General features: G+C 33.8%; 10 protein-coding genes, 1 long non-coding RNA gene and 1 other non-coding gene across 20 annotated transcripts; 5 read left to right on the top strand and 7 right to left on the bottom strand.

The window, feature by feature from the left end:
- Window positions 1-1,227: 1,227 nt before the first annotated feature.
- LOC128182023 (uncharacterized) lies at window positions 1,228-7,026 on the bottom strand. Of its 2 annotated transcripts, XM_052850618.1 has the most exons (3): window positions 6,442-7,026; window positions 5,723-5,889; window positions 1,228-3,260 (listed from the first exon to the last, which is right to left on the bottom strand). In XM_052850618.1, exon 3 carries the CDS (start codon window positions 2,838-2,840, stop codon window positions 1,317-1,319), a length of 1,524 nt encoding a protein of 507 aa, XP_052706578.1. In that variant the 5' UTR covers window positions 2,841-3,260; window positions 5,723-5,889; window positions 6,442-7,026; the 3' UTR covers window positions 1,228-1,316. The 2 variants fall into 2 exon arrangements, with proteins under 2 accessions (XP_052706578.1, XP_052706577.1); XM_052850617.1 differs by lacking the exon at window positions 5,723-5,889.
- On the top strand, window positions 4,625-15,701 carry LOC128182024 (uncharacterized). 4 transcript variants are annotated; one of them, XM_052850622.1, is made up of 2 exons: window positions 4,625-4,921; window positions 13,942-15,701. In XM_052850622.1, exon 2 carries the CDS (start codon window positions 13,964-13,966, stop codon window positions 15,263-15,265), a length of 1,302 nt encoding a protein of 433 aa, XP_052706582.1. In that variant the 5' UTR covers window positions 4,625-4,921; window positions 13,942-13,963; the 3' UTR covers window positions 15,266-15,701. The 4 variants fall into 4 exon arrangements, with proteins under 4 accessions (XP_052706582.1, XP_052706579.1, XP_052706583.1 ...); XM_052850619.1 differs by lacking the exon at window positions 4,625-4,921 and adding an exon at window positions 12,293-12,451; XM_052850623.1 differs by lacking the exon at window positions 4,625-4,921 and adding an exon at window positions 12,862-13,208.
- On the bottom strand, window positions 15,548-20,296 carry LOC128182026 (fumarylacetoacetate hydrolase domain-containing protein 2-like). The gene is made up of 7 exons (XM_052850626.1): window positions 20,043-20,296; window positions 19,385-19,601; window positions 17,549-17,608; window positions 17,224-17,392; window positions 16,893-17,001; window positions 16,205-16,292; window positions 15,548-15,879 (listed from the first exon to the last, which is right to left on the bottom strand). Exons 1-7 carry the CDS (start codon window positions 20,201-20,203, stop codon window positions 15,817-15,819), a joined length of 867 nt encoding a protein of 288 aa, XP_052706586.1. The 5' UTR covers window positions 20,204-20,296; the 3' UTR covers window positions 15,548-15,816.
- Window positions 20,297-20,488: 192 nt separating this feature from the next.
- On the top strand, window positions 20,489-26,911 carry LOC128182022 (putative aminopeptidase W07G4.4). Its single transcript, XM_052850616.1, has 16 exons — window positions 20,489-20,662; window positions 20,896-21,031; window positions 21,182-21,247; window positions 21,405-21,487; window positions 21,953-22,061; window positions 22,344-22,468; window positions 23,088-23,187; window positions 23,443-23,518; window positions 23,815-23,900; window positions 24,144-24,248; window positions 24,596-24,671; window positions 24,808-24,926; window positions 25,053-25,136; window positions 25,373-25,480; window positions 25,801-25,932; window positions 26,466-26,911. The coding sequence occupies exons 1-16, from the start codon at window positions 20,646-20,648 to the stop codon at window positions 26,598-26,600; spliced, it is 1,557 nt and encodes a 518-aa protein (XP_052706576.1). The 5' UTR covers window positions 20,489-20,645; the 3' UTR covers window positions 26,601-26,911.
- Window positions 26,912-27,035: 124 nt separating this feature from the next.
- LOC128182018 (zinc metalloproteinase nas-14-like) lies at window positions 27,036-38,354 on the bottom strand. Of its 3 annotated transcripts, XM_052850612.1 has the most exons (17): window positions 38,186-38,345; window positions 37,985-38,084; window positions 35,600-35,708; window positions 35,087-35,175; window positions 34,865-34,982; window positions 34,709-34,778; window positions 34,089-34,292; window positions 33,842-33,980; window positions 33,376-33,495; window positions 32,941-33,078; window positions 32,572-32,721; window positions 32,101-32,329; window positions 31,823-32,028; window positions 31,238-31,396; window positions 30,691-30,834; window positions 29,793-29,960; window positions 27,036-29,323 (listed from the first exon to the last, which is right to left on the bottom strand). In XM_052850612.1, exons 1-17 carry the CDS (start codon window positions 38,219-38,221, stop codon window positions 29,184-29,186), a joined length of 2,319 nt encoding a protein of 772 aa, XP_052706572.1. In that variant the 5' UTR covers window positions 38,222-38,345; the 3' UTR covers window positions 27,036-29,183. The 3 variants fall into 3 exon arrangements, with proteins under 3 accessions (XP_052706572.1, XP_052706571.1, XP_052706573.1); XM_052850611.1 differs by having other exon boundaries at window positions 31,823-32,329; XM_052850613.1 differs by lacking the exons at window positions 27,036-29,323; window positions 29,793-29,960 and having other exon boundaries at window positions 30,728-30,864; window positions 31,823-32,329; window positions 38,186-38,354.
- An 18,459-nt stretch (window positions 38,355-56,813) lies between these two features.
- On the bottom strand, window positions 56,814-71,385 carry LOC128182020 (zinc metalloproteinase nas-15-like). Of its 2 annotated transcripts, XM_052850615.1 has the most exons (16): window positions 71,195-71,385; window positions 70,991-71,090; window positions 68,576-68,684; window positions 68,066-68,154; window positions 67,843-67,960; window positions 67,687-67,756; window positions 67,070-67,273; window positions 66,116-66,254; window positions 65,647-65,766; window positions 65,212-65,349; window positions 64,844-64,993; window positions 64,404-64,601; window positions 64,101-64,340; window positions 63,516-63,674; window positions 62,969-63,112; window positions 56,814-57,032 (listed from the first exon to the last, which is right to left on the bottom strand). In XM_052850615.1, the coding sequence occupies exons 1-16, from the start codon at window positions 71,228-71,230 to the stop codon at window positions 56,953-56,955; spliced, it is 2,094 nt and encodes a 697-aa protein (XP_052706575.1). In that variant the 5' UTR covers window positions 71,231-71,385; the 3' UTR covers window positions 56,814-56,952. The 2 variants fall into 2 exon arrangements, with proteins under 2 accessions (XP_052706575.1, XP_052706574.1); XM_052850614.1 differs by having other exon boundaries at window positions 64,101-64,601; window positions 71,195-71,382.
- Window positions 71,386-73,583: 2,198 nt separating this feature from the next.
- On the bottom strand, window positions 73,584-85,758 carry LOC128182025 (uncharacterized). 2 transcript variants are annotated; one of them, XM_052850624.1, is made up of 8 exons: window positions 85,633-85,758; window positions 83,974-84,212; window positions 81,472-81,728; window positions 80,092-80,125; window positions 78,723-78,797; window positions 76,418-76,510; window positions 75,342-75,473; window positions 73,584-74,404 (listed from the first exon to the last, which is right to left on the bottom strand). In XM_052850624.1, exons 1-8 carry the CDS (start codon window positions 85,647-85,649, stop codon window positions 74,163-74,165), a joined length of 1,089 nt encoding a protein of 362 aa, XP_052706584.1. In that variant the 5' UTR covers window positions 85,650-85,758; the 3' UTR covers window positions 73,584-74,162. The 2 variants fall into 2 exon arrangements, with proteins under 2 accessions (XP_052706584.1, XP_052706585.1); XM_052850625.1 differs by lacking the exon at window positions 75,342-75,473.
- A 1,414-nt stretch (window positions 85,759-87,172) lies between these two features.
- Window positions 87,173-88,603, top strand: LOC128181956 (uncharacterized). Its single transcript, XR_008243383.1, has 3 exons — window positions 87,173-87,342; window positions 87,546-87,632; window positions 88,507-88,603. It is a non-coding gene; the product is annotated as an uncharacterized LOC128181956 (long non-coding RNA).
- A 760-nt stretch (window positions 88,604-89,363) lies between these two features.
- LOC128181955 (zinc finger protein Gfi-1b-like) lies at window positions 89,364-97,644 on the bottom strand. Its single transcript, XM_052850540.1, has 7 exons — window positions 97,503-97,644; window positions 96,814-96,942; window positions 95,981-96,541; window positions 94,858-95,068; window positions 90,177-90,386; window positions 89,868-90,034; window positions 89,364-89,556 (listed from the first exon to the last, which is right to left on the bottom strand). The coding sequence occupies exons 1-7, from the start codon at window positions 97,612-97,614 to the stop codon at window positions 89,387-89,389; spliced, it is 1,560 nt and encodes a 519-aa protein (XP_052706500.1). The 5' UTR covers window positions 97,615-97,644; the 3' UTR covers window positions 89,364-89,386.
- Window positions 97,645-101,939: 4,295 nt separating this feature from the next.
- Window positions 101,940-113,119, top strand: LOC128181830 (perlucin-like). Its single transcript, XM_052850370.1, has 7 exons — window positions 101,940-102,060; window positions 102,598-102,636; window positions 104,133-104,221; window positions 104,436-104,526; window positions 104,700-104,785; window positions 111,009-111,166; window positions 112,988-113,119. The coding sequence occupies exons 1-6, from the start codon at window positions 102,006-102,008 to the stop codon at window positions 111,153-111,155; spliced, it is 507 nt and encodes a 168-aa protein (XP_052706330.1). The 5' UTR covers window positions 101,940-102,005; the 3' UTR covers window positions 111,156-111,166; window positions 112,988-113,119.
- Window positions 113,120-113,504: 385 nt separating this feature from the next.
- LOC128181828 (uncharacterized) lies at window positions 113,505-119,737 on the bottom strand. The gene is made up of 5 exons (XM_052850369.1): window positions 119,525-119,737; window positions 117,007-117,055; window positions 116,706-116,846; window positions 114,955-115,185; window positions 113,505-114,807 (listed from the first exon to the last, which is right to left on the bottom strand). Exons 1-5 carry the CDS (start codon window positions 119,669-119,671, stop codon window positions 114,530-114,532), a joined length of 846 nt encoding a protein of 281 aa, XP_052706329.1. The 5' UTR covers window positions 119,672-119,737; the 3' UTR covers window positions 113,505-114,529.
- Window positions 119,738-138,466: 18,729 nt separating this feature from the next.
- On the top strand, window positions 138,467-138,538 carry Trnap-agg (transfer RNA proline (anticodon AGG)). Its single transcript has one exon. It is a non-coding gene; the product is annotated as a tRNA-Pro (tRNA).
- Window positions 138,539-144,179: the final 5,641 nt, after the last annotated feature.

Here is a 144,179-nt window from a genome sequence, read left to right as displayed (position 1 = left end):
TTTTGTTGGAGCTGTGCCAACTCGTATAGCATTAATTTGATTTTTGTTTAAAACTAGATCAACTTGCACATGTTTAGTACCAACAACCAACAATTAAACTAATTTTCTTATATAGTAGATACTGTGGCCAACATTCTTGGCAAAACCACATCCAATAAATTTGTAATATTGGGTTACTAGTTTGATAGTTCGGTTCTTGGTGATTTTGCAAAGTTACATATTCTGCTGAAGCTAAATCAGAACGGTGTCCAAATTGAACTTTCTGGCCTTGTTGTAGGTTTTCGAAATCATACACGTACTTTGCAAATATGTCTCGATTTTAGGGAACAGGGGGAAAGATGTTACGAACGATAGTTAGTATGTGTTGACCTAATATAACATGTTCCTAACTCTCATAATATGCTTTTTTTAAATTTCCATAATGTATTAATTAATTATAAGAGAGCGTTCATCAATGGGCAGGTGTTTCGATTAATGACATTGTCAGACGAACAGTATGCTACTCTGAAATCGTAGCTTTTGAAATTTTCCTTAAGTTAGAGCAATCGCCACACCCATCTTTTTTGAAAGGTTTTCTTTTGGGGGGAAAATATACAGTAGTTGCATTTCTTTCAAAATGATATTTATACCGAAAAAAAAAAATTGAATGAATATGACTATGGTGTAGCCGTTCGCGTTTAACAGTGGTAACCAATGAAGTTATTATGGTCATAAAGAAAACAAAATATCAATAAATCATAGGTACACAAAAACAAAAATCTTCAAACAATCTGAACAATTCAAAAGTGGCAAACTTCTCTTAACTTTAAATTCCAATATGGCAAACTGTCCTATTTTTGATATTTTTTTAAACAATCAATTAATAGAAAATTTATTTTATTCAAGTTCTGTCTGGTTTTAATAATCCCGCATGACATTACTGATTTGATAGAACCACATTAGAATAATCAATATTTGATATTAATCTCATAAACCTCTTGTACATGTAGCACTTAGTCCTTTATGGAGGACAAAGCACTTAGATAGCTTTTTAAAAGCATGTTCTTTTGCTACAGGATTAATTCACTTCTGAGCAGAAAATTTCTATTGGAAAACTTTTAACTATTTCTACTTTTATATTATTGGTTATCTACTCGTATCAGATTTCATTTTGAACAATGAACACATTTGCAAAGTGGCATTCATTCGTTCTCTGTCCCAACATTTAAATCAAATACAAAAAAAAACTTTTGAAAGATGTATATCTTTTTTATAAAAAAAAAACATGAACACAGGTAAATGATAATTTAAATGCAAAATGATCTAACATATTTTCGTTAAACTTTTCTTTTCTTGCCCTTCATTTTAAACTTTTTCAAATAGAGTGGCTTAATGTCGGGCTCGTCCGCCGCCTCGATGTGAAGAACGTCTACGTCATCAGGAGAGGCGGGAATGCTGTCATCAATGTATGGCTCAATGTCTTTCTCAAACTCGTTCTCCTTTAGACTGTGGAGCCAGTTGAACACCTTCAGGTTCCTGTGGGATCGGTTCAACAACTGTCCCCTGTTCCACACTTCCAAATCCCTAGTCTTTATCTCGTGATATCGAGGTCTTCCCATTCGAACACGTATATCGTCTTTAATGACCATGCTTAAATCTGGCGTGATACGAATCCTCTGTACCATCTTGGGGACGGAGCAATAGTCTTCGTCGACATAGGAGGGAAACTCCTCGTGGCGACCAATCACCCGTTGCTGTTCGTTTGATTCCCCGTAACCAGTTACTAGATTAATTGCCATTGTGGTAGACATAATTTTTTTCTGAACACGTTTCGTCAAGCCCCGCCGTAAATCCATCTCCAGGATCTGTTGGTCGCCCTTCCACACGGATACCTGTTCCTCTGGGTTGTTGTTAGCTGGAGACACTGATCGAGGGGAGGGCGTGGCCGGTGCGTTTGAACCCGTGCTTGAAGTCGTGGTGATGGTCGTCCGAGTTTGTTTTCGATGAGCGAGAAACGAACGTCTGCCTCCCCTGGAGCGTTGTCTCTGTTGCATCAGAGCTATTTTTTCTCTTATTCTCTGTTGTCTTATTTCCTCTAAGTTTATCCCGCGACTTCGAGGTTTAGCACCAACTGACAACGACCTCCGATTCGTGGTAGTTTTGGGTTTGGGAGGAGTATACGTATTTCTGACGTCACTGAGGCTGGGAGACTTTTTGAGCTCCCCTCCGTATAACCGACTTCTTCTGATGCCAACTGCTTTCAACATTCTCTGTTCGTCTTTGTCCATCATTCGGAAAGCCTCACTTTCGTCATCTTCGAATTGCTGGATTACATCCATTCGCATTGCGTTGTGCGTTTTTGAAAATTTATCTAGAGCACCTTTCGAACGCTGCCTCGCGAAATCTTCCCAGTTCAGTTTTGGCTTTTCATTTGCCGACTGGGCTCTTGAACCCACGTTTCTCCTCCTGGTACGTCGACGTTTAGTAGCAGTGCTTAAACGTTCATCAGGAGATATGTCTCGTGTTGAACAAGAGAGCAGGGATAATTTAGTATGAATGGACTCATCACTCGGAACACGTTGTAAACTCGGCATTTTACCCAGTCGCCCGGAGTACACCGGCTGCCGGGGCGGTTTGACCATGGGTTCAATCGGTACAATGACGTAATTGGGCATCCACGATTGAAGGGATCTGGACAGACGGCCTTCGTCTGTCAAGGAGTCATCAAAGCTGAACTCAGAACAAGAATCGAACGCCATAAGTCCGTCGTCCGAACTTCTCGTCCTTCTTGAATACGGAGTTCGCGGCATGCTGTAATTCTCCTTATCTTCCTCCCTATAGGAGCCAACCAATGGCCCCATGGTATGACTGTCGCGAAGTGAACAGTGTGTTCAAACAGGTAGGTTAAAAATCGACATCAAAAGTAACTTATACATCGGAATGTCAGAAAAAAAATATCAATCACAGGTTTGGAACATTGAACTCGGCTAGAAGCGATACCCAACGATCAATTCGAAAGATTTGCGTCCGAACGTATATGCATTTAGAGCTTTGAGTCCCGAGTAAACATTTATTCTAGTCTCTGGCAGAAATATTGGTAAACTAGCCACAGAATCAAATAGTTCAAGCTTCCAGGCAAACATGCGACACCAAGGTTGATCCGTTTAGACCAAGAACACTGGGATTAACGCTTGATAATCCACTGCGCAAGTCGTGCTGGGTTGTTGATCCTTTAAATTCCGCCATCGGGTTGGCTGCAAGGCCCTCCCATTACAGTGTGTCTAAATAAATAGAAAAAAATATGGTTATGTTTTACCAGAGCAGTAAATCCCCAGCATTAAGAGTCAGAAGCCAATCTCTGAATGGAAGACCAAGTATATTATGGCGAATCGAACACGGCGTATTATGTCGGATGAGATCGATGCGAATGTTAATCTCTTTTTACAATGATTTGTATAAATTCTATGACTGTGGGTTTTTTCTACAAAAGAATAAACAAGTTTGGAGTCAATAATCCTATAGCAGGAAAAGGCTCATCATAATGCCTATTCCAATTTAACGTAATGACCGCTGTTCAAAAATCACCTATTGAAACCAAATCTTAAAAGAAATATAGATCAATAAAAATGAACTGAGCCATTCAAATGGTTTTCCGTAATGTTTTTTATTAATGTTTTTTATTTTCAAAATTTTAGCACCTAGAAAAATAATACATTCGAAACTCTAGAATAAAGTACTTTTTTTTTTGTTTCAGTAAAAACAATTCGATGTCGGTTACGTGCATTATGTATGTTGTATTTTTCTAGGTGACATGCTCACGCCAAATAAATCTATTGTTAATCTTTGTGTTTACGCTCTGTTCGATATTTTACTTAACTTACACAAATATGCATGTTTTGTATTCTAACAGAATGGTCCCTTTTTGGTGCTGAAGTTCGATTTGTCTTTATTTGATGTGTTAATTTGTAATGAGGCATGAAATATATGTACGGTATAATATATATATACGGGCAGTGCAATTATTCGTATATAGTATCTGAATGCTGTATTTATGATTGTCATTTATTTCAAATATCATTCTGTTTTAATGAAAATCCCGTTGGAGTGTTTTGTACAGCATGTATTGTGTAGTAGTTCTTTGGATATTTCCGCATTATAAGTGTAAAAAGTTAGTACGAGAAGGATAATATTTATATTTAATCGTAGCGAGTGTATCTTTCCTGGCCAAAACATCGATTGAACATTCCTACAGGAGAGAATGAATGGCTGAATTATTTAAACTTCTTCAAAGTTTACCATTAAGTACTAATTATTTCTTATTTTAATTTCGTGTGTAGAAGTTTGGTTACACAGAGATATTTGCTGAAACACTGACCCAGGTCTTGTGTCCATATAAACAGAATGCGTATTGTACGAATGTACAATTCTGTCGCCTTTGCTTGATCTAGAAGTGAACAGAAATTTTAAACTTCAAAAAAAAGGTATGTAAACCTCTTTTTAACTTACAAATCTTTCTAATAAAAGCTCAAAAAGATACGATTAAATTGTCACATCCATTATTCCCTTAAGATTCACACGGAAAAAAGTATAAAAATTTAAACGTGATAAAAGGAATGAAACATAAATGTTCTTTGTTGCATTTATCAATTGTTTGCGGGTTTGTTTTCCAAAGAACTTGTATTTTGCGCGACTTCTTAGGGCATGGGGTATTGTACTGTGTATGTAGTTTTCCATTACTGATGGTAAATTCACTGTTTGTTGTTCGTATTGATCTTCTCGGCATGGAGCAATGGTCCAGGCGCCAAGGAATTGATCCAAGGAAAGGGGACCAGTTTACCTAAATAATTAATTTCGTTAGTTTATGGTTCCGTAGTTTGTTTACTGGATCATGGTAACATTGTTTTTCTTTGGATTCGGTAAACTCACGAAATGGCCAAATTTGGTAAGTATACATTGCACTTATTTATTACGACGCACAGTCTCCGCCGCATGATGAAAAAATTTGATTTATTTTTTGAAATAGATAAACATACTTCTAATTCTGAAAAAAAAATCCAATTTTTGAAGAAGGTTTGTATTGGAAATGATTTAATTGACATATATTGAGATTATCCACTGCGCGTGTTTCAAACATTTTTTAAACGAAAGTTTGAAATTCATATTAAAGGTTGAAATATTAAAGTTATTTGCCAAGATAACACAAGCCTCAGCAGATATATAGTTATATGAAAAACTAGGATTGATGGATGGTACATCCACACGGTCCTTACATACGGGTGTTTGTAATAACAACTGAAGGGTTTAAGAAGTTTTCGGTTATCCAAATGTTTTGTGTTGTTTTAAAGTCAAATTAGCAAATATTTGCCTGTCCCTATACACTCAGGGTTGTTTGCATTTCGTTTGCCATTCAAGACACTTTAAATGAATAATAATGTTCCACGAATATGAAATTAGGTTAAAAAACATGAAGTCAAGACAGTATACATAAAAATTGTGCCGAATTCTTTACTAAATTGGAAGTTATTTTTAAGTGTTCCAATTGGAAGTTATTTTTTAAGTGTTTTCAACTAGATGATAATAACGCTTTTGGCAATTTAAAAATATCAATGTGGACAAAATATCTGTCAAATGCAACATTTTAAAATAGCAGATAACGCCTATTGCGTGCCAAATTCCAATTATTCGTTTGATTCGATTTTTCGAAGACTTTAATGTTTTTTCAATAGAGCTAGAGAAATCTTACCCGTAATGTCGCGATAGCCAATTTGGAATTCGTTTTAAAAACATGTAGCGTCATAAATTTTTGATATCCTCTCAGATTGACTTAAACACACACTTAATCTGCTGATGAATGGGCTAAACCTAGCTGCCGCTTAGCATCGAGTCCTCTTTAAATCACCCGTGTTTTCTCTGGAATTTAAATGTTCATTAAAAGCGCGTGATAGCGGGTTTGTCTCCAATAGAAAGTCATTATCGAGTTCATGTGGAAAAGACAACAAAGATTGAGTGTTGTTGAAAGTTGTCAATACAAAGAACTGATACACTCTCAAGTACTTATCAAATGCGCTGATTATACAGGTTGTTACATGCATGTCTAGTAACGCATACTCGTCTTGTTTTTTTAATTTCGTCACAGAAAAATTAAAGATATACGCAAGAAATTTTTATTTTTTTATATGTAAAATGAAAATAAAATAGCGGATGATTTTAAGGATTAAACATGTAAGTAATACCTGTACGTATATCGGGTAATGTAATTAAAATCAATGTACATGTATATATATTCACCATTTTTTATGAATCGATGTAAGCCAATCTTAATAAATGGACAATAAATATTTATATGAGAGAGAGAGAGAGAGAGAGAGAGAGAGAGAGAGAGAGAAATGGTTCTGAATTATGCGGACATATGGATTGGAAACAAGTATTTTTGATTATTGATCAACTAGATATTCTCTTTACCTTTCGACCAATGTCACTTGTACTTCCGTGTATTCTCAAGAGAAAAATCTCTCTATCCGAAAATCTGCAAAATGAATCAACTGATGTAACACAAAACGATTAACAGTTAAAAGGATTCATAAAGGTCCATCTGTCTTTCACACTTCTGTCTTCCGCAAATTCCGATTCCTTCCTTATCCACATTCACAAGATTACATAATTTACATTAAACATTTGTCTTTTAATCTTCCAAAATATTCCTGGTGTCTATTTTGGTTGTATCCCACACACTAACGTTCCGGTGGAACGGTCGACCTGCCGTTTAACATCTCTGAGTACTTTGATACTTATCTTCATGGCCCCTGTCAAAGCCTCCCTTAAATAGCCTTTTGCTGCGAAAATAAATCAACATGGGAAAAAAAATATGCCCAGACCAGTGGCTCTGAGAAGAAATAGGAGCAAGGTACCCTTGTTTGGACGTCTATTATGCACATTCTAAACTATCGGATTGAATTAGGAAATCTTTACACGTTCCATTCTTGTTTTTGAATTACTTATCGTCAATTCAAACGATAAGATTTAAAATTCAAGTTCGCACTGCTATAGGGGGTTTAAGAAGCATATGGTGCGTGACTCCGTATCGCCAGCATTAAGTCAACACTGCTTGTTATTAACTTACCATATAGACAGTTCCCTGTCTGACAACATCAAAATGTCTGACAAAACCAGCGGGATAGATTGACCGCCATAAGCCTCAAAGATATACCGTCCATTTATCAAAGAATTATGATATCAGGTTTTTTATATCCTTTGAGACAATTTACGTGAAACATTTGTGCGTATCCGAGGTTCTTGGTGCGTGTTTTGGGCATTTTGTCGCACATTTTTGTAAAATATATCTATCTTCAGTTTCAAGCCAAAAGCAATTAAATGTAGGATGATATAATGTGCATGCCATACCAATATCTAGGGACAAAAGAATTCGTAACTTAGACAATTTGAAATGCATCTAACAATTTGAAGAAAAAATCCTATTGACTGCATGATAGTTCTCCTGGGGGATGTTTAAGCCATAAATGGATGGGTACACGCTGTTTGTTTTAGAATTATAAAGGATAAGATGAATTCCCTGTGTGTTCCAAAATACCCAATATACATTTTGTACATCCAGGCTTCGATCAAAGGGTCAGACCAATAGATCTGGTAACAGATGAACACATTGTGTAGTAGAGTTCCCTGTGACCTATGTCGCTATTTAACGTGGCTATTTAGTATTTGCCTTTTTAATCACCGAATCCATTGAACATTGGCTTGAAAAGATATTGACACCTGTGAATTAACTTTAAAAAGATTCACAATAGAATAGCAAATATTTCGCGTTTTGTCAATTTAAACCCTATTTTGATACTTTTACATGGCGATGGAAACCTTTCTTTTTCAAAATGTTTACTCGAAAGCACTTTTAACAAGTTGTTTTTTAAAGTGCAATTCTAAAATATAGATTGATTTATTTATGAACTTGGTATTAATAATTAATGTTTGTCGAGAGATCGAATTCAATCTACAGATCTTTTAAACCCATAAATGTTTATTTCGTAAGCCCACTCATTGAGAGGTAATGTATTTTTCAAATTTCTGCTTTTGTGAAATGTTAAAACAGATTTGTTGAGAGCCTATTTGGTTCAGTTTGCTCATTCATGTTCTGAATTTCCTCTAACACGTTTCGATATGATTCGCTATAATTATTAAACATCTTCACGACCAGTGATGCCTTCGTTGAAATTCCAGTCCTCATGTTATGTTTACTCAATTACATTAAATATTTACACAATATTAATTACCGCACAAATTAACCTTTGTAAATACTCAAATCCAATTGTTTTAAAAGTCTAAAAGTGATCTTTTGATAGCATCCTTTAACTAAGATGGTATGGGAAATCTGTCGATATTAATGTGGAATAAAGTACAATATAATTTAAATAATTTCACCAGTTTAGAATTTTTAAATTTAACAATATATTTCACCAAAAAATACGTTTTAAAATTTTTTGGGAAAGGTAAAAATTTTAAAATACCAAGCAGGATTCGAACTCATGGCTTAAAGTTTCGTAGTGAACCCTCTAACTCACTGCGCTACGCTCTTATGTGACAATTACGAAAAAGAAACTATTTATAGAATTACACTTGATTTTATTGTTTATTTCGATAAACAGTACATCTCAACATGGAGATGTCCCATACCACCTAAAGTGGCAAAATGTCATGTTTTCACATTGTAGATGAATAAACGAAAGAGAGACACCAACGTATAGTGACATTGTTAGTTTATACTTATTTGATGAATTATTGTAACTTATTGGACTGCTATAATATATAACAAGTAAAAAGCTGTCAATGTGACAGCAAACCAGGTTTTCTTTTATGTGAACTGTATTCATAATCAATGTCAACCCATATCCAGTGAAATGGAGTACCCTATATGCAATATTTTGCCAAAAAATGACTAAGTTCAAAAGCTGGTATTTTTTTGATATATTAACAAAAATCAAAATCGTAGCAATAAGCACACCTCTGATATATGTAAAATTGATCTGCAAAAGAACAACTTCCTATCTTGAGAACTTTAGGAGGAGTTATCCGTACAATGAGGGTACCCTATATGCAATATTTTGCCAAAAAATGACTAAGTTCAAAAGCTGGTATTTTTTTCATACATTATTGGAAATCAAAATCCTAGCATTATGCACACCTCTGATATATTTACAATTGATCTGCAAAAGAACAACTTCCTATCTTGAAAACTGTAGGAGAAGTTATCCGTACAATGAGGGTACCCTTTTGGCAGCCGCCCGCCATTTTCACCATTTTAATAACCGGATTTTTTCGTTGGAAAACCCGGTTAAAAAGTATGCAATCAAAAACCAATATTTACCCGTATAATCATATAGCAAAGATACATACATTCTTTCAAGTGAAATCATGGTCAAAACGATCCTGGTATCGAGAGAATTCAACCAGGTTATCATGTAACCAAGTAACGAACCAATAACCTTGGTTACCTATGGTTTTTCACCCAGTAACCATTTGTCTTGTTACTATTTAGGTGCGGGTCACGGTCAAAGTAATAAATGGTTACTGTGAGTGAGTTGGTGTGTTTGTGTGTGGTTTTTGTGGGTGTAATTGTGTGTATGCTTGTATTTCAAAAATAAATAAATTATTAAAAAAAAAAAAATGGTTACTGAACACACTTTTCTTAGTGGTGTTTGTTTACATCTTGTTTCAAGCTAATTAAGTACTGCATTGTTTTGGTCTTGTAAAGTTTAAAGCTATCGCATAGCTGAAATAATTCAGGAAATTCGACTCTTTACTTGGTAAGATATATCTTGTTTCAAGCTATTGCCTAGCTTAAACGACCCAGAAAAGTTGACTCGGTGAATTCGTATCTTGTTTCAAGCTAAATAGTATAATTGCATAGCAAAAACGATAAGGCATCATACATGTAATAATTTCACTTGGTAAAAATAGATTTTGTTTCAAACAGTGTGCATAGTGAAATACTCAGGTAACTTGACACTTTCACTTGGTAACAATACGCTATATACCTTTTTTCAATTATAAGCTACTTCTTAGTCAGAGCGACTCGGGAAACTTGACTCTCTTGAAACCTGGTAACTTTGTATCTTGTTTCAAGTAACTGCATAGTCAAAGGACAAAAGGCAGACAATTTTGTAAATTGAAACTTTTACATACTTTAACTCAAGGGACTGAATGGTCAAAATGACGCAAGAAATTTAACCATTTATTCCTCGCAACAGAACATTTCAATTTGATAGGGAATGATCAGCCATGATTTGACAAAAGAATTTGAATGGTCTTATGGTCGGATCCGGGTATCTGATCTTATGGTCGGATCCGGGATTTTGACCTTCTGAATCTGTACCCGGTGTTTGATTGGCCTCATCAGCCACTTCGTTATTTACATTGTACTTATTAGAAATAAAGCCAATATACATGTTCTAGCATCTACTCCACATTCGTTTCCTTTGTGTAACTATGTGTGTATCCCTATTGAACCTCTTTCTATAGGCTCCAATCCATTACGAATAATTTCAGATTTCTTATTGTTATCTATTAATTTATTGAATCATAACATAACAAATTTTATCAATTATATTGTTTTTTTCTTATCCAAAGTTCCTCACTAATATCAAATCAAAAAAATGTCTGGTACTTTTGTTGCGCACAATTTCTATGAATCTTTCAGCAGAGTGAAGAAAGACAACTCTATTTCGTTCTTGGTTTGAGAGAACTGTAAATGACTTAACGCGTACTGGTTTAACACCAGCCCAAAAACCTATTTTTGAGAGCTGTCCAATGCAAAATTTTATTGTTTAAAATATTAAATAATGTTTATACATGTAGACAAAAGTATAACAAAGAAGATGGGGGATATGATAGCGCAAATGCTCATTCGATTCAGTCGTGAAATATCAATTTTGAATGTATTTTTTCTCAATCAAATCCATTCAAATATATCATATATTAAAGAAATGATACGAAAAAAATATATTGCATTAAATTTTGGCGGTATCGAACCCATAACATATTTAATCCTAAATATATCATGTTAGTTTCTGTCAGGTGCTCTAACCACTGAGCCATTTCAGACACAAGAAAGTAGGCTGTTTTAATTCTATGTGTGACTTTGGCCACGAATGTACGGACTTTTTTTTTTTTTTTTCAAAACGTTCAATTGTTGGGATACAAAATGATATTTTGGAAGCGTCAAGTTTCAATAGAAAGACCCCCCCCCCCTCCCCCCTGCGGAATGAAAAAGAAAGTTGATCATTTGAAGTTGAACATTTTTTTTTTCAAATCATGTCATTTGGTAGAGAAAGTTGATCATTTGAAGTTGAACATTTTTTTTTTCAAATCATCAGTCATTTGGTAGAGAACTGTAATAAACATAGATATTCGGGAAAAATCAGGTGCAAGTTTTCTTAATTCAAATATATTTCTATGTATAAATACCTGTACACATGTTTACAAGGCGTGAAGCGACAGTTCATTTTGCAAAAAACAGTGGAGAAGAAACGTTGCTATGTCCCTGAATCCGAGTCGTTACTTATCAAAACACGAAATTCGCGAATGTTTTAATGTCGCAGACATTACCAAATTTACAGTATCAAAGCGTTGTCTTCTAACGCGCGATCATTGCTATTTCGGTCACGATTTCAAATAACGGTTTTTGGTAAAACGCCATTTTACGAAGGCCAATTGATTGAGACTTTGAATTTTTTTATAACTACTAGAATTTTTAAATGTATATTCACACCTTTGAGGTACATATAGATTTAAATAAAGAGACGCAATTGCAAAGCATACGAAGAATAGATATGCGATATTACATAAGTATAAAATAACTGTGCAAGATATGTATCATAAACTTATACGAAGTATAGATATGCGATATTACATAACTATAAAATAACTGTGCAAGATATGTATCATAAACTTTAACATTTGATACTCCGTGTTGGCAACTTGTGTATCGTGAACAGTCCTTGAATAAAAAAAAGTTTGATTGATACTGTAAATAAGTAACGATTGCTTGGTCTAAATTTGTACATTTTGACTCCATAATAGATGGTAAGAAGTGACATATACCCTAAAATTACAGGCGAATAAAGCCCGAGCTATCAGCGATCGACGGCAAGGTTATCGATGTTCTGATTACAAAGAACTCCAGTCCGGGGACTACCTATGCTAAGTACAGATTCCCGATAAAGCGAAGATTTTTAAAACAAAAATGAGGTACAATGGCGGCACGTCATCTATAGCATCACGTGACCCTGTCCAAGACAATGCCGGATAATTACGCGGAAATTGACAACTATCAGAGTACACATTTATCTGTTGTTTTAAAAGCATCCGCCTCTTGGTACAAACTTGTTGTTTTAGAACACGCCGGCAGATCTGGATTAGGAACACGTTTTATTAGAATTAACGCAAGTTTGCAGCTGGGCCGAAAGTAAGTATGCGAGACTAACGGATTGAGAACAAATAACTGGCAAAGAGCTCGTAGATCTCAAAGTGTGGATTTAACCACAATACCAGTCATTTTCTACTTATAATTAAACCTCTATTTAAATTCGTTGGAATCTTGTCATAGAGGCATTGAACGCGGCGTAATTGCGTTTGACCCACTGCTGTTAATTTACATGTTTATATATGCGCAATGAGTGAAAATGCTATTCAGCAGTTGAGTAGTTTTAAACTTTTTTTTATTTTAAAAAGAAATAACTAGACTATCCTGCTCAGATAAAATGAAACATGTCTCGTCTATGGAATGTCTTGGGGGTTTTCTATATAAAAAAGCTTTTTTACTGATCCATTTTATTTGAAAGTTTTCTTTAAAACGACATGCCGTACCAGTTCTTGAATACCAATAAATCCAAAAACAGCACTTAACATAGGCGCTAAAAGGCTTTTGCTTTTTACCAATTCGACGCAATATTTGATCTCAAGTATGTCAAACTACAGGCAATAGGAGGGGAGAATTCTGAGGAGATAAAGACGGCAAGATCCCTCCTTGACAAAAGAGCGCACTGCGGAGACAATGTTATCGGCAAGGGGCGCGTGACTCTGCAGATTGGGCACACATATGTTTTCCTAATCCAACTTTAATTCCGTATGTGATTCTCCAATACGATAAAGGCCGCCATTTAATATAATCAACAAAACCTGCATTTAAATCTTTGAAAACCGCTCGGGTACGACAAACCCAGGTAATTAAATTAAATCTTGTGTGCAGTCCTTGGATTGAGATATATGGATCATAGCTGTAACCTCTCTGGAGATTATAAAAATAGATATGTTTGGAGGCCTTCGTTAGACAACAGAGTGGTCTGTGTTTCGTTTGACAGTCATTTACCGAAGGGTTACTATAGGGTCTGAGAACACGATAGCAAGATGGCTTGAATGTAGGAATATATATAAAAAAAAAGTTGGGGTAAGGAGTGTTTCATTTGTTTTACTTTACATACTTTAGGGCTTATTATTTTTGCTTTACCATAATTTTATGCCATAATGACTGATTACAAACACTTGAAATATTTTTTTCCCGTTCCCCGTTCCCTTTCCATTGTTCTTGCTTTGACCATCATAACGCATACATTCTTAACTCTGAATTTGATTCCTTCGAGCATTAAGTAAGATTGTATTACTGGGATAGAAAAGATTTAATGAGATCGGATTAACTTGTTTATTAACTACATGTCATAGTGAAATTAAAGAGAAAGTGTTCCATAGAGCACCAATTTATAGGCAGGGTTACGCCAAATACGATTTAACCAAATGTGTTGTCCATTTTACCATCTGGAATGATTGAAGAATATACATAATTATTGAAATGTTTGCCATGTAATTGCTTAGAAACTATTATTCGGTATGGATAATGAATGGATCTATCGAGTATAAACATCGAATACGCTTATGGAATGTAATATTTGTGTTTTGTAGTGGAAGTACCTCGGACTAAACAATGCTGCGAGTGTGCACCCCAGCCACTGTACACAGCCAGTGTCAAGGACGCATGCGCAGTCCTCTGCGATCGAATGTAGCTAATGAACTTCGGCAACACATCATCGAGTTAGTGCATGAACAGAAAGAGGAAAACCTCGATATGAATGTGGAAGAATCGGCAATAATATATCAAATCAAAAAGAAAGGGGGTATCGCTCCAATTGAGCCAATGAAAAGCAAGGAGGACAAACAAAATGAGAAAGTAAAAAAAATTCACTTGAAAATGTTGAAAGAGACTCGAGGCAGAGGAGCACATCGTTTTCCCGCGCTGGACTTTGGTGATCTTTCTCAGAGGGAGGATCAGCGGACGGCTAGTGCTAAAACCGTGAGATTCAGGGTCGAAGATAACAATGGCCACGAGCCAGGAACGCAAAACCCCGGATACGAAGTTCGCGGCAGTGCCATAAAATCTTCCTCCGGATTTCATAAATCTGTTCCATTAATATTACGCAGAACCGAGGCAGCACAGAGACAAGCTCAGATTCACACTTCATTGCAGGTGTTCAAACGGCGCTTAAAGTTTAACAACAACCCGAATAGTTACTTGGCTCCGAACAGTACTGTTCGTGAGTCGGATTATATCATTCGTAGAGTTCCTCTTCAGCTTGATGTACAGAATAAATCGAGTGGTAATCACAGTGTCCCCCTGGCGCCGAGAATATCAGTGTCGTCAAAGTTACACGCCCGTCCTAGAACCCCTACCTCTGCCAGACAGAGATCGAACTCTCCTCGTCGTCCATCTTCCTCCAATACTCGGCCTCAAAGTGGAGGTCTGAAATCACCCGGTTCCACCGAAGAGAAAAAGGTCAAGTTTTCTTACAGACTTCCGGATAACATCGGAAAGGAACTGTTTCGGGAAGATCCCGAAATCATTCCCAGTGTTAACACGTACGTTGTCGAACAAACTCAGGCTAAATTCGGTGGAAAGTACGAAACGCAAGCAATGTTGAATGAGCATAACTTGGGAGTCCATGACGCGCTCTATTCCGGTGACGAAAAGAAAATTAGAATTCACGAAGAAACGAAAGTTGACACTAGGCTTATTCGTTGGGTCGAAGAATCTACAAATATTAATTTCACAAGACGAATCAACCGAATTCGATCAGCGTCGACCGAACGCTTTTATCGATCTGAGTCGACGGAACGTTTAAGAACAGGGTCTGCCGACTCGAGACATAGTAGAAAATTCCTGGAAGATCCCACTATTAATTGTTCAAAAACGCTTGTCAACGATGCAAAAGTGAAAACCGAAGAAGACTAACGTTAAAAGATAATTGATATGATATGGTGCTTTATCTATGATATTCATTTTAATATCAAAAGAAATAATGACTGCATTTGGGCAAAAAATCATACTACCAATGGTAATTGTTGTACATCAGAATTATATACGGGTACCTGGGGTATATATACGGCTTACCAGTGAAAAGTATAAAAATCTGTTTACTCATTGAAATCTAAAAATATTTTTAGATCTTAAGAAACCTTTAAACATGTTGACGTATTTTTAATAATATTTATAAGGATGGAAAATGAACACAACTTTTTATACTATTATTCATTGTAGGTAGGTACATAATTGTTTGAAAACAAGTAAAAATGGTTTTCTTGAATATGGATTTATTGTTAATTTGAATGTCATTCTAACTCGCATAATCAATTCACTTTGGTAAGTGAAAATATTACAAAAAATAAAAACTTCATTCGCCAATTTTACCCCATACAGATCACGTTGTGTTCCTATATACTACATCTATAATGTAAATATTATGCTGCCAAGGAAAATGCTTTGCAGCTGTAAAGTTCCTTTTTCTACACTATCTTGTTGACCACTTTTCCAATGCCATCAATTTCACACTCTACAACGTCACCTCTCTGCAAAAAAAAAAATAACAAAATGAAAAATAATAATTCAAAGCTAATAGATAATTTTCTATAGGATTTAAATCAAAATGGTAGATAACAATTTACGGCTAATCAATATAGAATCTGCTTGGTAAATGGTAAGTTTGGATATTAAAATGAACCGTGCCATTCAGTCAACTGAATCTAAAAAGATGATCGACTGAATGGCATGTGGCAACTTTTAAGTGAAAATTCAGTTACCTTTTAATTGTATGAATCGATGGCAGGGTTTTATCTCGTGATTGACAAGAATGAAAAATTGAGGAATTATCAAAAACAGGATGTTTCACAGTACCTTTAGGTATTCTGGTGGTTTTCTAAAGACCCCAACTCCGGGTGGGGTACCTGTCAGAATAACGTCCCCTGGCCGTAAGGTCATAAACCTACAACGTTTAAATTAGTGTATAAATAGCTGGAAGTCAATTACAACAGTAACGTTAAATCATCGGACATTGAAAATTTACTGCGAAAAGTGGAAACAACCAAAAAATGAAAGCTTACACTAGAGAACGCGGCTTCAAAATTGCATTAATTTATAATACATGTATAAGGAAATTTACTTATCAAATAGTTAAATGTATATGAAAATTACCATGCATGCTCGCGTAAAATACTTGTATTTTTTCATTTAAACGGTGTATGTTCCTAGGCAAGATTCTCTAACTACATGTATTAATCAAAGAGACTTTTGGGTTTTTTCATAAAATTCGGCTCTTATTTAGCTCTATCCTCTATATAATAATTCATTTTAAGTTTTACTTAAAGAGTAAGAAAAGTTAAGAAAATCTTCACTATTTTTACATACTTTCAATTATAGCTAAACTGCAGAATAAAATTTAATCTTTGTATCTTTTACCTGGTTACTTTAGTAAAATTTCTTTTCATCGTAAATCATATAAAACACAAAAAAGAAGAAAAAACTTTGAACTTATAACATATTTAAATAAAGCCAGATCTTTCTATGCATTGTAAAATGTCAGTACCTGGAAATAAATGATACCATGGCGGCGGTCTTGTGGACGAGTTGATTGGTGTTACTGTCCTGTTTGGTTACCCCATTCACTCTACATCGCAATCCAAGATTGTGTGGATCTGTAACCAGATTTTTCCACATCAAGAATGACTAAGTTTTCAAACACTACGATATGACATTGTAAAAATAAACTTAGTCTACAGCAGGAAGCAATATCGCTTGGGATAAGGAAATAGAGAAAAAGTTGAGCTCCAACCCCCTTCCCATCCACACAAAAAAACCAACAAAACCCCCACAAAACAACCGGCAAAAACACCAAAAGAAAAAATTTAAAATTATACCATTGATGTCTTCTTTCATTACAATGGCGGGGCCCAAGGGGCAGAAGCCGTCCATGGCTTTCCCGATCAGCCACTGTCCGCCATTTTTCCCGGGCTCGAGCTGCCAGTCCCGGGCGCTGACGTCATGAGCCACAGTGTAGCCAAAGACGTAATTCATTGCGTCACTCTCCTGTTTGCGAGGTGGACATTAGATAAATGGACGAGGATATTTGAATTTCACAATTATCTGTACATGTAATTATTCAATTTAATTATGTTTTATCTAAGGTATATGTTCTACAAAAAACAAAAACAGTAAATAATACATATTGTACATGTACTCCACCTGAACTCGTTTGGCATCTTTTCCAATAACAATTGTGAGCTCAACTTCCCAGTCCAATTTCTACAAGGAATTAAAATGTTTTTTTTAAGTTTAAAAACATGTATTGAGCATGACTGTGTCAATTTTAATTGTATACGCGTATTCATGTACAAAAGGAATTGCTTTTGTTTCTGAAAATGATCTAAAAAAATTCACCAAAATGGCTAAACAGACTTTAGAATTTTGCATAAGTATACTAGATAGACTTTTTTGGTATGCTTTATAGCCATATGTGGGTACATACCGTGAAACATTTTCACAATGTCAAAACGTTTGTACTAATAGATTTGTCGATTTTCCTTTTTTAAAATAATAACGCAAAAACTATTGACATAATAAATGTCTAGAAAAAAACAACCCCGCATTTTGTGGAGAATATAAATGTCTTGCACATTAGCTTCCTCGCAGTAGCTGATGTAAATACGATGGACCAAAAAACGAGACATTCAACTTGAACATGTACACGATTGTCCGCTTAAATGCAGTACCTAATACTGGTGTAATTTCACGCATGTATCATATGTACTCAATTAAAAATATCCGTACGCCTATCTCACGCTCACTCTTTACTCCTTACAAACACAAGTTGCGTTGAACTTCTTTATTCTATTGACACGATTTCACCCATCAGAATTATACAGGTCATGGAAGAAACATAGAATATGCTAGAAGAGGAATCTTTATGGCAGTTCATAACATCTGATAACTGAAAAACTCTGTTAACTGCTTGTATGAAGGTCGTTTTACATTCGCTCCTTGAGTGTTGTCCACACATTTTTATACTAGTAGTTTTGATTGAATTGTTACGTTACAGCTATAGCAAAACACGGCATTTAGAAGGGATAATTATACTAGTACCTGTACCTTCTGATCTGTTTCCTTTAATACCTGATAGGTATAAAAAAAAATTACTTTTTATTGAATAAACTTGCATTGTTCTTTTATATGTACCACATACATATATGTACATTTGTACTTGTATTCTATAGTGTATGTAAAGTCTGATTAACCCCCCCCCCCCCCCCCGTCTTACACCCGACGAGTTAAAAGAGAAAGGGTGAGGGGGTAGTCAGACTGTAACTTCTGTTAAAGTACAGGTGCTTTGTTGCAGGCGATATTATGCCATTTATACCTTACAAGAGTTTCTATTGCGTCTTCTCAACAATTTTGAAATGGGTTTTTTTTTCTTGCATTAGAACACCATAGCGTGACAAGCTACCTTTTACGTCATTTCAAATTCTTAACGCTGATGGAATGGGTTAATGTCCTATCACCAAATAAGTGGATTGTACGCAGCGACAACATGCACGTCAAACATTCACACCAAGACGCCAACTACATAACGCTTAGTACGGCATAGGAACATCACATTTCACGTTTCTCTGCGTTTTACACGCGTAACGTACTTAGACATGTTATTGAAGTAAATTCCTTGTATTTGATTAGGCATATCTTGTCTATAATATAAGCATACAACTTGAAGGTTACTCTTGAATGTAGCATATCTGCCGATGCATTAATTGAGAAACGTGACTTAACATAAGATTTTGAGATTACGCATACGTCAATTGACTCAGAACTTAAGTATGTATAAATTCCCTGTACATCTACATCTGATGCTCAAAAACAAAATTTCCGCAGTCTAAGGGAACAATCTTTACAACATTGTTAAATTCATAGGGCACTGTTTCCTTTCAACCCAGAATATGAATCCAATTTTTCTTTATGATGATAGATTTCAATTTCATTTCATATGTTTATGATAGGCTTAAATCTGCCCCCTCTCGTTATGCTAACCTGTGTTTCCTCTGGGTATTGAAGGTCCTCTGTGGGGCCTATAATGCTGCTTGGGAATTTGTTGAAGATGACTGGTTCTATGGGTACAGGGGCATTCTGCTCCTCACAGTGGTCTTTGTAGTTCATCCCCACACATAGCACCTTGTCGGGATTGTAGATGGGGGCCACTATTTTGACGGAGTCCCTCGGAATAATTGATCCACCCCTGTCTATCACACTGTCAATTAAGGATATTAACAGTTTTTTAAATCCCTTTTAACAAATGTAATAAAGCATAAAGTTATATTATTTTATTATTTATCTAAAATTCAATAAATAAGTAAAAAAAATTGATGTATCAAGCTTGTAACATGTTAAAGTGTAAAGTCAGAAATTATCATGTGTACCTACATGTACTATGCATGTTACATGACCCCCCCCCCCCCCCCAACTCACGGTCGGAGCATTTAGAACTCCTACGAGTAAAGTTTTTATCTTGATCATTTAAATTGCTATATACGAATTTAAGGGCAATTTAAGCATAAGTCTGCACCCCCCCCCCCCCAACACACCCTTCTGCTGTTTATTTTGACGTGTGCAGTTGACACATTGACGAGATTTACATTGGGAGGCAGCATATTTTTCACGCTATGCCTCTACAGTATAAAAGCGTGTTTACCTTTTTGCCGCAAGCAATGTCTTTTGGCCACCCTCAATAAAGCTCCGCATGTCTGATGGTATACTGGAATCTCCAGCACACAAGTCCACGATGTCCCCTCCATCCCGAATCTCCACCCCCACGCGTCGGTCCCCGCCCCTCTCAAACTGTACGAAGCGCATTATCTAGGTCTATAAAGTGTCAGAGGTTATGAATAACTGACACGGTCACATGATAACTCTTATCTTGAATATATGCTCTACTTCGGACAATTATTTCAATATTTGTTTACTGTGAAATAAAATCGAAATTGAAAGTGAAAGTAAAGTGTAAAATTAGGAAAATCGAACTTATGATGTAATACTTGGGTTGTCGATCCATTTTACGGTCGTTAGCATTCTATAAAGAATATTCAAAATTGCCTTTCAATACTATCAATTGTGTAATTGTGTACACCTTGGAGATAACTATCGCATTTTTTATGTTGTAAATAGAAACCTAAATATACCGACAGCTAATAGGACGGCACTTCGTGAAGTGCTGAGTTCATAAATCAGGTGATAACACTTATCAACGTCAGCAGATTGTCCTTCCCTGGTCCTGGTCCAAATTGACGACAAGAAAATGTCAGGCAATAATGGGTAAATTTTGTATACTTTCTTACTTTTTGCAATAGTTTAGAACTTGTACAACATGTTTTCAAAGACGTACAAAAAGGTAAAGTGAAAGTAGATGCCGCTCGTATTTGTGGATGTCCAAATTGGTCAAACGAGGTCATGGGAGGTCGTCTTTGCAGTAAATGGTATTTTGCTAATTCTGGAAGGGAACATAAGTTTATTTTTACACTTAATCTTGATCGTTTGATTATTTTTAGATTACCCAAACTGATCCCATGTTTGGACATAAATGACCCTCAGTTTGATGGAGTTGTGGTTGTTACAGACACTGTCCAAAAGCTAGTGGACAATAAGCTTGATAAAGTTGCTGCTGCAGTACAGGAATACGCAAAAGTAAGTTCATCAACAGTAATAACTTCCAATCTTGATACTCCATAATTAACTTAGATTAGTGATAAATCCAAATTAAATGCATTGCATATACATGTAATAGACATAGAAAATTGTTAATTTGTTGATTGCAAATGTTTGTCATATTTTCAGGTGGACTCTGCTTTTAACAAAGATGTAGTTTTGATAAACACAGATGCTGTTCCATCAAAAAGATTAGTAAGTTTTATGAATATTCAATTTCATTTGACTCATTTAAATGTCAACACATGATACAACCATGCATTGTCAATAACACAGAATGGAAATTAGAATGGAAATTAAGACTTGATATTTTTTGTCAGACATTTAAACTTCATTGAATTGCTATTTGCAGATCTTTGCCCCTACTGGGCCTTTGAACAGGGATTATGATGATGTGAGAAGATTTTATGATGCAGCTGAAAAAGGAATCAAGAGGTACATACAATCTTAGATTTGTAAAAAAAATAATCTGTTACAAGTTTAGACTTCTTTAAAACTTACAGAGAGAAAAATAGTAAGGTAGTAAAGTCAATATTATACAGTTGTTGACTGGGGTCAAGGGCAACAGTTGATCTGTCGGACCGGCTTGTCCCAAGGATGTGGGCAACAGTTTGCGAGTTGGTCCGACAGTTCAACTGTTGCCCGAGACATAGTCAACAACTGTTTTGTTATACCCCTACTAATTTATAACTCCTTCTCGCGGAATATGACATCACCGGTCAACAGTCTTTTTAAAAGTCAATTTTAACAGTTCTAATCCAACAGTTCCAGTCCACCAGTCAAAATGCTGAACCTTTTTTTGTAAAGAGTTAAATAGTATTTGTTTTACAGGGTTATAACAAATATAAATGTTGCAAATGTCCGGAGCTTTGGCCTTGTTATTAACACATTGTTTTTCAGAGCCCTACAAGCTGGATGTAAGAAACCCCTCCTTGTGCGTCCAGTAGACAACAGTTTCCCTAAGGCAGGAAGTGTCACCACACTAGGATGTCTGTCAGCCCTCTATGTGGTCTGTTGATGACTAGGTCTAATATTTTAAACACTACATGTTCATATACTTTAATGTCTTTTATGAAAGTTAAAATCAAAGATGGAAAGAGAACTTACATGTACCTCACCATCTAAACTAACCAACAATGGATGAATGACAAATTAATTTGAGCTGAACTGCTTGACTCTCCTTGCTTTTAATACTTAAACAGCACTGAAACTGAAAAACGTATGATCTAAGAAATTTTGTTTGTCATGCTCTTATTCTGAATGAATCTCTAAATGATTAATGTCCCCATAGCCCTTGGAGATCCGTGAGGATGTTCCCTCCAGAGCCAGTAAAGCGGAGGCGGTGGGGATCTGGTGTAACTCGGAGGAGCGGGTTCAACAGGGGATTGTCCTGGCAAACGCTGTCGAAGCTGGAAGGTACTATACCCTAATCAGAGTGATACATGTATATTCACATTTGGTACAGTATTAGGGAAAGATTTGAAAATTTAGTAACTGTTAATAAAGTTCGTAATTCCCCACCTTATGACAAAGTCACTTTGTTGTCTTTCTGTCATACAAATGCCGCAGTCTTCCCTATTTATTCATGATTTACAGCTTTAAGTTCCAGAGAAAACTTCATTAACCTTCTGCATTTTTCACTCAGGTGAATTATTACTTTCTTGATTATGATTTTCGGAAAGAATTTTAAATTCAAAATAAAATGCCAAATATTTCAGCAGCATACTTTGCAGGGTAATATTTGACATAAATTGCCTTAACTATACAAGTTCATAAGATGTAAAGTTACTTTAAGAGTTACCTTCTCTTACAAGAGGGTCATTGCACCTTAAATGATGTGTCATCTGTTTTGTCTTATTGTCTCCTTATGGAGAAAGGTCTTAAATCTTCAGTCATATATGTCAGTCATATGCATGTATGTCAGTCATATTAATGTCAATATGTTATTTACAGTAATCCACTCAGTACATGTGACAGATATAAAGGTTATTCTATAACAAGGTATTTAGGCTTATCAATTTTTAATGTATTATAGAATTGTGACCAGAGATATTGGTGGATCTGACCCCGAGAGAATGGCGGCCCCTAATGTTGCAAAGTATGTGGAGGAGGTGTTCAAGGGAACATGCATCAAGGTTATTATCAGACTACGAAGTTATATAACATAATGTTACAAGAGAAAACATTAGTGGGACTAGAATGATTTTACAATGTGTAAATTTCCTTTTAAAAAAATAAAACAGGCTCTGTTGGTTTTTGGAGAACATTTTTATCCAGAGTTTTTGATTTATGCACAGTCTATGGGTTACTGGACAGGTAGGTTGATTTATAAAAAATTAAATACATGTATTTGTTAAAACATTTACAATAAGGCTGATCAAACATTGCAGGTGTCTGTGAAGTCAGACCAGGACCAGTTGAACAAGGAGTACCCTCTGTATGGGGCAGTCAATAGGGCAGCCAGTCGTATGTACAAAACTTCTAAAATAAAATACAGTAAAACATTCTTATAACAAAATGCCAGGGACGGGTTATGTTACTTTGTTATAAGCATAATTCGTTATATCGGTCAAGTTTACAACATTTAATAAAGTTTTGGGGAATGAAAAGCATCAATTCATCATATTAAGCGTGTTCCCTATTACCATGTTTTACTGTATATGCATTTAGGGTAAAGTGTTCCTATATTGTATGACATATTGAAATAATTCTAGGTGTTATAAAAACTGTTCTAAAGCGTCTAACAATGATTTCTTACTCAGAGGTCAGCAGGCACCAAGGCAGGGTGATTTTTCTGGAATACACAGGAGAAGGAAACACTGAGAAGACACTGTTCTTAGTTGGCAAGGTACCATATCTTTTATACATGTAGCTCTTGTTGAAGATGATAAGATTTTGCAGATTGGTCAAACAATTGATGATAGTTTTAGCAGTTATTATGAAAATAGTTGAATCTTGTCAAAAAATTAATGCAAGTTTGGAGTTTTTGCCGAATATCTCATAAATTAAATTTAAGTGACCAGTGAAAATTCATCAGTCAAATCTCTTATTTTTATGAGTTGAATAAACTCTTTTTTTTCTGTGCTAACAGGGTGTGACCTATGACACTGGTGGAGCTGACATCAAGGCCGGTGGGGTGATGGCGGGGATGCACAGGGACAAGTGTGGGGCGGCAGCTGTGGCAGGATTCTTCAAGGTGACCTATAATTTGCTTCTATCGACAGTGTTATTTAGGCTTGATGATCAACAAATTACCCAACAGATTCACATGTACCTTAAAATTTTTAAAGATATGAAATTTTTTGACGTAAGCTTTTATATAGTAAAAAACAAATGTAAGTACCGGTATTTAAGCTTTAGAATTTTAATTCTTTCCTATACAATATATCTACATGTACATGTATATACAGAACAGTTCTTTGTCTCAGGGAAATTTTAAATACACCAGTAGTGCAAAACAATCAACTCTTTTTAAGATGATACTGAAGCAACCAAATTATGAAAATAATGGTAATTAATGCATAGAACTGAACTTTTCTATAGATTTTGAGTGAAATGAAACCAAAAGGTCTGAAGGTTGTTGGAGCCATGGCAATGGTCAGAAACAGTGTAGGATCAAGTGAGTGCAGTAAAACATCTTAGATGACCTAAACCTTAACTTTCTCAACATACATACATGTAATGCTTTATTTTGATTAAGTATTAGTTTTGTCAAAATATAATGATAACTACTTGAATTACTTTGTCTCATTCAGACTGCTATGTGGCTGATGAGATCATCACTTCACGCGCTGGGGTCAGAGTTCGGGTCGGGAACACTGACGCTGAGGGACGAATGGCAATGGCCGATGTTCTCTGTCATCTTAAAGAGCAGGTACATTTATTTGATGTTTTTATTTGTCTTTTGATGCAGTAACTTTATTTTTTGATTTTCCATTTTTACTTGTGCAAAAACAACGAATTTAATATCATTGGTTTTGGTACATGTTTAATTTTGTAGGCATTGAGTGCTGTCAACCCTCAGCTGTTTACCATTGCCACTCTAACTGGTCACGTAATCAGAGCCTATGGAGAAAATTACTCGGTATGCAGACTGTTGAAACAGTGAAACCACCACCACCCCTTTACAACTCTCCTCTGCCAGCAAAAATGGGATTGAAAACTATAGAGAAATATATAAAAAAAAAACGCCTAAAACTAGTTAGCCTGTACAATAACCCGTAATTTGTGAATTCAAAAACTTGATCAAGATTATAATACATGCAATAGAAATGGAAGATTTGTTTTGCAAGTGCTGCTTTCATTTATATATGTTTCTAGGCTATTCTTGACAATGGACCAGCTAGAAACATGAACAATGCCCAAGAGATTCAGGCAGCAGGGGATGAGTGGGCAGATCCATTCGAGATCTCCACCCTCAGGAGAGATGTAAGTCTTCAGCCTTTTATGGAAGACAAAACAAAATCCAATTAATTCTGGACAGAAAAGCATAATTATTTCTATATGAATTTTCTCATGATTAAAAAAATTAACAAATGACCTTATTAGTTAAAAAAAAAATTAAACAAAATCTTATTTCATTTCAAATTTGTAATTCATTCTTGTTGGGAAGCTTATTCATTCTGTTTCAGGTTTAATTTTTTTTTAATTCACATTGACCAATATGCAAAATATGCAAGAGACCTGCAAGAATATCTTTTGTTGCAAGCCTCTTATCCTTTTGGCACAGAGTTTTTTTTCTAACATAGGACTACGACTTCCACCGTGGCAAGTCGGAGTATGAGGATGTCCTGCAATGTAACAACTCCCCCTCCTCCGCCACGGCCCGTGGTCACCAGACACCCGCCGCATTCCTGATAGAGGCCTCAGGGCTTGAGAAGGTAAAGTTTTTTTTATATAAAGCCTTTTATCTTTGTATAAGAGAAAGTTGTATCAATTTTGTATTGATAGATGGGTATAAAGGTTTTTAAGACTTTTGAGGTTTAAAGTTTTGTCTTATACATGTCTTTATACATACATGTATATATACGTATATGTGTATTTACAAACAGGTTTTTCAGAGAAAGTTCTCACATTTTCTTTCAGTGAAAATAAAAACCTTTTAAACTATTAAATGATAATTAAAAAAAAAACATAACTTAAGTTAGAAGTATTGATTCTAGTTTAGAATTATCAGTGTTTTGTTAATGTTATTATCAAGTGCAGGATTGAATTTGTATGACCTGCCAACATATTTGTGATATTAAGTTATTCTTACCCAGCCGGACCCAAAGTATTAATTGTAATAAACAGACAGCTATCAAATTCAGTCCTTTACTAAGATTAATGCAAGATTACTAACTCAAGTTCTATACATTTGAACTCGTTGGCAATACTAGCGCGCTGATTCTGATACTTGATATTTATAACTCAGCACGGGAAGGATTCGGACAAACCCTTGCCTTATTCCCATCTGGACATTGCTGGCTCCTCCGGACCATTCCCTGGTGTCCCCACCGGGGCCCCAATTGTTGCCATGGCAGCACGATTTGTGTTTCCACGATGCTAAAGTCAGAACGCATGGTTAAGTCTGTTGGGATCGAGCAAACGAACTAATATTTCAGCTCAATGAACTCAAGATCAAATCTACATGCTTATTTAACAATGTAAGCAGTTAAAAATATAATAAATTAGTCAGTTGATGAATTGGTGAAGGAATGTCATAACATTTGAATGATATTGTCTCAGAACTTCTTTATATGTTTGATTTATTGATTGATATTTATGATTATTCATTGACCAATGCAGAGCTTTTGCAGTACTTTGATGTATAATTGTGCGTGCTGATTTTCTTATTATTATTAAACACACTTTATACAATTTTGCGTGTTGTTTTTTTTTGGGGGGGGGGTTGCTTTCATAAAATTTTGTCGCATATGTTGGGTTGTTATTCATCTAAAGTTATTACGATCTGTACTTGGTTAAAATGATTTTGGAATTTTTTGAGATAATGAATTTGATTTTTTCTTTTTAAACAATAAAATGCTTTCTTTGGTGATTCATTCGAGATATGAAGGTACCGATATTGCAGAAAAACTTTGTGATTTTTTTTCTGCAATAATCGCTACCTTCATAACCCGCATGAATCAACAGAGAGAGCATTTTATTGTATATATTAACATCTTTCTTTTAACTAATTTATTATAAATTGATTATGAAAAGTTAGTAAAATTCACTAAATTACTGTTAATGTACAAACGTACGTTAGCTAAAAGAAACAGCCAAATCGTCTCCTGTGAGACTTTGAGTCTGACATCGTCATTATTTCGTGCAGTCCGTGAATTTTCTTACGTCGCTGTAGGCTTTGACAACCAATCGACAAACAGGGCCGGGCGTGTCATTTTCCAGCCGCTGTAGATTTTAACCAATCGATAAACAGGGCGTGTAGATTTCAGTCTGGCTGTTTCTATAGAGCTATGAATTAATTGTAAGTTTCCGTAAGAAATGGAGGAAATAATACTTGGTGGATGTAAATATATAATTGTGGTAGAAATACATATATCTGTATTTTTAATAACAAAGCATAATTAATACTTTCACTTTTTTATTTTAAAGTTCACATTATAAGATTTGTTCCACTTTGCATATATACATGTAGTCAAGTTAATGTGTGGTTAATATTTTAAAAGTGTACTCTCTTCACAATAAATTTATTTAACTAGATAACTATTTGTATTTCATAGATATTGGCACATTGAAACATGGTATACATGCATATGAAAAAATATTAATAATGACTATATGACAATGATATAAAATATTAAAATACATGTACATGTGTATAATAGATATAAAATATATATTAAAAAACGTTATAAGTTTATAATAACACAAACTATTTGCACACATAACTAATTTAAATCAAAACACATCCAAGTAAATAAGTTTGATTTTTCATAAATTAAATAATACAATCAAAATATATATTATGTTCAAATCAAATGATTTTTCGTTATCATTGATACATGAGCGGATTCAGAATATTTTAAGGATACTTCCGAATGATAACTGTGTTTGCTGTAATTTACTGTGAATTTCAAAAATTTGAATTTTTCCCGGAGAAGGGCACAGACCCACCCCCAAACCCATCATCTAGATCCGCGCATGATATACCTACAGTATATGGGCCTACCCTTGATACAAACGTTATACATTCTTGATACAAAAGTAAAAAAAACAGTGGGTTATTATGTAAAATAAGGATAACATTTAAATTAAAATGTACATTTAAATCAAAATCATAGTACCTACAACAGTGAACTTGGATAACTTTAAAAGTTTAAATGCTTCTAATTTGATAACCACATGATTTCCAATACACCTTTAACAATAAAATTTACACGATTTTAAATTTCTGACACCTTCAAGCTTGTTTAAGAAAAATGAAATTCTTGACAATCTTCATTATAATCCGAAGCGATCGGTTGATGTTTTCAAAATTAAATACAGATTGATGAAAAGGAATTGGTCATAGAATTTAGCTAAATATCCATTACTTAGTACATATAGGATTCGCACCTATTCGGAATCCTTAGCTACATGTATATTTTCGGAGAAGTCTGGTGCGAATACTGCATATAAATGTACCTCAGATGATAATTATACAGAAGTTGCAAATATTAACTTCATAAACTGTATATTGATAAAAGATAAGCCTTGGATTCACATTACAGTGATTATTTATAATATCTCCGACCAGAAGAGTACGTCGTTATAATTACTGAACACTTGACGAGATTAAACTGTTCATCATCGCAATGTTGCTTTAATACACGCTTGAACAATTCATATTGCTGAACACCATTTTGTTATTTAACTATTATAAACATTGTTTTTGTACCTTCTCACTATTGTTTAAAACCTTACTGTTATTGAACATTCTAAAAACTGTTATTGAACATTTAAGCGTTGTGGAACACATTTCCGATGTTGAACACATTCCCGCTGTTGAACATTTCACTGTTGTTGAACGCCTTGTTGTTTGTTGAACACATCACCGTTGTTGAACATTTCACTGTTGTTGAACGCCTTGTTATTTTTTGAACACATCACCGTTGTTGACTGTTGTTGAACTTTCTGCTGCAGTTTATCATTATACGGCAGTAGGTGTACACACCCTGCACGCCGCCTTGCAGTATTTCAGCATGTAGGACGCGTTCGATTGACAGTGTCCGAAGCGGGACCAATCCCGACAGTATTTATCAGCGTCCTGACAGTTAGGGTCTCCTGTCCCTAGGAAAACCAAACAACACTTACTTGGTACTCGAACTAATTCACAATGAATAAATAACTATAGAGACGTGTGTAGGCATAGGTAAACCCGTAGTAAAAACATACAGACAAAATGCTGCCTAGAAAGATTCCCCCACAACAACTGATCATGATGCTGATGTCTCTTTTGCTAAAACTTTAGGCTGGATATAGTACTGTAGATTCCTAATTAAACGCGAAAAACTAATATCCGTGAAAAATCGCGAGGATTTTAAAATGCCGCTTTTATATTTTGGACATTCATCAGTATATATGTAAACTACATATGAAACTATGATAAAACATTTGCATTTCGCGGTTTTATGTTCTCGCGATTTGATTGAAAAACAGTTGAATCACAACCGAATTAAGTACTCGCGTAAAATAAGGAATCTACAGAATGTATCAATTTATTTGTTATATCTGCTTAACGCGTACGCTTAGTACTTACTTCCGGTCGTTGCTTCGTCTCTCTGTATCGGGCATAACCCACATGTCTCTTTACAGTTCTTTGACATCCACAATCTGTGCACTCTACAGAACTTCCATTTTGTTTCTAATCTCTGACATTTCTCATCTGGGTATTTGTTCCCACAGGTGCTTCTTGTCACTGCAATTTCTAAAGACACGAGAAATACATCTACCTTTAGCGATAAAAATTTCGCTTTTTATACTAATGGTTTATAGTTTTGTATACGAAACTTTAGGGAAGCCCCTAAATGAATGTGGGGGGTGAATATCGGGGAGGGGGGGGGGGGTGTTCCTGACCCCGAGCACCTGCGCTCGTAAAAGAGCCTTTAATTGTAGAGTATGCTGTTCCATATTTTTGACTGTTGTTTCGCCTGATAGATTGGTGAAGAACCCTCTGTATATAAAATAATTTTAAAATTCATTTTATACGTTTTTCACTTATCATAATCTCACTATTCATTGTCTAAAAATTTGATGCCAATTGAAGCTTATAGTTGACCGGCAAATCTTTAGTATTACTCTGTGGTATAATGATAGTTTAAAATGTTCCTTCAGTAAATAATAGTGTATGACTAAAAATATCATGTTAAAAAGTTTAAGGCGGGTCTGATGGTAAACGTTTTGACCAACCAGCCTCCTTATATAAAGTCATAATAAATTACTTAAAAATATGGACCATTTAATTCAAAAATTGTGATACATTTAGAGTATTGGTATAATGTTGCAGCAGTAACTAGATTATTTGGTTAAAGAACATCCAACTTCTATTAACGCATGTTGAGGAAAAGAATCGAATCACTGAGTTTAAAAATAGCTAACCGTATTTAATTCCTTTCTTGCTACTCTTGATTAATACATGCAGTGTGGTAAATAATTACCTTTGGCTTTTGTCATTATTTTTTCATCAATATATTGACCAGATCCAGCATCACTTATTGCATAGAATCGGAAGGAATATGCAGACTTCGGTTTTAGACCGGAGTACTTCACTTCTATAACTCTAGGTCCGCCATCTGTTAATTCTTAAGCGATAAAAAAAGGAAATTACATGCCTGCAGAGAAAAGAATAATATAACTCAATCACAATCTCTTATTTATAATTTTTATAAACAACCTTATGTTTATCATATTCAACTTGATTTATCATAAAAATATAGTTGCAGTTCTTGGCGGCAGTCATAATTAAGCCTTTACTGTAGAAGGTTAATTAAATAGAGATATTGTGAAATTACGTATTCTTAAGTTGGAACCCACCTATTCTGCGGAACTATGAAAAATCTCATTCTAGCCACCACAGAATATTGGAGAATTGCAAGATACATTGGTTAACCGGTATATCATAATAAGATTTTAAAGCTAATAAAATTTCAACTACTGAATAACTGATTAATTTTTTGAAAGGTACATGTAATTCTCGTTTCTTACCTATTGGATAGTTTTTATATTTCAGTTCCCTCTGGAATGGTTTGACAACAAGAAGTTTGAGTGTAGATCCATCATCTCTCCGGAATGACACTTGGAATCTGACCAAGTCTGGTGTGATTTCTATTACCGAAATAACAGGTGCCTTCGGTAGGAGTCTGACTATAATACGAAACATGAAATGCATTAGGGATTTTTTTTTTGGACATACATACAAGTACGTCATCTCCTAGTATGACTCTTTGTCCAAATATTGTTCCTTTTGTTGATGAGAGAACATTTTACAGTTTGACCGCTGTTTACTATCTACGGCCAAAGTGTGACTCCGGACCGTGGCCATCTTGGGCAGTGGCGTCAGACGATGGTTGGATGCAAAAACAATTAAAGGTTTATCTACACTGGAAGCATGGACTTCATCAACAGTATATTTCGATATACTATAATGCAGAAATGGATGCAAAATTATATAGATAACATTGAACCATGCTCCTGCAATCAGATTAAAATCAGACCTCTACATTATCCTGCATATAAACTTGCATTTAGTGGTTTAACAAGTCTTATTTTTAATAGATTGATGTAACAAACCCGGTTTCCGTGTGGTAGGTGATATTGTAGTAGTTCGGGTCGGTGGAGTATATACGGTGGTTGTAGACGGTCGACTGGTGGTAGTGGTAGACTGCCATGGGATTGTAGTCGTTAGATTCTCGTCTCTGGTAGTGGTTGTATCTACAGTGGTAGGCGGTTCTGTGGTAGAAGAAGTAACATTATCCACAGTGGTAGATGGTTCTGAGCTTGTGGTTCTTTCTGTGGTGGTGGTGGTGGTGGCAACAGTCCCATTATCCACAGTGGTAAATGGTTCTGAGGTTGTGGTTCTTTCTGTGGTGGTGGTGGTGGTGGTGGCAGCAGTCGTTCGTACGGTGGGTCTAGGAGTGGAAGTGGTATTTGGTATTCTGGAAGTTGTACCACTGCCGTCGGTACATTGTTGACACGACTTCCGACAATTTCTCGCCATCCATCTCGGATTGACAGTACATTCTCCCCTCACTGCCCAGTCGTCACACTTCTTGTCGGGTTGCCTGTTTGAGCACCCAGCTATCGTAAAGGATAAGAAATGGAATGCAAGAACTAGAAAACTGTTTTTGATCCAAGGAAGTTAATTTTATTTAAACGTTTATGAGAATTTTATTTCGAGGCCATTGTAAAAAGATATCAGTCATCTTTTTATAATTTTTTACATTATTCTTTTCTACAACGTCAGATTAAATTTAAGGAAACGAGTAATGTGTTTGATCCTTTCTGCAGAAGGTAGAAGAAACAGTGTGTTGAAAGCCTACTTCCGGTGGAATCGTTGCTACTGCCACAGACTCCACATGCCTTTTTACAGTTCTGTGACATCCATACTTTGTTGGCCACACAGTCTCCAAGCTCTTTCCAGCTTTTACACTTGTCATCGGGAAAAGCATTCACGCACTGGTCTCCAACCACTGATGCAAAAATACACAAAGGCTTTTGGATTAGAAAGCAGAAAGCTTTCAATTCTTAGTCTAGCTTTCACACGAGAAAATACATAGATCAAAGAGGTCGTTAAATTTTTTAGTTATAAAAACAACGAAAAGTTTAATGTCAAGATGGTGCGATTAGTAGTCCAATAATATTCGTGGATGTTCGACATAACGGATAAAATCAGAATCTAAATATGTAACCTTTATCGGCGGCCATTGCGTCACTGCACACTCCACATGCCCGCGCACACTTGTATTTCATGTACCTAGGATTCCTGTCGCACTCCCCCTGTTTGGCCCACACACTGCACGACCAATCCTTGTCCTGATTCCTACAGACTTATAAACAATGGTTTGCTGTGGTTTAGATTGGATTTTGAGTTTTTTATGATGTTATAATACATTTTTCAAAGCTTGATTGAAAAGCTCATTTTGTGATTAAAAGATGCTATACTGACTAAAGGTCTTGGATATAGTTATACAGATGTATATGATTGTACAATATAATTTAGAATTTAATTTATGATACAATTTTGATTAATGATCACATACATGAGAGGGTTGGTATATTCAAGATACAGGAAGAAAAAGGTTTGAGTGTACAATCAAGTCTTTTGCACAGCTGATTAAACCTACACTGAAATTGTGGAGCTTTGCCTTCTTCACAGTCTGACGACCCGTCCGGACAGACACATCGACAATTCTGGTCTACATAGCCGCCATCTCTACAGCGTATATTTCTACTGCAGTGTCTATCTGAAACCACCAATGCCAATGGTTAAAATACACGGAAAGCTTTTATTACTTTTTCGTAATTTTTTTAACCAAATTGAATCAATTTTTGCAGATACGTAGAATCAAAATGGAGGGGTCTAACAAATGAAGAGGAGCTAATTATATAGAGAATATTTTATATTTTCCAAAAAATAGTGAAGAGATTAGACCCTGCAAGCCCCGTCTCTTGCTATACACGTGTATGTTCAGATATATACTTGGAAACTAGCTTCAGGTCTGTAGCTTCCGGTCTGAAAAAAAATTGGATGGAAAACCTGGGGTTTTTAGACCGGATGCTCAAACCGGAAGCTGCTACTTGGAAACTTACTACAATGATACATATTGTTAACTGTGGCTATATCGGTGAAGGACAACTCCTTGGAATACACGCGTCCTATTTCCGGTTCCTGTGATCTGTACTGAGGCTGCGTCTCTATAGTTTTTGATCGCCCATCAACAGAAAATGCCTACGGCCAAGGAGAGAAAGGAAAACATATTCATTGTAAAACGAACTTTCCTTTTCAAAGTTGACATTTTTGTGAAATGTAAGCATGTTGGTCTTTATGATTTCTTACCGTGATTCCGTAATGCATGACAGAGGAAAACTCGTAAGAAATATTAAAGTTGTTAATTCGGTAATGTGGATACTTTTGAAACCATTGTCGTAGACTTGGATGTACATTTCCGTAATTGATTCGAATAAACTGATCCCGAATCGGCCGCTGGTGTTCGTGAACCAAACCAACAGCGTGCCCAATCTCATGAAGATAAAGCCCTTTCTGTTATACAAAAAAGTTTGCCAGTTTACCATCAAATGAAGAAAAAAAATATCGAACTGGGTATTGAAGCAATATTAGTTATAAGGTTAAATTTAGTAGAATCGCACTTTTGTAAATCGCTATGGCTACCATTTTGTTGTCTTGTTTATTGATAAAGAGGAAGAGACCTTTACCCTCAGTTGTTATTGATGCTTAATTCCTTTAAACCAAAGCATTGAGCGATATTGCAAGCTTGAAAGGCTTGTGTCTGTTAACAATGTTTTTGGTTTTTTTTTTTACACAAGACGGGTTACTTTCATCTGCAGAATTCTGCATTGATTCGCTTAAAAATTACAGCATACAAGCATTGTGCACATGGTGTTCTGTGCATAATTGCATTAACTATAATTGAATCGGTAACTAACTTAGCAGCTTACGTATCGGCAGCCATTTCTGTCTAGATTCAAAGGCTGTCCTCCACCGACCATGCCTAACTGGGAGTTACAGCTGAAATTAGAACGTTGTAAAATTACAGATGATTTTCATTTCGTTTTGCATTTAAAATGTTTCGTGTATACCATTTTTGCGCTCACCCAAAATTGTCTTGAAACATGACATAGTTATTCTCTCTCTGTCTTTTTCTAAATCGCAGACACGTATACTTTTCCCATTCACGCATGGCGACACGGATTAGATATTTCTCCGAGTTACCTATTACACAAAAAGGGAAAAAAATAATTTCATGTCACAATCTAAAACATTTGGAATATAGTTGAATTCAAATTCAGTACTCAGCCAATTAGAAACTTTCTTACTGTATGCGCCCCATTTGAATTCGTAAGGTATTTCACCATTGGGCCAACGCAGTACACCCGATCGCACTGCCTTCCGCTTTGTTCTTTCTCTGAAAATTGTCTTTCTATATTGATTGGGATTTTTTTTTCAATATTTAATTATATTCATCAGTACCTGATATTTTCAAATTGATTATTATCATTATCTTGACCAAAAATATCAACAAATATACAGGTGCATGTACATGTATATAATCAATAGATACCTCTCGTTACATATATGCAAGACTTTTACCACAGATTATTTTAATTTTTACGGACATGTCCAATTCTTAAAAAAAATACGCGTAAAAATTCAAATCGCCCTTTTTAAGACAAATTCGTAAAAAATCACAGCAGTAAAAATTACCCGTTATACGGTAGTACATTTCTTTGTTAGGGTACAATGGAAAGAACTTTTGGTACTTTTAACATATATATATAAAGTACATGTACCAATGTCCGAGAAATTCTAGTATGAATGTTTAGCCATACCTTTCAGAAGAGTATAGAATCTTGTACTGGTCAAACGTGAGGTACATGTCTAATTCTGCCAGAATCTTGGAATCAGGAGTCACCAGTTGGTTGCTTATGTTAACATAACCTGCATTAATAAATGCCACAAACTTTAATTAATCTTTACGAAATACACATTACTGTACAAAATTACATAATTGTATTACTGTACAGAATCAAGACTATACATGTGGGCAATAGCTAGGCAATGCACAAAGTCGGAAACCCACGGCCAGTCTCGCATACGCTAAGTATGCGTATGCGAGACTGGCCGTGGGTTTCCGACGATGAGCAATGCACTGAGTAATTTGTCTTCTTTTTATATTTTACAAGAAACTTGACAACCAGTTACTGTAGAGAATGAGCGGTCTATACTTTAAGTTTTACGTACGTGTAGGCCTACATGTATTTTATTCTTTTGAGGTTAATTTGAGTTGGTAGACAAATTCAATATCTAGCAACGTTAAAACCAACCCACCACATAGACTGTGCTTGACGACAAAATGTGGGCTCTTTCGAGTGAGTTACTCTCTGGTCGTTACTTAAACAGTGTAACTAGTATTTTTTTGTAAGTTCATGTTGTATTCGAAGGCACAACTTATTAAAACTTTTATTTTAAGAATAAAACGCCGTCTTTAGTAGACCTTACTAGATATGAAGGAGAGGAGCATTGCATAATACACATACATAACCTGAAAGTATGTACATCGTTACAATTTATTTACTGCAATTTGTACGGAATACCTGTTTTTCACTTTTTTAAAATCTTTGATGTACGTGGCCGACTGTATCTACTGAGCGCGCATAGGCACTGTGTCACAGATTGGCACTCGGGTAAATGAATGTCTATACGAGTATGTACAATAGAAATAAAAATGGCACCGGTATTGTATCAAATAAATGATGTAAGAATTAACATGCGTATGCGTCTGTGTTTATACCATTGATGCATGTGAATACTAGATTAGAATAGCTGGCCTTCGCAACGAAAATAAAACAGCCAAAGACACTTTTTGGTGTTTTTGTTCTCAAACTTATATGACTGATATCCCAAGAAAGACTGTATTAAGTAATTTCAAATCAAGCCTAAAATATTAATTAAAAGCATGACATTTGATCATACCAAACTCACTTTCGATGACCTTTCGTGCAAAATTCATGTCAAAAACACGCCGTTTCCTAAGGATTGCAAGTTGTTATATAATTTTTGTAAGTTCATTAGGTGTTTTTAAATTACTATCTTGGTGCTCTGACACCATCAGCATTGGTGTGGAAAGTTATTCGTGAATTTTTTTCTCTTTTTAGGGTCTTTATCATCTTTGTTGTCAGCAATGGTAAACTAGTTTTTGTCTGAACCAGAATTTGTTGAGATTAAAATTTCGAATGCGGTCAAAAACAAAAATTGATGGACCAATCTTTAAATAACGTTACACAACCTTGGTTCAGAATTCATTCAACCTTGATCGATAACAATGCGAATCTGAGCACATTGGTAAAATTCCATTTCTACTATATACCAGAGCCTGTCATTTCATTCTAATCATTGCTGAGAAATGAAATTTCATGCAAGCTTGTTCTTACATGTAATTCGTCTTGGTTTGCAAGAATTGGCGGTTTCATGACGCGATGACAGCAAAACTTTGATCTTTTTTTCTGATGTTAATTGCGTTATCAATTCTTCCACGGTTTTTGTGCGGAAAATTTCTTTTGAAAAATCGTTTTTGTAAATGAGTTTGACATTTCACTCTCATCAAAAAGCATCCGTATGATTATATGTTCAAAGGTTTAAGTTTGGGGTACGACTCATGCAATTATCAGCTGGTGGAGACAGAGGTTCAAGGTTTTGGATAATTACTTATGAATCATATTCTGTTACTGCATCAGTTAGCCTTTTTGTAAGGGAACTCGTAACAATACATTGTATATGTCTATATATTTGCATTTATAGGTAGGTTCGCCATTTGAATTATTTTAACTATGCTTTTTCATAAACAATTTATCTTTGATTGAAATTACTTTACAAGTTTGGAATTAATCTAACTATCTATACACCATTAAAAACAACAACGGCATAACCGATCAAATAATGGAATTTTTGACATGACCGCTTGTATTTTTCATCACCATGTTGTCTTCGCAAGATGACTGACAAAACTGTATTCTTTAAATATCTCCATTTATTACATTTCTTTATATATCAAGTGTAAGATTAGATTTTGATATTTTATCATTATAAAACTTAAATTAAATAACGTTCTGAAATCTATCAAGATGACATCATGCATGCATTACTCATATCTCAGAACTAACTACAAAAATGTACGTCATGATTACATCATACATAAACAAATTTGCCCTTCCTACCTTCTATTCCCCCCATCGACCGGGCTATCAGTTGGTCTATGGTGGCTCCAACAGGGGGCCGCCGCCTGTCTCCCTGGGAAACCACATCACGCACAAAGCTCTACAAATAACGAACACCACTTTCAGAATCATAATCGAATACGTCCCGATTACATGGTATATAACACAATAAGAATTAAGGAGAAATTCTGTATAATCTACCAGTATAATGACAACGGGGACGATACAAGTCTTCATCACTGACGATTAGCGGGATGTCGGGCGGGAACTTCTCTTTTATAACGTGTGAGGTAGGTCTGCCTCGCTTCAGCGGCAGTCAAGCGGAACGTACACGGAGGATTCCTGATCAAATCCCCATCAACAGACCTTCCTGACCCACATGTGCGCTCCAATCCATGTTCTTACTCAATTACGATAAAAGTGCAGCGTTTTTTGTAATGTGGTTTTTTGTGTGCATTTGAAGCAATGTTTGTTTCCGGCAATTACTTTGTTTACAGTGTTCAGTTTATTTACCAAACATCCCACTAGGTGTGTTGTGAACTCTGTGACATTAATGAATAAAAGCCACGTACGACCTCAGTGGAACTGTTATAGCTATCTTATCGTTCAGGAAGACACCGAAGGTTTAGTTCAGGGGATGCCATGCTTGGTTTTTTTTTTTTTACTGGAAACTAGAAGCGAAATGATGGGTCAATTCAAATGACTCAGAGCGCTGAATCATTACCTAGAAAGTGCATCGGTCGTCATTCTACGACAGGCTACATGTTGTCTATATTTCTAACCTGATTTGTTCTTTGTGAATTATTCAAGCAAGTCAATGAAATAATTCATGTGTATTTCATTCAATCCACCTGCGACTCAAACTTCATATTAAGATATCTATATTTCCAAATTATTATAATACTGCTCTTTCGAATTCGAAATTCATAATGGCATTGCAAGCAACTATGTAGACTTTCATTCCTGATCAAAGAAGTAAATGTAGAAAATCTGCGGATAGTATTTTGGATACCCTTATAAAAAATAGTAATTGCCTGCTTTGTCCTATTATAAAATAGCAAATCTATCCAGAAAATTAATTCACGACGAAAAATCGTAACAAGAATTGAAATAGTTATGAAAACTGTTCCAAAGTAATAAAAAGACTTATTCAATAAAAATTTGTACATTTTGCTTGTATCATTGTTAACATCAGGCACACCTGATCGTTTTTTAAGGGCGGGCCAAAAAAAGGGAAATCACAACCTCTCAGAGTCGTGAAACCCCGAATCCGGAGAGGGGGGGGGGGTGTAGCGTACTTTACACATGTACATATAACTTCAAGTCACTGTTAATTTCCTTCATTTCACTTCACTTCTTACATGCCCCCCCCCCCCCCCTTTAAAAAATGTGGGCGGGCCAACTTCATGTTCATTCACTTTTTTATATGTTAATATCAGAAAACTAGTTGCTGCGAGGAAAAAAAAGGGGGGGGGGGGGCTGCCTATACATAATCACGCACCAACACATTAAATAGTTACACATTACAGGCACGTAGCACCGTTTTTGAATGTGGGGTTAGTTACAGGTTAGGGGGCAGGCTCATCTTTAAAAACATTGACAAGCCAAAAGAAAACAATAAAAATCATGGCAAATCATGAAAAATACTAATCCGTTGTGGGGAGGGGGGGAGTACGCCTATTATTTTAACTCAATTTCAGTTTTTACATGCTCCGAAAAAAGGTGGGGACAAACTCCTTGATAAATCGGATTTTTTAATGTTAATTTAAGAACAAAATGTTTGCTGCGAGAAAAAGTGGGAGGGACAGGTCTCTCTGCCCCCCTCCCCCCGCTGCCAAAAGCTTGCAATAATTGAGTAAACACACGAACAAGCGTCGCCTCAGAAGTAAAATCAGTCGGTAATTTATCAATTGAAAGACGTTTATCTGAAATCGTTTTAAAAAATCTAATTATTATAGCTTTTATTGCATCATAATTTTGATAATCAAAAGATGAATATAATGATAAGAATAATGTGATGGTTTGGGTATATTTGATTATGTGTATTCGTTAATTTATCAATATATGTTATCTGTATCTGTATATTTGTGACCAAAATTACCAAAATTAATATATGGCTCAGACCCCCACCGACATCACCATCACCCCAACCTGGCAAACCTAAATATCCCTCGGACTCCTCTTTTCTCCCTTGAAAAAAAAATTCTGGATCCGCGCATAAAAACGTTCCCTGTAATTAGAGGGTACGTTTTCTCCAGGTTACGACTTCTTCGAATTTTCCTGATACATGTACATCTTGGCATACCACCTAGCGTTAATTTAGTGCATGACTGTTCACTTGACTTTGCATCGGTGATCGTTTGTTTTAAAATTTGCATCGATGTCTGTTGAATTTGAAAAAGAGGCTGTTGGTTTTGTTTTAAGCTGGTCTGTTCCGTAATATAGCTTGTTTTTAAAATAAAATTGTTAGTTTTGCATTTACGTCCTTTTTTTTTTTTACCTTTTCCGTCGTCCATAACTGGACATGGTTATTGAAAGGGTACAGCAAATTAATAGTTAAATACAGGTTCATTTATTTTGCCAAAAATCATTTAATTTTCTTTTCCTCTGTTAATACAATAATAATCAGACAAATGTTTAACAATTTAAAAAGGGAATCCTTCAAACAAATCAAACTTATCACTTACTAGAGAATATTTATTTTGCTGATCTGACGACCTGAAGTCTTCAGTAATGATTTATAAATTATAAATCCAGAATTATTTGTTTGTATGATTGTTAGATTCCACTTTTTAATAAAAAAAAATTCACATGTTGTAATCTGATAATGTTTTATTGATACACTGTAATAAATGAAGTACAACACAATTCACTGGAGATTCCAAAAACATAAATCTCGAGTTTGAGACGTCGTTTGAATGACAATAACACTTCAAAGTTTAAATAATCCATCTAGTCTTTCCTATTGTCATATACCACAGAACCTGAACCAGTGTGTAAAACCTTTTGTTTGTATTTTTTTTTCTAATTATTATCACTTTTAGTTACTACAATTTATAATATTATAATGATAACTATTATAATACCTATTGCATTTTCTGGTCATATATTTCAAATATTATTTTCATTATGGCACTAAATATTGTATATATATATGACCTTGACCTTGTATGTAGGAGACGATTTATATAGGCAATGCCTGCTATCCCATCCGTTTATGTGTTATATTGCATAATAAAATACTGTTTAAATAAATTAATTTTTGGGCTGATCAACGATTGAAGAACTTTTATCATTGACCTACATATTTTAATTGATGTATATATTTGATTTATGAAAACGTATCACGTACATTTTCATGGTTACTTTAAAAGAAGAACAAATACCATGTTTGAAAATCACTCGGGCTTTAGCTTAAACAAAATCTGTTTTGTCAGTGTATGGCTGATACTGAGAAGTGGTTTGTATTTCACATTATTAATTTCAAAATCTTCATCTTTAGCCAGATTTCCATTTGTCTTCTTTAACCAGTCAAGAAGATTTATTGATCCATCCACCGGTTCCATACTTTTGAGTGTTTCTTCAAGAACATCCCAAGCGTGACTTCCAAATTGAGTAGATTCAACTCCTGCTACATAACCTAAATGAAAATAAAACTGGTAATTGTGAACAGAATGTTCATGTAAATTTTAAAAATGTCAATGAATATGTATAACTTCATCTAACTATTTATTAATTGATTAATAGGGAATTCCGGTATATATGCCTGCTCTGTTGATATGGCCTTTTGCTGGTTTATAAATACTTGATGTAGATCAATTACATAGCACATTAATAATTGTAAGCTTTTCTAAATAATTTAGAAATATGATGGAAGATTAAAATACACTTGTAAACATGCACACTCAATTAAAAACACAGCAGGCATGTACCAAAAAATTGGACCACATATATTTACAGAGGTCATACGTCAAGATGGATTGATGTGTAATTTAATCAACTACAACTTTATATATAATACATTTTCAAGATAGAGCCAAACATAAAATAGACCAGCTTTTAATCTGAACTATGGAACGCCATCGCTGCCTTATAGCATAAAACTATAGATACATTATGTCAAATTATCATTACTTTATGTCAAAGTCCATTACGTGGTGTGAATATATCTTTACATTTGGTCAAATCGTTATTACGTGATGTCAAAGGCACGTTAGGTGAAGTTAACATGTCTTTACATGATGTCAACTTTTTACGTTGTGATGTAAAATCATCCTTACGTTATGCCAACATTGTACAACCAAAAGTCAATACATCATGACATTATTTCGACACTGTATTACATGGGGCAAATGTATCCTTACATTATGTCAACATTTTATTACATGCTATCAATATATCCTTACATTATATCAACACCGCAGTACATATTGCGATTCCATCCCTACATTATATGCACACTTTATTACATGGTGTAACTATATCGTTTTATTATGTCAACACTTTATAACTTGATGTCATAAGTTTATTACGTTATGTCTAAACTGAATAACGTGATGTGAACAAGTCTTCGCTGTCGGCCAGTTCTCTGTTCCATGATGTACACGCTCCATTACTTTAAGTTGAAACATCATTTTGTTATGCGAACACGGATACCCTCTGCCTTTATATATACATAGAAACGGTAAGCTTACCCAAATGTATCCATGGGCTATTGAAACTTTGTGGAACAGAACGGAACCAGGAAAGGGTAATCAAATGGGAAAATAGAATTTTTCAAAAAAATGAGCAATTTTGTTTTTATTCATTACATTTCAAAGTAAGATTGATCTTTAATTTTATTGTTTAAATTCGTTATTTAAAGAAAATATACGTATATATGATACTACTCTAAAATTAACAGATTACAAGTTTTTCACGGCAGAACTTACTAACTAGTTTAAGCTAGTAAATGAATATTCTATATTAGTTAGAGCTTTAAAACAAACGACACATTCCCAAGCATAACATCGTTAAAATTACAATGTCAGCAGTACTAGTACTTGACTTATTTTTAAGATTCTGGTTCCGTTCCGTTCCGCAAACTACCATTACCCGTGTGGATATTGGTATTCAACGGAACAGATTGGAATGGGCGTATATTTCCTTTTTTGTCTATTTTCACGCCAATTCTATATACTTACGACGAAAATATATGTAACATGATCATACATGTAATTGTTTACAAAAAAACCCACTCATGCTGTCGAATTATTTCATTTCATTAAAAATTAGTAAGTTAGGTTTATGAGGAAAACGCTGAAGACAGTGCCAATTCTACTAAAAGTGTTTGCCTTTCTTTATAATAAATTCTAAAATCGGCGAATACATAAATAAATTTGGCCCCCATAATTCAATATTTTTAAAAGTGTTTCGGGTACAATAAAATGTTATGTTATAATTTATAAGAGTGTATATAAAATATATTTTTCACATATTTGTTTGATTTATTTGCACTCACTTGCAGTATATGACGTCAGAAGTGATGAATTTTCTATAATTCAATCAAAATCAGTCGAAAATTGACATTTTTCTCATCTTTTTACGAACGGGAAATATAGAGCGCATGCTTGAACCAGGACAATTTTTTTGACACTTATTAGACTTGGCTAGATACATCTCTGATTAAAATATTTTGTTGGTTCAAGCATGCGCTCTATGTTTCCTGAAAGAAAAACTGCTTGAAAACAAGCTTTTTATGCTAAAATGCAAAAATGGTGGGAAAAGGTTGTCTTTACAATGCCGTATTTGTAAATTGTGGGCACTTTAATCAAAACGAACAGTAAGTTAAAACATCACATATATATCTGTACAAAGAAAACAGAGAATTACAGTAAAATAATTTTAGGCTCATACCATATATAGTCCTTTACCTTGAAAGAGAAGTTGGAAGTAATAGGAATACTAGCCCCCCCCCCCCCCCCCCCAACGGATTAGGATTTTCATGATTTTGGGAATTAGGTTTTTTCTCTATATAACTGAGGATTAGTCTAGCCCCCCCCCCCCCCAAATTTCAATTTGCTTCCGACGCCAGTGATGTGAATACTCTTGAAGTAAAAAAGTACAAATCAAAAATAAAATTTTAAATTAAAAAAACAAAACAATAAAGAGATTAATTTTAAATTTTTATATCTATTTTATTTTTAGTATTCAAGGGCCGATGAGCACGAGAAAACTTGGATTTTAATTAAGTCTTATTCTATCTAAACTATAAATTCAATGTTTAAATACGTAGATGTTCTTTCACTCTCGGGAAATTAAATTGTCAGCAACAAAGTCACTTAGAGCTTTCAGAAGAGCATACATAGGCCTATGTATATTTTCGTTTTAGTATGATTAAATCACTGCTTCTTACTAGTATCTACTGTTGGGGTTTTTCTGGGTCCATTTGGGTAAATCGGCGTATCGTTTCTATGTACTAGTATTTGTTTTATTGTAAATTTTGAATTTAAAACATAACAAATATATAAAGGCCATGGATTTCGTGTTTGAATGATGTTTCGACTTAAAGTAATGGAGCTTATACATGACGGAATAGAGAATTGGCCTAATGTAAAGACCTATTCACATCACGTAATGAAGTTTAGACAAAAAGTCAAGACATTTTCGTATCAAGTAATGTACTTTCGACATTAAATGATACAGTGTTGACATAATGAAAGGATGTGTTAACACCATGTATTAAGGTGTTGATCAAATGTAAAAATATATTAATAATATGTTAGAAAATGTTGACATAATGTAAAGAAAGAATCGCGATACGTAATGCAGTGTTGATATAATGTAAGGATATATTGATAGCATGTAATAAAATGTTGACATAATGTAAGGATACATTTGCCCTATGTAATACAGTGTCGAAATAATGTAGTGATGTATTGACCTTTGGTTGTACAATGTTGGCATAATGTACGGATGATTTTACATCACAACGTAAAAAGTTGACATCATGTAAAGACATGTTAACTTCACCTAACGTGCCTTTGACATCACGTAATAACGATTTGACCAAATGTAAAGATATATTCACACCACGTAATGGACTTTGACATAAAGTAATGATAATTTGACATTATGTACCTATAGTTTTATGCTATAAGGCAGCGATGGCGTTCCATACTGAACACTAATGGAAGTCATTTGTTGTGTAGTAACTGGGGCTACATGTATATGGACCTTGGATATCCACCTGGGGTACAGCTCAGTCGTAGAACTCATGACAAGACACTGGTGTCTGAAGCAAATTGAAAGTGGGGGGAGGTAGACTAGATTTATCAATTGAAAATTCTTGACAGCAAAATAAAAAAAAAAAAAGAAAAAGAAAAGTGTATTGTTGCCAAAAAAGGAAAAAATGGGGGTCCTGGCCAGGTTTGATTCCCAGTCCAGCCATACCTATTTTCATAGTATTAAATATGTTCATTTCTCCTTTCCTACTACAGTCATTTAATTGAAAAAAAATAAATGTTGGCTTTGGATTTGGGAGGGGCTTATAACATGCCACGAGTTTTCGGATATTAAAATCAAATTCTCTTGACAAATGTAAAGATTTTATTATTGTGAAAAAAACGTAGATTACAAATGTTTTTTCCATACATAACAAATGAAAGAAAAAGTTAGCAAGTTCATATACCCCATGTTCACCCATTAGGCTTTTAAAATAAAAACAAACAAACAAACACACCAAAGTTTTCATTTTTTCCAGTTTGATTTTACTTTTTGCAACTAAAATTCTGCAATTTGTAGAAATATAAAATGCTTAAGGCACATTATGGATTATACAATTGATACTCAATAGGAATTGACTCGAACGACAAACAGCCACGGATTTCGTGTCCATTTTATTTCCAAAAGTGGAAATAGAATGGAAACAAAACCCGTGGCTTGAGACGATGGAGGAACAGTTGCTGAGATTTTATAAAACACGCTAGCCTAATGATTCGAAGTTGAAAATATTTAATAAGGATGCTTCCTGGTAGTGAAATAAAAGTCTTGTGAAACATTATTTCGGTAAGTTCTTGTACAGAAACACAACCAAAGCGCTCTGTTTTTATGACGCGTCATCAGAAGGAACATCTTGTTAGCTAATAACGTGATTTGCAGTTTTATAAACTAGTCTACACAGTTATGTATTTTCCTTAATATTTGTAAATTAAATCTTCAACAGAATCCATTTTAAAACATTTTTTTTTTTCGTATTTTATATACACGTAGTTATGTGGAAAATACTATTAAATCTTAGAAAATACATGTAGGTTACTGAAGCGTTGAAGTGACCGAAAGTATTTGATAAAGCATCACCTGTTTGATATAGCAAAGGTTCATCACACGTGTAGTATACACCATACGAATGGAATTAATTAATCAATGTACCTGTATTATATACTTACCAAATGGAGTGGAGAAGACGATGACACTGTTCTCTAAATACGGCGGGGAGTACGCTATGTTTGTGTCTGGAGGAGCTGGTGGAACTCGTAAGTCTACAATCATATTTCATGCCATATGTGTATGTCATTGTATATATATACATGTATTGATAAGCTATATTCAAAAGTGAAATAAGTTGATTTGTTCTAATTTAATCCACATTTTGTACTTTTGTATTCTAATTGAATGATTGGTGTTCTCTTCTTTTACTTTTAAAATCAATTATATAATATTTGCTAAGGTAAAGTGTCGACATTCGGACCTTAAATAATGTTGTTTTGCCTCGACTAGAATTTCTAGCATTTATTTATCACTGGTGTGAGATCGGTTTGTCCGGTGTGAGACAGCAGTGTGAGATTTTTCTGTCTTACACTGTGTATTACTACGCCGTTTTAAAACGTAAACAAACGTTGTCTGCTGTAGGGAAATGCAAGATGGTGGATTGAGATTATCCATTAAGTAATTGTTTCGCCTAATTCATTACAATTTATCATATTTTTAATTAAAAAACTGTCGTATGCTCTTATTTTGACTTGCACTATTTGAAGCATGCGGAGGGATAAACCGAAAGTAATCTTTTGAACGCCACAACAAAAATTTGTCAAACAACATTTTTAAGGTAATATAATCCGAGAAAAATAATCATTCATTATATACTCTTGTGGGATAGTGAAAATCAACCTCGGGGCCAAGATTCACAGTCTAGACCGTGAATCTTGTCCCCTCTGTGGAATTTCACTATCCCGCACTCGTAATAATGAATAATTCTATTAGTCTCGACGTCATTGGATGAATCGCGTCACGTGATTGCCTTATAAATTTCTTTACATGGCGGACGTCAAAATTTATGGCAACATGGCGGACGTAACGTTATTTAAGCTGATTTTTACAAAAACGTTCAACCATACCTTTAATTTTTAAGCCCCAAAATATTTAGAGTTACCCCCCCCCCCCCTTTGCCCGTGACGTAATAAAACGACCTATATATACAATGGCATCCGTATGACGAGGAAGATACAAAATTAGAGAATGAGCCTATGAATTTAATTTTTAATTATTATCTTTTGTTGTTAAAAAACTTTACATATCAACCTTTAGGTCCCCGACAAAACAAAACACTCCGCCTCGCCTTCTATGGACTTTACCGACCCCACAAATTTCTGTAAACAGTCAGTAACAAACCTACATGTAATAAGTAATAGTGTTGAAAAATCACTACTGCAGGAAGTGTTTTTGAAGCTGAGCTATCATTGTAAACCAAGTGAACTCATATTATTATTTTATTGTGTTCTGTTTATGAAAAAATTAAGTTGTTTTAAAAATGATATACATGTACTCTATAATATAACATGTCTCAAATTTACTGACAACTTTGGAAATGTATACCAGTAGGGTTTTAATTTTTTCCAATTTCTAAGTTGAATGATTTTAAGTGAAATGATTTTCTATCAGTCTTGTACTAACATAGCTGCAATAATGTAGCCCTCTCCGATTTTTAATATCTGATGTTTACTGGAGAGGGCCACAATTCCACAGGATCTCCGTAATGGTGCAAAATTAATTTTTTAATGCGGCTGACTTCGGTCTGAAAAGATCGGTTTTATATTTGACTTCCTTTAGATAAAATGATTTTTTAATTCAGGTTGAACAAATTAACCGTATATAAATCAAAACCAGATAAAACACATCAGCGTGTCTACCAGTTATCTTTTTAGCAGCCATGACAGTTCTCGCGTGATTTTATGGGATTTACGCTTGGAGTTTTGATGGGCTTGATAACGTGAATGTCAGTGTAAATAATCGATCTTACCTCGTTATATCACTAAAACATCATTTAAGGAAATGGTATATAATGAAAAATTCATATTTACCGCGTTAATTATGTTTAAAATAGGGGAATTCCTAATTCAGTTCAAGATCCGCTCCTGAATTCTCATTGGCTGTCCAAAATAAAACAGGTCAAGGTCAGTAAACATGGCGGACAAATTCAACTTTCGTTGTTGACATACACGAAAAATCCTATGGAGTTGTATGATCCCTCTCCCCCATCCCCACCCCCTTCCAAAAAAAAAAAAATCGGGAGCTAGTACTAACACAGTACAACTAACACACTGTCTAACACATCCAGCTATACACCGTAAGCAAAGAGAATACCTCTGCAACAATTAAGTTTTTTTGTGAAACGTTATTAAAAAATTTAACATTTTGATATACTTCCAGGCACCAGACATTATAATTTTGTCTCATAATAAAAAACATAACGTTACTCTCTAAAGCTAAATTGTGTTTTATTAAGTTTAAGGGTATATTTTTTATCACTTTTAAAAACAAGAGGCCCATGGGCCACATCGCTCACCTGAGGAACAATAGGTATGATAAAATCAGCTTAATGGAGTCAAAATACAAACAATCTGGACAATGTACAATAATACATGTAGATCCTGTATAAAATAAAATCCATCCCCCCACTGGATATTTTTATGTTTATAATCATTAGTCCCTTTTCTAACAGGATAATTTTATAGTCATATCACATGTTGAGTATTGTAGTTCTCAAAAAGATCCTTAACAATTGTTTATATATGGGATATAAAGCTACATCAAACTCTGAACCTTCTTGTGAGGCTGAAGAATTGTCCTGGAGACAATGTCGTCTTAACAATTGTAAAGAATCATCTGGCTGATTAGTTTTTGAGAAGAAGATCTTTAAAGATTCACTCTATAAATTCCTATTGTTTTGAACATATTTTATTGAATAATCAAAAGGATCGGAAAAAAGTTACAACTTACAAGTTCCTCTCCTTAATATATTCCTATGTAAAACTTTAACACCCCCCCCCCCAATGTGGCCTCACCCTACCCCCCGGGATCATGATTTTCACAACTTTGAATCTACATTACCTGAGGATGCTTCCACACAAGTTTCAGCTTTTCTGGCTGATTAGTTTCTGAGAAGAGTATTTTTAAAAATTTACTCTATATATTCCTATGTAAAACGTCAACCTCCATTGTGGCCCGACCCTACCCTCGGGGTCATGATTTTCACAACTTGGAATCTACACTACCTGAGAATGCTTCCACACAAGTTTCAGATTTCCTGGCTGATTAGTTTCTTAGAAGAAGATTTCAAAAGATTAACTCAATATATTCCTATGTAAAACTTTAACACCCCCTATGGTGGCCTCACCCTACCCCCAGGGATCATGATTTTCACAACTTTGAATCTAAACTACCTGAGAATGCTTCCACACAAGTTTCAGCTTTCCTGGCTGATTAGTTTCTTAGAAGAAGATTTTTAAGATTTACTCTATATATTCATATGTAAAACTTCGAGCCCCCATTGTGGCCCTACCCTACCCCTGGGGGTCATGAATTTCACAACTCTGAATCTACACTACCTGAAGATGCTTCCACACAAGTTCCAGCTTTCTTGGCTGATTAGTTTTTGAGAAGAAGATTTTTAAGATTTATTCTATATATTCCTATGTAAAACTTCGAGCCCCCATTGTGGCCCCACCCTACCCCCGGGGGTAATGAATTTCACAACTTTGAATCTACACTACCTAAGGATGCTTCACACAAGTTTCAGCTTTCCTGGCTTTATGGTTCTTGAGAAGAAGATTTTTGAAAATTTCTCGAAATTTTTCATAAATTTCTAATTATCTCCCCTTGGAAACAGGTGTGACCCTTAATTTTCACAACTTCGAATCCCCTTTGCCTAAGAATGATTTGTGCCAAGTTTGGTTGAAATTGGCCCAGTAGTTCTTGAGAAGATGTTGAAAATGTGAAAAGTTTACGGACAGACGGACGACAGACAAAATGTGATCAGAATAGCTCACTTGAGCTTTCAGCTCAGATGAGCTAAAAATATATAATATCAGCTGCCTATGTTTATGCTGTGGAAAGCATGGAGTGCAATTTTGAACAAGATTTTCATTTTGTGGATTTTAATTTAGCAATGTTATTATATAATGTTTGTACTAAAATTTAATATGTGAACATGCAGATCAAGGACTATTAAAGTTTTTTAAAATCAATTTAAATCAGTGAAATTGAAATTGGCCCCTGTTTCATTATTTCTTGGGCATAACAAATGATAAAATATGGGGGCTAATTTTAAAAAGACTGTGGAAAAATTGTATATAAAATTGATTATTAATACTTTTAAAATGCAATTGACACTTACGACTTTGTGGCAATGGTTCACCCTCTCCATTATCTCGTACAACACACACATCAAAGCCAATATCTACATCTGAATCTGTAAACAAACATTCCAATTACAATGGAGATTTTTATTGGAAAGAGGTATTATTAAGTGTATACTATTACTTTAGAAAAAAAAAACATCATTACAAAACTTGTACCTTATAAAGAAAAGTTTTGCCAAACCCCCAAAATTCTAGTATTCCTTAATGAAGAGGATTTTTAGCATGCATTTTACTTGAAAATGACAGATAAAGGGTCAGAGTTGTTTTGGTTTTTTTTGTTTGGTTTTGTTTTTGTTTGTTTTTTATTGGGGGGGGGGAGGAATCAACTAGTGGCATATATGTAACCTATACACTAACTTGTCTAAGAGTCTCATATATATGCATTTAATAAAGTTTCATTCTGGAGTAGAAAAATTATAAATTTGTAATGCCACTAGCGGAAAACTTTAAGATCATAATTGAGTGCACGACCTGATACTGTAAAGGTGCAAGACTCTGATAAAAAATAATTTTCCCATATTTGTTAACTTTAAGGATAGGTTTTATGTGTATATGTTTTCATTGATAAACTAAACAAGGTCGCTAGCATGCATGTTTAATCAAAAATAACCCCCCCCCCTTTAACAGGGGCAGACAGTAACTCTCCATGTGGGCATAAATAGACCAACAAACAAAAGAATTCAAAAGCCATCATGAGTTACTGATTTTACCTGTTCCATCTGTTGAATATTCAACCTTCATTATAGTCTGTCCCAAGATATTTTCTTAAATTATTCGATATTTATAAATACCTCTTGATTCAGACAATGTTCATTCAATGGTATGAAAATATTCCAAGATTTCCCTTTAGAACCCCCCCCCCACCCCTCTAGCTTGTCAGTTTTCAATACACGGCTAAAATAGAAAGTCTACGGGGATTTTGCATTGCATCAGCCATAAAGAAGCCCGGATGATAACGTTGAAATATTGTGCGAGGTATTCCGATTGACTTCCAAATGAAAAAAAAAGATGTCAACATTCCCCATTATATCTCCGTAGGAAATCTGTTTTCGTTCCGGTGAATTTTTACGAGAGAAAAGTGATAAGATGTTAATGAAGTTATTTTGGAAATTTAGCTTACTCAGGTGACCAAAAAATCGCAATCAACAACTTTTTGGTATAATTTCCTATAGTTTAAAATTGTCTGCTTCTCGTGATTTTACGCGGAAATTAATTCCTCGCGTTTATTTAAGAAATAAAGTACGAGTTTTCGTGAATGTTGCAGAATAACCTCCGAGGTCGAGAAATGTTGTTTTGAAAAATAAAAGCCGAGACGTTAGCCGTGGCTTTTATATTTCAAACAACATTTCGAGACCGAGGAGGTTATCCTGAAACATTCACGAAAACAAGAACTTTATTTCTATTCTACTAACAGCCCAGTATTTCGACAGATCGTTTATCCTATAGAGAGATGATTTTGACAGCTGTTCCGTGGAACTCATGCCAACGGTTTTGTAAGTAATGTTTACATGTGTTTATCGATCAAAGGAAACACATGCAGACGACAGACTTTTTCTATTTTTAAAACATCTTTGAATCATATTCCTAATATCATAAGGGCAATTTAATACGATTATTATTACTACACGTTATTAATTTTATGTAAAAACACGCTGTGAAAATGTGCTAGGGAGGTCCTTGGAACAGCCGCATTGATCTCTTAAAAATGAACACTTGAGGCAATACACATCGTTTAGACTGGAACTAACACGTGATATTGATATCGTTTTAAAACTTTTTACGGTTTGAAGTTGTACTTTCCTGATCAGTGAGAGACAAATAGGTATTTCTGATCTGATAATTTACTGATGACGTTCGTGGTATATTTAAGAAATAAAGTACGAGTTTTCGTGAATGTTGTAGAATAACCTCCGAGGTCGAGATTGTTGTTTTGAAATATAAAAGCCGAGGCCTTAGCCGAGGATTTTATATTTCAAACAACATTTTGAGACCGAGGAAGTTATCCTGCAACATTCACAAAAACAAGAACTTTATTTCTATTCTACTAACAGCCCAGTACACCCATAGATCGTTTCTCCTATAGAGAGACGATCTAGGTCATTTTGAGGGCTATTCCGTGTAACCCCAAAGGTTATGTTAGTAATGTTTACATGTGTATCGATCAAAGGAATCACATGCAGACGATAGACTTTTTCTTGTGATTTTAATACTCTTCACTTATTTATAAAATATCTTTGAATCACATTCCTAATATTTTAAGAGCAATTTATTACGATTATAACTACTACACGTTATATATTTTAATTAAAAACATGCAGTGAAAATGTGCTAGGGAGGTCCTAGGAACAGCCGCATTGATCTCTTAAAAATAAACAATTGAGGCAATACACATTGTTTTGACTGGAACTACATGTAACACGTGAAATTGATATGGTTTTAAAACTTTTTACGGTTTGAAGTTGTACTTCCATGATCAGTGCGAGACAAATAGGTATTTCTGATCTGATAATTTACTGATGACGTTCGTGGTATTTTGGAGAATAATGTCCGCGGCATCTCTTTGATCTCGGCAATAACTGTAGTAGAATGGAGAATATTGTCCGCGGTATCTCTTTGATCTCGGCAATAACTGTAGTAGAATTGGGAATCTACAGTAGCTGTGCACTTACCAATACATGGAGCATCTTTAACGTCGTTTTGAACACTCACCTTGACCACCTGTATGATCTTGGTTCCTACATGCCTATACAAAATAATTCTAATGTTTATTCATTTTTATATTTCCTCCATCAATGAAATATATGAATTTGTTAATTGCATGCATGTAATGAATATAATAGTAACTGGCGTCGGAAGCAAATTGAAGTGTGTGGGGGGGGGGGGGGGGGTAGACTATAATCCTTAGAAATATTGATGAAAAAAAACTAATTCCCCAAATCATCAAAATCCTAATCCCGGAAGGGGGGGGGCTGTATGCCTATGACTCCACTTCTCAATCTTTCACGGTAAATTTCGGAACTATTATCTTTGCTGCGAGAAAAAGTGGGGGGGGGTTCTGAACCCTCTATGATGCTATGTGCCTAACGGTTAGGTCAAACTTTGCAAAAAAAAAAAAAGTAGCCCCCCCCCCCCCCCCGGTTCCGACGCCTATGATAGTGGATTTATTCGATTTATTTTGTCTTCTTTAGAACAAAAATCATGAATTTGGTGATATATATAAATGAACTGTTGTACCTGAATAAAGAATATTTTTGGAATCTTTTTCAACCTTTCATCTCTAAACATTTCCACGATTTCCTTGACTGAGACGCGTTCATCAACATAATTCTTGGAAAATTCATTTTTATCAAGCTCCGGGTGAGTTAGGATGAAATCTTCAAATGTTTCAAAATCCCCACTGTCTATTTGGTCATTCATTTTCACAAGCACTCCATGTGAAGAAATGGACAGCAAAATGCAGCCACAGGGTTCTGACACACACAGATTTTTAACTAAAAAAGTTTTAAAGATGTTTAACAATGAGAGATTAATGTAACAGCAAAAAGTGAAAAATCATGTTTTGACTAAGAGTTATGTCTTAGGGATCAGGATTTTGTTATACATGTGCTTTTACCATTGAGCTATTGTCACAAACTCATTATAGTCTGATTGAATTGTTAAAAAATTCCTCTGTTTGAAAAAAGATTATAGATTTACCAAAAAAGAGAACAAGATTGAAAAAAGCCACAATGTCTTTTGCTAATGCAAATATTTACACTACAAAGAAGATAGGTGAATAAGGCGTGTAAAATGCCCATATGAGGAATGATTAGATACTGCAAAATTAAAATATCATTAAATCTGATACTTTTTAAAAAATTAATTAAAAACAATGTATATTTAACGTAACATCGGTTTGTAACCCTTAAATATTTTAAAGACTTGCAATAGGCTGATTTAAACTGGCGTATGCGTGTCAAAACCTCCAAATAGTGTAATTTTTATAACTTCAATGCCTTTTCTTTAATATAGTGGGTCTGAGCTCCATATTTTTGTCGTAGTCTAAATGCAGTTTAATGGAATTTAAACCGATTTTAATCAACAAAAATGTGAAGAGATGACCCACTATACTTTAAAAATGTCATTTTGTAGCCCAACAATTGAACGTTTTAGAAAAATAAGTCCGTAAATTCGTGGCCAATTCGATTTAAACATCGCACTTTGTTGTGAATGAAATGGCTCAATTGTTAGAGCACCAGATATTAGGTAAGTTTATTGAACTTGGGTTTTTAGTTTATGGGTTCGATACCACAAAAACTTAAGAATTTATTTTTTTCTTATCGTTTTTTTTTAAATTTTTCAAACTGAATATAGTTGGAAATTACCTTTAAACCATATGGGCATTTGGGCACAATAATTACCCCATCTTCTTAATATAGTTTTTGTCTCTTGTTGTCCGGAAGAATATAAGAATTTGCTTATGATTTATTTAAGTCAATACAAAGGCAAAAAGTATAATATATATATATATATATATATATATATATATATATATATATATATATATATATATATATATATATATATATATATATATAATATATATATATATATATATATATATATATATATATATATATATATATATATATATATATATATATATGTATATATATATTACCGAATTTCACAGAAATCAAACTATAAAGAATTCTGAACAGAAAGTAAAGACTAAGCAAATAAAATAAATAATCTATATCCTTTTTATTATGCAGTGAAATTATTGGTATTAATTATATCTGTATTGCATCGAATCTAATATATATTTTTACCAAGCGCCCAGTTGAGTCACACCTGGATTTAGTTGCACGAGTATTCCGAACAACTTATATTATATGCCCTCTGTTATCCAAAAAAGATTAATCTGTATTATTTGTATGGGATGAAATATAACTTAAAAAATGAACTTTTCTATTCATTTTACAGCAAATACTACCTGTCTCAAAATGTGCAAATTCACGATGTCGAATAAGAATTCTAATGGATCACCACGTGGATTAAAAATTAAGCTTATATTTAATGACAGAAACGAAATAGAGTTAGAGGCTTGTACAAATGATAAAAAAAAAAATCAGATATTTCGGGAATTATATATCAACTGCTCATCCTGGAATATAGGTAAGTTATACAATATTCAAAGCCTTATATCGTCACATGCATGTATACATGTGTTTATAAACAGCTTTTTGTAATTATACATTAAAAAATACCTTTTGGCAGTCTGAAAATAGCATTGAAACTTACTTTACAAAAGGAACAAGTAAAATCTACTGCATGATAAAGGGTTGATATTGGAAAAGTTTGCAACTTTTACGTTTCACACCCAATTAAGTGGTCAGTCACACACAACATAGTACAGACTATTTCAAAACCACTAGCGTATGTGCTGTAGTATTCTTAATAATTATTGTTAATGGTTGTTTGAAAGTCGATTTCTGTTGCAAAATATCAGTTTTTTCAATCGACTATTTGTGCAGAAAATATGCTTAATTAATCCAAGACTAGTGCAAGATTTTGTACGCCGTAAATAGCAACTGTTTCACACTGTAGCACCAGGTCGTCAATAACAGTTTTAATAAACTCAGGTTACCTATTGCTGTCTGTGTTCATCCGTCGTCGTGCGTCATGTGTGAACAATTTTACATTTTTAACTTCTTAAAAACGACAAGGCCAATTGTTACTATTTTTGGCGTGGATCATTTCTATGGAAAGAAGAATCTAAATTGTGAAATGCATTGCTCTACCACCTACCAGTGCGTTACAGGCGGGGCAAAATATGCAAAAAAGCCAAAATTAAATCTTCTCTACTTCCTCGCATGAAAGGAAAAACTGATTGCATGGTTATGTCCATGAAGCCCTCTACAAAAATTGTAAAGTCATTTCCCATGGTCTAGGGCTTTAGGCTTTAGGTTCAGGCAAATATGGCCATTTATTAATATGTATTGAATCTAAGAAATTTTTTTCTTTTCGACTCATATATATATATATATATATATATATATATATATATATATATATATATATATATATATATATATATATATATATATATATATATATATATTACCCTTTCAATACCGTACTCACATCTTTTTAACTCCTCGATAAAATTTTGTTTGGGTAAATTCCGGGTTATCATAACATCTTTATCTGAATGATACATGTAGATGGTAAAGTTAAGCCTCTTGATCATCCTCAAAAATTTTCGTCTTTCACCAAAAGTGCCCTCCCTTGCTGCTGGTCCTGTCTTAGCTACCCCCCTGAACTCCCAGTCAAAACAGGCAGCTCTAAATGGCCTTTCTTCCATGATGTTGCAGTATGTTGACTGTTTCCTAAAATAATTTTTTTTCATCTTTTATTTCTTTAATTTTAATCATTAAGACACAAAAAAACTGAAAAAAAATAATATAATGACAATTAAACTGATAGATATAAAAGAAATCTATTTTAAATGTATCGCAGTAGATATTCAGTTGAATGATATTAGAATATTTTTCAGGAAAAAATTGCAATGTCAATTTAAGGAGGCTGACTTGCGTTGTTTTGCGTATAAAAAAACTACAATAGCAAAACTTTTTATTTTTTAACAATGTGTTATACCACAGGTACCAAGCTCGTTTTTAACATTAATTTCAATGTACATTTGTAACTTTAAAACGGGCTTGGTCCCTGTGTGCTATACACATGGTAACTCTTGTTCGTGCAGAGTTTCGTAAAAATCTACCATGTGGTTCTTTTAGGGACCATCTAGAATTAAAAAAGGGTCATCTCATGATATCAAAATTTATTTAGGAAGGATCACCCATTGAATCACAAAAAATCAGCGGGTAAAAAATCTTTTGAACAGGTCTAAAAAATTATCTTTATTTTTTTATTGTGTTTAATTTTATAAACGATACCAACGACAAATTCTAACAATTAAGGCGTAACTACTGAGAATTTTACACGAATGTGCAAGAATGAAAACTTGAATACCACGCAGCATGTAATTTCCTCATGCACGACCTTTTTGCAAAGGGAGAGTACAGTGTATGTATTGTTTCCTATGTCGCTTATAAATAACGCGAGATCTAGCAAGGTGTAAATTCTTAAGCCGGGTGTAAAAGAGAAATGTGACATCACAATGCAATACTTGTTTACAAGTGCACCAATCTGATTATAATCAGATCCTCGATCCGCTCCTTGTTTTTCTATTGTGGAGAGAGAGAGAGAGAGAGAGAGAGAGAGAGAGAGAGAGAGAGTGTAAAACTTCAACATTTCTAACGTTATTCAGCTTATGGTGCCTGACATCAGAATCTTTATGTGTGTCACGTTGAAATTAACAAATCAACCATTCTACTTTCGTTTTCTTCAATGCACTCATGTACAAACAGCTAGGTTGAAGCTTTTATAAAGTTCTCTTTTATTTTAACATCATTTGAAAAATAATTAAGTAATAGACATACTGAATAAATCTCAGGTTTGACATATTATAACAATGATATAGCCTATATAGGCCTAGACTTTTAAAATTACTATTATTACAAGCTATTACTCACTTTGCTGGTTCAGCCATATCGCGGTTCGATCAACTTGCCCGACGCTCCAATTCGCACCCTACCAATTTTTCAATTCATTGAGCAATGATAGATCTGTTTATTTATTTAAATAGATAGCATTTTTGATCAAATAAAATAATAAAAATTACTTATATATGGAGAGCCGCCGCTAGGCGTCGCGTCGCTCGATGCAAACTTCCTTTGCTTTCGATGAACATGGGCTGGTATCGAGAACGTTTCGGGTCACTGGGTGGTTAATACGGCATGTATTATAGCATTGAATCATGATTTTTTGAAGTGTAACGCGCGTTAGCGGCGCGTTATGAAAATTTGTATGCAAGCATCGCTGCAATTATTAGACTGTATACTTTAAAAAAATCATGATTTAATGCTTATATTTACATTATTTTAACTTCATGCCTTGTCTGAAAATGTGATTTATACCTTAAAATTCCTATCTTTTCCTAAGGGTAAGTTCATATTAATGGAAGAGCCACAGTAACTGCCGCAAGCGTGAACTTTGATTTTTGCTTGTGACGTTGCAGTTAACAGCGTTCAACGTTTGTGACGTCATAATAAAACTCGTCAATTTAACCTTTAAGTACCTTGTGTGCATAACAGTGTTATAACTGCCGTAGCTTTCAACACACTTTACAAGCTAAAAATATGTGGAATGTAAATATTTAAGCATTGAATCATTATTTTTTGAAAGATATAGTCTCATAACTGCAGCGGTGTGTGCATAAAAATTGAGTAACGCGCGCTGGCGCGTTATGAAAATTTGTATGCACACACCGCTGCAGTTATGAGACTATATTTTTCAAAAAATAATGATTTAATGCATATATTTACATTTTTTTAACTTCTTGCCTTGTCTGAAAATGTGATTTATACGTCAAAATTTCCGTTTTATCCTAAGGGTAAGTTCAAATTAATGGAAGAGCCACTGTAACAGCCACAAGCGTGAACATTGATTCTCGCTTATGATGTTGCATTTTACAGCGTTCAACGTTTGTGACGTTATAATAAAACTAACCTTTAAGTACCGTACCCTGTGTGTGTTACGGTCTTATAACTGCAGTGTCTTTTCACACACTTGACATGCAAAAAATATTTGGAATGTAAATATACATATGTACACATATAAAGTATAGGGAGAAGTCATTGGATCATTTTGTGACCTATATCTCGCCAGAGACCGATAGGCAAAGGGGATACATTGTTGAAAATAAACTGTGAACTGACACCCCCCCCCCTTGAAATCCAAGATGGCGAGTGTCCTCCCTTTACTTTTTTTAATGTACATACATGTATGATACACATTTTTTTAAAACAACGACAAAGGGCGATTTTAACGGCGGATTTTATTTCGATACCATAGAACATATATATTGAATGACCATTCACGTATTTTTTTTTATTCGGGAAAAAATTTTGATAAATTTCAGTGTCTGACAACCGAGCCCCCCCCCCCATGACTTCGAATTCGTAAAGTTATATGCAAGATGCAGGGCTCACATTTCTATTTCATGTACAAACAATGCTCGGTCCTTATTTTTGTTTACATTTTAAAAATACCAGTAAAAAATCTTTTTCAACCTGCTTTGTCTATGTTGTTATTCATTTTTAGCATAAATAAACAGTTTCTAGCGTTTAACACATTCATTTTAGGTCTAAAACTGGAAATTCAAAATGTAAACAAAAGCTTTGTTTACAAAGCAAAGAATTGTAAGCTCTTTAACTCGCTTATAATTCAACGAACGTCACTCAAATTTTGTTTGCCTATTAAAGATGCCTTACTGATGCGTTGAAAATATTAGACGCGGAAAAATAATTTTTGACCAAAATCTTGACCATGCCCCTTTAAAATTATCTGTTATTTTTATTTCCTTATAATCAATACAATTCGTATGACATATCATCATTTTGTTGTTGGGTATATACATTAAGTGGCATAAGTACTACAATCTTCATATAGATTTTTAGTAACATCCATGCTTTTATTTTCCATGGTAGGTTCTTTATATTTACATTCAACATATTTTTTGCTTATGAACTTATCCTTATGATAAAATAGGAATAAGGTATACATGCGCGGATCAATAAAAAAAATTCAGGGGGTGTCCGATAATTTTGTTTTCCAGAGTGGATGGATGATGGGTCCGGGGCCTATTTTGGGAATTTTACTATCTTATTTTGATAATTTGAATTTTCTGGGGGCGAGAGCGGAGGTCCAGTTGAAAAAAAGAGGGTTTCAGAATACCCCCAAATGACTTTATTAATGATTTCGTAAATTTAAAAAAAACTGAACTTTATTTATTTTACAACGATTGATAAACAAGTTCTACAACTTATATTAATATCTCTCGTTGGCAGGGATGTTAGCGCGAGGGAGTCATTAATGTGGGAAGAAGCCGGAGAACCCGTAAATAGAGTTATATGCTTATATAGCATGAAACTGTTTCAAGCTATTGGTCCGATTTCATATCAAATTTTGTGTTCGCTTTTAAACGATGAATATGCTAAGTACGTGTGAAATAATAGACATTGCAGTAGTGTTTCCGGTCAATAATTAAGCCATATATTTGAATGAAAATATATATATATATATATATATATATATATATATATATATATATATATATATATATATATATATATATATATATATACAGAATTTGTTTACAAAACAAACGATATAAAAGGCGGATGTGTTACTAATTGTAGTATTACGACTACGACATCGCAAAATCAAAAATTTTGGCAAATCAAAAATTAACTTTTGTTCACTAATATTTCTGAAAAGCGTTTTGTATACAATCGATGCGTAACCATGCGGGTTGAATAAACCCAATCATTTGGGGACGAATTCAAACGGTCTCCCTTTCTAAGCATTCCCATGATTCATTTGGGTGGGGGTTTTTTTGGGTTTTTTTGTGGGGTTTTTTTTTTGTTTCTTTTTTTTTGTGTTCCCATAAAGAAATTATTTTTATTTATTTTGAATAATTCTAACTTTGAAAGGAGACCGATTATGCTGGTGTAAAGTGGTGAAAGTCCATAACTTTTACGATTTCTCCCGATTCCTCTTTGTACGCCATCTAGCGTTAATCCAGTGCGTGACTGTTAGTTTTGCATCGGTGATCGTTTGTCTTGCAACGATGTCTTTTGATTTTTACAAAAGAGGCTGTTGGTTTTGTTTTAAGCTGGCTTGTTCTGTATTTAGCTTGTTTTAAAAAATAATTTGTTTGTTTTGCATTAATGTTTCTTTTCTTCTTTTTTTTTTACCATTTCCGCAGCCCATATATACATGTATGAATATAAATCTTGGCTTCCAAATGAGCGAATGGAAATCGGCAGCAATAAAAAGTCTTGTTTCGCCGAAAACGGAATCGATTTATTGGTTTGGGTTTTTCAGTAGAATATTTTATTATCTTTTTGATTGTAGCATTAATTTTATTAAACATATCAATGAAGCGGATCAGTGCTGATCCTTATCAAGTTTGCTTGTGTTCATGTGCCGCCATAGGACTTAAGGTATCCGATCCATAATAGCCTCAGATTCAATGAATTTGGATGCATAACAGCTATGTATGGGCTGTATACTCAGTATACTTGAACATAATTTTCCTATTTAAGTATCAATATGTAAGAGTGGAATGTGTCCTTTTTAATGACCTTTTCTTTTTTTGAAGAGTTGTCCCCCTTTGCTAATATTCTATAAAAATTAATTCTAAAACAATCTACACGGTATAAAATTTAATTTCAATATTTTTTGTATTCCTTATGATAAAATACATCTTTCCACCGAAGCATTTTTTGATATTCCTAGTAATTACTTTTTTATTTACAAAAATGTGATAGATTCCATAGACCTTAATGCAATCTTCATTAATTAATTACTGCTTAATCAATAATATTTTTGAAAATTTCTCTCGGTAAATCTTTTTCTACTCGTAAATGCTTCAAATAAATATCAAAGTATTTAATACATGATGGATATTCAAGGTTGGAAAAATTTGGTCCTAATATGGATCGGATACCTTAACAAGAAACATGCACTCTATTTTAAGAAAATATAATCCTTTTTTTTATTTGAGGGTATTTTTCTATATTTTTATACACAACTCTTCTTATAAAGGAGGTCAATACAGTTTTGTAAATGGCCACGACCATCGAGCCCTCTTTAAAAGATTTCTTCGGTATGATAAAATACAATGTACCTATTTACTGACAATGAGAACGACAGCAAGTTTGTTGTCCCTCGAGACAGCAACTATTTCATGAGGCAGAACCGAGGGAAGAACATTGTAGTTGCTGTCGAGGGGGACAATAAACTTGCTACCGTTCTCATAGTCAATGAATAGGTATATAAATTATAATATAATTTACGATTCATATTAATTGTTCCATTTCTTGTGTTTTCTAAAAATGCCAATTTTCAGGGGGGGGGGGGAATGAAATGAAATGATATCTTGCTAAACATTTACATAATATTTTCATAAATGAAAAAAAAATGTATTTGCTGATTGTACATAATTTTAAAAATAGTTTCATTTAGAGTATTGGTATAATGTTGCAGCAGTGTCTAGATTATTTGGTTATAGAACATCCAACTTCTATTAACGCATGTTGAGGAAAAGAATCGAATCACTGAGTTTAAAAATAGCTAACCGTATTTAATTCCTTTCTTGCTACTCTTGATTAATACATGCAGTGTGGTAAATAATTACCTTTGGCTTTTGTCATTATTTTTTCATCAATATATTGACCAGATCCAGCATCACTTATTGCATAGAATCGGAAGGAATATGCAGACTTCGGTTTTAGACCGGAGTACTTCACTTCTATAACTCTAGGTCCGCCATCTGTTAATTCTTAAGCGATAAAAAAAGGAAATTACATGCCTGCAGAGAAAAGAATAATATAACTCAATCACAATCTCTTATTTATAATTTTTATAAACAACCTTATGTTTATCATATTCAACTTGATTTATCATAAAAATATAGTTGCAGTTCTTGGCGGCAGTCATAATTTAGCCTTTACTGTAGAAGGTTAATTAAATAGAGATATTGTGAAATTACGTATTCTTAAGTTGGAACCCACCTATTCTGCGGAACTATGAAAAATCTCATTCTAGCCACCACAGAATATTGGAGAATTGCAAGATACATTGGTTAACCGGTATATCATAATAAGATTTTAAAGCTAATAAAATTTCAACTACTGAATAACTGATTAATTTTTTGAAAGGAACATGTAATTCTCGTTTCTTACCTATTGGATAGTTTTTATATTTCAGTTCCCTCTGGAATGGTTTGACAACAAGAAGTTTGAGTGTAGATCCATCATCTCTCCGGAATGACAATTGGAATCTGACCAAGTCTGGTGTGACTTCTATTACCGAAATAACAGGTGCCTTTGGTAAGAGTCTGACTATAATTCGAAACAAGAAATGCATTAGGGATTTTTTTTTTGGACATACATACAAGTACGTCATCTCCTAGTACGGCTCTTTGTCCAAATATTGTTCCTTTTGTTGATGAGAGAACATTTTACAGTTTGACCGCTGTTTACTATCTACGGCCAAAGTGTGACTCCGGACCGTGGCCATCTTGGGCAGTGGCGTCAGACGATGGTTGGATGCAAAAACAATTAAAGGTTTATCTACACTGGAAGCATGGACTTCATCAACAGTATATTTCGATATACTATAATGCAGAAATGGGTGCAAAATTATATAGATAACATTGAACCATGCTCCTGCAATCAGATTAAAATCAGACCTCTACATTATCCTGCATATAAACTTGCATTTAGTGGTTTAACAAGTCTTATTTTTAATAGATTGATGTAACAAACCCGGTTTCCGTGTGGTAGGTGATATTGTAGTAGTTCGGGTCGGTGGAGTATATACGGTGGTTGTAGACGGTCGACTGGTGGTAGTGGTAGACTGCCATGGGATTGTAGTCGTTAGATTCTCGTCTCTGGTAGTGGTTGTATCTACAGTGGTAGGCGGTTCTGTGGTAGAAGAAGTAACATTATCCACAGTGGTAGATGGTTCTGAGCTTGTGGTTCTTTCTGTGGTGGTGGTGGTGGTGGCAACAGTCCCATTATCCACAGTGGTAAATGGTTCTGAGGTTGTGGTTCTTTCTGTGGTGGTGGTGGTGGCAGCAGTCGTTCGTACGGTGGGTCTAGGAGTGGAAGTGGTATTTGGTATTCTGGAAGTTGTACCACTGCCGTCGGTACATTGTTGACACGACTTCCGACAATTTCTCGCCATCCATCTCGGATTGACAGTACATTCTCCCCTCACTGCCCAGTCGTCACACTTCTTGTCGGGTTGCCTGTTTGAGCACCCAGCTATCGTAAAGGATAAGAAATGGAATGCAAGAACTAGAAAACTGTTTTTGATCCAAGGAAGTTAATTTTATTTAAACGTTTATGAGAATTTTATTTCGAGGCCATTGTAAAAAGATATCAGTCATCTTTTTATAATTTTTTACATTATTCTTTTCTACAACGTCAGATTAAATTTAAGGAAACGAGTAATGTGTTTGATCCTTTCTGCAGAAGGTAGAAGAAACAGTGTGTTGAAAGCCTACTTCCGGTGGAATCGTTGCTACTGCCACAGACTCCACATGCCTTTTTACAGTTCTGTGACATCCATACTTTGTTGGCCACACAGTCTCCAAGCTCTTTCCAGCTTTTACACTTGTCATCGGGAAAAGCATTCACACACTGGGCTCCAACCACTGATTCAAAAATACACAAAGGCTTTTGGATTAGAAAACAGAAAGCTTTCAATACTTAGTCTAGCTTTCACGCGAGAAAATACATAGATCAAAGAGGTCGTTAAATTTTTTAGTTATAAAAACAACGAAAAGTTTAATGTCAAGATGGTGCGATTAGTAGTCCAATAATATTCGTGGATGTTCGACATAACGGATAAAATCAGAATCTAAAATGTAACCTTTATCGGCGGCCATTGCGTCACTGCACACTCCACACGCCCGCGCACACTTGGATTTCATGTACCTAGGGTTTCTGTCGCACTCCCCCTGTTTGGCCCACACACTGCACGACCAATCCTTGTCCTGATTCCTACAGACTTATAAACAATGGTTTGCTGTGCTTTAGATTGGATTTTGAGTTTTTTATGATGTTATAATACATTTTTAAAAGCTTGATTGAAAAGCTCATTTTGTGATTAAAAGATGCTATACTGACTAAAGGTCTTGGATATAGTTATACAGATGTATATGATTGTACAATATAATTTAGAATTTAATCTATGATACAATTTTGTTTAATGATCACATACATGAGAGGGTTGGTATATTCAAGATACAGGAAGGAAAAGGTTTAAGTGTAAATTAAAGTCTTTTTCACAGCTGACTAAACCTACACTGAAATTGTGGAGCTTTGCCTTCTTCGCAGTCTGACGACCCGTCCGGACAAACACATCGACAATTCTGGTCAACATAGCCGCCATCTCTACATCGTATATTTCTACTGCAGTGTCTATCTAAAACCACCAAGAACAATTAATGGTTAAATTACATGGAGAGCTTTAAGTTATCGTCATCGTTTTAACCAAATTGAATCAATTTTTGCAGACATGTATCATCAATTTGTTTTTCAAGGATAAAAAGTCAAACAATCGTAGAGGAGCTAATTATTATATAGAAAATATAATTATACTTTCAAAAATAGTGTAGAGATCAGGCCCGGCAAACCCATCTCTTGCTATAGACGTGCATGTTCAGATATATACTTGGAAACTCTCTGTAGCTTCCGGTCTGGAAAAAAATTGGATGGACGAACTGGGGTTTTCAGACCGGAAGTTACAAACCGGAAGCTACTTGGAAACTTACTACAATGATACATATTGCTAACAGTGGCTATATCGGTGAAGGACAACTCCTTGGAATACACGCGTCCTATATCCGGTTCCTGTGATCTGTACTGAGGCTGCGTCTCTATAGTTTTTGATCGCCCATCAACAGAAAATGCCTACGGACGAGGAGAGAAAGGAAAACATTTAAACGTACCTGTGTTTACTTCACAGTAACTAATATTGTACAGCATGTATCATTTCATTCATGAATTCATTCATATTTCATGTACATTCATTCATTAATTGATGGTTTAAGAGTTCATAACTTTCTGATGTGATACGTTGGTTGTTGCATAGATCTGCAGCTACAGAGATATCTTAGCTGTTTTCTTTTTATGTAAAATTTAATACCAATTCATGTGCTCAACTTTAAGTGTCATTTATTTCATATTCAGATATATATAAATTGTCTATTCATAAAGCTGAATTTTTTATTAATATTGTGTTAAAGCAATAAGTAAACCTGAATACACCGTTTTACAAATTTCTATAATATTTTATAGTCGATAAAATGTGGTCCTGTGAATTTGGAATTTACCGGGTGGCAGTAAATACCAAAGTTACAATATGACAACGACAAAATTGTTGCTGCCATCCGGTAAAGGGGCCTTATTATTATACATATAGATTGATCAAGCCCGACCGTGTTTGGTCACCTAATAATATTCAAAAAATAATTAACCTATTACCTATATTTACATAATTTTCAGCAATTCTATCAATTGAATATTATATTATCATTACTGTTGAACTGCAGTAGAATATACGTTACAAAATCGATTTCTAATAATCATAACCAAAGACAAAAGCACTGGAAAATGTAAATTTTGATTTACACATTACAGTGAAAGAAAGTGTAAAGTATCCGATGTTTTCAACTTAAAACTTTTTAAAGTTAACGTAATTGTGAAATGGAAGCATAATTTCTTACCGTGATTCCGTAATGCATGACAGAGGAAAATTCGTAAGAAATATTAAAATTGTTGATTCGGTACTGTGGATACTTCTGAAACCATTGTCGTAGACTTGGGTGTACATTTCCGTAATTGATTCGAATAAACTGGTCCCGAATCGGCCGCTGGTGTTCGTGAACCAAACCAACAGCGTGCCCAATCTCATGAAGATAAAGCCCTTTCTGTAATACAAGAAAGTTTGCCAGTTTACCATCAAATGAAGAAAAAAATGTCGAACTAGGTATTGAAACAATATTAGTTATAAGGTTAAATTTAGTAGCATCGCACTTTTGTAAATCGCTATGGCTACCATTTTGTTGTCTTGGTTATTGAAAAAGAGGAACAGACCTTTACCCTCAGTTGTTAATGATGCTTAATTCCTTTAAACCAAAGCCTTGGGCGATATTACAAGCTTGAAAGGCTTGTGTCTGTTAACAATGCTTTTTTTTTTTTTTTACACAAGACGGGTTACTTTCATCTGCAGAATTCTGCATTGATTCGCTTAAAAATTACAGCATACAAGCATTGTGCACATGGCATTCTGTGCATAATTGCATTAACTATAATTGAATCGGTAACTAACTTAGCAGCTTACGTATCGGCAGCCATTTCTGTCTAGATTCAAAGGCTGTCCTCCACCGACCATGCCTAACTGGGAGTTACAGCTGAAATCAGAACGTTGAAAAATTACAGATGATTTTCATCTCGTTTTGCATTTAAAATGTTTCGTGTATACAATTTTTGCGCTCACCCAAAATTGTCTTGAAACATGACATAGTTATTCTCCCTCTGTCTTTTTCTAAATCGCAGACACGTATACTTTTCCCATTCACGCATGGCGACACGGATTAGATATTTCTCCGAGTTACCTATTACACAAAAAGGGAAAAAAATCTAATCTAATCACAATCTAAAAACATTGGAAATATAGTTGAATTCAAATTCAGTACTCAGCCAATTAGAAACTTTCTTACTGTATGCGCCCCATTTGAATTCGTAAGGTATTTCACCATTGGGCCAACGCAGTACACCCGATCGCACTGCCTTCCGCTTTGTTCTTTCTCTGAAAATTTTGTCTTTCTATATTGATTGGGATTTCTTTTCAATATTCAATTATATTCATCAGTATCAGATATTTTTATATTGATTATTGTCATAATCTTGACCCATAATATCAACAAATATACAGGTGCATGTACATGTATATAATCAATAGATACCTCTCGTTACATATATGCAAGACTTTTACCACAGATTATTTTAATTTTTACGGACATGTCCAATTCGTAAAAAAAATACGCGTAAAAATTCAAATCGCCCTATTTTAAGACAAATTCGTAAAAAAATCACAGCAGTAAAATTACCCGTTATACGGTAGTACATTTCTTTGTTAGGGTACAATGGAAAAAACTTTTGGTACTTGTAACATATAAAGTACATGTACCAATGTTCGTGAAAATTCTAGTATGAATGTTAAGCCATACCTTTCAGGAGAGAATAGAATCTTGTACTGGTCATACGTGAGGTACATGTCTAATTCTGCCAGAATCTTGGAATCAGGAGTCACCAGTTGGTTGCTTATGTTTACATAACCTGTATTAATATATGCCACAAACTTTAATTAATCTTTACGAAATACACATTACTGTACAAAATTACATAAATGTATTTCTGTACAGAATCAGGACTATACATTTGAGCAATAGCTAGGCAATGCACATCGTCGGAAACCCACGGCCAGTCTGGCATACGCTTAGTATGCGTATGCGAGACTGGCCGTGGGTTTCCGACGATGGGCAATGCACTGAGTATTTTGTCTTCTTTTTATATTTTACAAGAAACTTGACAACCAGTTCCTGTAGTGTATGAACGGTCTATATTTGAAGTTTTACGTACGTGTACATGTATTTTATACTTTTGAGGTTAATTTGAGTTGGTAGACTAATTCAAGATCTAGCAACGTTAAAAACAACCCACCACATAGACTGTGCTTGACGACAAAATGTTGGTTCTGTCGAGTGAGTTACTCTCTGGTCGTTACTTAAACAGTATAAGTAGTATTTCTTTGTAAGTTCATGTTGTATTCGAAGGCACAACTTATTAAAACTTTTATTTTAAGAATAAAACGCCGTCTTTAGTAGACCTTACTAGATATGAAGGAAAGAAGCATTGCATAATACCCATACATAACCTTAAAGTACATGTATATACTTTGTACATCGTTACAATTTATTTACTGCAGTTTGTACGGAATACCTGTTTTTCACTTTTTTAAAATCTTTGATGTACATGTACGTGGCCGATTGTATCTACTGAGCGCGCATAGGCACTGTGTCACAGATTGGCAGGTACTAGTAAATGAATGTCTATATGTACAATAGAAATAAAAATGGCACCGGTATTGTATCAAATAAATGACGTAAGACTTAACATGCGTACATGCGTATGCGTCTGTGTTTATACCATTGATGCATGTGAATACTAGATTAGAATAGCTGGCCTTCGCAACGAAAATAAAACAGCCAAAGACACTTTTTGGTGTTTTTGTTCTCAAACTTATATGACTGATATCTGAAGAAAAACTGTATTATGTAATTTCAAATCAAGCCTACAAATATTAATTAAAAGCATGACATTTGATCATACCAAACTCACTTTCGATGACCTTTCGTGCAAAATTCATGTCAAAAACACGCCGTTTCCTAAGGATTACAAGTTGTTATATATTTTTGTAAGTTCATTAGGTGTTTTTAAATTACTATCTTGTTGCTCTGACACCATCAGCATTGGTGTGGAAAGTTATTTGTGAAATTTCTTCTCTTTTTAGGGTCTTTATCACCTTTGTTGTCAGCAATGGTAAACTAGTTTTTGTCTGAACCAGAATTTGTTGAGATTAAAATTTCAAACGCGGTCAAAAACAAAAATTGATGGACCAATCTTTAAATAACGTTACACAACCTTGGTACAGAATTCATTCAACCTTGATCGATAACGATTGCGAATCTGAGCACATTGGTAAAATTCCATTTCTACTATATACCAGAGCCAGTCATTTCATTCTAATCATTGCTGAGAAATGAAATTTCATGCAAGTTTGTTCTTACATGTAATTCGTCTTGGTGTGCAAGATTTGGCGGTTTCATGACGCGATGACAGCAAAACTTTGATCTTTTTTTCTGATGTTAATTGCGTTATCAATTCTTCCACGGTTTTTGTGCGGAAAATTTCTTTTGAAAAATCGTTTTTGTAAATGAGTTTGACATTTCACTCTCATCAAAAAGCATCCGTATGATTATATGTTCAAAGGTTTAAGTTTGGGGTACGACTCATGCAATTATCAGCTGGTGGAGACAGAGGTTCAAGGTTTTGGATAATTACTTATGAATCATTCTCTGTTACTGCATCAGTTAGCCATTTTGTAAGGGAACTCGTAACAATACATTGTATATGTCTATATATTTGCATTTATAGGTAGGTTCGCCATTTGAATTATTTTAACTATGCTTTTTCATAAACAATTTATCTTTGATTGAAATTACTTTACAAGTTTGGAATTAATCTAAATCTATATCTAACTATCTATACACCATTAAAAACAACAACGGCATAACCGATCAAATAATGGAATTTTTGACATGACCGCTTGTATGTTTCATCACCATGTTGTCTTCGCAGGATGACTGACAAAACTGTATTCTTTAAATATCTCCATTTATTACATTTCTTTATATATCAAGTGTAAGATTAGATTTTGATATTTTATCATTATAAAACTTAGATTAAATAACGTTCTGAAATCTATCAAGATGACATCATGCATGCATTACTCATATCTCAGAACTAACTACAAAAATGTACGTCATGATTACATCATACATAAACAAATTTGCCCTTCCTACCTTCTATTCCCCCCATGGACCGGGCTATCAGTTGGTCTATGGTGGCTCCAACAGGGGGCCGCCGCCTGTCTCCCTGGGAAACCACATCACGCACAAAGCTCTACAAATAACGAACACCACTTTTATAAAATCGTAATCGAATACGTCCCAATTACATGATATAATAACACTATAAGAATTGAGAAGAAATTCTGTGTAATCTACCAGTATAATGACAACGGGGACGATACAAGTCTTCATCACTGACGATTAGCGGGATGTCGGGCGGGAACTTCTCTTTTATAACGTGTGAGGTAGGTCTGCCTCGCTTCAGCGGCAGTCAAGCGGAACGTACACGGAGGATTCCTGATCAAATCCCCATCAACAGACCTTCCTGACCCACATGTGCGCTCCAATCCATGTTCTTACTCAATTACGATAAAAGTGCAGCGTTTTTTGTAATGTGTTTTTTTTTTGTGTGCATTTGAAGCAATGTTTGTTTCCGGCAATTACTTTGTTTACAGTGTTCAGTTTATTTACCAAACATCCCACTAGGTGTGTTGTGAACTCTGTGGCATTGATGAATAAAAGCCACGTACGACCTCAGTGGAACTGTTATAGCTATCTTATCGTTCAGGATGACACCGAAGGTTTAGTTCAGGGGATGCCATGCTTGGTTTTTTTTTCTGGAAACTAGAAGCCAAATGATGGGTCAATTCAAATGACTCAGAGCACTGAATCATTACCTAGGAAGTGCATCGGTCGTCATTCTACGACAGGCTAAATGTTGTCTATATTTCAAACCTGATTTGTTCTTTGTGAATTATTCAAGCAAGTCAATGAAAAAATACATATGTATTTCATTCAATTCACCTGCGACTCAAACTTCATAAGATATCTATATTTCCAAATTATTATAATACTGCACTTTCGAATTCGAAATTCATAATGGAATTGCAAGCAACTATGTAGACCTTCAGTCCTGATCAAAGAAGTAAATGTAGAAAATCTGCGGACAGTATTTTTGATACCCTTATAAAAAAATAGTAATTGCCTGCTTTGTCCTATTATTAAATACCAAATCTATCTAGAAAATTAATTCCCGACGAAAAATCGTAACAAGAATTGAAATAGTTTTAAAAACTGTTCCTAAGTAATAAAAAGACTTATTCAATAAAAATTTGTGCATTTTGCTTGCATCATTGTTAACATCAGGCACACCTTATCGTTTTTAAGGGCGGGCCAAAAAAAGGGAAAACACAACCTCTCAGAGTCGTGAAACCCCGAATCCGGAAAGGGGGGGGGGGGGGGGTGTAGCGTACTTTACACATGTACATATAACTTCAAGTCATTGTTAATTTCCTTCATTTCACTTCACTTCTTACATGCCCCCCCCCCCCCCCCCCCTTTAAAAAATGTGGGCGGGCCAACTTCATGTTCATTCACTTTTTTATATGTTAATATCAGAAAACTAGTTGCTGCGAGAAAAAAAGGGGGGGGGGCTGCCTATACATAATCACGCACCAACACATTAAATAGTTACACATTACAGGCACGTAGCACCGTTTTTGAATGTGGGGTTAGTTAGAGGTTAGGGGGCAGGCCCATCTTTAAAAACATTGACAAGCCAAAAGAAAACAATAAAAATCATGGCAAATCATGAAAAAAGACTAATCCTTTGGGGGGAGGGGGAGGGAGGAGTACGCTTATTATTTTAACTCAATTTCAGTTTTTACATGCTCCGAAAAAAAGGAGGGGACAACTCCTTGATAAATCGGATTTTTTAATGTTAATCTAAGAACAAAATGTTTGCTGTGAGAAAAAGTGGGAGAGACAGGTCTCTCTGCCCCCCCCCCCCCCCCCCCCCCATGACAAAAGCTTGCAATAATTGAGTAAACGCATGAATAAGCGTCGCCTCAGAAGTTAAATCAGTCGGTAATTTATCAATTGAAATAAAATAAATAAAATCCCTCGGACTCCTCTTTTCTCCCTTGAAAAAAAAATTCTGGATCCGCGCATAAAAACGTTCCCTGTAATTAGAGGGTACGTTTTCTCCAGGTTACGACTTCTTCGAATTTTCCTGATACATGTACCACTTGGCATACCACCCAGCGTTAATTTAGTGTATAACTGTTCACTTGACTTTGCATCGGTGATCGTTTGTTTTAAAATTTGCATCGGTGTCTGTTGAATTTGAAAAGGAGGCTGTTGGTTTTGTTTTAAGCTGGTCAGTTCCGTAATATAGCTTGTTTTTAAAGTAAAATTGTTTGTTTTGCAATTACGTTTTTTTTACCTTTTCCGTCGTTCATAACTGGACATGGTTATTGAAAGGGTACAGCAAATTAATAGTTAAATACAGGTTCATTTATTTTGCCAAAAATCATTTAATTTTCTTTTCCTCTGTTAATACAATAATAATCAGACAAATGTTTAACAATTTAAAAAGGGAATCCTTCAAACAAATCAAACTTATCACTTACTAGAGAATATTTATTTTGCTGATCTGACGACCTGAAGTCTTCAGTAATGATTTATAAATTATAAATCCAGAATTATTTGTTTGTATGATTGTTAGATTCCACTTTTTAATAAAAAAAAAATTCACATGTTGTAATCTGATAATGTTTTATTGATACACTGTAATAAATTAAGTACAACACAATTCACTGGAGATTCCAAAAACATAAATCTCGAGTTTGAGACGTCGTTTGAATGACAATAACACTTCAAAGTTTAAATAATCCATCTAGTCTTTCCTATTGTCATATACCACAGAACCTGAACCAGCGTGTAAAACCTTTTGTTTGTATTTTTTTTCTAATTATTATCACTTTTAGTTACTACAATTTATAATATTATAATGATAACTATTATAATACCTATTGCATTTTCTGCTCATATATTTCAAATATTATTTTCATTATGGCACTAAATATTGTATATATATATGACCTTGACCTTGTATGTCGGAGAGGATTTATATAGGCAATGCCTGCTATCCCATCCGTTTATGTGTTATATTGCATAATAAAATACTGTTTAAATAAATAAATTTTATTGGGCTGATCGAGGATTGAAGAACTTTTATTATTTACCTACATATTTTAATTGATGTATATATTTGATTTATGAAAACGTATCACGTACATATTCACGGTTACTTTAAAAGAATAAATATTACCAGATTTGAAAATCAGTCGCGCTGTAGCTTTAACAAAATTTGTTTTGTCAGTGTATGGCTGATACTGAGAAGAGGTTTGTATTTCAAATTATCTTTAATTTCAAATTTTTCATCTTTAGCCAGATCTCCATTTGTCTTCTTTAACCAGTCAAGAAGATTTATTGATCCATTTACTGGTACCATACTTTTTAGTGTTTCTTGAAGAACACACCACACGTGACTTCCAAAGTTAGACATGGCTCCTGTAGAATAACCTAAATGAAAATAAAATTGGTAATCGTGAACAGAATGTTCATGTAAATATTAAAATAGATCAATGATTATGCATAACTTCATTTAACTATCAATGTGTAGTAGGAATATGGAATTCTGGTATATGTGCCTGCTCTGCTGAAATGGCCTTTTGCTAGTTGAAATATAATATGTGATGTAGATCAATTATATAACACATTGACAAGCTTTTCATAATGCTATTGAAATGTGATGGAAGATTAAAATACATTAAGTAAACACACCCAATAAATGTATATAGCAGGCATGTTATATAATGTACCAATTCTTGAACCACATTTCAAAGGCCATATGTCAAGCTTAATTGCCTTTATTTGATGTGTAATTTATCGGTAATTAACTCCAACTTTATATGAAATACATTTTCAACATAAACTTAGCCAAATAGAACCATTTTAACAAGGCCTTGGACTTTCAATAGGACGTAGCTATCTATTTCTTGCGTCAAAACAAGTTAAAAATGATGCTGGTTTTAAGCGAAATATACACCGATTGCGTATTCTTGGCTCAATAGCCAGAAAAATCTTGTTGATTTCAAAGAACCATCATAGCTGAGTGGCCTTCAGTGATATAGACATGCCTACGTCACATTGCTGTTTGACACAACTACCCAAAGTCCAAGCTCTTGTTAAAATAGTTCTAATAATAAATGTTGGCTTTGGATTTGGGAGCTAGGGCTAATAGCTAATAACATGCCATATTAATTTCCAGATGTTCATATCAAACTCTCTTGACAAATATAAAGATTTTATTATTATAAAAAATTGTAGATTACAAATGGTTTTTCCATATATAATAAATGAAAGAAAAAGTGAGCAAGCATATCCCAAGCTACCCCATTAGGCTATTCCCAGTTAAAGCTATGTTTCATGCCATGCGTGCATATAGGTTTAAACCTACTATTATTGCAGGGGTCCTTGCCAGGTTCGATTCCTATTTCAGCCATATATATGTTCATAGTAAAAACATGTATGTTCATTACTCCTTTCCTACTACGGTCCAAAAAAATGTTGGTTTTGGATTTGGGAGGTGCTAATAATATATGCCAAAATTAGATATTCAAATAAAATTCTCTTAACAGATATAAAGGTTAAAAAAATTTAGATTTTATTTGTTTCCATATACATGTATAATAATGAAAGAAAGAAAAAGTGAGCAAGCTCACATACCCCATGCTACCCCATTAATTAGGCTATTCACAAATAAAGCTATGTTTCATGTCATCCGAGCACATAGGTTTAAGAGAAATTACTGTTATAAAAAAAAGCAATAAACCAAATTTTTTTCCCCATTTGATTTTACTGTTTTTGCAATTAAAATACTGCAATTTATGGTAATAAGAAATGCTAATGGCACATGATGGGTTATACATGCATTGGATACTCAATGGGATAGTTTTTAAAACTGACAGGAAAGATCATTAAACAGCTAAACTACATGTAGCTGAAACACTCATGTATTTGTATTAATATAAATGAATAAAAATCACGTGTTTGAAAAATTTTCTGTTTTAATTTTATTGCTCTCCCTCGTAGGCTTGATATTTTGAAGGTGACATTAAACATAGAAATAACTTTGGACAACCTTACATGACAAAACTACACATAATGAATGGCAGGATATGTCTTAAACGCACAAAATAATTCAAAAAGGGCATTACTCCTAAAAATCATAGCATCAAAACATTAAGCAAATATCCACATCTATACTTTTGTCTTTAACAACAAAACTTTAAATTGAAAGTGCCAAAATTCCCAGAAAAATAATGGAAACGGAATTTCTTGGTGATGTGCATAACTACACCTTGTGTCCTAATTCCCTACAAAGTTACATGTATTGTATTTAGAAACTTAATGTAAGCAAAAAGATAGAGAACACAATGGAATGTCACAATGTATTATTTTGTGAAATATTTTTATATCATTAAATAAAGATAATGGAATTAATCGATGTATCTGTAAGATATATATACTTACCAAAAGGAGTGGAGAAGACAATGACACTGTTCTCTAAATATGGCGGGGAGTACGCTATGTTTGTGCCTGGAGGATCTGGTGGGACTCGTAAATCTACAATCATATTTCATCATATATGTATGTAATTGTCTAATACTTGTGTATTTATTTATTTATGTACTAATAGATAAGCTATTAAGTACGTAATTGATCTATTCTAATTCGATCCACTTTTTGTACATTGTATTATTCTTTTGAAATCAATTTTATAATATTTGCAAGGGGAAAGGGCCGAAATACATAAAAAACAAAAAACATAAACAATCAATGACCTTGAACTTGCCCAAATGACCTCGGGGGAAAATCGTGACACATCCTCAGGTTATAAGCATTCTTTGTGTAAGATAAGAACTTCCGATGGTTCTTCATAAAAAAGATAAGGACCGGACACAAATTTTGCATTTTTCCTGCTATTGACCTTGCCAAGATGACCTTGGGTCAAGTTCATGACACACCCTCAGGTAATAAGCAATGTTTGTGTGAAGTAAGAACTTTCAATGATTCTCCATAAAAAGATATGGACCAGACATGATTTTTGTACTTTTCCTGTCCTTGACCTTGCCCATTTGACCCTAGGTCAAGCAATGTTTGTGTGAAGCGAGAACTTTCAATATTTATCCTTATAAATGCACAGATGGACGAACGGACAGACAAGGCGATTTCTATATATCCCCCAGACTTTGTTTGCGGTGGGTACAATGAGACAAAATTGAATATTTTGATATACTCACTTATGCACCAGACATTATAATTTTTTTCTCATGATAAAAAAATATACCCACTATACCTAAAATGTGCATTATTAGTGCAATTTAAGGGTACGCAGTACAGTTAAGGCGGTCAATAAAAATATGGGCAAATTTTTGTGATGAAAACACGTATACTTTAGTTAAACTGGCATGTCCTTTTTAAAATCATTAACAGTCACTCAAATGCAATACATGTATATTTCTAAAATATATATATAACAGTACAATATTTCATGTTCATAGTGGTCACGTGATATGGCAGTCGCATGGTACAAGCAGATGTATTTGTGGTTTTGAGGTCATTTAAAAAATTCAATATTGCAAGGGCATAATCATGTCAAAATTCACAACTGAATTATGAAATAACTTGATGTTATATCGTAGATTTTGAAAAACGGTGCGAACTTTTTAAGATAAGAATATTTTTTAGTAGAAACCGTAATTTATAATGCATATGTTGAATAATTTTGAAGGTCACAGGGTTAATTTCATTAAAAAATAATTAATTTGTAAGATTTTACAAGGATCGTAGAAGTTTTTAAGTAACATAGCATATTTCAAATTCACGTGTAAAAGTTTGTCGGGATCAGGTAAGTGTATGCCCTTGCAATTAAGTGATTTATTTAGGTACTCAGATTTTAGATATACGATATTTTATACAAAACCGAGGTGGCTTCTTTATACGATGCATACTTTTAACAAAATGAAAATAAGACTATATAGGTAGCATTCTACTAATAATAATTTTAAACAAAATATTCATTTATACTTTTCCGTTAATGTATGACATTTATTTTTCTTCGCTATAAAACTGCACGATAGCCTTCAATGATTTAACTTAATGCGTCATTTTGAAGCATATGACGTCATATTTTGTAGTACAGCGAGAACGACATCTCGCTTATTTTCAGTGTGTACGATATAACGGACATCAAAATTGTAAGTAATAGAATTTGTTGTGTTTAATTAAAAGATTAGTATAAGTTAATTTTACTAATAAATAGATTAATAAGTACTTTCGAGGTTTGTAATATACTGTGATGTCATAATGCACATTTCCCGTACTTTTTGTCTGAACGGAGTTTATTGACAGCCTTAACTGTGCTGCGTATATATTTTATCACTAGAAAAATATATAATGTCAGCTGTCTATGTTTATTCTGTGGAAAGCTTGTAGTTCAATTTTGAACAAGCATTTTTTTCTGTCAGTAGGCATGGTAAATGCATGCATATTTCATAAAAACAGAACGTCAGATAGATTTTTAATGTGAGCTGTAAGCAATGTTATCATAAAATGTTTCTATTTAACATTAATTCATAATATGTGAACACGCAGATCAAGTAATTTTAATTTCCTTTTAAATTTTATCAGTCAAATTGTATAAAATCAGCCTGTTCTTTCATTATTATTTGCATAACTAAAAAATAAAATGTAGGGGCTTATACTCTAAAAAGACTGTGAAAAAATTTAATATAAAATTGATTATTAAAACTTTTGCATTGTAACTGACACTTACCATTTAGTGGCAATGGTACACCCTCTCCGTTATCTCGTACAACACACACATCAAAGCCAATATCTACATCTGAATCTGTAAACAAACATTCCAATTACAATCTAAATTTCTAATATAAAGTGGTATTATCAGTTTATATTATCATTTAACTTGAAAATGACGGATAATATGTTCAATTTTGGGGAGAAAATCAACTTCTAAAAATTTCACCACAAACAGTATATATATTATTAAAAAAAACAATAGACCCTGCGTTGATCACAACTCAGGACCTTTGGATCAGAAGGCCAAAGTTTTACTTATTACAATACAGAGTTAGACGACCATATATGGATCCAAACAGTTTCACAATGAGTTGAAATCGCCATCTTGTGACAAACTATCATAAAAAATAAAACTCACAAGGTGTCAACAACCCCATCTTCGCTAGCCAAGGGTTTTCGGTCCACTTTGCTCCCCATAAATGGGGAGCAAAGTGGACCAAAATGAATTCAATTTCTACCTATGTTATACGATATAACATAACTTAAACAGTTTACGCTTTTTTATAAACCGCTTCGCGGTTTGTAAAGCGTAAACTACCCCAAGTTAAGTTATATCGTATAACATAGGTAGAAATTTAATTCATTCCTTAAATAAATGGAAGAGCCACTGTAACAGCCATAAGCGTAACTTTTATTTTTGCTTGTGACGTTGTATTTTACAGCGTTCAACGTTTGTGACGTCATAATAAAACTCGTCATTTTAACCTTTCAGAACCATGTGTGTGTTACAGCGCTATAACTGCAGTTACTGTAGCTTTTCACACACTTTTCATGCAAAACATTTTGGAATGTAAATTTATCTTAATAATTTTGATAATTTGCTTTGAACTGGAGAAAAGGAGTCCTTCTCTGTCTGTACATGTAAATAAACCACTCGTAAATGAAGCTAAGATTTGAGATACTAGTAGTCCCTAAAAATGTCTACACAATAGATGTTCATCATACTTTGTGTGCGATTACAATAAAGTAAATGTAATATATTAAAGTTTCTGATGTAGTTTAGCATCCCAACCTAAACACTCCCCAGTCAACCTTCTTTTTTTACGAGAACTTCGTCTTTAACTTTTATGATATGTGTAATACTGTAAATTCCTTATTTTACACGAGTTCTTAATTCCGCGATTCCGCTATTTTGTTTCAAATCGCGAGAATATAAAAAACGAAATCACTAATTTTTTGTTATGATTTCCTATAGTTCAAAACTGTCTGCTTCTCGCGATTTTACGCGGACAATAACTCCTCGTGGTTAACTAGGAATCTACAGTAGCCGTGCACTTACCAATTCCTGGAGCATCTTTACATGTAACATCGTTCTGAACACTCACCTTGATTAGCTGCATGAAATCGGTTCCTACATGCCTATAAAAAATAATTTTAACGTTTATTCATTTTGATATATCCTCCATCAATGAAATATGAATATGTTAATTGCATGCATGAAATGAATATAATAATCCATGGATTTATTCGATTTATTTTGTCTTCTTTGAAACAAATTTTTAAACTTGGTGAGATATATATATATATATATATTTGTTATATTCAGTAGTATATTCTCACTATATAACTCTATATAGACGAATTGTTAAAAATTGTAATATTAGCTCGTCCGAAAAATATTGACCGGTCAATATTTTTTTTATATTGACCGGCTAGGAATAATATCAAGAGTACATTCCCGCTATTTCAAATAATCGCCTCTGATTTGTTGATTCGTAAACAATGACGTAATTAACTCTTTGGGACTCCAAAACAAGGTGACGTCATAATAGACAGTCAGTCAAGGCAAGTAAACAACGGACGCACAATGCGACGTTTGCTATCATAACGGATTGAGGATTTGCAAATTACTGTGAAGTAAAATAAGGTAGAACATCTGTACGTTAATTCTTACGGTCGGCGGAATATCACCAGTGACCGTTCAAGATGCTGATATTTTGGAAATGAACTTTTCATTCTTTGAATTCATGAATTCTTTGTTGAGCTGAGAAAATTACGGCGATCTGTTTTCAATTACTTTATTAATTTTGGTTTGTTTCTTCATATAACAAAACAAATGTTGACTGTGTTTTCGGGCAACATTGATTATATTAGCCCCCTTGGGACGAAAATATTGCCCTCCGCTTCGCGTCGGGCAATATTTCGTCCCTCGGGGGCTAATATAATCAATGTTGCCCTCAACCCCAGTCAATATTTGTAATATATATATATATATATATATATATATATATATATATATATATATATATATATATATATATATATATATATATATATATATATATATTAATTCTGGTTGTAAAGCGCTTTCTGATTGGCTATAATTTAATTCTGGTTGTAAAGCGCTTTCTGATTGGCTAAGAAATTATTTCATATCGTATAAAGAATGTTGCCTACGTCATAGTAAGACTAACGGAAAAAACGTAACAATACGCCTGACGTTACGTTTGAATTTTGTACAATTTTACCTCATTTTAAAGGTCAAATGACCGTTTTTATCTACAATAAAGAGTAAAAAAATTAAATTATAAGCAATGAATTCAATATTTGTTAGTTTTATACAATATAAAAAGGTTTGAAACAGTTTACGCTTTTTTATAAACCGCTTCGCGGTTTATAAAGCGTAAACTGCCCCTAACCATTTTATATCGTATAAAACAAATAAATATTGAATTCCTTCCATAAATATATATGAAATGTTATACCTGAATTAAGAATATTTTCGGAATGTTTCTCAATCCTTTATCTGTAAACACGTCTATAATTTCTTTGACTGAGATACGTTCATCAACATAATTCTCGGAAAACTCATTTTCGTCAGGCTCAGGGTGAGTTAGGATAAAATCTTCATATGTTTCAAAATCCCCACTGTCTATTTGGTCATTCATTTTCACAATCACTCCATGTGAAGAAATGGACAGCAAAATGCAGCCACAAGGTTCTGACACACACAGATTTTTAACTACAAAAAAGTTTTAAAGATGTTTAACAATGAGAGATTCATGTAACAGCTAGGATCGAGTGAAAAATCATGTCTTGACTGGAGCTCGTTTCATAAAGGGGGTTGTACGCCTAGACTTAGCGCTACGCTGGTGTAAATACGGTTACCGTACTAGTTCGAATATTTGCGTTTCATTAAAAAGCACATCTTTACGTCCGACTAAAGTTAAGGCCAAATTGTACGTCCACTCATAGGTAGGCGTCAGTTCGGACGTAAACAAAAGTAAGCATATATTTTAAGAAACGATATATTTTATCACTAATGCGATTTAAGTTACATGTATTTTCATACTTAGATACTGAAAAAGAACGATTTATACTTAAAATTTTGTGATTTGATTGCCACGGGGGTTTCTTGCTAAAAACCATAAATCTGCACAAAAAATCTAAAAGTAATACATGGTCTTCCGCACTGTGTCCTTTCAGAAAGCCAGTTTGGGCCTCGGTAATTAATTCCACATTCTAAGCAAAAATATCCAAACGTTCACATAGTATACATGTACTTGTAAACAGTATTGTCCTTTACAAAATATTTAGATTATTGAGAATCAAATTTTGTACATGACAACTATTACTCTTTTTCCCGGAATGTCCGTAAGGACCCAGAGTGGACCCAGAGTAAACCAAAAGTAAACCCTAAAGTGGACCCAGAGTAAACCAAAAGTAAACCCTAAAGTGGACACAGAGATTAAACCCCGATCAGAAGTATACTCCTGAAAGCAGACGCTATATGTGTATTCGGAATATACAAGGGGCAGGAATTACAGGCAGTAAGAGGGTAAAATAAAAGACGGGTCTGCTTTACAGATCAGTGCGGTTAGTTGAACCCAAAAGCAATTCCCATGTAAACCGAAAGAAACACCCAAGTAAACTCAGTAAACCCTGAGTAGACCCAAATTTTCAAACAGTAAACCTAGAGTACATGGAGTTTAGTTGAGGTTTACTCTTGTATTGGGCTAAGTCTGATCGGTACTATTGATATATATTTACATTTTCCAGTGTCTTTGCCTGTGATAACACTACGTATTGATTTTTGTACTATATAACCCATAATACAAATGACGCCAAACTGAGGCGCCAGGGGGGTTTGCTTATTTATATTTATATATTTAATCGCTTGAAAGCTTAAAATTATATAAATATAAGTAATAATTAATCATTCTTTGAATATTATGAGGTGATAATTTCGGTCGGGCCGTGATCAAATCTACCATAAAACCCTTCGGGCTTTATTGGATTTGATCACGCCCCGACCGAAATTATCACCTCATAATACCCAAAGAATGATTCCTTATTCCTTATTAAATACTGTAAACTGCCCCAAACAATTTTATATCGTATATAACAAATAAATATTGAATTCATTCCTTAATTAAATATTTATTGAAGTGCAGTATATAATTAAATTTTGATTAGTCACAAATCAAAGTATACATTGTACTTGAAAATTGATGCCCTCACATATTAATGAATCAGAGTAATCCCTTACCAAATTACTCTCTGTATCAACTCAATTGAGACAATATGCAATCCATATGCGTCGGAACCGGGGGGGGGGGGGGGGGCTGGGGGGGAGCTTAGCCCCCCACCCGCTACTTTTTTTTGCAAAGGTAGACCTAACCATTAGGCACATAGCATCAGGCAGGGGCCAGCCCCCCAGCCCCCCCCCCCCCACTTTCTCTCGCAGGAAATATAATTTTTCTTAAATTTACCCCACCCCTACATTTTTGGTAGAAAGTAAGGAATGAAAATGAAGTAAGGAACTATTTAGAGTGATTGCAGCTACTCTCCCCCCCCCCCTACGAATTAGGAATTTCATGATTTTGGGAATTTTTTTTGGTAAGCAAGTTTTTTAACTAATAGGTAGTAAACTACGCCCCCTTCCCCCAAGGATTAGGAATTTCATGATTTTGGGAATTCGCTTATCTTTTTTTGCTTGTCAAGATTTCTGTAATATACCAGCCCCCCCCCCCCCCCCACCCCTTCCCACTTTCAATTTGCTTCCGACGCCACTGCAATTTCAGCCTCAGGTCCAAAGGCATTGCATAAATTATTTTAAAGATATAAAGTACCCATTATCAATACTGCTAGTTATGAGGCCATATATCTATATCATGTATATGCATTAAATCAACACACAGGCAAAACATATAATAAAGTATTATTTATATATATTACACATTAAACCCATTCAATACAGTACTCACATTTTTTTAACTCCTTGATAAAGTTTCGTTTGGGTAAATTTCGGGTTACTTTAACTTCTTTTTCTGAAGGATAGATGGTAAAGTTAAGATTCTTGATCATCTTCACAAATCTTTGTCTTTCATTAAAAATTCCTTCCCTTTCTGCTGGTGCTGTAATAGCTACGTTCCTGAAATCCCAGTCAAAACAGGCAGCTCGACAGGGCCTTCCTTCCATGATGTTGCAGTATGTTGACTGTTCCCTAAAATAATGGGTTTTTTTTCATTGTTTTGCGTAAAAAAAAAACTACAATAGCAAAACTCTTTAATTTTTAACCATGTGTTATGCACATCAACTCTACTGTCCCTGCATAGTTTCACAAGAACATACCGCGTGGTTCTTAGAGGCACAATCTAGTAGTTAAAAAGGAGCATCTCATGATATCAAAATGGACCAAATTTTGCCATTTATTTGGAGCATTACAAACGTAGATTGGTACAATGAATTCATTGAAAAGTAGGAAAAATATGAATGCAGATATAAATATTTCTGTTTGCAAAATATCATTGGGGTACACCTTTGATCATTTTGTATGTCAAATTCTTATAACATACTCCTACAAAGGTTCATTTTATCATAATGACATAAATACACAATTAAGGGCGAGGATCACTTATTAAATGACAAAAAAATCAGGTAAAAAATCTTTTGAACAAGTCTTTAAAATTATGTTTAATTATCAACCATGCAGCAAGCAATTTCCTCATGCACAGCTTTTTGCGAAGGGAGGGTATGTATTATTTCCTATGTCCTTTTAACGCGAGATCTGATTGGTTAACAAGTCGGGTGTAAATATATTCTTAAGCCGGGTGTAAAAAAATGTGACTTTACAATGCAATTATTATACTTGTTTACAAGTGCACCTGCAGATCTAACGTTAAATGAAGTTAATGAATTATTAATTTGTCAAATTCCCAGTTTGAAAATTAAATTAAAATACATGCACATTGTTTATATATGTTATATGATTTATTAATCTTTATTCTGAGTGAAATTAGACCAGATTTTCAAGTTGCAAAGCACTGGTAAAACAATATAATTTTAAAATTCGTATAACACAGGAAACGAATTCGTTGTCTAGGTTCATTCAATGGTGTACAGGGATTTACACCGTGTTGTATACATGTACACCCTGAAGCCTCAAGATGTAACGTTATGGAATACAACACGGGGTAAATATCCGTACATCCTTGATTGGACCTGGAAAACTAATATTACGGAGGGAGGACATGGAGGTTGCACCCAGAGAGAGAGAGAGAGAGAGAGAGAGAGAGAGAGAGAGAGAGAGAGAGAGAGAGGAGTGGGGGGGGCAGCTGAGAGGCAGATTTAATAAACTTCAACATTTCTAACGTTATTCAGCTTTGGGTGATATCAGCAGTCGTTATGTGTGGCACATTGAAATTTTAAAATAACAAATCAATCATAATATATTCTACTTTCGTTTTCTTCAATGCATTTATCTACAAACAGGTTGAATCTTTTATAAAGTTCTCTTTTATTTTAACATCATTTGAAAAATAATTAAATAATACATATACTGCTTAAATCTATGGTTTGTCATATTATAACAACGATATAGGACTAGACTTTTAAAATTACTGTTACTATAAGCTATTACTCACTTTGCTGATACAGCCATATCGCGGTTATTATACCGAAGGAATCTTTTAAAGAGAGCTCGATGGTCGTGGCCATTTATAAAACTGTATTGACCTCCTTTAGAAGAAGAGCTGTGTATGAAAATAAAGAAAAATACCCAGAATTAAAAGGAAAAATTTATAGATTTTTTTTTCTACTGAATAACAGTTTAATAAGAATCAATAGCTTAAAATCCTAGGTAGATCTGATGGTTAAAGAGGTTTGCTCCTTAGGTAGCCATTTTGGGTCAGCTCTAGTCTGAAAATTCTGCATCACATACTAATTCTAGTAATATATTTATATTCTACAATGCCAAATATACTTCATTGAATAAGACTGTTTTTAAAAAAATTACATTTTTACAGAGTTTAGTAAGGAACTATATTTGGGGGAGGGGGGGGTTGACTTACATGTATTATAAAAAAATCTGGTTTCAAAGTGGTTAATTTAAATGGTGTACTAGTATTTGACTTTGGCCTAGGCTTCTTAGACTTCCTTTATTTTTATTTTTTCAATTGGGATGCAAATTGTTAATTATTTCCATAATGAAGAATAGTCTTCTTCATGTTTTTTGTTGATTGAAATTGATTGTTTTCCACTATATACCGCAATTAGGTTATAACAGAAATTCCTATTTACTTGCAATGAGAACCATAGCAAGTTTGTTGTCCCTCGAGACAGCAACTATTTTACGAGGCAAACCGAGGTAAAAACATTGTAGTTGCTGTCGGGGGGGGGGGGGGGGGCAAAAAACTTGCTACCGTTCTCATAGTCAGTGAATAGGTATATTATAATAGGTATATAATTTTAGAAATAGTTTCCGTGCTACAAATGACTGCAACGTCAATAGTTTGTTCATTTGGTTATCTTTATGGCCGTATGTAGTGGTATTAAATCAGTCCAGTCAGTAATATCTGTTTATTACAGTCTTATCATATTGCAAATTTGGAAATTACTGAATGGATGAAAATACACCTGTAGGTACAAAATTGCATTTACACCCACCAAGTATGAATTCCATGAAAATTCACAGTATGGTAGGTCTCTGTTTTACCTGTACACTCTGCATGCAGCACAGATTCTTATTTTCCCCAACAACTTAAATTGATCACCCTAAGGCTTCTAGCCCGTTTTTTTGTTTTTTCATATCCTGTGCAATGCCATTGTCCATAACACAACTTACTTAAAATTAATAATACACTTACAAATCCAATTTTAGTCAAGTCATTGCTTTTGATAGTATTATCACTCTCATCTGAATTGGTACTTAATTTCGTCATGTTATTAGGCAAGTTTTTTTTTTCTCTTTGTGCGTGGTTTGTGAGGATGGGGGAGGGGTATCGTTCGATCTCGAATAAAATTGTCGTTTATGAATATTGGATTGTTCAGTCTGTAATTTACTATTTTTTCCTCTTTGATCTTCATTATAGCCCGGCTTCTCTACATAATAAATGCAAATCACGTATTCTTATGAGAGCATGTGCTTACTTGGGTCCATTTGGGTAATTATACCAACCCGATCTGTTTACTTCCGGTAGTAAGACAAGGACAACTCTGTGAACTTTCTTAGTGGCCAGTGATTCAGGGCAATGTGGTGGTCTGTCCTGCCTTCCTCTCTCCTTACGGTGGGATTTCTGTGTATGCCTGGAATTTTGTCAGACAGATTTTTCCGATTTGTTCGTTATAATGACAAGGTAAAAGCAATGTACATGTATGATATTGATCATTTTAGAAAAAAACAGAGAAAATTCGGTTTCCGAGGAATGTTTTAAAAGATAGGCTAACATTTATCAATTTTAACAATTTGAACTCTGTATATTAACTTGAACAGTTATGATGCAAATGATTATTTTTTTTTTACTATGCTAACACACTATTTTGTATTTTTATTTCAAAGAATATAAATAGGGATACCTATGATTCAATGGACTTTCAGTTGAGCCACAGGGATTACTTCATAATGGGGAGCAGATACGTTCGGAGGGTATGTGCTATTTCTGTAGTCTTTATCGTGGCAAATTAGAATTTAACAATGTTCCACTTTGTCGTTCTTATAAAAAAAGTTTTGGAGAAATCGCCCAAATGTGTTACCATTTAGAAAATAGAGAGGTTAAGCATTTGAATGTGTACACCTGCAGTCTGCGGGTAAGTGTGGAGTTACAAGTATGTTTACAGGTACTTATACAGTCTGGGTTATTTGTAATAGTTGCACATGTACATGTTTTTGTAAAGCAATCAGATTCAACACGTTCAGCTTACTCTCACTATAATGTATGTAAACAGTGTGAGCGTTTGCGATTGGGCGAGCACATATTTTGTTTGTTAAAATAAAGACAGTACTGGCATCCGAACAATTCTCACCAAGGACCATTTCTCGCCAGTGCATTGTTACGTCATTTTGTCAACACATAACACTTTGTACAAAAAATGATGTTAGAATGAAACATTTATGGTCCTTGGTGAGAATTGGTCGGATGCCAGCTAGTATATTAGCTTAATTTTGTGAAAGAGGAAATAAGGTACTACATTTGATACATACATGTACAAAGTTGGATCCCCCTGCCCAGTGATTGGGAAGGCCAATCATTGTTAATGGGACTATATGCCCCCCCCCCAAATCTTTGTGTACATGTATGTAGATATACATGTAGTAAAGAGTGACAAACTTCTGTTAATGAAGATATAGTGACTGATGACTTAATTCTCTTTTTGATGAAGCATTCATGTATACTAAATTTTATCATTTGTAAAACAATTAAAATTTAACACTTCTGACATTATGTCTTTTGAACATACAGTATGCAATTTTGTTCATATTTCTGATAAATACTGTATGTATGCACTTTTTTTATTCACAGGGATTGGATTGGATCCCAGAAGTTGATTAAAGAGAAATGTATACGATGATAGACTTTTTGTACCCTGATATTTAAATAAATGTTAAAATCCACTGAATTCAGATTTTATTGACTTTGTTCCTCTGAGATAAGAGAGATAACTCCAAGACTGTGCCCAGTGTTGTCAAATATTAAAAAAGTACATTATGTCAAATTTTGCAGTAGATTTAATATGAAATAGTGAGCATTTCAGGTATGATGAATAATTCATACATAATACCATTAAGACTCTGGCCTGTGTTACATGTTTGATTTGACATCAAACTAATAATAATAATAATAATGTCCTTTATTTATACAGGATAGCAAAATTAGTTTACAACTAGTCTGCAAGAACTTGTAGAATCTTCCATCTTTTACAACACCCTTTGAATGTGCTAGAAACTAGATCTGAAGTTTTTTTTATATGGGTTCTGATGTGACACATCAATCTATACTTAAAGTTGCGTTATATTTTTATAATTAATTAGAACAATTATTATATTTTCTGCACTATTTATATATGATAGAAAAATTGAAACATAAGGAGAGATAAAAAAGCATGGATTGTCCCAACTCAATGTTTGCATGTGTAAATTGGGAAGCCCTTGAACCCATGCATTCTTATTCATTGATTGTAGGTCTAACAATCTTCTTGATATTTCATGCTGGTATGTTGTTAATCCAAAAGTTATCATGATAGATGCATGTAGCTATGGATGTAACTAATAGAACATACATGTAAGTCATGGATAAATCATATTCATATATAACAGAGGGTCGTTGTGTAACGATATATAATTATTACTGCGCGAAACTTATTTAATAATAACGAATGGTGACTTTAAAACAAAATTCAGCTTTATTTTTTGCCCAAAGGCTGCACATGGTTTTCGTTGCTGTGATCTGGAACAAACAACATGGCGGCAGAGTTCATGCAGTATCGGAGACCCGTGGGTGCAGGTCCATCGTTAAACACGTGACCAATGTGTGATCCGCATCGCTCACATGTCACTTCCAGTCTATGCATGCCTGTTAAGTATATGCAGTATAAATGATTGAGCAAAAATCCAATGAAAAAGAACAATTGCATGTATATATACCGTAGGAAAAATAAGTTTCCATATGAGTCACTGGGATATGTAGAACTTTCTTCGAGAATAATTTTTTCCTCCCATTAAAATTTAAATTCCGATTGAACGAAAATCCTATAGGAATTACAATTCCGGCAGGCAAATTAAATTCATATAGAAAAGCTGTTTTTCGAATTGCCGTCGTAAAATATTTTTTTCCTATCCTATTTGAGATGAAATTAATTAATAAACGTAAAACTTCTTTTTTACCGTAGGCGTAATCGTCAACAATGCCCATCTGTGTTCCTATCCTGTCGTAAAATGACGGCCATCCGGTCCCGGAGTTGTATTTATGAGCAGACGAGAAGAGGGTGTTGTTGCAGACGACACAGTGGTACAAACCATGTTTATGGTTGTCGTAACCAGGAGAAAACCGCCTGGAATATATAAATCAAATAATTCTGCAACTTTTATATGTTTAAGAAACACATCTTGCACGTATGGTGTAACTTGCTCTATTGAATATTGAATAAATAAATAATTTGCAATGAATAATTAGAGAAACATAGAGCACGTGACCTTTCTGTTCCTTTTTCACGAGTCACGTGGTACTGTTCAGGCGTAAGACGCGCGCGCAGACTTTCCTCCGAGTACACCAGTGGACAGGTATTGGTATCCCGACAGGACTGCTTCAGGACGGTCAGTGCCGCGTATGGATCGGAGGGTACGGCTGCACCCAAGGCGACCCCCAGCACAGAGAGGAGAGTTAGAAAGCCCACCATAATAAATCTGGAAACAGTGCATCGATCAAAATAGTATTATAATGCATGCTAAGTTATGTACATGTATAATTACACATCTGTACCAATAGTTCATCCGCACTAATTGCGAACTCTACAGGAAGTTTATATGTCTTTAAGTTTGAAGCTTCAAATTCATCAGACTTAACATTTTGTACTTGAATTTTGGAAACATCCTTCTACATGCATTAAATGAACACAGTGCATGAAAATACGGTATTATAATATAAAGGGTACATGCATACATGTGTATTTACATAACTCATATTATTTACAACTTATTTTGAACATGATTTTTGCATATTTTTTGATAAAAAGAAAATTTCATAACGTCTGCTCAATTTTTGAGCTTTCTTAATTGTTAAACATTATTAAACTACATGATTGTAGTAATATAAAGCAGCAATTATCTAATACAGAATTGCTGTATGGTCACAGAAAGTTGAACCGTACCATATTGAACTGAGACCATTATTGTAGAATTAGATATGTTTAATAGGATTCAAGCATTTTTGATAAAATAAATTAAATTGCATGAACATGTATTAGCATTGATTCCATACATGTATATCCGTTCAGTATTATACAAGACATTTGATAATTTTTTGGTTACGCAAGTCCTTGAGTGGCGCCACCTACCTTGTTTTGGACTCCGTCTGATCTGTTCGTTGTTATCTTCAGGTCAGGCTTTACATTGTAGGAATCGTGACGTCACGGGTCATGGCGGCCATGTTCACCAATAAATCTGTCAGAGATAATGAGTATCTAGATGTATATATATAAATAAGAGTGTTTATGTTTTCATCAGAAAACACAGTCATTGTGCTATCAAAGTTATAAAATGCAAATGTAATTATACTTATTTATGAAAAGAAACAAGTTTAAATGACCATGGGAAATTTTCACACCAACCGATCGAGTTTTTATTATTCAGTAATTCACAGTATTATTTTCTGGTTTGGGCCTTTTTATCATGTACCATAGCCAAGTAGCAGACTGCAATGGAGAAGGGGATTAAAAAAATGAGAGTCGGCGGTTAAATGGGCTTCTGATGCAACGCACTATTTAAATGGCCAAGGAAATTTTTTAATACATATAATTGTAAAATCTGTTTTCACTTGCGTCACAACGACTTACTTCAAAAACATATCAATCCAGTTGAAAAAGTAACTTTTTAGTTTTGTACAATATTGTTTGCCATTTATATAAAGACAATTCGTCTAATTTTCTGTACTTACTGATATAAATTGATCAATTACAGAGAATTTTATTCTTTGCAGATATTTTACGACTTTTATTTGGATGTAATTTATTTTACTTAATTGGATAGACAACTTTCTCAATTCTCTTGTGAACTTTTTTTTCTGCAATACAGCGGATGGTAAGTTGTGAATTGTTGGGGACCGAGACGACATGTTTTGGGTCTTGACACAGACAAGAGTGACTATATGAGGGATTCATACTAAACCTAAAGAACCCGATGAACTTTATGAATTGCAGTTGTCCTTGAACAATAGATTTTAAAGATATTTCTAGAGTAAAACAGCAATATTGTATACAATAAACCCTTTTCAACTATGATCTGTTATTTAAAGGGGCTTGCTCACGATTTTGGTCAAAAATTAGTTTTTCGATTTAAATGTTTACAATGCTTTAATAAGGCATTTTCAATATTTTAGTGTCATTCTTTGAGTTATCAGCGAGTTACTGAGCTTACAATGCTTTGCTATGTAAACAAAGCTTTTGTTTACATTTTGAATGTTGAAGTGAAAATTCCAGTTTTAGACCAAAAATGAATGTGTTAAACGTTAGGAACTGTTTATTTGTCTTTAAAATGAATTACAACATGGGCAAAGCAGGTTGTAAAAGATTTTTTACTGGTATATTGAACATTTGTAAACAAAAATAGGGCACGACGCCGCACGAGCCTTGTTTACATGACCAAGAATTGTGAGCTTTGTATCTTGCTTATAACTCAACGACTGACTTTCAAATTCCATTTGATCTTTAGAAATGCATTTCAAAAGCATTGTAAATAATAAAAACATAAAGTTAAAATAGAATTTCACCAAAATCGAGACCATGCCTCTTTATGGAATTATTTTAATATTTATTAAAGCGTAAACTGTCCCAAACCATTTTATATCGTATATAACTAATATTGAACTTACTGCTAGTAATATGATTTTTTTTTACAGTTATTGTAGATGAATACGGTCATTTGACCTTTAAAATGACGACAAATTATACAAAAACCAAACACAACGTAAGGCGGGTTGATCACTTTTATTGACGTTAGTCTTACTTTGACGTTGGCAACATTTTTTCTTCAATATAAAATATTTTTTTAGCCAAACAATTATTTTTATAGTGTGTTACAACCAGAATTAAATCATTCAACTTTGAAAACAACTTTGTATATTGCGATAATTCAGTTATTACAGAGACATAAATAACATGTTATTTATGTCTCTGGTTATTATTAGTCCTTTATTTATTAAATGTTAAAATTTATATTAAATCAAAAAATATTGAAAAAATATATTATTTTGTAAATACCCGGTATAATGTCTGTACTCCCAAAGACCAGAACTGGGAACAAAAAAAAATACATTGTAATTCTATCAATTTTTTATCGCTTTTATTTAGGGTGGTATGGGACACTTCAATGTTATGACGTATTGTTTATCGAAATAAACAATAAAATAAAGTGTACTTTTGTAAGAAGTTTCTTTCCCTTTATTGTCACCTAACAGCCTAGCGCAGTGGGCAAGAGGGTTTACTACATGTACGAATCTGAATGTGAGTTCAAATCCCGCTGGGGCTTTTACAATTTTTACCTCTCCAAATATTCTTGAAAACTATTTTTTGGTAAAATAATGTAAAATTTTAAAATTCTAAACCTTTGAAAGTATTTCAATTATAATGTGCTTTAATCCATATTAATATCGACAGATGTCCCATACCACCTTAAAGATGCTAAAAAAAAAATGTCATGTCAGCGGTATAAGATTCATAAAAAATCTTAGGTTAGAACGTTCTAACTGGACACCTAAAAACGCTTCATGAATTCAAACCGAGACCCCAAACCTCTCATTAAATCCAACCTTTTTTTGAAATTGACCCATAAATTGAAGCCTAAGTACTGTTACTTTACATAAATGTAGATGTTGTGCCGATGCTTTGTGAACAAAGCTCTGTAATGAAACTTTCAAAAGAAGTTTCCAATCGATCCTGCTTTGTATACATTATATAGTTTATACATAGTTTCAATTGAATACTAGTAAACTAGTCGAATAAATGTAAAAAAAAAAATGAAAATGCACGCCTGTAAATGCATGCATATATTCATATGTTAAATAGGACGAATTTTCAAGTCTTAAAAATAAATTGCAAGCTCAAAAGAACGGCATGTTTTCCCAAAGTTTAGCACGCAATTTGCAAAAAGAAAAAGAATATGCATGCAAGTTTAAACCATTTTGGTTTTTTTTTTAATCATCTGTACCCATAAAAAATTCTAAATATCAAGCCCTTTAGAAGCCAAATGTCATGTACCAAACTCTGAAATTATCACCGAACACACAGTATCTGTCTGAAGAAAGAGTTTACAAAGAACGAGGAATTGTAAAGGAAAATATTGGTGTACATCATCAAAAATTGAATCGGGACCTTTTACAAACACGCGCTGTGATTACAGTGTAGCGGCTTACCTAGACTTTGCTTTCTCAAAAGATTTGCAAAAATCAAACAAAGTGCATATCTCACACAGACGTTTCCATTGATTCTTTGATTGAGAACTCCCAGCAAATTACTAATAACAGCGCCCGGCCGTCAATTCGGAACTGAAAACTTGGTCAATACTTTAATTAATTGGATACGATTTCACGTTGAGCAAACAAAATCAGGTGAATTCGTTATTCTCGGATTTTTAATAATTACCTCGTCACATTTCTTTACATATTGGCCCCTGATCATAGAAATAAAAAAAAAAGTTTTCTTCTCAATATATTGACAAGGCTTCGATGTGAAATTCCAGGTGTCGGCTACTGAGAAACTTCGTTTTCTATAGAGCAGAATTAATTACTGTAGCAGTTTCGTTTTGTTAAAGATTTTTATTGTCCAATCTCAAGTTTTATGTCATGTGGATTTCATTTGAAAGAAAAGTAAAACGTGTCCCTTTTAAACAGATTGACTCATTACTTGACACATTCGATTGCCGAAATACCTTTGATTCATATAATTGTAATTATCTTAGGAGAGAAAAATTTAACACTTTCTACTCAACACCACACGCATGAATTCACCCAAAACTGATCAAACATTATACAACGTGCATAATTCACTTCAAATCTCAAATTATTATTACATAAAAGAAATTCACGTCTTTAATAAATTAACAAATACACAATACAATAACAAGGAAAAAAAGTTGTTTTGGTCATTTTGCATGGATGGGGTACGGAAACATCATGGATGATATCACTCCCCTCTCCATGGTAACGGTATGCTGGGTTTCCACGTGACGCCGTAGGTCCACTTTTCGCTGGAAAGCCCGTCCACATTTCTCGCAGGCGAATGGTTTGAATCCCGTGTGTTTTCTGCTGTGTGTGATCAGATTTGACGATTGGCTGAAAGCCTTCCCACATTGTAGACACTTGTGTGGTTTTTCACCTGAAATAAAATGATATACAGTTATTTTCATATTTGTGTATTTAAATAAATGCAAACGTTTACACCGACTGTTAAAGGTATATCGTTTGATTCAATTCCTTCTTTTTTAGTGGTGGTGGTGGTTGGTATTTAGGGTTAGAGAAAAACAATTTTACATTAAAAAAAATCTTTGTAAAATGATTTGGACATGTTTCTAATTAATTTGGAAGTCTCAGAAACCCAAACAGAACGCAAGGGAAAACGTGTAGCGTCAGTCATTAATTTCAATTAAGAGAGGTGACATTTTGGCTAAGCGGTCTCGCGAGTCCGCTTTAGCGATTTAGCAGAGGACAAACCAATGCAATCTGTTGGTGACATTTAGGATTGACATAAGCTCACTGCTTAGGGAGCATCTCGCCAGATTGTATCTAAATACAGACCAAAATCTGGCCCGCTTTGCAGGATGGTACAGCTCCATAGAGTTATAGCCAGGATTCATGTCGCGAACAGAAAATGATTTTAACCTTTGACGTTCGGAAGCCGTGCTGCATAGAGTACCACTTATCAATTACTAATGATTCATACACCCTTTGTTTTAATGGATGCAAGGATCTAATGCTTCTATTTATCTTAGTCTATGGGGATATGTTCGTAATTTGTCATTGTTATGAGAGATTTGCTCTACCAACAACCCCTTCTCCCCGTGAATTCCCCCATATACTAGCTCTATTTCGGTAAATAAAAGAAAGGACATACAAAATGAAAATAAAATTTACACCACATTTGTAAAACCAGAACATGCATTAAAACGATTTTTTTTTCAATTTTAGGCATTAAACTTGAATGTTTAAAATGATAGGCTTTACAAGTCTACATATTTTTAAAGAAATCTTTATCGTAAAGTTATTATTAAAAAGAAAACCGCCTGGTTACCTGTGTGGATGTACGTGTGCTTTTTCATGTCGGACTTCTGGTGAAATCTTTTGCCACAGTACGGACAGGGGTAGGGCCGTGTGTCGCTGTGGATCAGAAGGTGAGTTGAAAGCGTCGACGACCTCTTGAAACACTTCCCACATTGCTTGCACTCGAAGCTCCGCTCCTGGGTATGTACAATTCGATGTTGGTCTAAACTGACGGCATGTCCAAAAGTCTTGTTACAGATCTCGCATGCGTATGGCCTTGACCCGCTGTGTGACCTTCGTACGTGAACCTCGAGCCCGTGCGGCGTGCTGAAGAATTTGTTGCATTTTGTGCACTCATAGGCTCCATTGCTTGTTTCCAACAAGGAAATGTCGTCGATGTTGTCTTCTTCTTTCGCCGACTGAGATTCCGATACAGGAGAAGGATACATGGCCCCATATTTAAAAGGATAACCACCGAAGTAATGATTGTATGACAACAGGAAGTTGTGCAGGAGATAGCGGGTGTCGAACCCGATCCTAAGACTGGGATGCATCATCGTCATCATGTGTCTTGCAGCTAAAGAATCCATGCCTGGCAAAAGATATAACGCACCAAAATCTTATTAATGATATTATGGTTATTTTACTTTTTAATTTTATCGATATTACTTATAAAATAAAATTAGTTGATGTACTTAAGGAGTATAAAGATCATAGCTCACTATGAACATTAGTAACAGCTCACAAAAATATACTAAATAGTGATAATTTAATTAATATAGACCTAATTTCAATTAGAAAGAAATTCCAAAATGAATAAGAAGAGAGAGAGAGAGAGAGAGAGAGAGAGAGAGAGAGACTTACTGGAGTTTTTCATGCTTTGGTCCATCCACGGTCTGAATAGTCCCCCGGGGTGGAGGAGAGGATCAGTTTGTTGGAGATCGGAGGAGGGTCTCTCTGATAAATATTTATCGCTGAACTTTGAATCTGCAACTGAAAGTTGTAAAACATTCTTACATATTATCTTGGTACATGTATCATCTTGGCTTTATAATTTCTTCCCAAAAACCCGGATTTTGTATTTGCCTTTCGTATCGTTAACAAAATTTTTCCATGGTACAATAATTTTGATAATTCAAATCTTTTTCATATTTGGTTTTTATCAAACTCATTTGATTATGTTGAATAGAATTTTTAACCATGTCCAAACTGAAAACTCTCAATGTAATTTGAAACTATAATGAAATCATCCAAATAGTTAACGTTTTACTTTCATCATAAAAAAAGTCTGTATTTAAACATCATCTTATTCTGGGCATAAATTAATATTTCCTTTTAAAAATTAATTGCAAACTTTAACAATGATAAATCATAATTGTATTTTAATTTGATACAGTGTACAGCGGTATAATAAAAAAAACCTTACATTCGCCATCCTCTATGTAAAAATGAAACTTACATTCTTTTTTACAAAACAATTTATAGTTAATAACTTTTGGCATTTTTTTTTTTCACTGAAGAAAACTAAAGAAGGCAACAATATCAAAACTTACGATTGAGAGAAGAAGGCATCACCAATTGGAAGGCGCTTTGGTTTGTCTCCATTGCTTCACGGTCGTAAAAAGCACAGATATTCTTATGCTTGACAAGAAATGATTTTGGCATTCTGATCAGAATTAGAAAATTTATTGTCAACTAAAAAAGTGATTTCTTTATATAAGGGCACGAGCGCCGAGTTTATAATTTGCTATAAATGGTTAACGCCCCCAAACACAAAGCACGCGAGCAGCGGCGTTCGGGCACGCGTAGTGGAATTCCCTCCGACCAATCGCACGCGGATGGAATAAAACAGCCATTGTGCATGGTATTGAGTTAGTAAACACTCGGCAGAGAAAGTAATATTTGAGTTTAAATAAATATTTCCGAGTATGTTTTGTGATTGTGTTTGGATTTGCGGGAGAAAGAAGTCGGTTTGTCTGTTTGATGTGACTTTTGTTGTTGATTTGGGTAATTTACTTTTCTGTAAGTCTATTAAGCGCATTAGAGCACTCGCTATTCAGCCAAGAGAGACTAACTGTTACATCAAATAATGAAAGATTTTGGTGAAAACCCGTTAATTTACGGCATGTGTCAACTTTCTCACCTTATGTGCATCTACCGGCGTGGTTCGAAATAGATTTGTTGATTTTTGTCTTCAAAAGTAAACATTGCACTTTAGGACTACAGAAGAACATACCTTGGTTAGATTGAATGGATTTCATTGTAATTATTCCGTGAAAGTTTGCAAGAAAAGATTGCAAAAGGTCCGTTCTTATAGGAATCCGACACCCGGCGAAACCATCAGGTGTTGTGGTTTCTGTTTGTAAACGCTTCTAGCTTGTTTGTCTATCATAGCATCTGTCATAAATAACGGCGTTGATACATACAAAATTTAAGTTTATAAACTTTTATTGTCTTAAAACACTTGAGCAGTTCCTAGCCTTTAGTGTTTGAAGGTTAACTAAAAAAGTTCAGCTTATAAAAAATTAAATCGGTTTAATGTTAGTTAAGAGATAATTTCTTTAAAAATAGATGAAAATTAACATGATGGCAAATTAACAAAATTGGGCCAAAATTCGAAATATTTGATTTCTATCTATTCAAATGCATGTGTTTGTGTATAATCTGAAACACTTTTTTCTGGTACAATTTAAAACAAAACATGAATCATAATTGAATTTTTTTAAGAAAAGTAAATTGTTTCAATTTTTTTCATACGAAGATTATCTTTTTATTTCTTCAATAAAATAATTCAATAGAATTTCATAAAAAGTTAGTTGTTTAGAAATACGATTTTTTATATAGTTATAGATAAATGTATTCTTTTTCAAACAAGGTAAATAAGGCAACAAGCTCCAAAAAAATTATTTGCATCATAAAGAGTGATCTCATGAGTATGACAAAAATGTTCTACTTGTGTACATTGCATTTATTATAACTTTTTCAAGATGTTCAGATGATGAAGGAAGAAGACGTAAGTACACAAATAACAATATAAAAGCAAGATGTTTTTCAAACGTCATGAAAAAATCGTGTTACTAAATGTCTGTTTTATTTTTAAAACAGAACATTGCAAACTCCACCAAAGATTATAGGAGTTTATGATTGATCTCACCATTTCATTTACGTTGTTATGCTTATAAACATTTTTTATCTTCAAATCTGCCAAATTGTTTTTTGCCTTTTTGTATCCAAACTAAAACAAAACAAACAACCTCATCCCCACCCCACAAAAAATAACCACACCAAAAAACACAAAAGCCCCCAACAAAATCAAACCAAAACAAAACACAAAAAACACACCAAAATAATAATTTTATCAACAAATTTTTGCCAACATAATTTAAAATACATGTGAATGATTTCCTATCCCTGTAATCAGACATTTATCATTAATCTGGAAGACAGATGTATTCTTAAAGGTCGTGATACTGTTTTTGAAAGTAAAATATAATAGTAGTACCGATTATTTGTGATGAAGATAATGAATATACAGAGCTGCAGAATTACTTACTCATTTGTAAATTTTTTTAGTCATATATACAGAGAATGCATAATTAAACAAAAACAAATTCATGTCGTAATAAGAAAATTAGCTAATTAAATGTGGTTTCCAATATTTAGGATGTAAAAATAATCAGTAGATATCATGACATACACATGTATGACCTTGAAGGCCTGCAAACATCCAATACATGTGTACATGTGCATGGAAAACATGTATCCAATTTTTGTTTGGAATAGGGTAAATTTTTGTATAAATTTCTTTAAGAAAACTCAACATTAAAACAAGAGCACCTTTATTTTTTTCTTCGTTGCGATGTATCGAAGGTACTGTTGAGTAGATTTCGGAGACTTTACTTTAAAAATTGCTCTTATTTTTTTCTTAATTCATGAAACTACCTAAAATAATTGATATTGATTTCGCTGTATATCAAATCATTATATTAACTTAAGAGCACTGGATGGTCGTGGCCATATTCCTACTATATTTGCCTCCATAAGAAGAAGAGCTTTGTACAAAGATTTAGTCCTATATCTTTGTACTCCTGAAACTGTTCAAATTCTTAAAACTAAAATATTTAGAATTTTTCATTTCTTAATTATTGTTAATTGCTAAAGAAATAATTTCTAAAATATTTTAGGTAGATCTGATGGTTAGTTTGGTGACCATCCAGCCTCCATAAGAAAGTTGCTTGCTGCGCACGCATTTGCTACATGTACAAAAAATGAAAAAGTACTTTCGAAATTTTTATTTTGTTGCATTGGTTTATGATACTTATTAGATATAAGATTTCCTGACTTCAACATTTAAAAGTGGCTGCAAACAGGATATGAAGCACGTTTTTTTTTTTCAAAAATACTTAACCAAAAACAACAAGTACTCTTATTAAAATTAGATTTTAATTTTTTATTTATGAATTTGATGCTTTGATCCCGGTATACTTTACTCGTTATTCGCACGTGTCGTAATTACATTTACACGTGCAATGATCCAATTTCATAGAATAAACTGCTTATCTATCTTGTTTTGTAACTAAATTATAGAAGTTTTCGTATTTTCCCTAAACAAAATCTTTATTGTTCATCTGCAAAGATATTCAGGTTGTTTTTGGTTTTTCTTTAACCAAAATAGACTGATACAATTGAACATTTAAAAAACTTTTAAAGAGAAAAAAAAAAGATAATTTTGGAATTAGTTGCAATGTAAGTGATAAGCATACGGTTTTACTAAATGCCCTCAAAAATGGTACAGACCTTAGCAGACCTTAACCAAACAAAACCGGTCAATTAGATACACTGGCTGTTCATCGAAATTTTTTTTGTCGAGGAATGTAACAAAAGAAATGACCACTTTTGTACCAGGCCTGATTTCAAACATTCTAGCAGCATTTAAATTGATTAACCTTTATGTTTAAAGATTCCACTATTTACAGTTAAGTCAAAAAGTGTTTATTAAACCCCAGTCCTTTAGAGATTGATTTATCGAGTGCTGCGTTTCACTTTTGTCTATTATAATAATGTTTTATTTGATTAGCGGAGTTTTCAGATCGGGTTTGGGAATCTTGAATTGTTCTCTTGTTAAGGAAACACATGCTTCGGGTGGTTCTAAAGACCGGACTCTGCGGGTATTGTCATTCAAAGACCACGGTCCCTATTGCATCTCTGTAACGGTTCCTTGTGTGTCAACACACAGCTAAAATCGGTTTATTAAAGAAAACTAAACAAACAAATCGAGTTTTTTCCCTTCTATTTATCTTGGACAGATTCTCAATTCGCTTGAAATTTGACCGTTTAACCTAATTAAAAAACTTGAGGAGTCATCGCATTATCGATTTTCTCGACGAACTTCTTACATTTTTTTATATTATTTGAATTATTTATAATTACTACATGTGTTATGGTAATTGAAAATCATGATTTTTGCTGATTTAACCCGAGCGGAAATAAAAAAGGAAGATGACAACCTTAGGATAAAATTTCAAATTACAAACGTACTCTATAGTTGCAATGCTTGCGGATGTTTTAAAATATCAATTGTATATAAATGAATTTGACTAAAATTATTACTATACTAATTTAAAACATTTTCATTCATCAACATCTAGGCATTTAATTAAAAATAAAAATTGGCAGTGAAGAAACATGCATAAGACATTCCTAATATATAATATGCAATTTTCTGAACAATTACACCTCTCTTGCTATATTTTTACTGATAATAAACACCAAGATCGCTTTGTAATACCATTGATACAATACATTAGTGGATGTTTCAACAATTATGTTAAATTAGAAATTTCATCCGGTTGTTTTTTTTTAGTTTTGCGACATCAAATTTTTATTTTATTTCCCCAGAAGGGTATGGATTTCACGTATTTTTACTAAAATTAGGCTAATACTTGTTTTCTTGATTACACATATTTATACTATAACACAAATGTCATGTAACAATATTGACCTTGTTTCCGAGATAACAGTTTGTGTATGGAGTTCAAGTGATTAATTCGGTCGGTATGAAACACACAAATATTTTTGTTTTTCTTCTTTTCAGTCTCTCGACAACAAAAGGTTAGTTTATTTTGATGCATGCAATAAAATCTTAGATTTAGTCTCACATGCCATTGATCAGCCAATACACAGCTCGCGTCAGACAAATCTTTTTAAATGTTTTAAATCACTAGATAACCTACATGTAAATGCAAAATGAGGTATTTACATGTACACGTATGTAGACGATTCGATGTGTTTTTACCATTTTGTATACCTGTTATTTTTCACAACAGAAGGGCCATTATTAATCTTATTTTCAAATCTCTCTCTGATGGCTTGAGTGCATTCTAGTTCAAACAGCACATACCTTTAAAAAAAACAACTCTACCCACTATGTTTTATTTGTCATCTTCGTTAACCAAGGGTTTTCGGTCCACTTTATGGGGAGCGGAGGAAAACCCTTGGCTAGTGAAGATGCTTCATTTTGAGATCCATCTATTCAATAGAAAATGATAGGCAATGTGAAAACCTGCAAACTTGATGAAACAATTCCTTTTACATCGCTGTCCAGTCAAATCAGCTCTATCTGAACTTTATCTATATTTCTTATTTCAGCATACTCCGTACGTCGTCAAGATCCCGGGACACCGCACGGTAAAATGAATCAACTATACAATGTAGTATAAATAAAAGCACAGACACTTGACTCAAACACCCCCCCCCCCTTTACTCCATTTTCAATGTATTTAGATTTTAAAAAAATCTGAGGTCGACACTCCCTTTCTGTCTGTAAAAACATTTTAATCTGCATAAATTACTTCATTGGTAATTGTAATTATACCTTTACGACAACATGGACTATTTTTGAAAATTGATGTAAAAGCTATAGCGTCAGTAAAAAATTTAAAAAAAACAACTTTAAAAGACGAAAAAGTTTCATTATCATTGAAGTATTATGCATATAAAAAAATAAACAATAAATAAGTTTTAGTTGGCGTCGGGTTTGTTTTTTAAAATTTCAATAGATAAATATTTGGTGGTGGTGGGGAGGGGGTGTATCCATGCCCCAAGTACCTGTGACTAGAAGTTCAATATTCCTCTTCCTTGAGTCTGTCTAGCAGAACTAAAAAAAAGCGCGAGGGTTTTTGCTTATGCGAGGAGCTTTAGAAAATCCATTGGATAAAATATATATTTTCCTCTTGAATCCCTTGAAACTCGCAAATGATCCATGAAAAACAGAACCTCATCTTTACTCTTTTGTTACCAAACTTCAAAATTAGGTTATTAAGATGCATGATTTAAAGTGTGTTTTTTTTAACACTGACCTTTAACCTTCGACTTTTAATAAAGCCTTGGTCATGATTGCCCCGAATCTAGTTGAGCAAATATTTATTTTATTTCTCTCCAAAATATAATTTAAAATATATTTTAATGATGTTTTATGTATTTTCCCACTGGAAAAATATTACTGCACTTAGAAAACAAATACGCACTTTGAAAAAAATCTCAAAGTACGTTAGGAGTTAGTCAAAATTACGAAAAAATTTAAATTTATTTTATGAACGAGATTTTTTTATTACGAATTTTGAGATTTTCTTTTTGATCGATATCATATCGTAATTTTTAGTTATGTATTCGTTTACTTACAGTAACTACTTTTATCGTAATTAAAATATACACCGTATTCATATTGTAATTACAATATTCTTTTTTTTTATATACACAATATCTCCAAATACAATAAAGCGAATTTTGATATAATAATTCGTTACATGATATCTCTTTTCGTATTATATACGAGCTACATGAAATCATGGTTTTTTGGTGGTTTGTTGTTATTTTATTTCGGGGGGGGGGGGGGGGGGGTGACGAACAAAAAAAAGGCTTTTGTTCATTCTTCATTCATTCTATCTTTTCTTTGATGGCACCATTTATCCATTTATCCGTTTGAATAAACAAGTGAATTCTTTATTTCATTATATTCCGTTTTATCAACATACAAACAATGGATTGTCTAAGACATGTGCCCTAGACTAACATTCTTCTCATGAACCCGCCTCTTACACATTATCAATTTTCTCATTCAATTAAAGTGTATTTAATATTATAACATTGAATTCAAAATTAATTTTAATTAATTTATTCATTAGGTGGCGTACAATGCCCCCATTTGTTCTATCGTGGACAAAACACGTGTTACAGGGTGGTTCGAATCCAGGCCACCTGGCCAGAGGCTTTAGTAGGTTTTCAATTTCTATTGTGGTTAATTTTTTATTCATTTTTTGTTTTATTTTTTATTTTTATTTTTTTTTTTTTTGGTAAAATCTTGACTTAACTTTAATGCAAATAATAAATTATCTGTTTAACTGATTAACTTTTTTAATGTTGCACAGAAAAAAAGTCCAACATTATATATAGTTTTATCGGTAAACTAACCGTGACTTATTGTACAGGCGTACTGTGAGGCTTACAGGGCGGAACTGGCCATCATCCAATCAGCGGAGGAACAAAAATTCCTGGAAAACTATATCAAGACAGAAGCGGGTAAAAACAAGATTTAAAACAAAACCTACAAAAGTATTACGCAATTTAAAAAGTCAAGTTAACGGACCGACCTGTAAAAAAACCCCAAGGATATTCAGCTATATACCCGGTATTATCATTTAAAATAATCATTGGTCTCCAGCACAGCTCAAAAGAGTATCTTTGACTTTCAGCTTCCCTGTCTTCACACACGTTCTGGTTAGGTGCCTCTGACATCATGACTGAGGGTGACTGGCGATGGGCAGTGACTCTGGACCAGGTATTGTGTGTTGATTTTAATCTGGCCTAGACCATCAGTTGAGAAAATACTTATCGAATAAAAGAACCTGCAAATTTGATATTTTTTCCCCTTTTAAATACTCGTTCAACAGCTATATGCAATGGCAGAACTTTCATCTAATTTTTAAATTTGTTTTAATAATAAACAGAACTATAGATTTGGGTCTTTGAAGCCGGGTGGACTTGTGGAGGAGAATGGCTAAATATTGTGTTATTTAAAAAATCCGCCGTGTTGTTCTAGTATTTCATTCATCCGGTTCTGTTTAAGGTTAGTTTGTCGTGATTTGTAACAGCTGTTAATTTTAGCTAAAGATTTTTTTTTTCAAATAATTTTTTTTATTCGGGCCTTAGTTGAATATTAGGAACACCAAATTGGATAACCTACAGATATAATTATAACAGGTGTTGATTTTAGCTTACGTATTTTTTATTCATTATTATATTTTTTTTAAATTCTTTTTTTTCAAGCCTTAACTATTAGAAACAACAAATTGGATAACCTACAAATATAATTGTAACAGGTGTTAATTTTGGATAACGTGTTAAAGTTTTTTTAAATTATTATTATAATTTTTTATTTATTATTTTTTGCAAATTCATTTTTATTTGAGTTTAAGCTGGATATTATGAACACCAAATTGGATTGGATAACCTACAAATATATTCCCAAACTCTTAATTGAGTATAATTTTATTGTCCTTTTTATCAGAAAATCTACATTATGTTTCTAGATACCATCGCAACATTAACTTAGATCCATAACATTCAGATTTAAATCCAAATTGTATATAATTCGATAATGAATGATTAACAGACTGTTAATAAATGACACATTTAAGATCGCGATCATGTAGCGAAGAAATGATCTATTTGAATAAGACTTGTACACTCTACGAACGCCATTTTGGCAACTGTGTTAGCCTGTGTGACAACGCACTTTGAAAAAAATCACGCACTTTGAAAAATTTTCAAAAATGTTTAAAATTCAAAAATCGTTTTTTCATGGTGCGTTAAATTTATGACCAAGTTAAAGCTTTAGAAAAAGAAAATATAGTACGATATACATTTAAGCCTTCATCAACCTTTTTCAACCCCCCCCCCCCCCCAAAGAAAAAAAAAAGAAACACTTTAAAAGAATATGAATGTATAACAAATCATAAAATATTTTAAGATTAATCGCACAGTTTACATGCAACAAGAATTGAAAATTTTAAGAATAAAGTGGTAAATGTATATATATTATACATAATTGTAAACCATTAAAATTTGATTTTTGTGGATAGCCATATATAGACCCTGACTGTAGTCCAGTTCCTTTGGGTAGTTATTTTGATGCATAATAAAATATTGCTTGAATTGAAAACTGGTATACTAACATATAATTAATAATGCTTTAACGTACATGTACATTGCTTGATCTGTTAAAAATCGCTTCCTTTGATCCATCCATGCAGATCGCTATATACGTAAGTGGGTCAATAATCAGATTGGTAAAATTTAAAAAAAAATCATAGAAAGCTTGATTTAACTGATTTCAAAATATCAGTATACAGATTTACGTGATGCTGTAAGGGTAGAATATGTCATTATTAATGATAGTTTGGTCATATAAATGATACTAGGTAATTAAGTCCCAAAATTCATTGTTTTATTGGAAAGTAAGAGGCATAAAAACATGCAGAACATGTAAGCCAAGTTTGTATTTGTTTATTCGCCATATATAGTTCTGTAGGTCGAAAAGTTATATTGACTTTGATTGATTCTTTAAAAAAGCTACATTTTCTTTATTTGTTTAACAAACGGTTGAAGTATTTGATCTCTAAGTGCACAGCAGGGGATCAAGGGGGAAAACTTTGACCCTGTCCTTAATACATGTGTACATTTACATGCGCGTTTTTTTAGTCTTAAGTTGAAAAACCATTTGAAATGTAAAAAAAAAAAGGTTTTTTTTGTTTAAATCATATCGATTTAACACTTCAAGTAGAGTACAGCCTTAATTAATTAAATTCGTTCATGATAATTTTAAGTAGTTCATATAATCTCGTACGCGGATTAAGAAGAGGTTAAAGGGGCCGATAACTATACCTTTATAATTCAGACTTACTATTACTATTAAATCTAAATGCAAAAGTTATCAAATAATAGAATATTGAGCTTCCTCCTCGTAAACGAAAATCTCCCTAGGACTCACTCCTCCCCTAGTAACCTCCCTCTGCCGGGAGAGGGGGGGGGGGGGGTCCTGGAACCGGTCTCAAATTATTATCGTACAACTTACAAATCTTAATTTATCATAAACAGCTATATTAATGGCTACCGCGTCAGAATAAGCGATTTACACATCACTGAGTTTGTCTTACTCAAAAGTACTTTAGTCTTCAAGTGATTTTGAACCAAAAATCTCAGACTCGATTTTTACCTCCTAAGTGAAATTAATTCTCGACCCACATTGAGTTTCATTGATTCTGCTTTTACCTATTCTTCCTTGATGTATTAACATTCGTGATGTTTGTTCGCCTTCTATAATACAATACAAGTTGCTGTCCTTTAAAAAAGGACTACAATACGTGGACCATTTGCATGTGCTTCTAACGAAAACGTGAAAGCCTTAAAATTATCACAGATTCCACCCACTCTAGCCCTCTGCTTTTAACCACTAAATTTGTACGTTGTATTACGTATGTATGTATAGCCCTGACTTTTTATCTCAGAATTTAAAGGATTAATACTTCTAAAATAATTATGATCTATCTATGAATGAAGTTTGCATGTATAGTATCAGGCATTCGATGAATTCTACTATTTGCGCACACATTACGATTCGCACTACTTTGTTAACTATGCAGTGACAGCTTTGTGTAAATTAAAAAATTCATATTTTGATGCATTTTTCTTGAGATTTAAACTTTTATACAGTGACATAATTATTCAATCATACTTAAATGCTTTAAAAAAATTAATCGGGAAGTTCTCTAGCCTCGCCTACTATAAAAAGTAAAGTTGAGTTACATGTACATGTGTATTCGGAATACATCAAAACATTGCAAATTATGCTAATTGATGCATGTTGTAGTTTCGGCATAACATTAACTTATTTCATAATACTGATAGTTCATATCACAAGCCAATCATTTCTTTAAAAGGAATACTTTGTTTCCTTACTGTTTACCGACAACTTTACAATTACAGCGCCTTTGAACTTATGTGTGCATATGGCACGGAATCCCGATCCCGATTCAGATAAACGTGTGCTATCCTGGTTCCCTGAGCTACCCATTACGCACAGGAACCAGGCTAGCTCATGCGCAGGCTGAATTTTTCCCATAGCATCCGGTTAAACCTCGCTTATATATTTTCTGCGTGGACCTCAGGGTCCACGCAATTATTTCTTAAATCATCATTTCATTAATAGCTATGAATAACTGCCCGATTTTCCACGGAGTTCGTTGGCTCTGCATTGATGTCAATTGCGTTCAAAGTTTACTATGTACCATACAGTTGTATGTGTGTCACACGTGTATTCCATGCCAATCTTTGGTTGATATAATTGGTTCCTTGCAATCGTGACAGTTGCATACCTAAACCAACAGAATGTCTTCTTTAGTGATAGATGCAGTAATGAAGGTAGCAAGCTTTGCAAAAAAAAAAAATAATACATAATATCTGCAGTGGTTGTTACACTCAAAGCCATATGAAACAGCAAAGAAAGTATGTTATCGTTTATAATTTACCCCTGTCTTTAATTTCATCTAACTACAATTATCTATATCAAGTAAGATCACAGTACATCACAAAATACTGTGCCATTCAATGGACCTAATAAAAAACTGAACGATGCAGAAAGTGACTGATAGAAAAAGAACTTTCGTTAACCTTTTAGTTTCCCCATTCACGTTTTGGTTTACTTTCATTCACCTTTTAGTTTCTTTTCATTTTACTTTTGTTCACCTTTCAGTTTGCTTTCATTTAACTATCAAGTAAGATCACGGTACATCACAAAATACTGTGCCATTCAATGAACCTGATTGAAAAAAAATTTTCATTTACCTTTTAGTTTTCCCATTCATTTACGTTTTGGTTTACTTTCATTCACCTTTTAGTTTCCTTTCATTTAACTTTTGTTCACCTTTCAGTTTGCTTTCATTTAACTTCTGATTAACTTTTGCTACCTTTCAGTTTCCTTCATTCACCTTTTGGTTAATATTTATTCACCAGTTAGTTACCTTTCCTTCACTTTTTAGTTTTCTTTCATTGATTTCACCATTTGTTTAACTTTTATTCGATCGCTTTTAGTTTCCTGTCATTCAACTTTTGATTAACTTTCATTCACCTGTTAGTTTCCTTTCATTTACCTTTGATTAACTTTCATTCACATTTTTGTTGCATTTCATTCACATTTTGGTTGCATTTCATTCACATTTTGGTTGTCTTTCATTCATCTTTTAGTTTCCTTTTATTCACTTTTTAGTTTTCTTTCATTGATTTCACCTTTTGATTAACTTTTTTATTGTCACCTTTTAGTTTCCTGTCATTCTCCTTTTGGTTAACTTTCATTCTCCTTTTAGATTCTTTTCATTTACCTTTGGTTAACTTTCATTTGCCTTTTAGTTTTCTTTCATTCACATTTTGGTTGCCTTTCGTTCACATTTTGATTGCCTTTCATTCACCTTTTTGTTAACTTTCATTTACCTTTTAGTTTCCCCATTTACCTTTTGGTTAACTTTTACTCACCGTGTTGTTAATTTTCATTCACATTTTAGTTTCCTTTCATTCACGATTTGGTCAACTGTCGTTCACCTTTTAGTTTCTTTTCATTTACCCTCTTGGTTAACTTTTATTAACCTTTCAGTTTCTTTTCATTCACCTTATGGTTAACTTCCATTTACCTTAAGTTTTAGTTTCCTTTCATTAACCTTTTAGATTCCGTTCATTCACCATTTGTTCAACTTTCATTCCGCTTTTGTTTAACTTTTATTCACTTTCTGGTTAACTTTCATTTACCTGTGTGTTTCCTTTCATTCACCATCTGGTTAACTTTCAATCACCTTTTGGATGCTTTTCATTCACCTTTTGGTTGTACATGTATTTTTCATTCATATTTTAGTTTTTTTTTCATTCGCCTTTTGGTTGCTATTCAGTCAAGTTTTAGTTTTCTTTCATTTACCTTTTTGTTGTCTTTCATTTTTCTTTTGGTTAATTTTCATTCATCTTTTACTTTTCTTTAATTTACCTTTCGGTTGCCATTCATTCACCTTTTGGTTGCTTTTCATTCACTTTTTATTTTCCTTTCACTCACATTTGGTTGCGTTTCATTCAGCTTTTGGTTGCCTTTCATTCACTTTTTAGTTTTCTTTAATTAACCTTCTGGTTGCCTTTCCTTCACCTTTTGGTTACCTTTCATTTATCTTTTAGTTTTATTTTCTTTTTGGTTAACTTTCATTTACTTTTTGGTTGCCTTTCATTCACCTTTTAGTTTTCTTTCATTCACCTTTTGGTTGCCTTTCATTCACCTTTTGGTTAACTTTTATTTATCTTTTAGTTTTCTTTCATTCACCTTTTGGTTGTCTTTCAATTAACGTTTAGTTGACTGAAGGACAGACTTTCATCTATACCTTACATACAAGAAAATTAGAAATTTACAAGAATTGGCTTCCAGAACAAAGAAATTCAATTTGTTTTACATTTTGTTTTTTTAAAAATTCAATCTTACATGTGCAGTTGTGGGAATAGTAATTGTGAACTTTAAATGCCCAGTAAAACAGTTGCGTCGAAGAATGTTTGCAGTTGTAATGACGAGTTATCGCTCTTAAAACCGAAACAACTTTATTGAACTTAACAATAATTACTAGCACCCATTTAGTAGTACGGTTTCGTTCTTTAAGATAAAATTTAGGTGCGAGTTGTTTTAATTAAAACCACCAGCAGATTTGAGGTTTTTTTTTAATTTAGTAATTATGTGTTTGTTTTCGTTGATATTGTTTGATTTCGATTCAAAAATTCAATTCAAAAAACATGTACCATGTACCAAAGTGCTACATCTGCATTTGCAATGCATATCCAGGCTCGTCTAACTCATCTTCGCTAGCCAAGTGTTTTCGGTCCACTCGTACGGATCAGAAACCCTTGACTTGGGAAGATGGTCTAACTTTGACTTCGTGTTTTTAAGGAAACAATGTATGGTCTGAGTTATCGTTCTTTCTCTTTAGGTTACATACCAGAACTGGGCCCAAGGGGCTCCAAATAACGGGCATAACTTGGCGCACTGCCTCCATATCTCCGGGGGTAGCGGATTCCTATGGAAAGATGGCAACTGTGAAAACAAGCATTACTTTGTCTGTGAAACCCTTCTGTAATTCTTGCTCTGGTCAGTATACATTACATGGTACATTTATAATATACACGGTACAGTTTTTTTTTTTAGATAAAAAGTAGATGTGTATAGATAATATAATTGTACATGTGTATGTGTACATGTAAAATTTTATACAGGAATATAAATTATATTGTGAAACCCTTTGGTACCCTGGAACAGGTCAGTATACTAGTATGACATGGTATGTAAACATAGATAAATTAAAAAAAACCCTAGCTCTCATTAAGATATATCAACTAAAGGTACAACGAATCAGAACTTAAAGTGTGTCCTGTAAATAATACAGGCCTGGTATAATTATATCAGATTTTATTGCAAAGGTAACAGAGGTAACACATAAACTGTTCATAAATATTAGTGTGTAACTTTAAAAAGTGTTTCTTCGTTTAAAATATTTGAGCAATGCACACTATTAATATCAATGTAAGCCGATATTGATAAATTATTGTTAAAGTGACTCAATGCTTTAATTTGATTCAATAAGGATTTACACATGATATTGGAAAAACCGTGTTTTCTTACCCTTTTCCCTATATTTTTCATCACCTACTTGAAGTGTGCTGAATGTGACGACAAAAGCACATTGTTCTTTAGGAAATCATGAGATTGCTGTCCTCCTATTACTGTCATAATATATTATTGTTTGATAATATTTTATTATATTATAATTATATTAAAAAGTTATTATTATATAGTTTGATTATATTATTTTTTTATATTGTTTGATAATTGTCTGATCTTTTGTGTGTTTTTTTTTTCAATGTTCACTTTTTCACATGCTGCATCGTGCGAGTTATCTCTCTTGGATCGTTCCTTTTCACCACGACATTGTCATTGTGAAAAATCTTGCGAGAATTTCAATATTATTGATAAAAATAATTTCTAAGTTCCAGCACATTATAAAACAGCTGTAATTCATGATAATGTTAAGTTGTTATAATTCCTGGAGTATATTTACTATAATAACTGAAACTGAGATGTTTAGAAGAGATTGCTATTTAAGTTATGAAAACAAGTAATTAAAATAATATTTCTTCAAGATCAGGATTATTGAATTCAAAGTTGGAAACTTAAAAGTATTTAATACTGTATGATAAAAAAAGGATTCACACAATAGATTCGACAGTTGCCTGAAGCTTAACATTACCAGAAGGTATTTTAGAAAAGGGGGGGGGGGTATAAATTAGAACTACATGTATATGGTTGCGTAAGTGGTGCGACTTGATTTAAATAAGGACATCACCTCCAAGTTCCTAAACATGTCCGGTGCACTAATTCAACCCGACAGAGAAGTCTTGATGGTTGGTTGACCCGAATGTAGGTCATTGGCTGAATTAATACCCACCTCATCACATCACGTTCTTGGAAGTGACAGACAGATCGTCTTAGCTTTTCAGTTTCTGCGACAGATCTCAGTAAATGACTTCTTTCGCGGCTAGCAGAAAATCGATCCGAGAGAGATTCTATACAGTAATGAGGAACTTAGGGGGGCAAGGGACAGTGAAACACGGACACAATTTTCGATTCTGGTCTTATCCGCCATTAGTTAATCAACTAAAAAGCCCGCCTTAATTATAGAGAAGTCGTGACGTCAATCGCACCGAGGCCCATTTCCCCTACCATTTCCACGAACAATTTCCCTCGGAAATTGAAATAAGGCATCCGAGTATATAAATGCTTGCGTTCCGTTCGTTAATCAATCAAAAAGACGTTTATCCGATTTAATTTGACTTTACGTGGAAATTGAGAGACAGTATAAGACATAATTATTTTGACTTATTGTTGAACTTTCTTTTCTCTATCTTTTTTCAGATTTTTTACGAAGTAATTAAGGCGCATTTTCCTGAAGCCCGTGAAGATGTCATCTCCACTGATTATAATTCATATACATGTATAATCTTACTGTATCTGTGACGGATCCCGATAAATTTACCTACATGTCTAGATCTGTTTCTTTATTCCAAGAATCATATTAAGCTTGTATGTTTAATCAAAATGATATACACCCCTTGGGAAATTAAAGCATGTGGTTGATAAAAAAAAAAATCGACAAAAAATCGATTTCCCCCGGGGCTAACGGAGATTTGCTGTCCGAGTCTCCAGTAAATTTAATTACAGGAAAGATCTATATTTTATAAGAATATAGGTTTTCAAAAATGTCAACGCAGAACGGCAACGAATGTTAATATTTCAATCACCAGCCGTCAAAATATAGGCGTTGACCAATTTTGCACCTGTTCCATGCGTGGATTTAAAAGCTCATAGCGCCAATAGAAAAGAAAACTTTTCAATTTAATGGCATAAATTAAGGACAAGACAGAACAAAAGATCAATATCTCTTTCATTTTTTAAATTTTATTGAAATAGTTTTTCTCAACTGATAAAACAAAATACATTTTCTTACTTAAAGAAAACAAAACAAATATCAAACTCGTGCGGAGACCTCAAAATCAAATATCGGTGGTAGAAAAAAATGGGAAGTCTTCCAAAACAGAAAGTCCCCCATTCCATTAAAACTTCAAACTGAATAAATAACAAAATATCTCTCATAGTCTGTTGTTTTGACAGACTTTACAGATATGTACAAAATGTCTTTAAATATCAAATTCACACTTGGCCAAAAACTGACCCGCGCAACTCTTTACACTTAGCAATGTCCTTCTACGTGTAGTGTTTCGATTTTTTTTTACATTTTTTTTCTCTCATTTTTTACAGAGTTAAAATATGTCTTCATGCCAAGATGAAAACATACTTATACTACAGATACACTCACAATAAATAAATAAAATAATAAATACATATATTGCACTGTCTCACAAGCGATGACTAGAAATGGAAATTAAACCCAGCTTTTTTTTTTTAAATTAACAAAACCATATCCCTCTTAATGGATTTCAGAGGAAAAGTTAGTTTATGAGAGACTGAGTAGTCAAAAAAAAAGAGGCTGAAGTTTCACATCACACACAGAATGCACCGAACTGCCGGCGGATTGTCAAATGATAGAGAGGAAGGATTATACAAGTTAGTACAAAGGCCTTTTTTTGAGCATAGTAAATAATGCCAGTCATGGTATCACACACGAAATTAGTACCACCACCTAATTTCAGCCGTGGCTAACAAGCCACGGGGGTCATAGGTCATCGCTGGCGATCGACTGTGTCAGGGGAAGGAGGACGGGTAAAAAAGGGGGGGGGGTCTGTTAAGACCCGACATCGTCGATTCTTTACTATTTGATTAGGGCCAGTGTAAATCTTGGTCCATGGTTGTCAATTGCTAATTCGGAATGATTCTATGTAGTAGCACCTGGAAGGTTGCGTATATCACTTAGCGCCGTTCATTTTTTTTCGTTGATTTCTAGACGCGCGAGTTCTGTTTGATTGTTTTCTTGATTTTGGAGGACAGCTTCTTGGACTTTCCGCCAAAACATCCCCAGAATAGGCTAGGCTTGACGGGGGAGGACTCCTCTATGAAGGGCGTGGATTTCTGGACAGGGGCGTCCTCTGGGGCGACGAAAACATCGGGGTCCGGCACATCCACGATCCCGACGCTGAAGAAGTATTCTTCCGGGGGTCTCCAGTTAATTTCCAACTTCCGGACCGAAAGGGCCTTGTCGAGATGATGTAGATAAAAACCTTTTAAAATACGAAGAAAAAAATGCGATTACTTTTGATCATATGATTGGATTGCGATAACTGACATATATATAAACTGAGATGCTTAAGATAAGTGAATGGGATGTTCGGTCCATTGACTTGTTGACAGAGATAACTCGCGCCTACCTTTGTGGTGGTACGGCTGTATAAACACGCTGCCGTTGGAGACCGGGTGCAGGACGAAGCACCTGTCGTCCGGAAGCTGGGGGTCGGGGACTGTGTCGGACCGTTGGACAGCGAGCTGTCGGTCCGGGGTCACGGACAGATACAGGTCCTTCTGACTGTGGAGACGAAATGAGCAGAATTCCTGGCTGGTCTCTCCGTCCTGGAGTGTGTGTTTAGTCTGGCGGAATATATCTTGAAAAAAAAAATCAAATGAAATTAATAATTAAACTCTCAAAATTACACTTAATAACATTCAAAACGATACATCATTTTTTTTAAAATCATATAATGATACTGAATTATACTACAAGGCTACAAATCGTGATTTTTGCTTCTCCCTTGATTAAAGAAATTAAATTGGTTGACTCGTGTTTATGTCAATGTTCGGGAATCGGGATGGAAATTACACAATTCCCACATATAAATCTGTTACTAATTGATAAATTTCTTTTCCACGGAATCCGTCTCACACCGAGAAATTCTGGCTTTAACCAGATAACATTTTTCATGTAATACTGGGTAACGTAATTCCGGTATATATTAAAAGAATAATCAGTAATTATCTTGATAAATCTCTTCCGAGAGACATCATCTTATGATTACGAGCGACTGTTATAGATCGCAAAAAGAAAAAAAAACCCAGCAGTATTGCGTTGTGTACTTGTATTAGTCCTTGGATCATGTCCTCAGACACAAGTATAAGCTGCTTGGAGCCGCGGCGCCACGGAAATAATTCTACTGGTCACTCACAGAGTTGTGAGAAAGTTTGACCGTGTACTCAGCTGACCGGTAAACAACGAAATCAACATGTCTCAATGCGGTTAGAATTTTATTGTCATGTGTGTAAGCCCACAGGTGGAACTCTTCATGTTGATAATTAATTCTGCCTGCTTTGGATTTGTTTATGTGGCATTTATTATAATTTTCGCATAATGAATGATTTATCATTTTTGTTTATACATGTATCAGCAATCCCCAAAAATTGTTGTACAAAAGTACGAATATAATAAAATAATTGTATAAGTACAGAAATACATGATAAGACATATTTTTTCTTGCTTTTGCACGAAGTGACAGCATTCAACAATTGTTGTCAATGAGTGGCTAATTACACGATTAATATCAAAACGAGGCTGTTTACCGGAATTTATCGGGATTGGTTGAATTATCACCAATTTGCATCGGCGCTACATGTAATAGGAAAATATCAGTATTCACCATTTCCCTTTTAACAAATGCCTCATCAATGAAAATTATTCGGATGGTTACTGAATATTTCCAGCACATCATAATCAACTCTTGTTCAATCTGTGTTAACCTCTGAAATGTTTGTGTGTGGGAGGGGGGGGGGGTATGTGATAAAACACCAGGAAAGACGAAAAATATCACACAGGCTTTCCTATATTCTAGAAATATCAGACGAGGAAAACGGGAAAAATACAAAGACCTTCCTTTTCTAAATAAATAAACCTTTTGAAACCGGGAAATTGAGATATATTTAGATTTTTACTTCCCTGTTTCATATGCCCATGTGAATGTTATACAAATGTATATTGTTTTCTTTTTTAATTGATGTTTTTTTTTAGAAAATTTTGTGGAAAACATGTTTTTTTTAAATTCTTAGAAACCCTTAAAATGCATGTCTCCAAACTTCACCATACAAATCACATGCATATTATTTCAAAGGGTTCTAGACAAGGGAAGTAACTCACTTGAATTATTGGGGTCCTCGACGTCACCAAGATAAATGCGGTCGAGTTCCTCGCACAGACTGACGACGTAGCCGTCCTTGGTCTCCACAGTCACATTAGAACAGTTGTCCTTTTGTGCTGAACTCCGCCTCCGTACGCTCTCTGATGAAAAAAAAATATATATATACCAAGAATGAATAATTACCATTTTTTCTATATACATGTAATTATACATGAAATTTCTTAGAATCATGTGTGATACTTGGAACATTTAATAAATTAAATTTTTAATTAATTTTGTTCAGTTAATTTCATTACTTACCGCTATAGCTTGATCGTGCTGGCGATTTGTTACTGTCTGTTTTCTTTGTCTGAAATGATTAAAATGGTAATTTAGCACTAATGGTCACATCCAAACACCCATTTGTACGACATGTTCTTGCATAATTTTCTAATATCGTACTCGTGACCCGTACCAGCAACCGCTGACATTCCTAAAATTTTCAAAAGTGTATTTTTTTTTTAAATTTTAGAAAATGCCAACGAGGACTGGCGCTTTCAACACAATGTAATCAACGGACGTGTAGTTAATTAACAATGCATATTTCACTACAGTGCACGGCGTGTCTACAAAGCTCTTGGGGGTCGAGCTGGATGGGGTGAAACTGTATACTCTACAGGGGTTACCCCAGGCATAAAAATACAATTAAACGTTTGTAAAACATGACAACCAGTATTTCAGCGTGACTGTATTAAGTATCAAAACAAAAGTGAAAACAAAGAAATACATTTTTTTTAATTTTAAACTGTCGCGTCCTTTTCTGTAGACCCATTGCCATAGTATACAGCAAAACAAAATTCAAAGTTTGATAAAAAGGTGTACAGGTAAGTTTCTAATTAAAGCGTTATAAAATACCTGTCTGATCTATAAATAGGAGTGATGTTACCTGTAGGCTACATGAAAATATTTGGGGAGGTTTCATCACAACCTTGCAATATATCGTTTTGCATCATCAACCCCTTTCCATCGATTAACTTTTATAGATTTTTTTTTTAATTCATTTCAATCGAAGAGAGAGCTACCCTCTGTACTTTTATGAAATAAATGAGAAAGCCTTGTTTGTCTGGCCCGAATTAGGGGAATACTTAATTCCGCTCTATAAATGGATGTAGCAGATTAGTGTTGAACAAATTCTTTTCATTCAACGGCTAGTAGATTTCAATATTGATGTATCTTCACACACTTCGTCTAATCAATCTTAAAATCGCCTATTGGCAATCTAAACAAAAAATCTTGCGATAAAAGCCCTTAAAAATACAGCCCTAGAACGCTCATCTATTCAACCTGCTCATATCACCTACATACCCCAAATCAACACCCTTTAAATCAAGTGATCGGCGGGCTAATATTGTATGGTGAATAAACATTTATATAATTTGTTAAGAATGCCAAGCATTTAAAGGGGGACAATTGTTCAAAGATTGAATATTCTAAATAGCCCCCACCCACCAGTGTAAATACAGGACCTCGATATTAGGGCGGTTTACATGGAGATGAGAAATTCTGACATTCTTTGATTTAAACTGTGGTCGGCCCCGGAATTCCTGTGTTTAACTTTAGAATAAGATGTCCGCATGTCTGTATGTAATATTGGGATTATTGTGAGATTAAGATTAGTTGAGTCACACAGGGTTTTTTTTAAAAAACGAATACAGGTTGTTCGATTATTTGAGTAGACAGGTGGTATAAGGTCGATACAATTCAATTTTGAATTAAGACTATTTATTTCGCTTGTAGTCAAGAAAAACAAAACCTTTTAGCCCCCCCCTTTTGCAATTGCCCTGTAAAGACAATAACCTTAACTTGAATTAACAACATTTATCAATTCTGCACAAACAATTAAAATATTGTCTTATTTTTTTTCAAGAAAAGCTTTAGGTATAAATTAAAACCCGTCCCCTTTAAAGCTAGCGTGATAAACTTAACTGATGATATCTCAATTCACTTTTGCAGCATCAATAAAAAGATTTTTACATCATGTCATTTTTGTCATTTTTACAAGTTGTATTACGCATCATCACATTTCAGCTTAGGAAGATACTTTACGTGCATGTTATATATATATATATACATATACATAAAAAGGAAGTACAGTGTCAAATTGAATACTGTAACATCGGTTGTCCTAAGATTATTTACGATAATAATTATCATTGAACTCTACACGGATCGACGAAGGGGTGACGCAAGAGAAACCGATTAGTTTTAATTATCCAACATCCTTCTGCTGCAGTGATCAATAGCAACGCGATGCCGTAGTCACAACGTTGGAATTCCGTGGATGTATATATAAAAAACAGTCCCAATTAAAGTGATACACATCACCCCCAATACACGTGCTTTTCTGCTTCATTTCTATTGGGATCGCAAAAGAATGCGCTTTCTTTTCTTTCATTTTTCTCTTCTCCTGCTTCGCTTGATTACAGATAAGATAAACACAGGCATTTCCTCATTTACAGTAACGTTGTAATGCTTGGGGATTCAAAGCATGGGGGGGGGGGGGGGGGGGGGGGCTTTATTTCACCTTCATTTCATTTCTTTAGAAACTACACGCACTTCCCAAATTCAAGAAAATTAATTAAATAGAACTTATCTCAATATCTGTCTTAAGCCCACATGGAATGATGAATATTTCATAGATATAAAGATATATATAGAAGTGATGAAAGTAGCACTTTGTAGCATCTTGTAAAGAGTATTTCATCATTATAACCCTGGAGTAAACATAGAAGTACTAAAAACATAGGGACTTTGACTGATAAGATAAATCACAACTTACATGTTCTGATGGGGATCCGCATTTGTTGCATCTATCGTTGAATTCTTGTTCCTCCTTAATTTTCCCAATAATAAAATCACTGAAGTCAAAATGTGACTTTGGTTGTCGGCTGCTGGTCTTAACAAAGTTGACACTACTTAGAATCATCTTGTCGTTTTGGTATCGACCACGCGCGGTCTCGTCTGCTAATATTGAATGAATGAAGACACGCCGATTGCAGTATATGACTTTGTATTAAAAATAAACCACCAATCGCGTGACAGCTGAGTCGAGACATGGGAAACTACCGCGTCACGTGACACGCGGCAAATATTTGTGGTTTTATGGGTTGTACAAGTGTAGTAGGATTTAAAAAAAAAGATTTTTGTGTCTGCTGGTATAGTTTATAAAAACGACGGCGGGATTACATGGTAACAGCATGTGCTATCGCCAGGTCGTAGTCATTGACCATTAGTGACCAATGCGGTAAACACACTAAATACACACTTATTAAAAGGTCATGATTTTTATGACTGATCAGTGAAGTAAAATCGATTACAATGAACTAAGTACTTGTTTGTGTGATAACTGACGTCTGTTTCCGTCGCTTAGATTAACAAAAGTTTGGTACAATACCCGAGGGATATTCCTATGAATAAATAAATAATTATACAATGTACAAACGTTACAACTAAAGTGCAAAAAAGAAGGGAAAAAATCCACAGATCTATTACATAAATACGCTGAAACAAAATGATGCATCAAACATACTAGTACAAGTAATTCAAATTTCGTATATTTTATATATGAGAATGGATCGAATGTAAGTATCAAAATTGTTTTATATTTCTATCCATTTATTTATTTTTACATTTAAATACTTGATTAATTATATTATTTTGATATTTTTTTTACAGTAACTAATGCATGCGGAAGATTATCAGAAATTCAGATAACAAAAGTTGTACACGGCACTTTAAATGTGCAATGTTCTAGTGTAGACTGATAAAGCGAAATGTCGAGAGAGGAACTACTTAAAGATCTTAGATACACACTATTTAAACCCTTGGATTAGCCCTTCCTAAAATAGATCCGATTTATTTATTTCTTGATATTTGATATTATAACCAACACGTGCAGACATTTTGGAATTTTACACATGAGTAAACAGTAGTGGTAATTTGTGAGGATTAAAATTTCAATTATTGGTTTATGCATGCACATGTATGAATTAAGGATTTAAATTTTTGTGACTGATCGGTTAAATAAATGTTCATGAGTATTTAAAAATGAAAGCGAACATAAAAAGACAGAATTAAAAAAAAAAAACATGAATAAAAAGCGTTCATTGTGCATTCATCTACGGGATTGGTGAGTGAAAAGTCTCCAGAGTTATGCAAATCCCGGAAATGAATTCATCCGCTCTCTCCCAGTGCTTAATAAAATCATAATCGTAATGGGTATTTTATCAATGAGCAAAGTAATTAAACCCATTGAAAAAAGATCATTAATAATTACAGCGCTCAGGAAGGAGTGTTCTTTTATAATTTCTACAAAAGGCAATTTGATTTACGTTGTGAAGGCAATGTCAGAGCAAAAAATTCTCGTATATCACCTCATGATGAAGATTTTTTAGACATACTGCATATTATATAATATTATCATTCAAGTATTAATTCATCACTAAGGGGTCCTCATGGGCCCAGGGCATCTGAATGTAACAATTTCATTCATTAAAAAAATGGGACATGGGGCCTTTTTGTCAAAAGACATGTATTATGCATGTTAAAGACCTTTAAGGTGGATGCGTTCTTTTTGCTGAAACAAGGATATATTTTTCTTCCGAGGGAAAGGTCCAAGTGTCAGAGCTAAATATAGCTATATATATAAACACAATTCTTATCAATTATTTACGATGTAATTTCGTTAACGACAAGAGCAATGAAATTCAATAAGGCCCTTAGCAATATTTGGAGAGCATACAAGTACATGTAGTTTCAGTTTCAAATCATTCAACATTGAATATTTATTGCATACATACATAAGTATTTTAATCACATCAACAGGGTTTGATATTGCAGTTAAAATGTACAAACCTGGAATACTTACATCGACATTACCCGCTCCCTCTCCCCCAACATGAATTAATGTTAAATGTATGGTACACAATCATACTGTATAAATAGTGCCTGTTTGGGAGGGTAAGAGTTTAAATTGACACCCCGAGAAAACCATTGTCAACCGACACAAACGGGAGGTTGACAATGGTATTCGAGGGGTGTCAATTTCAACTTTTACCCTCCCAAACAGGCACTATTTATTTTATTATACTGAATGTCTTAATTTTAAAGAAAACTTTACTGCTTTTATATAGGAATGACGTGAATTCTTTGGCGAACCGTACGCGCATAATTTACGCGCATGTAACAATGAGTTGTGTTACCCGTTGCCAAGTGTGTTGCTAACGCTGAGGGTAATAGAACGGATTATCAACTGCGTCTTAGCCAATCAGAATTGAGTATTTAACATGTAAGTATAATAATATCGAATGTGACATTTAGTTTTGATTGGATACATATAAGTGTCGAGTGTCAGACTTGGTAGAAGACCTTTCTTTGCGACCCTCCCACCCCCCCCCCCCACCCCCATTTTTAATTTATTTTGGGTTACATGTATCTAAACCTTAAGCTGATATTGCAAACCAACTTGGTTATTGGGTAGCAATATAGTCCTATTAAAGATCATCGACTATTCCTGATGTAAGTCATCGATTAGCTTCAAAAGAAAGTGCAAACAGCCGATCGACCCAGAAATGCTAGAAAAAAAATCGCACGGGACCGATGTGCATACTGTATTTGTTTTACTGAATTAGACAGCGTGCAAATGTTGACTCGATGTCTGTGTTTTTGTGTTTGATATCTATGTATTAATCCACAATGGAATCGGTTGTTATTGAATCAACAAATTGGCTTCATAAGAGATAGAAAATATTTTCATGTTGGAAACCTTATTTGGTCCCGCGGGATAGGTTTGCTTTTTGCGAGGTGTGTAGATGGATACGGGAAATCAGGCATTTCTGTCATTTTATGTAACTTCTTCCTGTATATCTAGAATGTAGTTATGATTATTTCCTGTAAACACATTTCCCTTTCTTACGGCAACGTTGGTGTACAGAGGAAATAAATTTATTTTTAAAAAGATACCCCATATCACTATACTATTAGATTTATAAAAAATACTCCTTCAGAGAGTTGAAGGTCTACATGTGTGTCGGTATTTAAGTACTATTTAAGGAATAAGGTATCATTCTTTTAGTATGATGAGGTGATAATTTCGGTCGGGGCGTGGTCAAATCCAATAAAGCCCGAAGGGCTTTATGATAGATTTGACCACGCTCCGACCGAAATTATCCCCTCATGATTTCAAAGAATGATTCCTTATTACTTATATTTACATTATTTCCAATTTGTACACTTCAAAACATCATTATTTAAATCCAATATTTTTTTCGTGTAGCTTAAGCTCATGCTTGGCGCAGCCAATACAGTCTCTCGGTTATGCTTTAAGACACGCCCAATTTGTGTCACTCATGTTTTATGAAGTTATTGGGTTTTAGGGTTCAATATTGATTCGTAATGTTCTCATAGACAAATGCAATTAAAAATGTAAGTTTAATGCTTGTCACCTCGCAGTTTAAAAAAAAAGAAAATCTAAGCAAAGGGGAATTTATTATTCTATCGCTGTCACACTTTTAATGTTGGTTTAATGTATAAACCTTATACCATCCAATGTTTATTTGCCCAGTTTGGAATCCGTCAAATATTTCGCGTGTTTTTGTCAAAAGACACAATTTTAAACTGATGATTACGAAGATGATACAGGGGTGTTTTGATATCCACTCCATTACATATATACATTCCGTACATAGTGCGATCTCTTCTTACATTGAGAAAATGCTGATCTGTTCAGATGATAAGCGTACCGTGTGTTTCAAAATCAAATATGCAACGCTTCTGCATGAATTTACGATCACCCCGCAAAACCGCAACTTCACCGCAGACCAAGGACTTGAGTAGAGGACCGCCTGAACAGGTTGGTCTATCCCTTACTTTTCTTTGCAAGCTTGCAGTCAAGCCCTAGAAGGATGAAGAAGGCATGCCGAGAAAAAATGATAAAAATCACTTTCTTGGGATAAAATACAGAGTGGATCAATATAGAGAAAAAAATCAGAGAAAAGCACTTCCGGTGTGTTTAAATAAAAATTAAGAGTCGCAGCGAGAATTGTCATACCTAAACGTCGGCGCATTCTTTTAATTCTTTTAATTCCAAGGCTGCGCGGTTTGACAGAGAGAATAATTCATTTTTATTGCAGCTTTGCGAGAAGTAGAATTTAGAGTTTTTAAATGACTCTTGATTGCATAAAAAGAAACGGTCGTGTAAAATATTAAAAAAGTCATTAGTGAAATTTCAGAACTCTGGGATGAGATTTCCCGACAATATTTATAGTAAACTAGGAGTGGATATGTATCACTAGTATATCCGATTTGTCGCTTCACTGATTTCAATATCGCTTGTACGACAACGACTTCTACTAAGCGAATCAATACACTTAGACTAATGAATTAAAGTGACCGAAATATACATGTATATTCATATCCTCCAGTCTAATTCTATTAAAAGTTGTTTTCCATGACATAAGTGCAGTGTTGTTTCAAAGTAGCTGCAAAGAAGCTGCAAAAAATATATGTAGCTCTGCGATTGTATATTACTGAAATTCATACGCATTGGTACGACATAGTTTTGCATTTAACAACGTAAAAAATGCTTGGCTTTGAAATGAATATCATTAAACATATACAAATATAAATACGCTAAATAAATCAATCCATGAATTTTTAACTTTTTATTAATTAAATTATTGCTTCATTTTGTGTGACTATTATCATTGAGAGAACTGGAAGGTCGTGGTCATTTTTTTAGACGATATTGATCTCCTTCCAAAAAAAAGCTATGTATAACAATAATTTAATTCTGGTTATAACGCGCTTTCTGATTGGCTAAAAAATTATTTTATATCGTATAAAAAAATTTAATGTTGCCTACGCCATAGTAAGACTAACGTCAAAAACGTATCAATACGCCTGACGTTACGTTTGAATTTTGTACAATTTTTACGTCATTTTAAAGGTCAAATGACCGTTTTTATCTACAGTGAAGAGTAAAAAATTAAATTACAAGCAATGTATTCAATATTTATTAGTTTTATACGATATAAAATGGTTTGCAACGGTTTACGCTTTTTTATAAACCGCTTTGCGGTTTATAAAGCGTTAAGTGCCCCCAAGCCATTTTATATCGTATAAAACAAATAAATATTGAATTCATTTCTTAAATAAAATATGAATTTCTTTCTTTACTGAATAATAGTTAATAACTTATTTGAGAAAAATAATCTGATAGCTATTTTGTTGACAACCCACCATCTTCAGTTCATGAAAAATAAGGCACCCCGCGAATTTATGATGATTGTTTACGAAGAATCACAATACAGCCATTATCGGTTTTATATATGGGATTTGGGGAATGGAAGGATACTGATGGAATCATTATCGAATTAAACAATACCCAATAGGGTATGACACATGTTTGTAAGTCCCTTGTCTTGATGACTTCAGCTGATATAAACAGTTTGGTCGATTTGACGCAGGAACAGATGCAACAACATCATAATCATCTATAACGTCCGCCAAGATCTGGGGAAGAATTGTTTTGTAAGAATCAAAAGTTCATGTCTGTTTTTGTGTTTTGCTATTACATGTATAAATCCGTGAGAGAGAGAGAGAGAGAGAGAGAGAGAGAGAGAGAGAGAGAGAGAGAGACGAATTGTTTCCAGCAAGGGAGTACAAATAATGCATACGATAGTAGAAGACACTCAAAATTTTATTATATATATATATATATATGGGTTTTTTAATTGAATTTAAGTTTCATTGATTACATGTAGGTTTTTTATTGAATTTTATTCATTATGATTATACGCCTTCTTGATGATATCAACAATGCATGGTTGCGATGACTTCCAGTTATATTTTCTACTGACCAGAAACGATGAAAAGCTGTAATAATTCAATATTCTCTTTAAAATTCGCTAAATTAAATACTAGTACAAGGTTTATTATTTGGGCTGGAGTTTTTAAAAAGTAAATCTTAAAAGACACTCCCTAATTTCAATTTTTCTTGTCAATTTCTCGTTCTTAAAGGGCACATCTTTCATTTGTAGAACAATGGGAGCTTTATATACCAAAGTAAACGATAAACGCCGGACTCAACATAAAATGTGATCAGAAAAGTTTTATAAGCTTAAACGAGTGTCAAAAAGTTTGGCCACGTCTTGAAAACGCATATTCGTCCTTTGTTTGCGCGTGCAGAACACGCGCGACTGCCGATTCGTTAATATATTGACGTGGGCTGATTCTCTTAGCACATTTAAATACAAATTTAAAAGGTGTAAAAGAATGTTTCACACATAAGTCATCTAAAATGATCAATGATTCAAAAGTTGTTCAATAGTTGGTCATTTCACTGAACACTTCAGCATCAATTATCAAAAGTGATAATTCTTTTTATTCAGGAATGATAAGGTTTAGATCAAAAAAAGTTTCCTTTTACATAATCTAGAAAAGAAAAAAAAATCGATAGAATTTCCACATCCCCCAATTTTTCTTGGACTAATTGTTGGTAAAGTTAAATAAACACATTGACAATTTCATTGCTTAATTTTGCTTTTATCTTATGCCTTCACCCCCCCCCCCTTCCCACGCCGTTAGACATACATTATAGGGTGCACAAGCCTTTATTATGGGAAGTATACATTATGGGCAGGTTACATGGAAATGAAATTGACCTTTTGAACTTAAAACTAATGAAGGGTCATCTACTGGTATTACATGCATCAACCTACATGTATCAAGTATCAAATATGGCGTGTCTAAGTTAACACATTATGGACTTGAATCCCAGGTACCTCAATTCAAGTGCATTCAACAAATAGTCTTCTACATCACATCTTCGGCAAAACACGTTTTTCACGATATATCAGTGCTCAATCTGTTTAACCTTTGCAGAAATAACGAACGGAAAGCAATTAATTGGCATTTTTCAAAGTCCAAGGGGGTTAAACTCTGTTTTAAAAAAATGCTCGATCGTACCCAAAATCGATATTCTTATGATAAATCTGTACACCGAATTTTATATCAGTGTATGCAACCTGTGCTGAAAAAATGATTGGAAACTGTTGGTAGACCGACCGACCGACAGACAGCAGCAACCCTCTCTTCTTCGATGGGAGCATAACTACAAAACAAAAGCTGTATAACAAAGGTATTGATAATATTCAAATTGTTCTGGGGAAGGTTTTTAAAACATTTCACTTATCCATGGCATAACTATTAATTATCCAGTACCTTTCCTTAGAAGAGCAAGTGGTCTATCATTTGTGTGACCATTAAAGGCCAATATTACAATGGTGATTGGTGCCAAGTTTGGTTGAAATTGGTTTCATGGTTATTTAAGGTATCCGATCCATAAAAGCACCAAATTCAATGAATCTGGATGCATAACAGGTGTATATGGGCTTAATACTCTGTAAACTGGGACATAATTTTCATATTTAAGTATCAATATGTAAGAGAGTAAAGTGTCCTAATAAATGACCTTAACCTTTTCTTGAAGAGTTATCCCCATCTGCTTTTAAACTATAAAAAAGATAATTCTAAAAAATTGTTTTCGGAATAAAGTTTATTTCCAATAGTTGTTGTATTCATAATGATTAAATAAATCTTTCCACCAATGCATTTATTGATATTCTTTGTATTTACTTTTTTATTCTAAAAAATGTGCTTGTCACCATAGACCTTAATGCAATCTTCATTGATTAATTACTGCTTAGTTAACAATAATTTTGAAAACTTCTTTCGGTAAATCTTTTTCTACTCTAAATTGCTTTAAATTAATGTCAGAGTATTTAATCCATGATGGATATTCAAGGTTAAAAAAAATAGGTCCTAAAATGGGGTCGGATATCTTAAGATCGAAGGTCAACCTACAATGCAGATATTTTAGGCAATTTCTTTCTTACCATTGGATACACATAAATGGAAATATTGTACAACACTGTTAACACAAATTATATCTATTTAAGGTATTCAATGTATAATGAAGGGATATTGAACAATTTTGAATCATTTTAAACTAGTTAAATATGTATTGCTAGATAACTATGAAAGTGAAATGAACCAAATTCACATGACAGACAACATATAAGGAGCTGGTCATTTTGCACCTTAAGATTTTTTAAAGAGTTAGCTCCCCTTTGTGAAAAAAAGAAAATTTTAATTTTGTCATAATATCTGCGGTAAATGATTAATTCTATTTCATATTTTGATAAAGAGACAGTTTATGCATGTATTAACCAATAGAGTTTTACAAATTATAGGTTCTTTTTTACAATATCTTAATAAAACATATGTTGCCCATAGACTTCAATGCAAAATTCAAGGTGTAATTAGTTTGACCATAATCAAAATTTTGAAAATTCCTTCGGTGGAGTATTTTATTTTGAAAACACCTTCAAATGATATCATGATTAAGAATATCGGACCATTCTTTTATTAGGTACAAAATGTGGCCGTTATACATCGAATACCTTAAATGCTGAAATTATGCATTGAGCCTATCATGAAATCTTCTCTATGCATTTTATGACAATTTGATAAAATGCTGGTACCTAATAATATTATATCAGAGAGGCACGTATTGTGACGCCCTTCTGTTTGATTGGATATATGCGCTTAAAAGAATTCACATACCAATACCTACATATATAATTAGCATAAAAAGCACCAGGAATACAGGTGACATGTTATTCATTGTACAGACTCAAGCCATTAAAAAGTTCACAAAGTTCTTTTAAAATGCAAACGTTTGTTTTAATGCATTCAATATTCAAGACATGTGTTCATACCACCTTGTTATCCAGACCATCAAGTGCAATCTCTCTCTCTCTCTCTCTCTCTCTCTCTCTCTCTCTCTCTCTCTCTCTCTCTTTTACTTTTGATTATATGAAGTGAAAGCATGGACTGAAAAAAAACACCTTTTTTTTACCAAACCACAACGGTTGTGTTGGTATGATTATGATTAATTTAGTTTTACTTTTATTTTTAAATGCATCCACATCATTTAATTAATTTAAAAACGCTTCAGACAACTTTCCAGAGATGCTAAAATGCACTGGACAGAGTGTCGATTGGTCATAAATTTTGATTGGTCAAAAACGTCGATTAAACATCTTCCTCAACCAAACCAAAATTGACACATGAAGGTCCTTTACCTCTAATGTTAGAATTGGCCACCTTCAGAGTCCCCAGATTTTGATAAAATTTCCATCTTTACTGTTCGGCCGATGACACTTATGCAAATGTCATTTCCTTCTCTGGTGAGTTCTCTGAATCGATTGAAATGTCACTGTTACTTCCCCCGCCCCCGCTCCTGTGCACAGTGTCCTAATTTCCCCTTTTTCATTGTCTTACCTTATAATCTCTTTGATTTGTTGTTAATGAAAACCGCCAACATACTAATATCTGCCCTCGCATAGTCTCTGACAGACGAAAGAGAATGCAAACTGCCATCTGCATCAAGAAGTAAAAGCATGGATTCAACTCACGTTTCCGTCGCTTTGGTAATAGATTGCGGATGTGACTCTGCAAAAATTGATTTACAAAGAGAAAATTCAAGTTTTTTGGTGCTAAATTTTGAATCATTTTCCGGCGATTTTCTTGCATGTGCAGAGTAAAGAGATGTTGTAAATGAAATAAGAAAGACATGTTGAGTATGTAGATATGGTATTCATGTACAGTGCAAGACTTATTGCATAGGTACGTACAAAGAAAGATATTTTCATCATGTGTAAAGATATTTTTCTCAGACATATACAGTCAAAAGATATGCACTGAACATGTACAAAGGGAGATAGTGTTTATGTATGAAGAGAAAAATATTGAACATGTACAGAAAAAATATCTTAGATGTATACAAGTCAATATCATGAAATTACAAAGAGGACACAACTGTTCATTGTCACGATTTTACTCAATTATTTTTATTATTGTTTGCAATGTTGATGTTATGCATTTCTAAGGATCAACCAAAATTTGAGTGTCAGTCGTAGCATTATAAGCAGGATACAGAACTCACAATTCTTTGTTATGTAAACAAGCCTCGTGCCTTGTGTTTACGTTGGCTCAATTTTCAAGTAAAAGTTCTTTTTTAAGCTGATTTTTTATCTGCTTATTCGTTTTGAACATAAATAGTTCCTAGATTTGTCACATTTATATTTGGTCTTAACCTGGAAATTCAAAATGTAAACAAAAAACAACACCTGAGTTTTGTTTACAAAACAAATAAATATGAGCTCTGTATCTCACTAATAACTGGACAACTGACAATCAAATTTTAGTTGACCATTAGAAATTCTCACTGAAGCATTGTAAATATCTAAAACGGAAAAATAAATTTTGACCATTATATTAATCGTGACCATGTCTATTTAAAAAGGACAGAAAATGAGAAAATATGTTGCAGTAATACATGAAAAGATATATTGTAAATGTACAAAGAAAATAAGGGTTTAAATGTACATTACAAGATATATTGTTTATGTACATCAATATCTGAAGCAATGCATCATATATATATATATATATATATATATATATATATATATATATATATATATATATATATATATATATATATATATATATATATGAGTCTTGAAAGTTATCATAATGTTGTTCGTGAATAGAGATAGACATATTTGACATGCATAGCTAGAGAATTGTACACAAAGGTATGTCGTACATGTACCTATAAACATATCGAACATGTTCGCTGAAATCCTCACATGTATGGAGAGAGAGAGAGAGAGAGAGAGAGAGAGAGAGAGAGAGACAGAGAGAGCGAGCGTTCTCTCTAATGTCAGCCCCTTTACTGACATTAATGATTCATGCATTATTAGCACACCGAGTTAGTTGTTCACTCCATTTTGTACTTTTATATCGGTTTTACAACATTGACATATCTTGAGTGGTCAATAACATATTTTTTGTCTAAAAATTGCCTTCATTAACGCCGCAGATTTTCGTTGCTAGCGATAATCGAATCTATTAGATTAGAGGTTTTACATGTACCATCAGATTAGGAGTTCTACAACAAAACACAAACTTTGGCATTACTTCAGGAAAACAGTTCCTGCCACAAAGTTTTACATTGATTGAATCGCGGGACAATTATAATTGCCACCCGCTCTCACAACAATCAAGAAAATCAATGCACTTCTACTGCACCTTCAGATGCTTGACTAACCAGAAAATCCATTGTTTATTATGCATAACCCAGCAAACAGTCATATACAAAAGGATGTTTGCAGATTCGGCGTATGCATGATTATGTCAAGGTGGCCGGATATGCACGTCATGCATTTCCCTCGCCAGAAGTCACAACCCTGGAGGCAAGTGTCCTTCCTCTGGCTTATGAGACACAGGGTCATAATGTACACATCTGATCGAAAATATGAATAAAATTTGGTTTAAGAATGCTGGATGGCCGTGGCCATTTTTAGACTATAATAATCTCCTTGAAAAAAGAGCTTTGTGTAAAGATATTTATACATGTAGAAATTGTTTTTTTAAAATCCCAAATAAAAAATTAATAATTACAGTTTTAAATTTAATTAATTAAATCAGATATAAGATTTTAAGGTAGACATGATAGGTAATTTGTTGACCATCAAACCTCCTTAACGGAGAAACAGTCTTGGTTTAATCTGATTAAAATCAGATCTTTGATCTGCTCCGACAAATTCGATGTCGCTACATCGAATTTGTCGCAGCGGATCACAGATCTGATTTTAATCAGATTGAGTCTTGGCTTATTATAATGCAAGTTTACTTTTTTTTCTTTTTCCATTATGAGACGACATTAGTGCATGCTCAAATACTGACTATCTTACATTGTGTTTATGAATAAAAAAGAGAAATCCATTATCATGCACGTGCGTGCGACTTAGAAATGTAAATATGAACTTTGATCAAGGTATTTCAACGACCTTGATACTTACAAAAGATGAAGTCATTTTGAAAAAAAGACAGCATGTGTTTAAGCGTTGTTGGAAAAAATATTGTTTATTAATTTAGAATATTGATTCATTATCTTCACACATTAATGTAACCATTTCTAACAAGCACCAAAATACATTAGTGAACGGAAGATATTTTCAAAAGGGCAGTCTTCAACATTGTTTGCTTTTACATTTTTGCCCTGCATGTCAGTGAATCTTAAGCAATTACCAAAACATGAATAAAAAGTGCCAAATGCCGCGCTATATTTACACGACGAACGCATTAGAATTCACATTCCTTCCATGTTACTTTTGTTTTATATAAGGGTCTCTATCTTTTTTGCATATAAGGAGTTCTCAACATCGTTGGTCATGCTTCAATACACGTGCAATAAATATACATCGCAACAGGAAAGCTAATTGCTTATAGAGATCGTTTGCATTGATTTCATAGAGTTCTCGGAATTAATAACCAGGAGAGCTCCATGCTGGCCAACATCAACTTATAGGGTCCTCTCCCCTGTCTTTCTATGTAAAGAGCTTTTAAAGTGTATAATTTTTGTGCATTCATATAATGCATTAATATATACATTGTGCTATTAAAATCCATGTTTTACTGTTGGTTCAGTTCATTTCCACAGAGAAGAAAATTAACATACAAATCCAAATAAACTCTGGCCACACCTTGCGTATTTTATCCACGTTTATAAGTACAGTTCAAATGTATTGATTGTTAAGAAAGGATTGTCTGGAGTATATGTATCATCAAAAGTCAGATTGTAAAAATACTTAACATAACATCACATCATTACCACATCAAACTGGTGAAAAAAATGATAAACATCATTTACTAATAATCAACAATCTTGTTCAATTTTCCCATCAAGACTGTCTCTCTCTCTCTCTCTCTCTCTCTCTCTCTTTCTCTCTCTCATACGAATATATCTCTTATCATAAATTCTAATAAATATGTATCGTTGAAAATCAATATTATTGATGCAAAAAGATAGTTTTAAAAATTCATATCCTGCTTGTGTTCAGAAATTCAGTCAATAGAATCAATAACTTCTTTTGCTTATGTAAAATTTATTGATTATTAATGTTCTGTTTGCTCTCTCTCTCTCTCTCTCTCTCTCTCTCTCTCTCTCTCTCTCTCTCTCTCTCTCTCTCTCTCTCTCTCTCTCAACGCACAGTTTTATTAAAAAAAACTTGAATAGTTAATTTTTTAATTTAACAATGAGAATGGAAAATTTCGCTTCTTTTTAATTGTTCAAGTCAAAAACACAAAGCATGTATGGTATTGCACTAGTTATATATAACTTTTACTCGATAATTCAACCTAATACATGTACTAGTTGTGATTGCATAATGTATATTAAGATTTGAAGATACACTTGCAATACTCGTCCCCATTTACTCCCATTTACATTATACCATAATAATGATAGGCGTAAGAGGTGTCTACTTGAAACTCACTTGTAGCTCAATTGAAAATATTCATGTACATTGTATATTTATCCGCAATTTGTAGAAATAATTTTTATTGGAAAAAGTTATTAGGTTTCAATAGCCAGATAGTACAGACAGAGTGCAGAAAACACCATGCAGCATCTTGAAATGAAACAGGATCTTTTCCGAGAATAGAATTTTTCCTGTGACCCTTGATAATTAGTGAAAAATAAAAGCTTAAGTTTATAAATCTCAGGGAAACCGATATTTTCATTAGCAGCAAATGTTGACATGCATGGGAACAATTTCAGCTTTCCGGAATCCATATCCATATTCACGTCGGTTGGGAATCGTTAACGTTTTCGAGGGGTGCATGTCAATTTCAACTGTTTCCCTCCCAAACAGGCATTATTTATACATTGAAACATACTGAGGGGCAAATAATTATTATCAAATTATTTATTACTACAAATTATCATTTGTAAGAATGTAAACATTTCTTGAACTGGCTTGTTTCTGCCCGAAACTGACCAAAATTGTTAGCAAAAGATATAAATGCAATACATATGAGATTCTACATGTTGTTTTCTATGCAAATTATGCATACAAGAACAGTACAATGCCTTTTTAATCACTTGAAACAGCTGTCGAACTGCACAGCTACAGAGTTATTTTGGAGATTAAAAAAAATCTGAAAAAATATGAAGGGGGTTCATTACTTTCCTGTTCTTGTATGCATACTTTTCAAACAAAAGGACATGTAGAACTTCATATTTATTGCTTTAATATCTTTTGGCAACATTTTTGGCCAGTTCCGTGCAGCCAGTTCATTAAATGGTTACATTCTTATCCTCAAATATACAAGATGGCCGCACACATCCCCCTTAAATTTTCATACTTTTTAAAATTAAAATTAGCAGGTCAAATTTAATAAATAAAGTAAAGGTAAAGTTTTTAAGTGCGAAATTGTACAATTAACTACTAGTATTTAGTCACATGACCTTTGGTCAATAAGTTGGTAACCTCAAAAAGTTGATGTCCTCGTTGAATGATATAGCCGGTACTTTGTGTACACAGTAATTGTTATTTACAATATCTACATGTATCTATTGCTATACGTACAAAATTTGACCACTGTCTCGTCACAACAGGAAGTCACCTCAAGGCACCCGCGCCATGCACTCAATAAGTACACCAGCGCAACATCCTTCTTTCCGGTAGCTGTGATCCAATGATTAATAAGGGCTTGTATGTGTTTTAAACTTTTATGCAAACTGCATCCTAGTCTGGGATTAGATGATTTAATTTACCACTAGCATCCTCCACTGTGGGGAAACATCCTTGTTTACATGTGATTCTTACAAATATTTCATTCATGCATGGCTAGGTCACATAGAACGTCTTGGTGTATAGTAAAAATTAGTAAATAACATAAGATTTATTATGAATTGATAAGGCAAAATGTCCTATGTAAATTTTACTATACATGTATCCTGTTCAGACAATGAATAAAGAAAAAGTGAATTATACGTGTTATTTTATTGTAATATAAATAACACTTTCTTTTAATACAAAAGCTTTCTTTTAATTATTTGTATACAAAGAATATTTATATGTACAATCAATTTAACGATATTTATAATATATACATATGATTTAGTGAATAGCACAACAGATATTTTAAATAAACCATTTTTAATAGCACAAACAATTTTTTAAGAACTGCAAACGACCAATTTTCTAAATTGAACATGATTGAATGAATTACATCATACATGTAGCTAAAATCTTGCGAACTTTTCTTTTTAGGGACATGATCACAATTTGTTGGTCAAATTGTATTTCTCGTTTTTTATTGGGTACAATATTTAGGTAATGCATTAATAATGATCAAGCAAAGTTTGAGTGTCAGTTGTAGAGTTATAAGCAGGATACAGAGCTTGCAGTTCTTTGTTATTTATTAAAACAATTGTTTTTTGTATAGTACATATTTTCAATATAGTAGTAACAGTTCTTTTAAAACATAAATAAGCAGTTCCTAGCGTTTGTCACATTTTTTGGGGGGGGTCTAAATCTGGAATATGTAAACAAAATGTAAACAAAAAACATGACCTGAGATTTGTTTACATAACAAAGAATTGTAAACTCTGTATTTTATAACAGGACGATTGATATAACAATGAAAGGTTGAATATAAGAAATGTCTTATTGAAGCATTGTAACATTAAAAAACGGAAAAAGAAAATTTTGACCAGATTCGATACCATGCCCTATTGCATCGGATTCATATTTTTTCATGCAAAAATAAAATGAGACTTTTTCACAGTCATAGAAAGTAAACATTTTTGGTATCTAAAGCAAGGAATGTAAGGGGAAAAGTACAAAACAAGTGTGTACTTTTGAGTCTCTTAGGTAATTTTAGACAGTCGTCCAACAATTAAATTCTCATCAGTTGGTTACAACCAGGTCTGTAGCAGTTACACAAACCGGAAATATCGTTAAGTTTGATGACGCATTTAGCACAGGTGTTTCCAGGTGTGTGTGACACACGTTGGGGGATAGAAATTAAGCCAAAAGTATGTAGGTCATAGACGGATGTACACAGGAAAATAACACTGCTTGAAATAAAAAAAATATATATTTTACTCAAAGGGGCATGGTCACGATTTTGGTCAAATTCCTTTTTTTCTGTTTTACTATTTGCAATGCTTCTGGAATGCTTTTCTAATGATCAAATGAAATATGAGAGTCAGTCATTGAGTAATAAGCAAGATACTGGGCTCACAGTTCTATGTCATGTAAACAAGGCTCGTGCCCTGTTTATGTTTACATAGGTTCAATTTACCAGTAAAAAAAATTTCAAGCTGATTTGTCTATCTTCTACTTCATTCTAAGCATAAATAAATAGTTCCTAACGGTTAACACATTCATTTTACGTCTAAAACTGGAATTTTCACTTCGACATTCAAAATGAAAACAAAAGCTTTGTTGACATAGCAAAGAATTGTAAGCTCTTTAACTCGCTTATAACTCAACGAATGACACTCAAATTGTGGTTGCCTATTAAAAATGCCTTACTGAAGCATTGTGGATATTAAAGTCGAAAAAAAATTATTGACCAAAATCGTGACCATGCCCCTTTAAGGGGATTCAGTCGATATTGATAGAGTTAGAAAATCCAACTTCTCAGGTCCATTCGTCTTGATTTACTCTAAATTTAAAATTAAGCTTCACATGGTGATTATAATCAATGTTAATTTTTCTCTGTCTTGCACGTATTTATATTGTAATCTTTGGATACATAATAGGGTTTAATTAAGGCAGGTTCTAAAACTTTATTCGCACTTTCCCTAAAAATGTACATTCCACAGCTTATACAAGAATAATTTCCAAAAAATTTTACTTCGTGAATTACCCATATGGCCAACTAAGGTAAATAAGAATACTTATTTAAAATTAAATAGTACACTGAAGCGATAAGTTAAATATAATTTTCAATTTGTAATGGCAAAATACCTTACATGCTATATATGTACGTAATAGTATTTTTTTTTTAATTCATGACAATGGTTTATATGGGATGAAGACAATATCAGTTGATGAACAAAGGTCTACCTGTTCATACTATTAATATTTGTAATCCTGAAAGCGGTATGGCTGTTCATTACTAGTATGACTCGGCACTTGTAGCATTGCTATTCCGTCGCAAAATATCATTAGTCTGTATTACGACAATTAGTTCTTATTTCCGTATCACTGTTAATTTATTATCACGAGAATAACTTCTAATAAATTATTTCTTTTTTAAATTTAGGTTCAGTCAGAGAGAGAGAGAGAGAGAGAGAGAGATATTTATTTCTCCTATTTGAATTGTGTATGATCATACGACCTAAGATCAATTAGATGTGATTTAGTTTGTTTTAAAATAATAAATATATTAAAACGACATAAGACAAATAGTAACGTAGTGAGCAGTATCCTAAAAAAACAACCTTCGATTTGAACTTATCAGTTTTCTTATCAATTGATATTTGCCAATATCCACTGCTGACCCATTGATTCTATCGGTTTTAGACACCACTTATCATATACAAATTTCAATGGTGGGATACATGTAGGCTCGACATTCCATCAGCCATTTTTTTCATGAAAACATTTATAATTAGATAGAGATCTTCAATTATCTCGAATATATTATGTTGTTTTATTTTTTTTTAATCATGGGAATTTAACAATAAATATTTCTGACCATTGTAAAGTGTAATTGCACAACAGAAATACCTGTAGCTTTAAAACGTGATTAACAGATTGGAAAGAAAACCTGAATAAGAATACCTGATCGATGCTAATCAAAGACGCTGTCAAAAGATACAGGAACATCATATGTGTGTTCACATTTCACTTTTGGTTTTTACATTGATGGTTGCTGTTTCACTCTCTACATGTTGCCCCCAACCCTACCCCCGACGCTACGTGCCTGTGTAACTGTGTAACATGTATTTATGATTGAGATTGAGAAGTACTCTGTTGAATGGAACCAGAACAAAAAACTTTATTGCATGCATTTAATTTTGTTGATCTGCTCGTAGATCTAAAATGTACATTCTTGAAGTGTTTTGACAAGAGAGAGCACTCAAAAAATAAAAAAAAAAATTATGTCAAACAATTGCTATCTAAAAAAACATTCGTTTAGTTCAAAATGCAGACGCATTTTATAAGAATTCTTTTTGAAATATCTCTTATAAGATGTCTGCTTAGTCCCAACTTGATTTATGAACGATTCAAGGACTCCAAATGATAAACATTAGATATTAATACATGTGTAAAAGTTTATAGTTAGACAACTTTTGATCGTGGGCTGTAATAGACTAAGAATATCAAAATGTGTCCAAATATAAAATTTTCCTCCGATTTACTTCTGCAATTGATAAATTTATGGGAATCTTTCAACAATATGCATTGACATGGTTTGATATTCAATTGGAATTTGAGTTTATTAAAAAAAATGGATTGCACATATATAAATTTTGCTTTAACTGTATACTACCAAGAAAAGATTGATGCCTAAATCGAAATTTGAAACTAAGTTCTTAATGTATTTTTTTTTAATATTTACATTTGTACGTGCAAGAAAAACATTAACAGTTGTTAAATCATCTTTACAAGTTTCGAGATGTTTAAAACCTATTACTTTGCACCAAATGCAAAAATCAACAAATGTTCAAACGTAGAAACAAATAATTTATATTTAAGATCAAATAAAACTTTAATTAATAAACATTATTAAATAGATTGATTTTAAGGTTGATAAGGAGTTGTTTTAATGTTGATTAATCACAGGCTCGTTGGTCTAGGGGTATGATTCTCGCTTAGGGTGCGAGAGGTCCCGGGTTCAAATCCCGGACGAGCCCTAAATATTTTTGCTTAGTAAGTACATGAGGGTTTGTGGTTGGTTTGGGGTGGGGTGTGGTGGTTGGGGGTCTTACTTAGAAATTGTAGTACAACTCAAAACATATACTTACTTACTTTGCCTAGCCCCCTTTGTTCCTTGTGGAGCAAAGCAAACAGTCGTTTACCATCTTATTTAGTTCCGAACTGTTCTTTTTTCTCATTCCAGGTCTTTCCAAAAGTTTTCAGCTATTTCATTCTTGTTTTTTCTCCAGCTTTGAAGTGGCAGCCTTTGTTTCCTATGACCTTGTGGGTTTCAGTCCAATGTCTTTCTGTTAATACTGTTTTATGGTTTCAAAATCTTCATATGTGGCCAATTCATTGCCATGTGCAATTTCTGATCCTGTCTAGTATGCTCCAGTAGCTGCCTGTAGCAACATCTAATGGTACAGTATCCGCTAATAATATAAAGTTGCATAAGTGGTCAGAATTCTGACTAAATATAAATTTTTTTTATCATTTGAACAATCCACTAATGCAATAAAAAGTATATCTTTAATGGTCAACAATGACCTTAATCTGCGTTTTTACTTCGAATCATTAGTGGTTCCAGAATAGTTAACTATTGGTGATATAATTTTGAAATTCTATTGATAATGAACGGTTAGGTAGAACGTTACAAATGAAATTGTCATTAATGCAACATTTTATCATAAGATCCTATTGTATCCTTCGAGTCTACTACAAAAACTTTAACGATTAAACAATTATGATTAATATCACTGTCTTGATAACATGCTTTTTCGCATGCCCCTGTGTCTATTTTTGTGATACATGTAGCTGAACTGAAAAGTTTAAGTAGATTATTAAATCTTTAGGTTTCCATTTCTTCTATTTATATAAGCTTAAATCTAACAGGCACATGCTTTAAATAATCATAACTTTTTTGCGTGCATATGCAGCTTCTAGATAGTGTATGTTCAATGTCAAGATAAAGAAGCAAATAAAAAAATTAGTTTTGTTAATTTCATAAAACATTCTTTAAAGACGTTCGTTTTTCTGCTTTTTAAGTAACATTTTTGATTTGATTTGAACATATTTTATTATGCAAATATACATTGACATAAATGGATTTGGCAGCAGGCAATGCCTATGTAAGCCTTCTCCATAAACTAAGATCAACATGCTTTTTCGCATGATTAACAAAACTTTTCTTTTATAAGAAACATTTTTGTTCATCTTTAGTCTGAAAATTCTACATCATATGAGTTTTTTAAATAATACATGTATATTATACTTAACTACTTTTTTTAATTAACCTTTTAGTAATTGCCATATGCATGTTTCTTATGAGCCTGTGCCTAAAAGATTAAAACTTAAAAAAACCAAATAAAGCAAAGTAGAAACCGATTAAATAATCTATCTGATACTCTGTATAGCCAACATAGAAATAATAGACAGTAATGGACCCAACCCAAAAAACAAAATACAAGCCTGCCTTCTTTTGTCTACCGTCTTCCTAAAAAAAAAGGTTGTTTCACTCCTCCTTTGTTATCTTTACTGGTCAACAGTAAAGAAAGTTGAGGAGTGTAACAACCTTTTTTTAGGAAGAGAGTAGACAAAAGACAAAACAGTTGTGTCTCAGGCATTTGTTAGTAATTATTTCCTGGATTTGTTTGTTGTAATTCCGCTGTTAGTCTCCAGGTTTTACATCCATTGAGAAGCACTGATTTAACATTGCTATTAAATATTCTCCTCTTGGTGCTTTCACATAGCACAACGGAACCCACACTGGCTTAAGCTCTGCAAAGGTTTGACGGCTTCTGCTTATTCTGGTTTTGATGTCTTCGTTCGAGTCAACAGTCTTGCTGATTATAGACCCATAGTACATGTATGTAAATTGCTGGTCTTCCTTTCCTTTTTTTAATCATTATAAATTTTTGTTACTTTTGCTGTTAATTTTTAGTATTTTTCCTTTCCAAGCTCATTTAGATTATTGGACTTCTTTCTGATGTGATGTCTTTATTCTGGTGGGACACTGTGACAAGGTTATCAGCAAAGTCTTTGTCTTCCAATCCTATAACCAATGTCAATTTTTTTTCCTTGGCTTATTAAATGCCTGATTCGTTATCTAGTTCATTGTTATTAGGTTGAGAGTAGGTAAAAATAAGCATCCTTGTTCCACTCAAGTCTTTACCTGAAATAAGTCAGTGAGGAATGTTTAATGTATCACTTGTGCCGAAAGTTCTTCATCAAAGGTTTTGGTAATATTAAATATCTTAGATGGTATTCCGGTATTCTGGTGTCTTAGCAGTTGGCACATTCCATCTTTTTTGACACTGCCAAAGGCTTTTTCGAAGTCGACGAAATTTATGTTAAGTGATGATTGCCATTCAAACTATTGCTCCAAAATTAATCTTAGTTGCAATTTGGTCATTACAATTTCTGTTGGATCTAAAGCCTGCCTATTCATCACGTTTAAAGCATATTCTTATACTGCTCTTGTTGGTATCTTTCATAGGAATATCAGCTACAATTAGAAATATGTCTTTGTCGTATTGATTTCTCGTTGTATCTTATTATCTTTGTCTTGGTTTTTGCATTCTTTTGCCAGTTTTGCATTCACTTTTGCTAGTATCATGTGATGGTCGGAACTAACATCCATTCCCCGCACACATTTAGCTCTTACATCCTATACTTCTTCATCTTTTATTTATCTTGACGCAATTGATTTGATTCTTTTCTGTCGTTGGGTGCATGATTCCAGGTTGTTTGTGGATGCTTTTGTGAGGGGAATATGCTTCCTCCTTCCACTCATTAATTGACCCACAAAACTGAGCGAGTCTACCCTTAATTTTATTTATCTTTCCAATACTGTGCTTTCATATCATTCTTTCTTTGTTTTTATTATTCTGACCGATCTTGGCATTCATGCCATCCATTAGTACTTTAGTATTTTTCCTTGGAGTATTGACCAATATGTGTTGTAATTTTTCATAGATATGTTAATAACCTTCTCTTCAGCCACGTTAGTTGGCTCTTCGCATTGTATGGCGGTAAGTTTGAGGCATTTAGCTTAAGTCGCACCAACATTTTTTTTTATTTACAAATTACCATTCCAGGAGACTGCTTTTTTTATTCACAGATTACCATTCCAGAAGACTTCTTGTTGCTTTCTTGAACAATTTTATAGACGTGTGGCATTTAGCTTTAATTCGCACAAACGTCTTTTTTTATTGACAGATTTCCATTCCACGAGACCGCTATTTGCTTTCTTTGACAATTTTATAGCCACTCTCTTTGTGTGGTGATCTTTATTATTTTCATTGCCTGAATAAAGAACGTCTTCTCCTCTCTTTCTTCTTCTATCTAGCTCCACTAATGCCTTGCACGTCGATACTTTATTTTCTTATTGTGTCCATCGTCATGTCTCGCACATGGTACCGACATTCACTAGGCAACTTCTGTGACTGATTTGGGCAAAGACAGAAGTATCAGTTTGTTGAACATCATTCTCTGTTTTGTATGGCGATCTTTAGTTGCATTTTCGTTATCAATAGTAATATCAGTGACATCCAACCCTTGATGGGCAAACAAAGTGAACGTCTGTAATAGAGTCTGTAATCATTAGGTTTTTTTAACAGAATATGGCGTCTGACGCTTAACCTGACGCCTAACCCCCTGCATGTAGGGCAAGGTATTTGTAGTCAAGGTGTCCATCCTCTAGATAAGTTTATATCCAGAGCTAATGACTAGCATCTAGCCATTGTGTTAGATTATACATCTATACATTTATAATTGTTATCTTTTAGAAGGGTTGCCAACCATGGCTAACAACTCCTTTCTAGCCGGCTATCAACACATAGGTGGGGCCAGTTTGATTAATGCTTCTGCAAATCAATACGCCGATGGACCGAGAACCTCATCTCTGGGGTCCCAGCAGTTCCGAGATGTCCTTCAATTTAGCCCACGATGCATGGACCTCAGTTTTGTTTTTGCATCACCACGACGAATTAACATATTTTAACCCCTGTTTCACCTACAAGTGAGCTACATGTGTAGTCATTGAAAGCAAGAGATCTAGGGACGTTTGATCCTGTGCACTAGACACATTCTACCACCCAGTTGAGATTTATAAGTGTTTTAAAAGCATTTTAATATTCTTATGCTATCTTGTAAAGATCGATATAGAACTATCGAAAAGGATTGCTATCTGAATTATCAATTAGTTTTTAACCTACTTTAATCATCATTGAATCATAAGCACGAACTGTTATAATCAAACAAACTGTTAATGGGATTTTATAAACTTATCCCAATATTTTAACACCTAGATGTACAACAAAGGGCTTGATAATGTATGACACATACCCGCCCCCCCCCCCCCCTCCGCAAAATATACAACATTCTGAATTAATAAAATGAATTATAAAGGAGCCTCACTTTAATATTGTATAAAGAGGCTAGATGGTTAAAAAAAATAAGCGTTAGATCTACCATAAAATTTTAGGTATGGTGTTTTAGCTAAAAAAAATTATTTGGTAATGAAACAATCTGTTGTTTATTTTGGCTTTGAAATTTTACTTAACAATATCCTTTGATGAGGCTCTTCTTCTTATGGAAATTAATAGTAGTCTAAAAATGGCGACGACAGAATAATAGTGGTCAACACTACATGTACCTCGAATATATGTATATAAAGTAGATAAGTTCAGCAAGATTTAGAGGGAAAAAAACCAAAAGGATGTTCTATTTACAAAATATTCAGATGAAATTGTGTAAATCGCAGATCTAAAAAAAATTACTCATTAATTTTATTCGACCAGATCAACAGTGTTGGTTGGCCCTTGACATTATAAGAATAAACTCTACTAAGTCATCTAAGAATGGAAAAAAGAATATTAGTAATTTAATGAGAATGTAGACAAAAAAGTCGTTTTGAGAGAATGGAAACAGAAGTAATTTAGCAAATGTCCTTCAGAAGAAACGGAAACCAAAATATCCTTTTGGAAATATAAAGGTCCTCTAGAAAGAGTGAAAACAAAAATTTTAACAAAACTGATTATCAGATAGAGTGAAAACCAAAAAAAAAGTCATTTAGAAAAAAAAATTACAAAAAGTCAGAAAGAGAGAATGGATAATAGACTTTAAAGTCATTTAGATGGAATACGTACATACATTTACAAAACATTAATTTTAAGCACACTCAGCGGGGAAAATCTATCATAGAATAAACTCTCGACAGTAAAACACGAGTTAACTCCATTATATCCACAAACGCCCGTACTTCAGGAACGCTCTTTGAAAATTATTTGTAATCAATCTAATACATATAAAACATGAAGAAATAACTGTTTTATAACATGTACTAGTAGTTCAAAACTATGCATATATTCTGTTTTGACAATTAAACACAGACGGAAGACATTTTTATGAAATTCGTTAGTGAATTCAAACCGAATGAATTTCATCCTTTGGTGGCAACGTCCAGTATTAATAATGTTAACGTTACACATGCAAAATTTGTGAAATTAAAAAAAATGGTGTATTTAAAGGTTTGCCATGAGTGTTACTTAAATTCATGAAATGATCTTTCAATCTCTAGTGCCAAATATTCAGATCATATTGTTGTAGTCAAAGACTGAAATATGCACAATGTACAAT

The sequence above is a fragment of the Crassostrea angulata genome, chromosome 4 (assembly GCF_025612915.1).
Source record: "Crassostrea angulata isolate pt1a10 chromosome 4, ASM2561291v2, whole genome shotgun sequence".
In the NCBI taxonomy this organism is placed as follows: domain Eukaryota; kingdom Metazoa; phylum Mollusca; class Bivalvia; order Ostreida; family Ostreidae; genus Magallana; species Magallana angulata.
This window is presented reverse-complemented; position numbering and strand designations above follow the sequence as displayed.

What these genes read in the sequence shown, in the direction of transcription:
- LOC128182026 (XM_052850626.1), bottom strand. Translation starts at nt 20,203, where the DNA reads ATGCGCTTCGTACAGTTTGAGAGGGGCGGGGACCGACGCGTGGGGGTG. An exon ending in ATGGTATCATTTATTTCCAG is followed by an intron (nt 16,293 to 16,892) that starts GTACTGACATTT and finishes TAAACGTTGTAG; the next exon opens with GTTTATGACCTTACGGCCAG. An exon ending in AACCACCAGAATACCTAAAG is followed by an intron (nt 15,880 to 16,204) that starts GTACTGTGAAAC and finishes TTTTTTTTGCAG; the next exon opens with AGAGGTGACGTTGTAGAGTG.
- LOC128181828 (XM_052850369.1), bottom strand. Translation starts at nt 119,671, where the DNA reads ATGATTCTAAGTAGTGTCAACTTTGTTAAGACCAGCAGCCGACAACCA. An exon ending in GCGGATCCCCATCAGAACAT is followed by an intron (nt 117,056 to 119,524) that starts GTAAGTTGTGAT and finishes TAATCATTTCAG; the next exon opens with ACAAAGAAAACAGACAGTAA. An exon ending in AGCACGATCAAGCTATAGCG is followed by an intron (nt 116,847 to 117,006) that starts GTAAGTAATGAA and finishes TTTTTTCATCAG; the next exon opens with AGAGCGTACGGAGGCGGAGT.
- LOC128182022 (XM_052850616.1), top strand. An exon ending in TCAAGGGAACATGCATCAAG is followed by an intron (nt 23,188 to 23,442) that starts GTTATTATCAGA and finishes CAAACATTGCAG; the next exon opens with GTGTCTGTGAAGTCAGACCA. An exon ending in AGGCCTCAGGGCTTGAGAAG is followed by an intron (nt 25,933 to 26,465) that starts GTAAAGTTTTTT and finishes TTTATAACTCAG; the next exon opens with CACGGGAAGGATTCGGACAA.
- LOC128182020 (XM_052850614.1), bottom strand. Translation starts at nt 71,230, where the DNA reads ATGAAGACTTGTATCGTCCCCGTTGTCATTATACTG. An exon ending in ATTCTATTCTCTCCTGAAAG is followed by an intron (nt 68,155 to 68,575) that starts GTATGGCTTAAC and finishes CAAAATTTTCAG; the next exon opens with AGAAAGAACAAAGCGGAAGG. An exon ending in ACCTACCACACGGAAACCGG is followed by an intron (nt 63,675 to 64,100) that starts GTTTGTTACATC and finishes TTCGAATTATAG; the next exon opens with TCAGACTCTTACCAAAGGCA.
- LOC128182018 (XM_052850611.1), bottom strand. Translation starts at nt 38,221, where the DNA reads ATGAAGACTTGTATCGTCCCCGTTGTCATTATACTG. An exon ending in GTCGATGGGGGGAATAGAAG is followed by an intron (nt 35,709 to 37,984) that starts GTAGGAAGGGCA and finishes TTATTAATGCAG; the next exon opens with GTTATGTTAACATAAGCAAC. An exon ending in ACCTACCACACGGAAACCGG is followed by an intron (nt 31,397 to 31,822) that starts GTTTGTTACATC and finishes TTCGTATTATAG; the next exon opens with TCAGACTCCTACCGAAGGCA.
- LOC128182023 (XM_052850618.1), bottom strand. Translation starts at nt 2,840, where the DNA reads ATGGGGCCATTGGTTGGCTCCTATAGGGAGGAAGATAAGGAGAATTAC.
- LOC128182024 (XM_052850622.1), top strand. Translation starts at nt 13,964, where the DNA reads ATGCTGCGAGTGTGCACCCCAGCCACTGTACACAGCCAGTGTCAAGGA.
- LOC128182025 (XM_052850624.1), bottom strand. An exon ending in TATCAAGGAGTTAAAAAAAT is followed by an intron (nt 81,729 to 83,973) that starts GTGAGTACTGTA and finishes ACTTTTTTGTAG; the next exon opens with TTAAAAATCTGTGTGTGTCA. An exon ending in TGTACCATTGCCACTAAATG is followed by an intron (nt 76,511 to 78,722) that starts GTAAGTGTCAGT and finishes ATATGATTGTAG; the next exon opens with ATTTACGAGTCCCACCAGAT.
- LOC128181955 (XM_052850540.1), bottom strand. Translation starts at nt 97,614, where the DNA reads ATGCCAAAATCATTTCTTGTCAAGCATAAGAATATCTGTGCTTTTTAC. An exon ending in GATGCCTTCTTCTCTCAATC is followed by an intron (nt 96,943 to 97,502) that starts GTAAGTTTTGAT and finishes TACAACTTTCAG; the next exon opens with TTGCAGATTCAAAGTTCAGC. An exon ending in GCACACGTACATCCACACAG is followed by an intron (nt 95,069 to 95,980) that starts GTAACCAGGCGG and finishes ATTTTATTTCAG; the next exon opens with GTGAAAAACCACACAAGTGT.
- LOC128181830 (XM_052850370.1), top strand. Translation starts at nt 102,006, where the DNA reads ATGAAACACACAAATATTTTTGTTTTTCTTCTTTTCAGTCTCTCGACA. An exon ending in CAGTCTCTCGACAACAAAAG is followed by an intron (nt 102,061 to 102,597) that starts GTTAGTTTATTT and finishes TTCTTATTTCAG; the next exon opens with CATACTCCGTACGTCGTCAA. An exon ending in CTATATCAAGACAGAAGCGG is followed by an intron (nt 104,527 to 104,699) that starts GTAAAAACAAGA and finishes TTTGACTTTCAG; the next exon opens with CTTCCCTGTCTTCACACACG.